The sequence below is a fragment of the Natrix helvetica genome, assembly GCF_964273705.1.
Source record: "Natrix helvetica genome assembly, chromosome: 6".
Taxonomy (NCBI): domain Eukaryota; kingdom Metazoa; phylum Chordata; class Lepidosauria; order Squamata; family Natricidae; genus Natrix; species Natrix helvetica.
The window spans coordinates 29,011,892-29,133,787 of record NC_138553.1 but is presented as its reverse complement, the minus strand read 5'-3'; the positions used below and the strand labels follow the sequence as shown (position 1 = coordinate 29,133,787).

The following is a 121,896-nucleotide window of genomic DNA, read 5'->3' as shown; positions in this document are numbered from 1 at the left end:
TCTAGTAGTAGAAAAAAACAGGCCAACATTAGCAAGTCAGAGGTCTTTAAGAATGGAATATCTGCAGAACGATGCAAGCGACAGAATAATTAATAAAGGTTCTAATCTGTTAATGGTATGTGTAAGGCAGAAGGAAGAGCTTCAGACTGGACAACTGACATCTAAAACATATCTTGGTCCATGGAATGAAGGAAGCATGAGAAGCATTTCAGAAGGAACTGTCCCTGACTTTCTGGAGAGAAAAAGGGGAGGAAGGCCAAAATATTTTCAGTCTTGTAATATTTTGTTAATTTAACCTTACAATAAAGGTAGAACTAATATTCCCTTTTGAGCTTGTCGTCTGGGTTACCTCAAACAGCTGACAAAATCAAACTATGCCTGCAAATTAGGAGAACGGTACAGTAGACTACAGATTGAAAAAGATCTGTACCCCAATACAAAAAGAAAAGAAAAAAAACCCAGCAAAATGTCCAAACTATTGTACAATATTCTTAATCTTTTGTGCTAGCAAAACAACATTTAGGATCATACAACATAAATTAAGAGCTGTATAAGAAAAGGGAAATGCCAGACGTTGAAACAGGTTTTAGAAAAGACTGAGGAACGACGTTGTTATTGACATGAGCTGGATAAGTGAGAAAGCCAAAAATACCCCAGTGAAATCAGTACTTGCTTCAGAACTATAGAAAAACCTTGGATTTCGTTGAGCATGTCAAACTGTGCACAGTAGTGTCCCTAGGAAAACAGGAATGTCAGAGTATCTCATGCAAAACAGAAGAGGAAGCCATAGTGAGCATAAACTGTCAGTTAAACAAACTGACTTTAGTCAGTAAAAGACAAGGTTGTATACTCACTCCCAATTCATTCAAATTTATATGCTGGATATATACTGGGGAAGGCTAGATTGGAAAACAATAAAGTATAGAATTAAAATTCGAGGCAGAAACACCTCAAATCTGCAGTATGCTGAGGACACTGCTCTGATAACTGAAAATGCAAATGATATGCAAGCTCAAGTAATGAAAGCAAAGGAGCACCAATGGAAAAATCAAGATGAAGATTAAATATAAAGATGACCAAACTAATGACAAGGGATATAACCACTGCCTTAAAACTGACACACATACTGAAATGGTAGTTTCTGCTTTTCAGGATCAACAGCAGCAGTGAAGAAATACGCTGCAGGTTTGCACTTGGTAGGATGGCAACTGAAGGCTTTGGAAAAGATATACGTAGTGTGAAACATTTGCATCTACAAAGATCAGAACTGTGGAGGTAGTACTTTTTTCTGTTACTCTATGGAAGCAGAAGTTGGATTTTGAAGAAGCAGGATAGAAAAAAAAATTAGAATCTTGGTTTTGCAAAAGGCTCCCGATAATACCAGAGATAACCAAGTAGATCATACAACAAATCAATCCAGAGTTCTCATTCAAGGCACAGATGTCCAGACTCAAATTATATTTCAAGGTATGTGAAGACCTTGACAAATCTAAGAGAGGATGACCAGCAATGGAGTGGATGGAAACGATCACAGCAGTGGGTGCCCTGTTGGAAAATCTGAAGGACCGCTCACTTGGCCTAGCTTTGTGGCCGGTAAGAGTCAACACCAAGGTGATGGCACATAATAAATCAATGTTGCCTAATAAGAAAATGTCTGATCCACGATACTTCTCAGGTGTGTTAAAATAGGGAAGGTATTCTTTTCGGTTCCTTGCTTACTTAAATTCAGATATTTATTAAGATATTAAATTTTAGTTTCACCGAGGTTAAAAAAAAAGAGCTCATTGGTTTTCTTGCACAGATTAAGGGGATATAAAAAAATCATTTCTGGTAGGTTGCGGTCACCATCTCACAACCTGCAAAAATGATGAAGCATCCGGCTGCCCTTATCGTGTCGAATAATTATGGCTTTTCTGTTAAAGTTTATTAGTCTATCACTGCTGTATACTGGTATAATTAATATAATTATTCTTCCTTCTTACAGATCACTTTCAGCTTCCTTTCTAAAATCCAATCAACCTAATTAACTAAGTTACGAAGATTACCACCAAAGATGGTAACATTTAGTTATAGTACAATAATATCCACCAAAAATAGAAAGGAAGCAAATTCACAAAATAATGTAAGAATGAGAAGTTGTGTGTGATGGAAATTTGTAGACAGTAGCAGTATCAAGCCCCAAGTAAGGCATCCATCTCCACCTGTACTTACTGCTATATCTCAAATGCAAGTATGCATTTCCTCCCTTTCTCACCGAGTCCGGCTATCACATAGCAGGAATTACTGTTGAAGAGGCCCTGCAAAAAGCAGCAGGAAGAGGAAGTGAGAGCTATTAATATATGCAGAGCAGATTTGGCCGCAAACTATGTTATACAGTTTGAGGTTACAATAACCCTGCCTAGAACAGGAGTAGGAAGAACGGTCGGCAAGGTTTCCTAGAGTTAAAAGCTGTGCTTAGCATTTGCAGCCATCTCTTTTGCTTTCTGCCAAATAATGTTGCTCTGTAATTGCTCTACAGATCACTATTCGAACACTACCTTGCATGAAATATGGAGGCAACTGTGGTCGATATCGTCATATCTTAGTTATATTGGAAGTTACTGCCCTAAAATAGGAATTGAGACTGAGGAACATAACTCATTATGACTGGAAATGGCTGCTCCTACACTTATCCCTCGACTAAGTCAAGTGATCAGCATAAAATATCAGTAAATTGCTTTTTTTTTAAAAAATGCATTAGTGTTTTTTATAAAAATGCTTAGTATTTGTGGATTATCAAGTGTTTGTCAGGGCTAACCTCCAGGACAGTTTTTAAAGCAGACACGAATACCCGTAAATATCCCAAACATGTTACAGAAATCCAGAAGCAAGGGATCAATGGTGCTTTTTGCATTTTGAGAATCTTACTCCTTACATTTGTCACCTATCAGGCTGCATTAAAAGACTGCGCCAGCAATGTCACCAATTCACAAAGGGAAGATTTCAGTTAACTGGTAGAAACACCATAAAGTGTTACAAAAAGACGAGATATTTGCATAATACATTCAGTTTCTCAGTACATCTTTTTAAAAGGGCAGATTATACTGTACATAATATGGATTTGGCCCAAAATAGAGATGATACAGGCAGAGTTCCATGTAAGTCATGATATGAAGAGCCACTATTCTTTTCCACCAAAAACAGAGTGACTGCAAACCATTCAAGTTCAAAATGAAGTTTATAAATTACCATTAGGATAAAAACAAGAGGCTTGTAAGACTACAATTTTATATAGGATCCTCATGCTATTTCAGGAGGTCCCAGATCTTAGAATGCACTTTTGGGAAAAAATATTTCTCATTAATACAGCAGACTTCACACTGTCTATTTTAGGGCTCTTTCTCTATGTGCAGAATTTGTGTGTGTGTGTGTGTGTGTGTGTGTGTGTGTGTGTGTAGGTACACACATACAAAAACATAAGAGACTTCAAAACTTAAATGAAACCAACTCTAAAAAAAGCAAGGGGCAAAGATAAACCTGAAAAAAGAGATTAGAAATTAAAAGTATCCAGTCATAGAACCTAACCAGAAATATTTCCCATCAAAACCTGTCAATTTGACTGAAGAATGTATGCAACTCCATTGGGTAAAAATGTCATTCACTTTTCAATCCCATTTACTTTTTGCTGGCAATGCTTAATTTCATCCCTCTTAGTGCAATTTATTATAAAACCTGTTTAGAACTAACACTTCCATGGACATTTTGCTCATGAAAATAAATTGAGCAGCCTTACAGACTGCATGTTTCCAAGTCTGGTTATCTCTGAGCATGTCATTTTACCGAAATGAAAAAGGGAGCTACAGCTGGTAGTGGTGTGAAGGGAAACATTTTAGGGGAATATTTCTTTCTCTCTCAACAATTTTCTCCGTTGTATTCTAGTGGATTTCAAAGACTGGATTACGTAAAATGGAGCTAGGCTTTGCATACAACAATATGGATCTGAAGATGGATCCTGCAACTTTCTGCACACAGTATATTGGTAGTAAATTCCCAGAAAAGCAAAGCATGGAGCAAAACAGTTTTCAAACTTCCCTTATAAACTTTGTTGCCCATCCTGTTAACTTGGTCTGGTTCTGACTCCTGGAGTGTTAATCAATATGTTGAGAATTAGGTCAATGCTCCCCCCCTTGTCTAACCTTTGGGAGAATGAAGACTTTGTGAGCAAAACAGAAACAGCTACCCTGTAGTCCTAAATATGTTTAATTCACAAAGGTTTAAATGGGACAGTTAGTTCTCCTGTGACAAAGTACTGGGTACTTATCTTGCCCCATCTTTTGTGTTGCAGTCTGAAAACTCAGAACTGATCTATTAACCTGAACATGTCAGGGTTGCTTGTGCAGAAGTGGTATTAATGGGAAAGTGTAAGATCTGATACTACTTCAGCAGATGGGAAAGCTGTACAGAAGAAGGTCTAAAGTGTCTCTTCAAAGCTCATCTGTGCTGATATTATTCCACTGAAGGAAAAGCAAAAAAGTGAGACAAGATGAGGGTAAAGGACAAATCAAATAAGAACAGAAATCAAAGAACAGAGAGCAACTCAATCATTCTTGTCCCTCCGACCCAAGGCAGACACCCCCTCTTGTTCTTCTCTGCCTCTCCTCCTGCGCCTGCCTTTGCAGTCTGAAAGCAGAGTCCAAACAGCAGCCAATCCTGGGAAGGCTCTGGTCCTAAGCGAGGCAGAATCTTTAGAAACGTGACCCAGCACACTGGCTGTGGCACTAGAGATTTCCCCATGATTCTGGAGGGGGGAACCGGTCCACATCTCCCATTTCATTGTAAGTCTGATCTGCCATGGTGAAGGTCAGCTTGTATCGTAGTCTTACTTTCTCCTAGACAGAGAAAAAGATGTGTAACAATTAAGAGAAGGACTCAGGGATGATGGCTGAGATTTGCAAATGTGGGGTAAGGAGTGCAGTTAGAGGAACTAGGACTTCTGAGGAACTCAACTCTAGATCAAGAACTTATTTCCCCACTTATTTCCCTTAAGGAGGAAGCGTTACCTTTTGTGGATTTGCAAGCAGGAGGACCTGGGTGATTGCTGTAGGGGGCACTATTGGATTGAATGGTGGAAGCTCTGTCCCTGAAGGTGGCTGCAGTTTCACTTTCATCACCTGTACAAATAAAAGCACATCAATGCAACTCTATGATTTGACCATTAAAGAACAAGAGCTGCCTCCATGCACCCAAATAATGGCATTACCTAATTAAAAAGGTTGCAGGCTTTGTACTACCCTCTGGAAGAATTGGACTGATACATTAAACCACGTCCATCAGAAGTCTGATTTATATAATAATATGACCCTCCAGATCTTTTAGTTCATAATTCCAATTCAAGCTTGTTTTACAGCCTTTAGAAATATTACATTTCTTTTCTTTCAATGAAAAGACAATGGAAAATACGAAAGCAATCGTTTTTTTTAAAAAACAACCTTTAACTAGCTAAACAAAATTATTTCAAGGAACAGGCCATTGCAATCAGTGTATCAAGGGCAGCGTATCAACATATCAATCACCCCTGGGACTTGCTCCCTCCAGATCAACATGAATGTACGGAAGTGAAACTTTAACCCCAAACAAAAAAGCAGAATTATTCTACTGTAACTGGCAGTGGTTCTCCAAAGCCTCGGATTTTTAACAAATGTTACATTTTAAAATATTAATCAGCAATAGCCTTTCGGGTAAGAGAAAATAAGGAATGAAACCAAGTCATGCCTTTCAGTAGTAAGTTATGACTTCTCCTTAACCAAGTTGGAAAAAAAATCAGCAGAAGTTGTAGGCAAAGTAAGTGCTAGGTAGGTAAGTGCTTACTTAGGCACTTAGGCAATTACACTAGGTAATTTGAGGATGGGTGGTGACCTCCTCGTGTTGTCAAACAATTAAAATAGTGTACATGAAGTTTTCATTGGCATAAAAATATTACCTTGGGGACGGCAGACTGGAAGATGATGTTCCTAATTGGCAGAGGGGCTGTGCTTAGCATAGAGATGACCACCACTAGTACATCAGGTCGGTCAGGCAGAGAGTCCTTGGCAAAGTGGAAGAGGACATGGAAACCATGCTGGTCATACACAGTCACTGGGAGGAGGCTGCCTAGAATAAGCACCACCAGGAGAGGCATAAAACGTAAGAGTAGAATGGCCAAACCCCCCCTCCCCTCCCCGAATTCTACCTCTCTTAACTTGGTTGTCCTTTATGTTTCAACTAGTGGGAACCCTACATTTTAACTTTCCTCAACCTCTTTCCCTTGTCTTTGAAAAGCCAGGTTGAGGCAATGGAGGTATCCTGCACGTGTAAATCGAGAAGAATTCTTTGCACAAACCACAAACTTTTTTCCATGTTTTCCAACTTGCATCAATGTCAGACACAAGGAAACAGAGCAATATTGTGAGCTGATCATTCTTTGCTGCTGTCTCTCTATTTACAAGAATCTCATCAGACTAACTACATTATTTTGGGAACAGAAAGTTAAAGGCTGTCAGGAATTCTAAAGGGGAGGGGGGATTTCCTAGCCTCCATCGCTTCCCCTCCCTGCAAGGACTCCAAACTCACCAGTCCCCGTCTCCCCCAAAGCTAGAGATTCCACCACAATAAATGAGCTGAGCCAGATGCTTTGGGATAAGACCATTCTCCAGAACTTTGCTCAAACTCACTTGGCTTGATAGATTCCAGAGGCACAGTGACATTTGTCAGTGAGAATTCCAAGGGGTGTGTGGAAGCTGGGAGACCTGCTGGAAGGCTTGCACTTCCAGACAGAGTCGGCGACCCTTGAGGGGCCAAAACGGGGGCTGTTTTTTCCATGGGCAGAGTGACAGCAGGGTTTGAAGAGATATTTTGGAAGATGGACGAAGTGCTATTGGTGCTCAGAGATGGGCTGGAAGTGCTTTTGTTTTGGAGATCACGCAGGGTTAATCGAGGGGGTGGCTGCTTCTCCCTGCAAAGTGTGAAAGAGAGTGAGAGTTTCAAGAGAGGGGCCAAGAACTAGCTTCCCCCTTTTCAGAAACACCCTCTGCCCTTCCCCTCCTTGCCTCCTACCATCTGACTTGAAGAGACTCTGGGGGAAGAGACTGCTGTAACAGAGTCTTGCCTAGCAGGTCCAGGTCATCCATTCCACTAGTAGCAGCAGGAGATGCAGGCTGTCCAGTTTCAGCTTTCCCTATTAGAGCCGGTAGTCCTGAAGGGACACCCATTTCTGGGCTCTCAGATGACTTTAAAAAAAAAAAGAAGAAAATTTTATACAGCTCCCCACAAAAACACAGCCAAACTGAATAGCTTAAGTACAACCCTTAGATCAGGGGTGTCAAACTCAAGGCCTGGAGGCTGGATCTGCCCCACAGGGTACTTAGATCTGGTCTACAGGGCTGCCCTGGAAACAGCAAAGGACCGACCTGCGGTGCTTCTGCCAGCAAAAATGGGTTCCCGAGCTCCGTTTTCGCCTGCCACTGCCTACCGCAACCCTCTGCCAGTGAAAACAGAGTTTTTGAGGGCCCTCACCAGCTCTGTTTTCACTGGCAGAGGTTTGCAGGAGGTCATGGCAGCCGAAAACAGAGCTCAGGAACCCGTTTTAGCTGACAGAGAGCTCCGGCCACCACAGGTGTCCCCAACATGAATGACATTGAGCTGATCACTCTCACACTGGCACGCCCAGCCCGGCTTCCCGAGATCAAACACAACCCTAATGCGGCCTCAATAAAATCAAGTTTGACACCCCTACTTTAGATAAAGAACAGTATATTACATGCAATGCAAAGCACAGAAAAACCCTTGGGTTTCTTTCACACACATTGATAGCAATGTTAAATAACTGCAGGCCTCCCAGATATGATTAGAAAAGTCTACCATTTTCTGCACAGCAAATCAGAGTTGCGCAGAATCTACAAGGTCTACACAATTCAAGAAATGACAGGGATTTAATTACTTATTTGTGGTCATCTCTATTCCGTGGGCCTTTTCATTAAGCTTTCTAACATAATCTTTGTCTGAAAAAGAGGAGGCTCAAGTGTGCTGGTCTTCTGATATCCCTTTCAAGAAAGTAAAGTCTCCCTCTTGTTTTACAAAAAGATAGCTGTGGAAAAACCAAGCATAGGAGACTTGATTCACACTTTGGTTGTGTCTGTTTTTCTGAAATAAGATTCTGATTTTCTTCTTCTTCCCAAATCAAGATCTAACAATCTCAAATTAAAGCAGATCCAGAAAACCAAGCAAGTCATATTGAGAGGATTTCCTTCATAAAAGTTACTTCTGTACACAACCTTGCTCACATACCTATGCTATACAAACATTTCAACATGCAAGGGCACCTTTGTAGACCTAAATAGTCAACTAAAATAATCTCCATTTAGATTTCCACTAGATAATCGGGATACATTTTGACTGAAGCATTCTTTCAGAGTACAATATGGTAGATTAGCTTGAAGAATCTAGCTTGAAGAGTCACAGCTTTATTATTCCATTGACTTCTAGTTCCAAAGTTGTAGGGTTTATCAACCAATGATGTCCTTTCAGCTGTCTGATAACCAAGACCCTTACCTGGAAACTGTTCCACCCACTGTTGTCTGCGCCTTGGACTGAAGAAGTCGCTTGATCAGTAAGCCCTAGACAGGGAATCAGAAAGAACAGATATGAGAAAAGGAAATCCAATTCATCTAAAAGTGAGGAGCCCAAACCACAGTGGTATTCCTCTGCAATCCAGTAACTCAGTATAATATGGAAAACACATTAAAACATACAAAATGATTAAAACAGGAAATTAACTAATAGTCATACAATGCACCCAATACACAATCAATTCAATCAATTAATTAATTATGGTTTTAGCATATTGCCCCCAACAATCTGGGTCCTCGTTTTACCAACCTCGGAAGGTTGGAAGGCTGAGTCAACCTTGAGCCAGTGAGGATCAAAGTCTTGGCAGTCAACAGAATTAGACTGCAATACTGTATTCTAACCATTGTGCAAAACAGCTCTTACTATAACAAGGATGTTCTAAACAGGAAAGAATAAGGTTTAATAATATAGCAATCCTGCAAGATCACAGCCATTAAGCAAGGCTTTCAGTAATTTTTGGTCTGTTGCAAGTCCATATATTATTGTACAAGTGTGCTTAAATCCTTCCCAAATTGCCAATTCTTGATTTAGAGGAATTCATAATTAACTCTTCTTGCAAATGCAGAATGTATGTGGATCTCATCGTTTAGAGTGGGCTGTAAAGCACTGTGAAGTCTAAGTGCTATTGCTGTTATAGAAGAAAAGCTACACTCAGAGCAAACAACTGGCATTTCATAAAGATCTGCTCAACATTTGACAAACAACAATAATCCTGCAAAACCTATTTCCACAGAACACAGAATTTTCTTTAAGTAAAAGAAGAGATTGAGAAATGAGTTAAATTCTTCTCAAATTTCATTTTTGAAAAGTATTCCTACCTGGCCCACTCTATTCTGCTCAAACCCTTCTGCCCCGCAGAACCATGGATTTACCTAGTGACATGAGCTCATCGTCCAACAGAGAGACTGAGCTGCTTTGCTCCGGCACAGTTGCTGAGCTACTGCCTGAGAAAGTTGGTACGGCTGGGTAGGCAGGTGACATGTCCAGTCCTGACAGATCCAGAAGTGCAGAAGTGCTGCCTAAACAAAGAAACAAAGTCTATACCAAGAAGAACAGAATAGGAACAAACGCCACTCTTAGCAATCATTGCCTTGTCAGTCAAGAGATTGCCCTGCAAAAATCCTTACCCTACCTCAACTTCCCCACAGCCTTCACTCCCTGATTACGGTTTTATTTATTTTTTCAGTCCTAGAGATGGACTGTATGAGAGTGAGCTAGTCACATAAGACCACTTTTTGAACCCTAAAGTTGGATATCATATTCAGATTCCTACTTTAGACAAGACTCTGAGCCATCCCCTCCTTTGTCAGCAGCTTATTATCCAGCTTCCTTACCTCGGAGAGAACCTGCTGTTATTTCACCATTGATCTCCTCTCCTTTCACAATTTGCTTGTACGAATTGATCACTTGTGTTAAGTTGTCATTAGCTTGCAAAATTTCAGCTGCAACAAGACCAATATGATAGAAAGGAAGGTTCAGAGGGTAAATCAAATGTTCGACAATAGAGATAAAGCCTAGCATTAACTTTTCTACAATAAAAAATACAAACGTTAGTAGGTTTAAAACCTTCAGCTGAAAGTCACACTGACATTTAGTTGTTACTCATAATATACCAACATAATGCAACAAGTCTATACACTGATATCATTTCCTTAGAGTCCTGCGAAAAAATCAGGTGGAACAACGGCTGATGACCTCTTTCTATTGGTCCACCATAGAAAGTGTCCTCACATATTTTATTACAGTACGGTGTGCTGGTTTAACAGCTGTGGACAGGAAGGCACTATAGAGAGTGATCAGTTCGGCACAAAAAACCATTGGTTGCCCTCTGACACCACTGGATGACATCGCCAGGTCTCGCTGCTTTAGCAGAGTAAGGAAGATACTCAGAGATGATTCACACCCTGGTCAGTGTCTCTTTGCACTTCTACCATCGGGCAGAAGATATCAAAGTATAGCCAGCCAAACAAATAGGTTTAAAGATAGTTTCTATTCTTGGGCTGTGAGACTTTTAAATACAACCACAATCATTCCATGCACACGCTAGTTTTTTTTTCTTTCTTTTTTCGTTTCTGCTATAATTTTGCACCAGTGAGGTTAAAACCAATTTCGTTGTATTTAAGTCCAATGACAATAAAGATTATACTTATACTTACACTTATAACCAATTTTGCTTCCACTCAATTATCTAACCTGATTAGAACAACACAGACACAAAAATGCTCACTGGGGAATAACAACAGAGATGTCAGAAGGGAAAGCTCACAAAGTCTACCTATGCATAAGATAACTTTGGGTGCACTTTAATCCAGAAACTTATGTTTAGAGTAACTTATAATGGAACGTGAAGAAGTCTATTGATATCTTAGGGTTTACTTGAAATTACTCTAGCGTGTAACTGAATGCTTGCTCAAAGATAACTTACCCAGTGCTTCATCATTGTCTTCTGTGTCACTAGCAAGCCTAAAAAGCATGGGCCTCATGCGTTCACAGCGCTGATACAGCTCCTATAATGAGGAATATTAAAGTTCAGTATAATTAAGTGCACTTCTAGGCATAAAATACATAGTCAAGTGGGGTGGTTTTATTTTACTGACTCTATCTGGATGAGCCTGTATGAAATTATAAAATTGATTCATTTGAAAAGACGCAAAAGGGAAAAAAAGTAGACAAGAAAGACAAAGTGGGAAACCCCCTTCAGAAGCACTCTAGAATCCTTCAGTCCTAATTACAGGGACAGTGTGGTTTAGGACAACAGATTTCTTGGATCTGAATGACCTTGAAACCACAGATCTAAATAGAGCGGCATCCTTTTCATCCAGTCATTTGCAATTAAATGTGCAGTCAGAGGTGAGTGTATTTATGCCTGCACATAAGTCAAGATTATGGGGAGCATGCCTGAGTGACGTGCATATCTCAATTCCAGTTTGGTAATTCCTCATTTTGTTCATGGATTCAAAACTTCTGAAAGGAGCAGCCAGTGTTTGCTCTATAAGTGATCATTTCAATAAGAGGAAAAAGTTGCAGTTCCTTTTACTGAGCTATTCCTGAAACATTAACACTTTTTCAATCATCAATTGACATCACTTACTAAATTTCAGGTTTAAAGGCTAAATTCAATAGTTGGGTGCACACAACACTTTGAAGCCAAATCAAGCCAAGTATTACAATGGGTTAGTCATCCCACATGCGAGTCCAGATACTGCTTTGTTTATTGTGGCTAATTTGTAGAACCAAAGAGCAAAAAGCATGTTCTGCCCCCTTCTGGAGGATTGTCAGATTAATCTAATTCAGTGGTCTCCAATCGTGGCAACTTTTAAGACCTGTGGATTTCAACTCCCAGAATTCTCCCAAAATTCTGGGAGTTGAAATCCACAGGTCTTAAAAGTTGCCAAGATTGGAGGCCCCTGTTCTAATTGGCTTCTGATTCTATCAGTCTTTCCCATCCAACTCTGGAATATTAGATTGTCAGAATTTCCCAACATCCTGACCAGTTTAGAAACTCTAGGAAAAGTTGTTACGAAGTACTATATATGACAGGCAAAAAAACATGCTAATAAAGATTAGCATATCTTTGGTGCAACAGATAAGCAGTCTTAAGGCAGCTTAAAGATTAACAAGTATCAATATATACATTTTCTGTAGACTGAAGTCCATGTCAGCAGATACATGGAAATTTCTGATGAAGTAAGCTGCAGTGCACAAAACATTATGCCAAAATATAATGTGCTGTAATTTGATTTGGAACCTACGGTAGGGAACCTGTTCAACCTAACAGTAAATGAACTGGAAGTATTAGGAACAATTTAATGGTATTTAAAAATAAAAGCAAATTTGTTGAATGTGTATATTTGCTGAATATATACAATTATTAGCACAGTCACACACCAATGTTTGCAAATCTTAGTTGCATTCAGGTGTGACTGATTTACTCATTTACAATGCGGCGTAAGCAACAGCCACAAAAAACGCAAAGCAGGCGTTGGCTGAATGAAAAAATAACCAGGCAGCTGAGCCTCAAGGGTAACTGGGGAGATACTTAGAAGACCAATTTTTGTGAGCACCTTTGTTACCTTAAATTATGTAACCAAGGGTTTTCAATGATGCCTTGTAAGGGCATATTGGATTAACAATTTTTACTTCTTCATGCAAACATAAATGGGACATTTTGCTGCTTATGTTGTAAGAACGCCAAATGCATTCATAGTTAAGAATTTCAAATCATCCATTAGCACATGTTGCAAAACAAAATGCAAAATGTAGACGTCTGCTCACTTTCATCAGATCCTCGCTACTCTCGGTCATCTCTCCATTGCTATAGGTAGTCACCATGTCGGTCAGCAGTTTCACATTGTTATTTACTTCTTCAATGGCATGCACTCGCTTGGAAATCTTCTCCATTCGCTTTTGGTCCTGGAAGAAGAGAAGGGTTACAATCTCTTCCTACTCCTTAAAAAGGTAAAGATTCCCCTTGCACATATGTGCTTGTCGTTCCAGACTCTAGGGGGCAGTGCTCATCTCCGTTTCAAAGCAGAAGAGCCAGCACTGTCCAAAGACGTCTCCGTGGTCATGTGGCCGGCATGACTAAATGCCAAAAGTGCACGGAACGCTGTTACCTTCTCACCAAAGGTGGTTCCTATTTTTCTACATGCTTTCAAACTGCTAGGTTGGCAGAAGCTGGGACAAGTAACGGGAGCTCACTCCGTTGCACGACACTAGGGATTCGAACCACTGAATTGCTGACTTTTCTGATTGACAAGCTCAGAGTTTTAGCCACTGAGCCACTGCGTCCTACTTCTTAGAAGATTAGAAAATGTAAAACATGGCAATCCTATTATCTTCAAAGACTTTGAAGAGGCCCACAGCTGATGCTACCCCAGGATTATTCTATTGAGATCACTGATAGATATTCCAGCTAACTAAGTGTCCTAAATAACCCCAGACATTAAAATATGCCACAGAAAGCTCTTATAGCTCACCGGGCATGTATTTCAAGACCATATTTTATTTCTGAATCTTGGAAACTACATTCCATGTGCATAGGAAAAATCCCTGTGAAATAAATTGTGGGGAGGAAAAGCCCTAGCATGAAAACTTCAAAACCAAGATTATTAAACAATGCCAATTGATAAAATATATGGAGGTGGAAGCAAAGCTTGCCTCTTGAACCATCTCTTTGATGAGTTTATTGGCGGCTCGGAGATCTTCAGGATGGGAACTTTTGAGCAGGCGGGCCAGCATCTGCAAAGACACAGAGATCAGAAAAAAATAGGTGTCTGTGGAAAGCTTACAATAAAAGGGTATCTGAAAAAAATAGATATGAGATACAGAGCAGAATGATTTAAGGGCATTACTTTCCACATAATGTTATCTTTTTAAATCAATCAGACCATTTGAAATCTCAGCTTTATATACTTTGATAGAGGGTTAAAATACCCCAGAAAGTATTATAATAATCAACAACAGAGTAACAATAAATTTAATATTTTTTGCTTTCTCTGTAAAGCAGGCTAGCATAATCCATGATGTACTAAGATAAACAGCCAGATTTCACGGGCTGTTTCTAGACTTGTTTAAGGAAAGAAAAGCAGGTGGTTTAGTGAACCAGTCACGTGTTGCCAATTTGTTTTTAACAATCTTATGTTGAACTGTATGGCCCATTGTTGTAACCATGCCTACAGACAATTTCATCTTTTAGCCCAGACCAGGGCAATATGGTCGCTCTAGAAGTTGTCTGATTACAAATCTATCAGTCCATTTCAAAAAAAGAAGAAGCCCCAAACAGTCAACAACGATGAGAACTGAGGAGCAAAAATAATCCATCCAAATCCAAGCTTGTTAAAACTTGCTGGTGTCGGTTCACTGCAACTCCTAAATAGCTCACATTTTCACTTTCCACCCAAAATCTTTTCATGTGATGCGGGACCTTGAAAAGCTAAGAGTTTCAAACCTTAGATAGAGCAATGACTGTAAAGTAGCTAGCCAATGAATTATTTTTTTTACCTTGGATTTCTCTTCATCGTCAAAGATTGCATTCTTTGGTCTAGGAGGAGGTAGAGGGAAAGGTGCATCTTTTGGCAACTTGGGGTCACATTTTACAATCCCTGGGGGAAAAAAAAGGAAAGCTCCTACCAAGAGTTCCCAAGCAAGTAGGCAAATGATCCATTTCCCTATCAGGCCAATTTAATAAGTCTCCCCGATTTGATCCCTTTTTCCAAGGGAACAAATGTTGCAGTGAAATAGACAACTTCTCAGTTAAAATAAATGGACGGACTACAGGTAGTCCTCAACTTACAACAGTTCATTCAGTGGCCATTCAAAGTTACAATGGCACTGAAAAAAGCGACTTACGATCATTTTTTTCACACTTATGACCATTGCAGCATCCCCCGGGTTATGTGGTCAAAATTCAGATGCTTGGCAACAGATTCGTACCGTTTTTATGATAGTTGCAATGTCCCAGGGTCATGCAATTGCAATATTCTGACAAAGTGAGTGAGGAAACCTGATTTAATTGATGACCGTGTTACTAACTTAACAACGGCAGCAATTCATTTAACAACTGTGGCAAGAAAGGTTGTAAAATGGGGCAAAACTCACTTAACAAACATCTTTGTTAAGAAATGTTGCACTCAATTGTGGTCGTATGTTGAGGACTAACTGCATTGCTGATTTCTCCTATTACCAATCCAACCGAGGGGAAGGTAAACAAAGACCAGTAAAAGAACAAGGGCTTCTTTATAGAGATTCGAAAGGAAAGGAAAATAATCATATAACAAATGCACAGTGAAGACATTAACATGCTAAAGTGTAACAAGGAGGTGGCAGAATTATCCAACTCCTCTCAAATAAGTGACTATAGGTTTCACGAGGCAAATGTAAAGACCAACATTATGAAGCAGGATTGAAGCCTAGGACTGATAAGAGTTATTGTCAGGAAATTACTATGTTTAAATGTCTAAGGCTAGGTCAGTTATGTACTGTGGTAATAAAGGGAAATAATGATGGTCTGGTATTATCTTTCAAAAATTGAGAACTAGCACTTTGAGGTGAGGAAAATTGTGAATTAGGCAACTCCGAAGGAGCAGAAATGCTGCTCCTCTCCAGACAGGAGAGAAGGAGAGGAGATTGCCTATTTGTGTTCCAGACAGCTCCTCCCTATAAGGAAACTGTAGGCCTGTAGTTCTCCTGTGGGTCTAAGCACTGGAAGACAAGGGAAACTATCAAGCTTAGCTGTGGTAGAGCCCTTAAGGACATTGCATTAGTCTAACCTCACTTTCCAATCACTTTCTGAATTACAATTATATTAAAGTTAAAAGAGATCTTCTGAACAAGTCTGAAAATCCACCTGGTAAGTAAAGTTTCATTTTGAAATAGAAGAAAGATTACCTAACAATTTAAAGAATTTAAAAACATGAAATAAATGGCAAAAAGGTAAATAAAAATTCAACCTAGGAAAGTTTTAAACTGATTAAGGAAACAAATGAATTTGGAATATTAGGACTTGCAGAACTTTGAAAAATTGAATAAATGAAACACTTTTGCGGGAATGGGACTCGTGGGGCCTATGATAAAGAGATTATTGGTGAAAACTTCAAAATAAAGAAATGAGATTTTGTAAATACAAAAACGGAAGAGTAGATTAACATTTTAGGCAGAAACTGTAAAAATGTCAGATAAAGGTATGATACTGGAGACAATCCAATGGGTCTTTGAAGAATTGAGAGAGAACCTTACATCTAAACTCACATCAATAATTTCTACATCTGTCAACATATTTTTTGAAATTTTAAAGAAGTCATGTAAAAGAGAAAATTCTAAACAATGTAGAAATATTTTGAAGAAATTGTGGATTATAAACAACTATAAAACAATAAATTTGAAATACAAGTGACATATCAAGAGATGGGAAAAGATGCTGAAAATGTTTATTATAAGATTTACAAAAGGAGGTTTCTAGAGTCTTGAAGAAATTTTTGAAATGGGAGAAAATTTGGAATGTGATTTAGTCCTACAACAGAAACTTGATGAATTAAATATTAAGACTATCTGAGGCCAAAGGAAATGAGCAAGTACTACCTTTATATTTAAAAGGAGAAAAAGAAGGATCTGAAAACTATGGTATAAACCAGCCACCCTGATATTGGTATCTAAGAATTAAGCTAATCTCCTTGAAAATAATGCAGGAATTAGTATGAATTTGTAGTAACAAATCTTATCAAAATAAACATTTCATTTTTTTTAAAAAAATGGCTAACTTTCTTAATAGATTATGGGAATGCAATGGCTATAATATGACTTACTTTTAGAAATAAATTTGACTCAGAATATTCTGGTTAGCAAGTTAATAAATAACCCAAAGTTTTCACGGCAAGCCTAATTGACCAGATTCAAATTATTATATTTTTGCAAATACCTGACTCACTTGAGAAATTTATAATGCTGAGAAGTTTGAATACTGCAAATTACATATATTTATATTTTCATTTCAATACTTCCTGTGCAAACTATATACACTGCTTAAAAGTTAAGAATATACCGATACAACACCAGTAATAAAAATTTAACCTAACTACAATGCTAATTAACTGCATCTTTAAGAATCAAATAGAAGAGGAATCCACATCTCCTATTATTACTACCTAACATTGTAACTAAGATATGAAGCAAAAGTTAACCTGCTTTAACCATATTGAACCATCTTCTGTATCCTTTATTAAGTTTTTGCATGAGTTTGCAAACAGATGATGAGTTAGAGCTGAAAAAATGCCCAGTTCTTTACCCTACTCCTTCAGTATTTCTGTAACCCAGAATATAAAACCCCAAGGTATTAATCCAAGTTTGGAAGGAATGTCCCCATTCTTGTACAATTAAGTGGAAACGTCTTGAGCATAGAAAAGTATATCCCACCTTGTTTTTTTAACATCTGATATGCTTCTGTAATTTTCACTTCCTCGGGCAGACCCAACGTCCAGCTATACAGCAATTCTAAGATTTTTGATTTCACTTTTTCTGGAGTTCTGTTTCCTAGATACTGAGGAAGAAACAAATCACATCTCATATTTAACATGACGGGGTTAAACAAAAACACAAGAGTTTGCTTTCAGGGCATTCTGTACCAAGCATGAGATGAAGTGTCATGTGTTTGGTTCTACACTGAAGATGAAGACAAAGCCAACTGTTGCAATCTTGATAATATCAAGCATTAATGAAATAAACCATCATAAGAAATGCTTCGCTTTTCATTTACAGTGTACTAGCACAGAACTCAAAAAGAAAATGACTCAAAATGCAAGGTTTTCTTAATGAAGCCAATAATATTACTCTTTATTCAACGTGTGGAAATATGAAATAGCCGTTTGTCTCTTCTACTTGTTACACTTCAAACCTGTCCCACTGGTAATGTTAGTTTATTTTAGTTTATTTTACTTTATTATTAACCCTTGGGCCATACCTTAATGAGCACTCACCTTTGGTGACACAACCTTGATGAGCTCGTTAAGGAACCTAAACTTGCCAACTTCATCATGAAAGCGCTTGCCACAGTTTTTCATACAGGCCTCCAGCACCTGTAAAATAGAGCAGGAAGCGACCCTAAAAATCCACATGCCAGGATTTCCCATTCTCTTCAAAATGCAATGAAATGGGGGGGATGGGGATGAGGACGGAGAAGAATGCTATTTTAAAAAGTATGCCTTCTGAAGCTTTCGTACTTTCTTTTCTCTCTACTGATAAACCACAAAAACAATATAAACCAGTCTTCCTCAATAGGGCCTCCTAGAGATTGGAGTATAATATCTAGACCCGTGATGGCGAACCTATGGCACGCGTGCCTCAAGTGGCACGCGGAGCCATTTGTCAGGGCACGCAAGGCGCTGCCCTGTCAGCTGGCCAGCACGCATGCGCGTGCTGGCCAGCTGAGTTCACCTTTTTAAAAGCTATTTTTCGCCTTCCCCAGGCTCCAGAGGCTTTATAGGTTTTAAGTGCTCCAAAGGCTTCAGGGAAGCCTCCGGACAGTCCCTGAAGCCTCCGGAGGGCCTCCGGGGGGTCGGGGGAGGCTCTTTTCGCCCTCCCCAGGCTCCTATAAAGCCCCTGGAGCCTGGGGAGGGCAAAAGAAATGTAAAAATGGGGGGAGGGGTTTGCGCGTTGTGCGCGCATGCGCATTGGGGGGTCGCGCGGTGCATTATGGGTGCGGCACGCCCGCACTCGACCCCCCTGCGCTCCCACCACTTGTGGCACGCGAGCCAAAAAAGGTTCGCCATCACTGATCTAGACATTTTCCTACATCTGTCCCTTTTTGGGAGAGGGGCGGTCTAAAAATCTAAGAAATAATAAATAAATAATAATCTGGAAAGCTCCATTTTGGGAAGAGGTAATAAAATGCTCCTCTGCCAAAAATCACAAATTATGACTTCAGATTTGAAAACACTGGTTGCACCTAGAGCGACATCTTTTGTGCACAGTACCTTCCTTGGCTCTTAAGTATGGAGATAATTCAAAGCAACCCAGCCATGGCTCAGTACAGAATTAGCCACCTTGGGTTACTGAGAGAGCACTGTCTTGTAATAACAATATGCTAAGTCAAAAATAAACAACATACATGATGGCTTCCAGTATTCAGCCCAAGAATGCCTTAGTCAGACAAATAATACATGCATGCAATATGAACCTACAATTCATTCTATAAAATGCAAGTTAAATATGATATAAATGTCAGGAAAAAAGTGTCAGTTGCTACCAGAAATTCAGAGATCTGTCATTTCTCATTTTGTGGCAGGCACAGATGATAAGGAATCATTGGAAACACCGAGCTGAGAGCTAAGCAGCAGTGTCCTTATTAGACACCTGATCCAAAAATCTCAAATGTCAGTAGACTTGTAGTCAGATGAGAATTTCCTCTTTCCCAAGTGATTAGATACAGATAGTATTTACTCTGGCTAGAAATAAATTGCATGTAAAGTCATAAAGAGAGGTTATGGTCACAATTTGTGAAGATGGGAATAGCAGATTGCAGCAGGACCTTTTCCTGCTTAGAATTCATTCATTAGGCATCAGGTAGGATTAGCTTTTAGCGTTCATGTATTAATACCACTGCTGTGGTTATTGCTCTCTCTGTGTAGATCAATTGTTTCACATGAATGGGGAATATATTTATTAATTTACTATATTGCCATGGGCAAAAGTCTGCATACTTTAAAAGCTGAAAACCAATACACACGAATGTTATAACAGCCTAAAGTAACCTAAGACTGCAGGAGAATAAAACCAAAGTAAAACAGAAACAGTGCAAGAATCCAAAGAGAAGTATTTTAAAGCTGAAAGTTTGAAAAGCGTAGGAAATGCAATTTTCACTGAAAACTGAAGAGACCATAAAAGTGTGTCAGATGGTCTTTTCTAGAAAGGGTGATGTCTCAGCTGACACACCAATGCTGAAAAGATCCTTTCAATTAAGCCATAATCATAAAAATACAGTTATAGTCAAGCCAAATTGTGGCTTTAAAGAAATAACCAAACAGAACTGCAGTTTTCTTGAAACCAGAAAACAGGAAGGCCATGGTCTCTTCTGAAATATTTGGCCTCCCATGAAAAGAAGCATGTCTGTATCTGTCAAAAGTATGGCACTTGAAATCAGAGTGAAGAGTGGGATGGGAGAGATAATAATCCTGAAATTTCACATTTAGCCTTCATTATATCGCTACTCTTCTTCCAACATAATACAATACAATAGCAGAGTTGGAAGGGACCTTGGAAGTCTTCTAGTCCAACCCCTTGCCTAGGCAGGAAACCCTACACCACTTCAGACAAATGGTTATCCAACATCTTCTTAAAAACTTCCAGTGTTGGGGCATTCACAACCTCTGGAGGCAAGCTGTTCCACTGATTAATTGTTCTAACTGTCAGGAAATTTCTCCTCAGTTCTAAGTTGCTTCTCTCCATTAGTTTCCACCCATTGCTTCTTGTTCTATCCTCAGGTGCCTTGGAGAATAGTTTGACTCCCCCTTCTTTGTGGCAACCCCTGAGATATTGGAACACTGCTATCATGTCTCCCCTAGTCCTTCTTTTCATTAAACTAGACATACCCAGTTCCTGCAACCATTCTTCATATGTTTTAGTCTCCAGTCCCCTAATCATCTTTGTTGCTCTTCTCTGCACTCTTTCTAGAGTCTCCACCTTTTTTACATCGTGGCGACCAAAACTGAATGCAGTATTCCAAGGGTAGCCTTACCAAGGCGTTATAAAGTGGTATTAACACTTCACGTGATCTTGATTCTATCCCTGTTTATGCAGCCTAGAACTGTGTTGGCTTTTTTGGTAGCTGCTGCATGCTGCTGGCTCATATTTAAATGGTTGTCCTCTACGACTCCAAGATCCCTCTCATAGTTGTTACTACTATTGAGGAAGGTACCACCTGTACCTGTGCATTTCATTTTTCTTGCCTAAATGTAGAACCTTACTCTTCTCACCATTGTATTTCATTTTATTACATAGTGCCCAATGTTCAAGTTTGTCAAGAACCTTCTGTATCTTTAGCCTGTCTTCTGGAGTGTTGGCTATTCCTGCCAGCTTGGTGTCATCTGCAAATTTGATGAGTTCCCCATTTATTCCCTCATCCAAATCATTGATGAAGATGTTGAAGAGTACTGGGCCTAAAACAGAGCCTTGTGGTACTCCACTGCATACTGCCCTCCATGTAGATGCAGTTCCATTGAGAACTACACGTTGAGTGCGGTTGGTCAGCCAGTTACGAATCCACTTAGTGGTGATGCTGTCTAACCCACATTCTTCTACTTTATCTAGTAGTAGGTTATGGTCTACCTTATCAAATGCCTTACTGAAGTCCAAGTAAACTATATCGTTATAAAATATAAACATATTTAACATAACCCCAAGATTACTTAAATTGTACCAGCCCCTATTTGGGTAGTTACCAAGAAGCTTTGTTTCCTTCCAACTTGTAATAAATCAAGCAGTTCATGGCATCTTACCGTGAGAGCCTGCATGGCTTCCCATTCTTGTGGAGACTGGATCTTATGGGCTAGGAGCCGGGTTGCTAGGGGTGGGCTGTGAGTGAGACATAGAAACAGTGAATGGAGTCACAGAAACAGTTAATGAAGTAGTAATCTGGATCTAGCTAATCCCGTTTTATTTTAATCATTTTAATCATGAATCAATATTCATAACAACACACAAGCTGTCATTCACTGGAATAAGAGCTCTCAATCCAGAGGCTATTCTTTTCAAGTCACCTTCAAACCGCCTTGAGGCTGACACATTTTGTGAAATGGAGCAGATGTGTTGTTGAGATGCTGCCTATTGAGTTTGAAATCACACTTTCCCCTAATTTAGTCTTCACATCTTTTACTTTCTATTAGCTGGCTTCAAGAAAATCTCACTGGTTCTTAAACTCTGCAAATACTTTGCACCCCTTTTTAAAGGTGTTATACTTCATTTGCAGCAAACATTATGAATAAGGCAATTTAGTAAATTGCTAACTGATACAAGAGACTGATTGAAGGTGACTTCTGAGAACTAATCATGTTGTAGTCAAAATTTGATTATGACTCTAGTCCATTCCTTAAAAATATCTCCTAGTTTTTAATAGTTAAATCTCCAAGTAATCCAGAAAATCTATGCTAATGCCCTACTAATAAAAAGCATATATAAGCACCATTTTAAAATTTCTTTTAACATCCTCTGTTAAACGATCCTATTCAAATCAATTTAAACCCACTATCCTTTATGCAATTTTGCATCATTCTATCAACTAATAGTAATGCTTTAAGTGTCTGATTTATATAAACACCTATCTAAATTTTACTATTTTTCTATCTTTCCAGAACTCCCACATTTTATACATAGGATATTTCCCTGTTGGCATTTAACTACATTATAAACATACTCTAGTAAGTTCTTGTTCTTGCTATGTCCCTATGACAGTATTTTCAAACTGTCCTTAGTTTATGAGTAAGAAAGGCTTATGTTGCATTTAACTGTCCTAACTTTAAAGTATCCTTTTCCCCCAGCAACAATCAACAGCAATGGCCAAGTGAGTAAAACCTGTTGTGATTTGTGATTTGTCAGATGATACCCAGGACGTAGGGAGAGCTTGGCATTCATTGGCTACTTCAAGCTTGGAATATAAGGAATTCTCCTGTGCTATTCTTATATTTCTTTCCTTCCAGGTGGTTATAGCTATCAAAAACCCAGGGTAGCTCAGCATGTACCATAAGACAGTAAACTGGCTCTCTCAAAAAAACCACACAGAGTTAGTTTGGAGTCATGTATGAAGTAAAATAAAATAAAAATTAAAAAATCCTGCAATTCTAAATGAGCACTAAAGCCGGGGTCAAAGGAAGCTTGCTAGATAGTTCACTGGCAGAATTGGGGAGCTGCCCAGTAAATGGGAAAAGCTATTCTGCCTAATAGGCAGATGCTATCCACTGTGGATATTTGCTTCAGATCTGAAGAATGGTAGAGATGGGTACAATGCAGGTAGTCCCTGACCTACCGTCATAATTGAGCCCAAAATTTCTGTTGCCAAGTGAGACATTTGTTAAATGAGTTTTTTCCCCATTTTACAAGCTTGCTTGCCACAGTTATTAAGTGAATCATTACAGATGTTAAGTTAGTAAAATGGTTGTTAAGTGAATTTGGCTTCCCCATTGATGGTCTGACGGTTGCAAAAGGTGATCACAGGACCCTGGGATACTGCAACCGTCATAAATATGAGCCAGTTGCCAAGCATTTGAATTTTGATCATGTGACCATGGGGAACGCTGCAACATCCGTAAGTGTGAAAAACGGTCATAAATGACTTTTTTCAATGCTGTTATAACTTTGAATGGTCACTAAACAAACTGTTATAAGTCAAGGGCTACCTGCTTTGCTGGACAGCATCCCAACCTCACAAATCAGCTGCTGGTGGATTTATCCAGCCGCATACGATCAGGACTGCATGGCAAAATGGATTATGCAAACCCAGAATAGTGGGTTAATTTAGTAACTACAGCTAAGTAAACAGTTTTCAACATTAGAAAAACACAAAGGGATGCAGATATAGCGATAGGTTTATTCAGAGTGCTTCTTTGGAATACTTTTTTGTTATTATAATGTTTTTTGCATAGATCAGGGGTGTCCAAACTTGGGAACTTTAAGACTTGTGGACTTCAACTCCCAGAATTCCCCAGCCAGCATGGCTGGCTGGGGAATTCTGGGAGTTGAAGTCCACAAGTCTTAAAGTTCCCAAGTTTGGACATCCCTGGCATAGATAAACCCCAGATAGACAAATATGAGACCAGGTGTACTAACCCCTCTAATTCTTTGTTCAGCTGGTCACAAAAAGCATTAATGTTGTCCCATTCCATGTCCTTATTTAAAGGATTTGTAGCTCTGTCTGAATTGAAAGAGAGAAAAATAAAGTTTTCTTTAATTTTTGTTTACTTGCAATCAGAATATATAGTTGCCAGAGACAATTTACCAATCATATTAAACAAAAAGGGAAGTTCTAAAAAAATTATTGCAATGCTGGCATCAGACACAACAGGAATGACACAACAGGGAGACGCCATTGTTAGTGGTAAACCATGTGCTTACACAACAAAGGTCCCCGTTTAATCTTCAATATCTTTTTTTTTGCCACCATAAGTAATCTACTTAGCATGTGCAAGTATTACTTAATGAGCGGACAGTCCTCAACAAATTGAATGAAACATCTGGCTCAACCTAAGGTAGCTCTACAAATTGGAACATTAGGGGAGGGGGGAGGAACTCAAATTGCACACATTATTCCCTAACAAGATACCAAACTCAAGTCTTAATTGTCTATGCTGAGTAGCAAGGGTTCCTTTTTAAAAAAATGCTAATCAAAGTTCTCTCAACATAATCCACCATTGCAATAATGTAACCTCAAAATCAATATTGCTGGCATCTGCACCACAGCCAAAAGAAACTTGCTACAGCTTCTGTTCCTCCAAAGCAGAACAGTCATCTCTTCTGAACACAGCAAACTTGATTAAAAAAAATAACGCTGTCAAGTCAAAAGAGGGGAACAATATCACACCACGAAGAGACACGAAAGAAGCAGCAACACGTCTACAAATAGCATTCAGAATCTGCTGCGCTGCACAAAAATCTTGGTGGGCCAAAGTTCCATTCACCAAATATAAAGATACCGCGTTTCCCCAAAAATAAGACAAGAGTCGTATTTTCTTTTTACACCCCCCCCCAAATAAGCGCTTGGCTTATTTTCAGGGAGGTCTTATTATTTTTGAGGGGCAGGAGGTGGTGAGGAGGTGGTCACTGCATGGCTGCTGCTGTGTTGCAATATTTTCAGGGAGGGCTTGTTTTTGGAGGAGGGCTTATTTTCAGGGAAACAGGGTATTTTTTAAAAAATCATTTTGCAAATTACAAACTACCTCATTTTAGGGTAGTTCATTGCAACTAAAGATCACAAAATTATCTCCTTGAATAGACCTGGATTTTGATGAGTTATATTCGTAAATAAACCTATTCAGAATTCATTTTTTTAAAAAAATCAATGTTATTTGGTACCAGCATTATATTTACTTGTCCATATTACGTGATTAAACCAGTAACACTTTCTGGGGATTTCAACTGTCTGATTCGACTAAGCCAGGTTGCAAGCTTCATTCCTGGGCACAGTAACAGACCCCTAACGTCTGGCAGTCGGTGAGTGGGAAACTTAGCTTGGGACAGACAGGAAAAAAAACCCCTCCAAGGCTAAAGGACGGTTAATAGTAACAGAATTGGAAGGGAACTTAGAGGTCATTTAGTCCAACCCCCACTCACGCAGGAGACCCTATACTAGGATGGAGGGCATGTCTCTTCCTCGCTCGGATGGCCCAGCGAAGAGGCAAAACGTGGCAGCGTTTCCCTCGCAAGCCGTGACCCCCGGGGTGAAAAAGGGGAACCGCGGAGCATGTGACGGTGAGCGGGTCACGCGAAGAAGAGCCCTCTTCCAAAGCAGGCCCGAAGCACCTGCTATAACCGCTAGGGATAAACCCGGCCGGTTTTCCCCCAACTTACTGATCCTGGACTCCAACGTCTCGGCCTCCATCTCGGCCTCCATCGGTTCCCGCTCGGTTGCCCCGCCCCCCGCCCGGTCCCGTTTAAAGGCTCAGTCTTCCTGCCGCCCTCCGGCTCCGGCAGTCCGGAGCCATAGAGAAGAAACCGTCGAGAGGGCCGTTCTGGAAACAATAGAGCTTCGGAAGTTATAGCCGGAACGCCCTCTGGGAGCGGTGCGAAACTTGCTCCCAACTTCCTCCTCCGAATCACTGAGATGGACAGGCTTTGCCTAGAGAGTGATGACAGGGCCCGAAGAGAAGTTCTAACTGAGGGGACGGGCTGAGGCAGGCAGGACAGTGGATTTTCTATCTGTGGCGGGAAGGAAGATAGACCCTTCACAACCTCAGGGCTAAAGAAAGGAACGGGGAGAGATATGCTTAGAGTAAGAAATTTTAAGTATAATTTCGTACAAGTTTATTATGCTCTTTCTATCTCTATAATATTACACCGAGTAAATAGAACGGAAGCTTTTGACAGAACACCATAGAGAACGACATTTGAGTACGCTAGAACGTCTCACTCTATCCTCGGATTGCCTGCGTCAGACTTCTCTGACGACTAGACCGGAAAGCGCCATAACTGCCGCCCCTTGTTGAAAAGGCGCACTGTTGCCATAGTCATGCTTTATGAAAACAAGCCCTTCTTGGTGCATTCTGGGAACTGTGGTGTCATTGGTCAAAGCAAACGTGTGGGGTGGGGAGCGGTCAGTAGAAGCGCGCTCCATTTTCTTCCGACTCAGTATTTTTGACATGGGTTGGACTACCAAACCCACAATTCCTAGCGAAACATTTTGTTAGCGTGTTCCGAGATTGACACGGTTTCTCTGCCCTCGCGGCTGGGCTTGGGCGGCTGTGGGCCGCTTGTCCGTTAACGAAGGCGACTGGGTCAGAGAACGCTAAATGTCGAAACGTGCTAGTGGAGGTCGGGCGTTGAAGACCAGATTTACCCACCTGCAGATACCGTTGTTTGTTTGTAAACAAATCACAACTGGAGCGGTATCCATTTGTGAAGTCAAAGCGAAATAAGCAACATTGTGGTTATTTGAGGCTAAGGCGGAGCTCGGTGGTTCGAATCCCTAGCGCCACGTAATGGAGTGAGCTCCCGTTACCTGTCCCAGCTTCTGCCAACCTAGCAGTTCAAAAGCCTGTAAAAATGCAAGTAGAAAAATAGGGACCACCTTTGGTGGGAAGGTAACAGCGCTGGCTCTTTGGCTTTGAAACGAAGATGAGCACCCCCCTAGAGTCGGGAACGACTAGCACATATGTGCAAGGGGAACCTTTACCTTTAGTGCTCTCCGAGCTTGCTTGTTTTCTTGAAGACGTTTCATTACCCCAACTAGGCAACATCATCAATACTAGTAAGGAGTGCTGTAAGTAAGTACAGCATTTACTAGGAGTCTTCTTATTTCCATTCTGGGTAGCTTAGTAGATTTCATATTACAGTCTGTTTGTTCATTCATGAGAAAGTTGCGGTTGGCCACTTCAACCAAAGTGGCTTTAAGCAGCTTATAACAGTAAAAACATAGACAATAGTAGATGCATCAAATATAAAGAAAAATTAAGAAACATACCAAAACGTATTAAAGTAAGAGTTTTTCTTAGATAATGAAATGCTTTTAATATAGACAATGTCCATTTTTAACACTTGAGGAAAACTCTTTAAAAACCTTTAATAAGTCCAATGTTAAAATATTTTGCTTCATTCATTCTGTATTAGTGAGGCAAATTTAAGTTTGTGGTGTTATTCTACCAAAGTCAATAAGAAAATTCCAAAAGCATTCAAGTGAATGAGCTAGTTCCTAAAATCGGTTGAGGAGTTCAAGAAATCTCAGTATCTTCCAATGGTTATAGACTTCTCCCTTAATTGTAATCCTTAGTTCCTCCAGGTCCTTCTAGTGTCCAACCTTCAAAGTCTGATCCTATCATATTTTTCAAATAGAATTCCAAACAATTTTCCCACAGGGGGAATTCTTATGATATCCTTAGTTCATTTGTAACTTTCCAAAATCAACGCTATCTAATCATCTTTTTGCTGTTTGTTTCAAAATAATTTTTTTAAGTCCCTAAATTTGTTTTAAAACTTTTATCGCTAAGGATGAAAGGACTCACCTGGTGCTATAAAATTTGTTGATCCAAAAGTTCCTAATAACTGAAAAACCGTTTATAAGCAATTTCTGATGTCATTAGAAAAGGAAGTATATATGTCCAGTGTCCTTAAAGGCACTGACTGTAGTTTGAGAAATAGGCTATTTCAGTGTTGGCGAACCTTTTCGGCACCAAGTGCCGAAACAGGAGCACACATGCACACACACACATGCTGGTAATCGGAGGAGCAGCTGCCCAGTGTGCATGTGTGCGCTGGGAAGATGATCTTTCAGTTTCTGGCGCGTGCATGAGCACTGGCCAGCTGGTCTTCGTGTGCCCATGCCTGCCAGAAACCGGAAGACCAGGTGACTGGCGCACATGCGCATGGCAAAAACCGGAAGATCACTTTCCTGGCGCACACATGTGCACTGGGTGGCTGCTCTTCCAGTTTCTGGAGCTCCCATGCATTTGAAGACCAGCTGGCCGACGTACCAGAATCCAGAAGAACAACAGGTGACGGTTCCCAGAGAGATGGTTCTGCGTGCAGCTTCTGGCACATGTGCCATAGGTTCACCATCACGGGGCTATTCCCATATTTCTCAGAGTTCTAAACCTGCCAAAGACTGCTGTCTTGCAGTTTTATGAGGAGCAACTCTTTAGAGCATGTGTGAACAATCTCAGGCCATCTCCTCGCCAGGATAGGAATTATGAAGATCCAGTCTACTCACTGGCTCTTCATTTCACCATTGGCTGCGCTTTTAGTGGAGCCGTTTTGGCTTAATGTTTCTTCCTTGGAAGCTAGTGGCGACATAGATTTTTTTTTGCATGGTGGTCTGTCCTAATGGTGCGCCCATTGCTATTGTAACTGAGTTTGTCCACTGCTGGTCTTCCTCTTCCCTTTTCTTCCACCTTTCCCAGCATCACAACCTTCTCTGAGAGCTCTGTCTTTGTATAATATATCCAGAATATAATAATATGAGGTCGGCCCCACGTGAGACTTGATTTGTTCAGTGATCCATTTGCTTGTTTTCTTAGCTTTCCATGGGAGCCTCAGCTGTTTTGAAAGCCTCAATGCTCTTTCTAACTGACATATAAACATTTGCACCTTAACATCTCTCTACATTTTCCCATTTTTAATAAATATCTTACCAAGCTGCAGAAATTCTTTTAATGGTTCTAATTTGCCCCTCTGGTATAATTTGGAATCATTTACTCCATTTTCCTTGTTAAAACACAACTACCTTCCTTCCATGTTTATGTTCTCAAGATCTGTTCAGATGCTACCATGAAATATAGTCTGTTCCACATTCAGAACTTCTCAGTATTTTTTTTCAACTTATAATAAAATAATTCATACTTTTGAATTTATTTTCTTTATTTCGATGTTTGTACGTATGAATGGTCTTCTGCATAAGCTACAGTATGTATTCCAAACCGTAATGGATACATTATTTGCCAAACAGTTAACTACCAATACTTCCATTCATTCTTGGGTTCCTCCATATTCCAGTCTGGTTTACCATTATTGCTATTCAATGGAATGCATGCTTACTTTCACAACCTAAATGACACTAATTCATAATGTCTGAATCCCAATAACTAGAAGATAGCTGCAATGTCCTGACATTTCTTTTGATGCCTTCAAGTTATTGTTGACTCCTGGTGGCTGGCCCCTGTAGTTTTCTTGCCAAATTTCAGAACTGGTTTCCTGTTGCCTGTTTTCTAGGGTTAAGAGAGTAATTGGGCCATCGTTACACAGCTGGTTTTGATCCCAAGGCAGCACTAGAAATCAGAGTTTCCTATTTTCTGGCCTAAACCAAATTGCTTCTCTCTGATTTATTGAGGGTAGCCACACTCGTAACAAACCAACCATTGCTTAGTTCAATGTGAGTCTAACATTAAGTTGTTTACCACATAACATACATTAATTTACATTTATGCAGTGTTATAATAAGTGACATTTTAAAGAATGGTGTTGATAACATAACTCTGATGTGTTGACTCATTTTCTTGGCAAAATTATCCATTATCTTCTAAACTAGATGCTATTGTTGATATCTTTATTAATGGCTGTAAAAAAAAATAAGCTCTCTAGATAATTAAATACCATTTGTCCTTTTGTCCTTGCTTCTTCAATAAATTATCCTGGCTGCAATTATGATAGTTAATAATAATAGCTTGTCTTCTATCTGCTCCAGTAGTTTTGTAGCAATATAGCATGTTAGCTCTGTACAGTACTTTTAATTTAATGCATGGAGAAGTTGTCAGCTTGACAAGTGCAGAATCCTCTACTTGATGACTTGCACATCGTACTGTGAAGGTGAGGGCTGAGGGGTAGGGGTGCTCCAAGAATCTCATTGACTTGAATGTGATGAAGAAGAATACCGATCAATTGTTATAGCACTAGTGATATTTCTAAAGCCCATCCAGATTTGATCTGGTCAGTCATAGCATACAAGACTGCATATGATTGCTAGAGAAGAGGCAAGACTGAAATGTCTAAAGATAATGGATAACATAATCTAACATCCCTAGGTCTATCTGTTAAAATATTCGCAAAATATTTATTGGGACATAAAGTGAGAACATAGAAATATTACCTGTATAAATTTTGAAGTGAAGACATCTGCTAAGGATTTAGCATCTGGATGTAGCAGGGCAATGTCAAGCCCTTTTTAGACTTCTGCTTTGCTTCCTAGTTGCCAAATATACATGCAAGTACCGTATACTATTTTCACTAATGACACTTGATATGCAAGCAACTTTGAGGGGTGATAGTGCAGATTTTAGACATCCACATACTATTCAGAACAGTCGTTGGCAACACTTGCTAGTGAGTGGGAAAATAGGCTCTCATAAAAATTTATTCAGTGTGATAACATCCAAAGAAAGAGCCATATCCTGGGTTTGTATTGGCTGATAGCAAAACTGCTTAATACATTACTAAAAATATCATTTATTTCCTCAGAGACACCTCAAATAATGCCACTTCCTATCAATTGGGAATTGTGCCTATGAGAATGCCCATATGACTGTGACAAGTAGAGGGAGCCAAACTGTCATACATAAAGGAAGCAAGCCACGAATTTGACCAATGATGGCAATATCCCCAAACAGAAGAACCTTTAAGACAGACAAAAGATCAAATATGCTCAGAGTGCTGTCCAATTAATCAGAGATATATGTTGACAGATTAGAATTCATACAGGAGAGAGAAAAATTGTACTGCAGTAATCATTGCTAACTGAAAACATGTAAGCATGTGGCTCTACCTGGAAATGAATGGAACTGATTTTGCAGATTGTCCAAACGCTTGTGCAAATCAAGAAGGCCCAACACATCTGGATGTGTCCAGGTTGGGAAAGAGTACTTGGGGAAAACCTAATGAATCAATGCAACTCTTTACTCAGCAAAACAATCAAGAATTTCTTGGAAGAACCAAGTTTGGCTGAATTTGACTCCCAATCAATATTAATAAAGTCCACTGTTTCTCTCTTTGAAAGATTTATATACTTTAAAAATAACTGGCATTTCTTTGGCTGAGTAAGTAGATTATCAACAGTAATGTAGCTTAATTCATTCCTCCACTTACTCTAATTTAAATGTTCTCAATTTTATTGTTCTGTTCATTTCACTTTTCTGAGCAGATGTGATAAGATATTGTGAAAATTGTCCCCATATTGCATCCAGTTCTTTTGAAAAAAATATGTTCTAGTTGCTCTTCTACTTCTGGCAATCATCTCATTTGTTATATCTTTAAAATCATGTTTGCCTTTTGTTACGAATATTTTTCATATTCTGTGTATTGGTGTACGGTATAGAAATGAAAACCATGTTGTCGGATTTTGTATTGAGTAGTTTAATATGCCCTTTAACAGCCACACTCCTGCTGCCTTATTACAATACACCAATCTTTTCGCTATTGTCCCTGCCCTTAATTTTATTTTATGAATCCAGTGATTGGAATCATGCAGCACACTAAATCAAATGTAGAAAAGCCAATTATGTTAAATTTAAAGCCAGCCACTTGTTGAGTGATTGCTATTTCAAATCAGCCTATTAGTCTTCACTACACCTAGTTTTGTGTGATAATAATTAACCACTTTTCCAGAAGAAGATAATGTAGATATCCCTGTAATAACTAGGAATGAATCCTTGCTACTTCTACTAAACAGTTGAGCTTGAACACAAGGATTTTTTTACCTCTCACATATCAAGGTTTCTATGTACTCTAGTATATTTCTCAACAATAGTTTAGTTATTTTCTTTAAAATAAATAGAAACCACAAACCCAGCCAAAGTCTCTATATCATTGATAATTCCCATGGTGACTCCTGTTAGAACTATTTGCTCATTGCTCTGAAGGTTGTTATTTCCAATTTTTCTGGAATTACCTGTTCTTTTACCTGATTATTTTTTTCCTTTGTGCATATTTATTGTGAGGAAGGACTCATGTGTATTGAGCAACTTTCTATTGATTTTGACACCCTAACAAGAAAAATAATACTAAAAAAGATTTTTCAATCTCTCTTCTTTTTCCTGGGACCAAATAAGTTGAATCTCAGTTATAATTCATTATATAACTTGAGAAAAATGCAGGATTATGCAGTTACTTGACTGTATTTCTGTAATTTTTGGCTGGTTCTCAAGGTTGGACAACTATAAACATTCTTTGAAAACACTATCTCAACTATTTTAACTATGAGTTCAAGTCTGATTTGGGAACTGAATCAGTCCTGATGGATGACCTTGTACAGAAAGCAAACAATAAGGATGTTACTGTTGATCATAGTTGCTTTTGAAATTGTAGTTCTTCTGGATTTTCTCTGTGATTTGGGATATTGTGCTGTGGCAGTTCCACTCCTTCTTGTGGGAATGATTCAGTTGTGGGTTCCGGATCCTGTTGCAACCAGTATGGTTGCAACGGGGCCGGGCGTCCTCCACATGAATGCGCTCAGTGCGCACATGCAACTTACCATCCAGCGATGCCTCTGCAACCCTCTGCGATGCTCCAGCTGCTCGGTGTTGCATCGTGCACGCTCTGTACGCACCATTGGCGTGCACGGAAGCGCCGAAAACTAAAGACAGGTAAGGAGCGTGGGCGGGCCCTCCGGAGCACCGTACTGGAACGGTACCCGGTGCTCCGGGCAGACCGCCTGCAACCCACCACTGGAATGATCTCAGAGAGAGGATGACTATAATTCTGTAGTCATCTTAACAGCAATGCTGCAGGGTGCCAGAAATCTCCAGGGCTGTTTAACTTCTATTTGAAGGCACTGAGAGTGGCTGTGAGAAGTTTAGGGATAAAATATTGCTAGTATGCTGACACTCATCTTAATAATATCCTAATTAGGAGATGTTGAACATGTCCTGAACTGGTTTCTAATGTAGTGATGGGATGAATTAACTGAAGTTTAATAAATGTCCAATATAAACCATGATGAAATGTGTGTTGCACTGTCATGTGGCATGACAGACACTGTCATGTCTGTTTTTGTTGTTGTTGTTCTTGTGTTCTGATGTTGGATACAAACAAGAGGTCAGAAAGATTGTCATGTTACAATGCATTTTTGTCACTTCCTATTTATCCTGTAGATCTCTATGGGATAAATTAAAACAAGATGGGGACATAATTGGTCAATAATTCCCAAGTATAGGAATTAGGATTCCCTTAGAAAAAAGATTCATAATTTGCAATAACTGAGTTGGAAGGGATCTTGGAGGCCTTCTAATCCAATCCCCTGCTCAAGCAGAAAACCCTATCCCATTCCAGACAAATGGTTGTGCAATCTCTTCTTAAAAACCTCCAGTGTTGGAGCACTTACAACTTCTGATGGCCAGCCGTTCCACTGAATGTCTCATTAGTTCTAAGTTGATGCTCTCCTTGATTATTGTCTCTTGTGCTGCTTCAGATGCTTTGGATAATAGGTTGACCCTGTGTTCTTTGTGGCAATCCTATATAGCCACAGTTGGGACCTGTATATGTAGCTGTGTAGGGCAAGACCTGGCTGCTGACAGCTTTGGTTGGTATATTAACTCTACCCTTTCCTGGGCAGGGAGGCTGCAATTGTTCACATAAAGAATAGATTCACAGACTACTGTACTAAATTGGATGTGGAGGTACCCTACACAGAATGCAATGGGCAGGTTGCAAAGTGTGGCACTGGAATATGCTCACATTAGGGTCAGGCAGCTAATTAATTCAACTAAAACATTATGTACTCAAGTAACTGTGCTGGGTGCATGTTAGCTCTCCACCTTGTTTCTGTATGTTTCCATTATATTGTCTTAAATTTTAGTGCACTTTGCATTTTGACAGTGCAGCAGATAAAAAATGCCTCCCTCCCTCCTTCCCTCCATGAGACCTATTTGGTAGATTACATTGTCAGTGGTATCTTCTCCTAGCTGACTGCGACTTTATCAGATCTCTCCCCCCACCTTATGCTTTTGGTTGAGAAATAACTCTTTTGGGCCAACAAATATACAACCAAATTTGTCTGGTCTGCTTCAGATCTATCTTGAATTCTCTTCCTAATGGATGCTTTGTGTGCCATATAAATCTTTATAATTTTCATGGCTCTGAAGATTAACAGTTTGGGGAAGATTGATGCATATAATATTCTCCTACACCAATTTGTATGACATTTCTTCCAACTATCCAGTTCTGACCTCTTTTGAGGTTCCTCTTTGCTTCTCTGCGTAGGATCTCACCTGTTTACTTTAGGAAGTCTGTTGTGTAAGTTGTACAGTCGTAAGGTCACAGTTGCTCTGAAAAAATAACAATAGGATATGCATGCTGGTGTACCTAGAAAGAAAGACTTAGCAGTGGGTGTTATGGGAAAAAGAAACCTGGATAAATTTTGGCATTCTCTACCTCTCTAATTAGATGGGAAGGTAACAGAATTCCATGTGCCTTCAGCGTTGTCATGCCGGCCACATGACCATGGAGTTGTCTTCGGACAGCGCTGGCTCTTCGGCTTTGAAATGGAGATGAGCACTGCTCCCTAGAGTTGGGAATGACTAGCACATATGTGTGAGGGGAACCTTTACCTTTACCTACGGTATCTATTTTAACAATATATGGAAAAACAGAGGAAGAAAAAAAGGCACATTCTGAGATGCAGAGAACTGTAGTAGGAAAAAAAACCTGGCAAGTCAAAGACTGATTTGTATGAGTAAGTTCTTAACTGGAAGCATCTATGGATAATTCAACTACAGTGTCATTGGGAAAACCGTGCCAATTGGCCAGAAAGAGTTGCAACTTCTTATGCCCTTTATGTGTTGAGCAAATGGGATGATATTGGTAGAGCTTGGGGAAAAATAACTTGAACCAGTTTTGGGTTAGTGATGGTCAAATATGACTCAGTGTCAATCAACTTGTATGTTTGCTTATCTTTTCATTTATTTATTTCTGATAGTTGTACTACCTATCCATCAAATTCTCTGGGTGTGGTTAATAAAACTATGAAAGTTTAAATCAAGCTCAATAATTATAGGTATGATTGGAACAATACATTGGAAATTTATTAAAAAGTGAAGACTGTAATAATATCCAATATTAAACCTTTATATAAATCTAGAACAGCCAGCATAAAATCAATTGCAGCTTTAGCCTCGTTTTAAGAGGCAAAAGAGAGCCAGATTGTGAAGTGGTTAAAGATATCAGGATGAAATCAAGAGAGCATGAATTGTAGTCTTGCCTTAGGCACAAAGCCAGCTGGATAAGGGGATAAATAAAGTATATTTTAGGCTTGGCCCTAAAAGCTTCCTTCATAAGTCTGTTCCATAAACAGGATACCACCACTAAAAGAACTTCTTCATTGAGGCTGCCTGCCTTACTGAATTAGATGAAAAATATGCCCATTCTTGTGCAAGAATGGGGGAAAGGAGTGCATCTTGAGAGAACGTACGATTAAGCTAACATAATTTTTCTTTTCCAATAGAGACATTTAGTTTTTCAAATATGTTGTTGGTTTAAAACAAGCCACAACCCATCAATAATAGTACAAGACTTTGAGGTGGCTGGGTTGGTTCTTCCTACCCACTGCCTATTCTACATTTAGTCCTTTCTCTCTTGGCATTTTTGTCAGAGTCCTCTCATTTATTTGTTCTAAAGAGTTCTACTCAAGCTGTTTTCGTTTTGTTCTCTCTTACTTTTCTTAGTTCTCTTTCAGCTGTCTGAAGTTCTTATTTTAGAAGCCACTTTCCTGCAGCAGGCCATTTATTGGGGAGTTTCAAATTGTCTCTCCCTCCCTCCCTCTCTTCCCCTCACACTTTCAGTTTCTCTGTTTCCCTCTCTCCACTAAGTAGCAGCTTTTTCACTTCAGTTCTCCACTCTCCTATTCCAGCCTTGCCGCATTATTGCAAAGGCAATCAAAAAGAACATGTTCTATTTAATGTATTTCAGACATATGGTTTCTAGTTTGATATTCAACTGTCGAATATGACTTTTTAAAGCTGTTATCTTTGCAAGATACTGAGTGTGGCCGAGTTTTGTGAAGAAACTTCCGGCAATTTCCCAGAGAACCTCAGAAGATTTAGCCTTAGAAAATGAAATTATGGTATCCAGGCCACATGGAGGACATTTTCATTTTTACTCTCCCATCCATTCATCTATTCAGTATTATTCCTGCAGAGAACACATTATTGCGCTCTCAGTTTACAAAGTACAGATTGAATTTTTATTGCACAGGTTAGAAGTAACACCAATTTCTGCTTATTGTGATGTTCACAATCAAAGTATCTGATGTGTTCATTGATGCTATTCCTGTATCATTAGTACACCGCTGTGTTAGATTACCAGTTACCAAAGTAAAGATTACCAAGCACATTATTAAAATATATATTTAAAAATGTTGAAATGGAATACTGTATACTGCAATTATAAATACATTGAAAAAAAGGAGAGTCAATTTTAGCCTTGACTTTGACTGATTTCATGGACACATATGTACCATTATCTTAGTCATAATATGGTAGTATTTACTACTGTTTTTTCTGGGATGTTTCTTAGACTACCCGGCCAAGCCTTTGTTATTCCCCAGTGATTAAATCTCACTGGATTCAGAAAGGTTGAATGCACTATTTTGTGCTGAATCTTTATTAAGTACATTCCTAGATAAAATGTACTTTTTTGGAATTAAGAGAGGTGGAAGAAGAGTATTCATAACAAATGCATTATTGCCTTTAATATCCTCCACAATTAATGTGTTAATATTTAAGGAACCTTTAGACTGTAGGCTATTTTAAAAACAATGTCACTACTGATGTAGTGATTGATATTGAAATAAGGAGCTAGTAATAGGCATCCATTATATCTGAAAAACTAGAAATTCGCATTACCATTTCCCCCCAGAGCTTCTCTAGAAGGATCTGAAAATATATGTCTTTGTGCAGAGCAATGAATACACATATTCAAATCACATAAAAGTTCTTTAAAGTTTATACCTGACTTAAAACACTTAAAGTTTATACCTGAAAACATTATTATTTGTTTGCAAAATTTATGACTTCGTTTCACAATTTTTATGGATGCTTTGTGTGCCATTTATTGTCCTAGTTGAGCCAAAATTGCAATCATTTATACAGGCGTTCTTGCAAAAGACCCCCTGATATTATTTACTTCATTCTAGGAGTTTGTAGCTTGGTATACACAGTCAGGATCTTTTAAACATTATTTTCCCTCTGTGTAGCATAAACAAGTAAATAAACTTTCCTGAAACTTGCACATGGGATTTCTTAACAAATGCGTGAGTCTTGCTAGGAGTAATCTTTCTGCTGTCTTCAGTTGTGTTAGATTATTTGTCCAATCAAATTTAACCAGAACGCTAATTAATTCTGTTTGGGGAAGATTGGAATTATAGCCCAAAATATATGGTGAGCTCCGAAGAGCAAAGGCTGTTCGTAAAACATGAAAAAGAGCTAACTATAATATATACATTGTGGAACCAATTACTATGCTGTACACCACTATATTGTAGTTCAGTTTGTATTTAATATTTCACTCACAACTAGTGAAATGCTGAACTGAAAAGGCATTCAAACCAAAGGCTATTCTCTGAGTCCCCTTTGAATATATGATCATCCTGTGTAAAAAGGAACATATGCTACTCTATAATGAAGGCATTATAGAGGCAAGATTTTGGTCTTTGCGTTCCATTAAAATTTCCCGCCTCTTTTCTGAAAGAGCATTGCTTCTAGTCCCCAAATTTGCATATTCCATTATATCTATTCAACAATAATATCAATAAATAATAATAATCAATTACAAAAGGCGACTTTACTCAGAACAGTTTACATCCTGCAATGATATCTGTAACACCATCAAACATCCAAATCTGCCTATCCCAGGGCCTTGGAAAGGACTTGATGGGTAGCCCAAAATGCCAAACCCAGTCTGAACATTTGGCTGACTGGGCGATGAACAACAACAACAATAATGCATATAAAAATTGAAGATAGCAAGAGCTGAAGAAACAGTGGATCACCTGATTAGCTGCTGCAAGAAGATTGCAGAGACTGTCTGCAAGCAGGGCATGGCAAAGTAAGTTACATTGGAAGGTCTACAAGAAATATTTGTTTGCAAAAAAGAACTGGTGGGACCATAAAATAGAGAAAGTAATGAGCTTTAGAATTCAAACAGACAGGCACTTGTCACATAATACCCCAGACTTAACAACTGTTGATAAGGAAAAAAAAGTCTGGATAATGGACCTGGAGACAATTGAAGAGAAGAGAAAGAACTGGAGAAAATAACAAAATTCAAAGACCTGCAAATAAAAATTCTGTAGAACGATTGTACCAAAAAATACCAAAGGTAGTGCTACTAATAATAGCTGCCTTGGATGCAACCCCAAAACAACTAGAACACAATTTGCACACCATTAGTATTGACAAAATCTCTTATCAGTCAATGACAAAAGACATTTGCTTGGAGCAGCTTACATCCTTGTGACAATACCTTTAAGACCATCAAACGTCCACATCTTCCTATTCCAGGTCTTCGTGAAGGTGGACAAAAGTACCAAATTCAATCTGAACATCTGGCTGACTGTGTGATGAACCATGATTATAACTTTTACTTAGTTGTAGGGCTTGTGTGCTCTGAGGAAGATGAGAGTTATGCTAGAGGTCCAACCATACACGATGTCTCTCACCAGAGGAGCCAAACGAAGTGTGTTTCTCCCATAAAAAAAATATGGTGAGACGCAAACTACAGAAACACATACTGGCTTGATTGTCCCCTTAGGCAACCAAGGCCACGCTGGGTGTTGGAGTTCCTGGTGAAAAATGGGCTGCAGGAGTCAGGACTGTTAGTTGAACAACCAGTGACAGCAGCTGCAGAACTGCTGGAAGAAAAAGTATTTACCCATCACAAATATCCAGAGATTGAAAACAAAGAAATGATGATCAATTACTAACAGATCAATCCAACAGGAAGAGGATATTTGAAGCAAATGTATCAATTCTGGAAAGAACAACATCCAGAATCAGAAATAACAACTAATCAATGGAGAGTCTGCATTACATCCATTAATGCAGTTCTGGGCATAGATCTGGGATAATCCAAAGAAACACAAGAATCCAGCTCGGTTAAAGGAAGCAGATAGAATAAAAAAGAAGCTAAAAGAACTTATCAAAATTAAAAACAAGTGTTACATAAAAAGGAAGCAAGAAAGCCTGAATTTTCCAAAAGGAGGAGAATAAGCCAAGGGAACTATTGGATGTAATAGGAAAGGAAGTACTGTTCTGCATTATAATGATTCTGTAATGATCTGTGAGAATGTCCTTGGGAGGCAGGAGAAGGAGCATCAGCAGCCTCCCAGGCAATGGTCAAATAAGAGGCAGTTTAACCTGTAATAGAAATGGGGAGGCATAGCAAATGTCTCAGGAGGGAGCTTCTAGTTTCTTTGACAGGAAAAGTGAAGAGGTAGAACTCTACTTTCAGATGCTGTTCCTTAACCTTACAATAAAGGTAGTGTTAGTACTCATGGTTGGAGCTTGTCTAGACTACCTCTAAAGACTGACAAGTTCTAGTCCCACTTCTCAGTATTCTTCCTTTGGGCTCATCATCATATCTCTCTAATATCAGAGGGGGGGTTGCTGCTGTTCAGCCCAGATCAGCTGAACCAATAGTAGTGGCACGGGAGGCTCTGCTCATGCGCTTAAATGCTGCTGCACATGCACAGAAGTGGCGCACACCCGGGAGCGCACCCAAATCAGTAGTAAAAAAATTAGTAACCCACCTCTGTCTAATATTCCTGCTAACCCTTTTAAAGTAATGTTTAAATATTAACTAGAGGAAGTTTAAAGTAGTTTTTAACTGTTCTCGTTTTAGAATAGCATTTTCCTCTTTTCCCAACATAATTTTTGCTATGAACTGAACTGTGATGCTTCCCTGAAAATAGTTAATGATGAGATCAGAACCAGATCTTTCCCATTCCTGTTGGCTACTTGGACTATTGTAGATATGCCCCCTCCTGTTTAGTCCCCATATTCCTCTGCCACTATTCTGCTTTTTGTTTTAGGAGAACCTGAAAACTCATCAGCCACATCTTCTAGAGCAGCAGCAACAATAACTTAATAATAATGAATATGAGTTGTAGAATTAGTTGGTTTGTAAAAACTGGCTTGGCTGCTGCGCGCTTACAACAGAAGCAATACTTTTGTGTGAAGGGCTTCAGCCCTCAGAGGCACCAAAATCTGTTTCTTCAAATTGCAAGTTGATTGAAATCAAAGGCAAATGCCATTTGCTTTAAAACAAATTGGTATACTCAGGATTATAATATCTTCTTATCGTTTTTCTTATTTCAACCCTACACCAGATTGGGCTTCCTTCTGGGTCCAGCTGCTAAGGGATCATTGATTCCCCAGCTGAGCAGCAATACAGCCGAAGTAGGCAGAAACAGTGGGAGGTACACATGTCTGCTGTCTGTGGCAGCAATCACTTTGGAGGAAGCCTGTCAGGGGAAATTTCACCCTGAGCTAATGAGGTCTTAGACCGACGGCTTTTCCAAACAGCATATTCTCAAGAAAGCGAAAATAAAATCCAGTAACAAGTTCTAATTAAAACAAACTTTAATATGAAAATAAAATAAAACAAATCTAATTGTTACATTTTGGTAAGAGCAGTTTGTCGCCCACCTTCTTGGCAGACAAACAGAAGATCAAAAGTAAAGAAGTCTCTGGAATGTGTGATGTATTATAAACGTGTTAAGCATGCGCAGTAAATCATTGCTGATAAGGACCTATGACCTGCGCAGTAACTCTTTCAGCTCGGCTAGCAAACAATTAACGCAGTGACAAAGCCTTCGACTCTTGACAGCACAGTCAGATCCTCCCCATAGCCAACAGGAACAATGGACAAGATATTTCTTGGAGGTATTCCTGGCCATTCCTGACTCAGGGCATCAAGTTCGGTTGCTTCATTCTTATCTAAGTGCCATCCTGACTTCTCCTACCAATAAGAATCCCATCAATGCCTCCACTCTTCTCCCGCCACAGAAATGTCCTACTGGCACAGGAACTCTCTAGGAGTTGCAAAATCTCAGCAGGCTGATCCAGTTGCAAGTCAGAAGGAGGGGCTTTTCCTGTGAAATTATCCATCCCATTTCATTCACACTCTTCTACCAAAACTGTTTTGGGACACAATGCTCTTTCAAAAGAGAGTGAGTCTTATAATCCGAAATACCTTGTCTGATAGGTCACAGATAAATTATTACTTAGACAACTTGAGAAATTGCTAAGTCTTCTATCTTGGGCATTCATCTACACTTGCTCAAACCTGCTACTCCCCCTCCCCCTCAAGTGTTTGTCGTATTTCCCACAAGTGAGTGATGAGAAGATGGAGATGAAGGAAATGAAGGCAGGAGAATCTTCTAATTAGAGTACAGAATAACCGTTGTAAGGGACCTCGGAGATCTTCTAGTTCAACCCCCTGCCCCCCCTGATTGTGGTTCAGCAGAAATCACAATCATGGAAAAGACTGCTGACCTGACAGTTGTGCAGAAAACTATCATTGACACCCTCCATAAGGAGGGAAAGCCTCAAAGGTAATTGCAAAAGATGTTGTATGTTCCCAAAGTGCTGTATGAAAGCACATTAATAGAAAGTTATGTGGAAGGGAAAAGTGTGGAAGAAAAAGGTACACAAGCAGCAAGGATGACCGCAGCCTGGAGAGGATTGTTAGGAAAAGGCCATTCAAAAGTGTTGGGGACTTTCACAAGGAGTGGACTGAGGCTGGAGTCAGTGCATCAAGAGCCACCACACACAGACGGATCCTGGACATGGGCTTCAAATGTCGTATTCCTCTTGTCAAGCTGCTCCTAAACAACAAACAACATCACAAGCATCTTACCTGGGCTAAAGAAAAACAGAACCTGTTGTTCTGTTGCTCAGTGGTCCAAAGTCCTCTTTTCTGATTAGAGCAACTTTTGCATCTCATTTGGAAACCAAGGACCCAGAGTATGGAGGAAGAATAGAGAGGCACACACTGCAAGATGCTTAAAGTCCAGTGTGAAGTTTCCACAGTCTGTGTTGATTTGGGGAGCCATGTCATCTGCTGGTGTTGGTCCACTGTGCTTCATTAAGTCCAGGGTCAACACAGCCGTCTACCAGGAGATTTTGGAGCACTTCATGCTTCCTTCCGCAGACAAGCTTTATGGGGATGCTGACTTCATTTTCCAGCAGGACTTGGCACCTGCCCACACTGCCAAAAGCACCAAAACCTGGTTCAACGACCGTGGGATTACTGTGCTTGATTGGCCAGCAAATTCACCTGACCTGAACCCCATAGAGAATCTATGGGGCATTGCAAGAGAAAGATGAGAGACATGAGACCGAACAATGCAGAAGAGCTGAAGGCCACTATTGAAGCATCCTGGTCTTCCATAACACCTCAGCAGTGCCACAGGCTAATAGCTTCCATGCCACGCCACATTGAGGCAGTAATTGCTGCAAAAGGGACCCAAACCAAGTACTGAGTACATATGCATGCTTATACTTTTCAGAGGTCTGATATTGTTCTACGTACAATCCTTGTTTTATTGATTGCATGTCATATTCTAATTTTCTGAGATTGTTGATTTGGGGTTTTCATGAGCTGTACGCCATAATCATCACAATTATGAGAAATCACGGTTTGAACTATCTTGCTTTGCATGTAATGAGTCTATCTCATATATTAGTTTCACCTTTTAAGTTGCATTACTGAAATAAATGAACTTTTGCATGATATTCTAATTTTTCGAGTTTCACCAATTCTTTCATGCAATCTTGATACATTTCCTCTGTTAATGTTGTCTAGGACTGCATTGACTTTTTTTTTGGTAACATTCCTTAACTTGGCCTGCATTAAAACTGTAAGAAAGTACCAACTGCTGTGGGAACAATTTATGGTAGCATAATTTTCATTAGTTGAAGAACTGAAAAAATAGCTTGTTAAGATGGTTGTGAGGAAAAGTCCCCTGTTACAATAGGAAAGAAGTCCTGTGTTAGATTTACACACTTCAGTGAAGTTTATATGATTTTTGTTTAACCCAAAATTTGTAAATCCTATCACTACAGTTTGTAAACTATTGCTATTATAATGTGTGAACTTAACAATTGTGACTAATTTATCAAAACAATTGGAACAAATAAGGACTGAGTATATTATGTGAACCAATCCTTTGGGTCCCCAAACACCCTTTTGACCATGCATCTGGCCGATAGAACTGCCTTCAGCCATCAAATACTTAGTAGATGTTTTGGCTATTTGCTAGGATCTAGGCTGGAGAAGTTTGAATTGGACCAATGTTTTTCAACCTTAGCAATTTTAAGATGTGTGTATTTTGTGCTGGCAGGGGAATTCTGGGAATTGAAGTCTACAAATCTATTTGTAGATTTGTACTATTGGGCTATTGCTTCTGTGAATAGGTGGAAAAAAATGGCAATCCCTTTTACCTGAAGGTAAAAGTCCTAATTCCAAGGTGCAGCATATTTGTAAGCAGCAGCCAAGATTTAAAATGGCCCCTATTTATATTTGCTTTTTTTTAAAATCCCCAGTTCTGAGGGCTATTGCATCTATGAAGCTTCTGCTTTAGCAAAAATTCCTGCTCTATTGCTGCAAAGGTTGAAGAAAGCGGCTTTAGAAAGCAACAGCTCAATCTGCATTCTGCAGCTGACATCATATTGCAGCAGTGCTTCCTGACTACTCAGCCTGAAGATGGTTGTTTGTCTTGTGTAACGACAGCCTCATCTTGGTATCTGGCATTGCAGTTTGGAGAAACAAGCCACCAGGTGTTAAAAGTTCTTCCAAAAACATTAAAGGAAAGCATCTTCCTCCATTTGCCTTTGTTATCTCTCCCTGTCATTATGTTTATGGGAAATTCCAGATAGTTAGCAATTAACTCAACCTTGCCAAGGCTTATCTTATTTCAGCTGTGGGAAGGAGAGGCAGATAATTGGAGAATAAAGCTTCTGATACCTGCATGAAAGAAAACATGCTATGTGCCTCCCAAAAAACATCTAGCAAAGTTCTGATGAAGGTGGAATCTGGCTTCAGAGAATACGTAACTCTAATCCACTAAAGCAGGTTCCCCCCCCCCCTTCATTTCAGCATGTTTGCCTTAATAGGAGTGAATTACTGATAAAATCTGCTTCACATGGTATGCTTTGTATGGTGTGTTTTGTTTGGTTGTAATTTATGTTGAATCCAGCCAGTTCTGGCTTGGATGTTTGTACAAATCTAGTATCATACATAAGATCTGGTTTAATGTAATACAGCCTAAGAGTAAATATGTGCTTGAACGTATTGGAATGGTGGGCATATTTTTTTAAAATTAAAAAACAGCATTAATGTAGGACATTGAACCCTTTGTAAATTGCAATGGTGGTGAATCAAAATTGAATTATGAATGCTTTGTGATACACTTCATGTCAAATGTGAGGACTTTTAGACAAATGCATTAGTAACTTGGATTTAAAGGAAAATAACTTCTAAACTCTGTGTCTGCAAAAAAAAAAGAATCCTTCCTTTCATTATTTGAGATACTAAACTTTCTGATGTATCAAGGATTAGTCAGAGCTAAAACATGCTTCTTGATTAGATGAGATTCTTCTTAGGAGCCTGGCACAGTGATTAGTCATGCTTTCATCTCAACCCAAACAGCATGTTTTTATTCTATAGAAAAATTATATTGTTGCTGAGAAGGAAAATATAAGTGTAGGCTAGTACAAGCTTGTGTGTTCTTGACTCCTAAAACCGCCCCTGGTAAATTGGAATATACCATACTTAGAAGTTGAAATCTAAAGAAAAGAACCACACGGACACCAACCAGTCTATATATACAGATTTACATATAAAAATTGTGATAGTAAGAACGGTAACAAGTGCCAGGAATATATAGAAGAAAAGGATGGAATCTGTACTTTGAAGCTTATTAGATAACCCTGAGCTGACAGAGGGATATTTGCTAAGATTTCCAAATTGCATTGGAAAAATGGGCAAGCAATATAAATGTGGTATTTTTTCTACAGGTTTTCAAGCTGTTTAGGGTCGTGCTAGACATAATGTTCAATACCACTTGCATTTAAAACACACACTTAAAAAAAACAACAACCCACAAGCAACCGTTGGTATTTATGCGTGTGAAAATAACTGAAATAACAGTGGCTGTGGAAAGGGAACCTCCTTTATGTATAGGGAGAAAAGCTTCCATTAATAGTATTATTTTGTGGGATGGAATCAGCTTTGTAGACTAGATTTCCAGTTTCAATTCTCAATCTCTCCAGATAGGGCTGTGAAAAGTGCCTGTTGAATTTACGTCAGCCAGTGCAAATATCAGTACTAGATAACCCTATGGCTTAGCTCTCTACATAGCCAATTGATTTTTATTTTTTTTTAAATGTGCACTTGATTGCAAAGGTGTACTTAACATCCCACCTTGTTCAGTATTTAAGCCAACCCTTCCTAAAATCCATCTCTAGCCATCATGAATTCCAGCTAAATGCCAAATCACTACGGATGTGTTGTTTAAAGATGCTTACAGTCCTTTCTGTTGCTCAGGCAGTGGGGTTGAAGTTAGACTGTTATAAGCCACCCACCACAGAAAATCAGTTAGCTAAATGTTGCCACATAGTGCCTATTGACTGTATTTTCTCTGTTTCTTCCTGCTTTTTCCTCCCTCCTCCTGCCACGTACAGCTTTACTGCAGGATTAGGCTTCCTCCAGCTGCTGCCAACTTGTGAACAATCGTGGTGCTGTGAGGGACATTTTGGTGACCTCATCTCTCAGACATCTCTGCTTGCCACAAGGAAAAAAAATTCCTTCTGTGAATATGGAAAGAGCTTGTTCATTCCAAAGAATCCATGTTGTCAGAGGGCATCCCAAATGTAGTTGGATACTGTCATCTAATGCTCCAGTAAATCCAAATCTCAGGAAGACAAGCCAAGAATAAGCCTGTAGAAAAGCACTTTTACTCATTCAAGTTCCTGGAAAAGTGCCAAAATATATAAACAGTATACCTCACAAGACAGGACTATGGAGTAAAGTGGTTCTGTAGGACAGAGTTCTGTACAGATAATACTCATTTAACTACCATGGTTGTTACATGAAGTGGCCACTAAGAAAATCCCTGATGGTGTCTATGATTTTACTTCACCTTTCTTTTGCTTTCCAGGCCCCCAAAGGTCATTAATGTGAGGAATGGTCACAACTGTTCCTTTTTCATGAGGACTGTTGCAACTGTGAATTGTTGCCAAACAAAGGGATTGTTAAACGAGGGATATCTGTACTCACTAGGACAGGGGTGTCCAAACTTGGGAACTTTAAGACTTGTGGACTTCAACTCCCAGAATTCCCCAGCCAGCCTGGCTGGGGAATTCTGGGAGTTGAAGTCCACAAGTCTTAAAGTTCCCAAGTTTGGACACCCCTTCACTAGGACATTACAACCGAGGTGGGTAGTTTGTATTCCTATCACAGGGTGTAAGTCAGGGCTGTCAAACTCGTGGCCTGCGGGCCGGATGTGTTATGTGTTGACCACACCCGGTTTAGCGAAGGGGGAAAAAAAGTCCCAATATGTCATGTGATGCTGCCGTGACACCGCGAGTTTAACGCTCCTGGTATAAGTGATTTCTTCAAACCTCTGGTTAAGAGAGATCTTCCTTTATCTATAGCCTGTTACTTGGAAGAGAGTGGGAAAAGTGGTAGCAAGTAAACCAAAAACTGACAATGAGTTATCAGAGACAGAATAAATGTACATATCTTTTGGGGGGCTTGGATCCCACTAATTATTTACTCCTTTCTATGTGTCCCCTCAATTATCCCCAAGGAGCGAGTCTTTGGCGGCAAAAAGATACCCTACCAGTAATGCAGACATTGGTAAAAAAGAAGAAGAAGAAAAATCCTAATTATCACCTTATCTTAATGATCAATTATCATAGAGGTTTGAATCTCCATGTACTATGATTTGTTTTGGTTTGCTTAGCTAAAACCAATCCAAAGGAACAACTTCAGGGAACCTTTCTGAGGGAAGGAAGAATATTCAAACATACTTATACCAGCTTTGAAAAAGTGATTTCAGTTGATTAGAGAAAGCTCACTGCTACTCAGTGATCCTTTGGCAACATTTCTTTTTCATAGCTGCTAATCCCCTAAAGAATTTGCCGTATGACATCTACTTCTCCCCTGTGGTTTTTCAGCCGAATAGTTCCTTGAGAGAGTGATTTGGTCAGGGAAAAATGCAGGGAGATGGGTGGGAGCTGCAAGAGGGCAATGTATGAGTATCTTCTGAAAATATGTAGGGGGAGTGAGCAGCCTAATTCTCATGTTCTTCCATGTCTAGGACAAGACAACCCTTCTTTCCCAGCCAACATAACTGTCTGAGAGCCCCTTCAAAATGAGCACAAAGACATGATTCTGACTGACTTATCTCAACTAGGGATACTTCCAAAATATCTCTGGGTAAAAAAATGGTCACCACTATAATTAGCCAGAGAAAAATATTTTTACCCATTTTTTTCTCCTTTTGAGGGTGTTCAATTGTTGCTGTGAGAATAAAGTGCATACCGAGATACTTTCAGATTAAGCGGTCTCATCACCCCTCAAGGATACTTTGAAAGAAACCGCCTTCTCTTAAGGAGGGTATAACGTATGGTTGTCTGCATGGTCTGAGACAAAGGGGGGAAGGGGAGTATTGCCTGACCAATGAAAGTTATTTCTATCAGTGGGCAGAAGGGCAGAAGTCTGTTGGTAGAGCACGTGCCCAAAGACATCCAAGGCTGCATTTTTAGATTTCATGGAACCTCTTTCCCTGGTATGGAGAAGAGCGTCCAAGAGTATGCAGTTGTGGCAGAGACATGAGTTTTAAAGGAAAAGGGAAGTATGCAAGGGTGGCTTTATGCATGCTGTCTTCCCCGTTTAAGCCATGCTATATATCATAATTGGGAAGTGGAATCATTGCAGGGGTTGTGTTCTACTCAGCTAACCAACGGCCTTGTATATGGCAGTAGCAGCAAATCCAGGGGCTACCTGGAAGGCTTCCAAAGATAACATGTAAACTCTCCTCTCTTTTTGGAACATGGAAGCATGAAAAGCAGCCCTGTTTCAGAATCTGATTTTACCTTGAGAAATAATTTCTTTTTCTTCCTGAACAACCACCGTGGATAAGCTGCTGCAGTAACTATGCAAAGCTACAAGGGCTAGAAACAAACTCTTACTTAAGGCTTTGCGTTGCCAATGCCTGAATGAGGAGGTACAGGATGGAAAGCTGTATTTCAGCCCTCCATGTCAGTAAATTAGATCCTTAACATAAACTGAATTCTGTGCACTCTCTGGAAGTATATAAAACAACAACAAGCTTAACATACAGATTCCCTGGAATGATCGCAGTTGGAAGACGGGGGTTACATTTGCTTCTGAGGGTGTATAATAAACAACAAATAACCCTATCTCAATCAGAGGTCCGGTGCAGGAAAAAATGGTCAGTGTGTTGTTGAACTGGTTTCAGATCCAATCCAAATTCTGTGTTTCTTGTATAAAGAGGAGAGGAACCATCCTGCCTAGCTGGTGTCCCAGTATCTTGGATTGGAAAAACAGATGAGTTGATCTTTATTTTCAGCACAAAACGGTTAGGAAAATATTGTCCCAATCGAAGTACGGTTTCTCTTCCCTTTTCTAGACTGTTCTTTTTTAACTGGCATTTTTCCTGATAGTTATTTGATAGAGATAGTTATGAAAGGTCTCAGTGGTCTCTATTCTTAAGTATACATGTTTTTATTTCTAGGGAATGGAAAAATAATGGTATCATCTGTCATGATGAAATCAGTCAGCCAATGGGAAGGAAGGAACATGTGAAGTCATACACATCTTTAACTGTCAGCTGCCACAAAAGAGCAACTAATACTTTTTTGTTTGCTCTAAATTGTTCCATTTTTCTATTTCTTTTTTTTAAACCCACAAAGCAGGGAGGAGGAGAGAGACCAAGGTAGAGAAATGAGTTCCTTCCTCCATCTGCCTTTCCTAGCCTGGCACTCTGTAAGTGTGGTAGAACGTATCACTCTATGGGAATTCAAACTGGTGCCTGAAAACACCAGTTTAGGAAACACTGACATACAGTAGACCATCTGGAAAGAAGGCTAACCTTATGAATCTGCACATATCCAGAATGCCAGATAGCTTTACATTGTTTCATTTTGCTCTGATATCTCCTAAGAGGCCACAAGAGAACATATATGTCGGTTCAAACCTTAACTTCATCTTCATCCTCTTCATCAACATATTCAAAGGAATCACTGTGTCCCTCTCTAACAATGGTTTCTTCACCACTGTCAGACTTGTTGTGGTCCTCCTCTTCTTCTTCCTCCTCCTCCTCTTCCTCCTCCTCCTCTTCTCCTCTTTGTCGCCACCTGGTAGAACATTCCTGTTGCTCAGGTGCACCTACTTTCAAGTGCCATGAGTTGGCAACTGGGCTTTCCCATGAGGCTTGTCTCCTGGGATCTTCTTGTGGAGATGGACTGCAGTAGGTGCTTCCTGCCCCATAATGGCATGCTAAGGCACGGGCAGCATGGTTGAATTCTCTCGCTTCCATGTTACAGTCCTTGCGGTACCCTTTTTGCCAATAGGTCTCTTTTGGCACTGCCTCCAGTTCAGAACTAGAACTCCTGCTTCTCAAACAGGGAGACCCTTCCTCAGACATCTCTATAGAATGAGAATCTCCGTTGGCATAGGCCAAATGTCCCAAGGGTGATCTAAGCTCGGAGTAATTCAAAAGGCTTGATACGTTTTGGCTTTCTTCATCATTATCATGACAAGATCCTGACTTCCCAGGTAGTGAATCCTCTGACCAGTTTCTCTTGATGTGAAGGGAAGAGTGGGGCTCACTGCTGGTTGGGGGTTTCCTCTCTTCGCATTCTTTCTTTTCCTTGCAGTCATAGCTGCTGCTTCCTGAGAAGCTGATGACATGAAGAAGTTCGCTCATGAGAGAGGGGCCAAGGTCCAGGCGGAAAGACAGCAAGGAATCTGAACGCTGCAATGCCGACTCAGCAGGATGGGACTCAGCAGGATGGGATTCGGTAGGATGGGAGCTCTCGGGAGGCTTCTCAGACCGGGGAACACGTGGGATGGTGCAGAATCCAGATTCTAATCCTGAAAGGCCATGAAATCAATAATGAGAAAAAAAATAATAGAAATACGACCCTGCTTCATCACTTATAGAAGAAGGTGACAATTCTATATTTGTAGAATGTGAAATATGAGAGACAGGTCGGTATTATTTCATAATTCAAGGGAAACTAGAGGTTTTTCATGTATCCTATTCATAACCGCAGCTTTCATGTTGCAAATCTCTGGAGAAAAGATTGACAAGGTGACAGCAAATGGGTTAAAGGCAAAAAAATAATCAAGGAAATGAAAACCAATCATATATATTTGATTGCACCTGGGATTTCTAGGATGAGATTTCAAAATGGTTCTTTTTTTCTTTAAGACCATAAATGTGTGGTGGTTTTGAGGGGGTGGGCGGTGGAGGGGGAGGAGACAAGAGAGCAAGGTAGAGAGATGAGTTATTTCTTCCTCTTAGTGCTTAGTCAAGATTTCTCTGCAAGAGATTACCATTTCAGGAGAAGGCTATTGTGGAGTGAGTGTACCATGTCAGACTAACATTGATTCACATTTGCCACCTCATGCACATTTGTGTTAATAGCATACAGCTAAAATATGCAAATTAGTCACAGCTCAGAGGATTGTAAGCTGTTTCAAATGAACTGTGCTTGGTGCCAAGAGCAAATGTTTCATCCTGAGTTAACCTAGTAGCCATCCTTCAACAGTGGGCTCCCAGAGCCAGTAAAGGAAATATATAAAAACAGATTCAAAATTAGAGTGTTATATTACATTTCTGTGTCTGTTTTCCCATTTTATGGCATACATACGTCGTGGGTCTATTTCTACATGGCATATATGTATTCTATTTCTAGACTGAAACTGAAGGCATGCCATACTGTTAAAAATATATAAACCCATGGGGTCCATAATCAGGCATATTAGCATCATCACAAAAATAGTTCTGTTATATGCTGGCATCATGCCATTTAACATCAGTTTGTAAGTCATGGCCATTGTAGGTTAACATGAACACACACATGATGTCATTTGCTGCCCCTCCCTCTGGAATGTCCCTGCCCCTGATATTACAAAGCGCTAACCTATTGGCAGAATATCATAACATATTGACCAGAAACTATGATTGATTATTCATTTTAATTTTAACCCTGTTCAACCTGCAGTGTGAATTCTGATCATGATTCCTGAACAATGGGATTTCTCGTGTCTAAAAGATGCAAAGTCGGTTATTTTGGGAAATTCTGGCTCATTTATCCTCCTATCCTTAATCAGAATTACTGTATGTCATATATTGGCAGAAAGAATGAAATGGATAATGTGACCGTTCTTCCATTAATTGTAAATAGTGCTAGATTATCTTCATAGAGCAGTCTTTCCAAACCTGGTGCCTTCAAGGCTGTGTATTAATTATATTGTGGGAAGCATTATGTTTCGAATGTCAGTTGCCAGAGAAACATGTGCCAGGAGGAACCAAGGAAGTCTATGAACATCCTATAAAAATATGGGGTGGCCTCGATGGGGAAAATAGATTGTTGGTATAGACAGATCTAGTCAACTGTCAGGTCCAAACCCAGAGCCAACACACCGAAATCCAATCAAATCCAATTCTTTATTTGCTTATATCTAATAGACAGAATCTTGCCAAATTAAAGCTATAATCTGCTAGATACGTCCTGAGGGATTCTAGGGTGTGGTTACCCTGAACCTCTTCCTCCCTCCACATCCAGCTCAGGACTGTGCAGTCTCTTAATTTGGGCCTCTGATGGAATTTACTGCCAAGGAAAGCCCTGTGCTGCCAAAGCTCTTCCCCAGGTGCACATACCATCACAACGACTCTTTATTTTAATATTACACCCTACTTTTTATTTAAAAAGCATAACGAATGATCTTATGATGGTTCAATATGGTTACTTAATTTTTCAAGGAACATTTCATCCATTCTCATCTCTGGAATAAAGATACCTTAGGTACCTAGGCACTGCATTAGTCAAGATCGTCTGTGAATATCCTCCTGCCTGTTGCTAAACATGTGATTCTAAGAGCGGTATAAATTATGCATCAGAGCCAGCTGGCCTGGGCAATGAAATATTGGTCCTGCTTATTTAGGGAGCAAATACTTTGGGGGCAATGGAACCTCAGGTTTGATTACACTCTGAAGATCAAATGGATAAAAGCAGAAAGAATGGGGAACTAGTTTTCTCTCTAAATGATTGGCTAACCTTATCTTTTCTGCACTTTGCTCATGAAGCTGGAATTTGCAGGAGGAATGATAAAGTGTAGGAAGCTAGAAAGGGGAATGTGATTATTGCAACAGCTGCACAATTCATTATGTACAACAGAGGGCAGCATTGTCTCGTGTCTCTTGAAGAAAAGCTGGAAAGAACAACACATTGCTAGACTGGCAATGTGGGCAAAGATAATTGTACAGCAGTTGCAGTTCAGAGTGACTCTCCTGGTCCCACCTCAGTGCAAATGCTGCAGTTTTCTACTGCAGATGCAAACACCACAGGAGGTAAAGAAAGCAGCTGCCAATTAAACAGCGTAAAACCTGAACATTTTCCACTGTTTTGAGTTGAGATCAGAATTGGACTACTTCTTTCTATGTTGATACGGTGGGTGGCCAGAAGATTGTCTGAAAACATCTGAGCAACATCCAGGTTTAGCTTTTGACCTCAGAGGAGATCTGTTCTACTTCATTCTGGTTTCCTCTCGTGATCCAAATATTCCTGTTTCATAAATTCCTTCCTTTACATAGAAATTCTTCTCTTTTCCTATCAGCTGCTTGCTTGGCATTCTGTACTGAATACAGATTCCCTTGCTGGACACAGGCCATGTTTCCAGCACTAATCTTCCCAACATCTTACACATATATATCTACTCAAACCTAGCAAAACAGCACAGATCCTCGATATGTTTCCACTGATGCATGTCTCATTGCATTTGCTCATTAAGATTTAACTTACAAAACAAGTGTACAAAAATAATAATCCCTTTGATGACAATTTTTCTCCACTGCTCTATATAACTCTTCTTTTGACATATTTACCAACTCTCCAAATAGACACGTCGTTGCATGTATTAGCATAGACCCAGAGCTAGTTCTATGTTTACAGTAGAGTAATGAAATGCCCGACTTCTGTAAGCACAAAGTCATGATCAATTTATTGATTCAAGGTATGTTATTGTTACACCAATTTCAGCTGTAAAGGATTCCAATCCGTTTCAGGTGAAATCAGTGGAACAAAGCATCTCATTTGAGATCATGCTAGTCAAATAACATTTACAGTATTAGAGCCATTAGCCTGGAGTAGACATCAGTGTCGTTGCCTGTTTGGGAACATACGTGTCTGTCTGTCTGGAGATAGTTGCATAGTTGTTGCATTTAGACTTCTGTGAATTTGAATGTTCCAGCTAGAGGACGCGCACAGAACAAAGCCAACAGGAAGTTGGATCAGTCAATCAGCGTGCAGGATGCACATCTCAACACAACATATAGTTGAGATTTGGGAAATATGCGCATCAGCCCATCTGCAACCTTCGGCAACCTCCACTTATCCATCAAGCCCTTTACAACCTAAGTATGCATTGATGTCTACATGCAGTTGCAGGTAAGTCTAAAAAGCTATAATCAGGAGGTATGCGATGTGCGTTTTTATAAGTGGAGAGATAACTCTCCTGTTTTTCTCCTATCCCTGTTTAAATTCAGCATAAAGTGAAATGGCCTACACACAGAGAAATGTCTGGCTTATACAGTACATACAGTGGTGGGATCCTGCTGGTTTAACAACCAGTTCGGTGATTGCGGGCTTTGTGCACGTCAGCAGTTTTAACAAAACTTACCTTTCACGTTACTTCTGGGGAGTAACACAGCTGAGGCGCAGCAATCTGCTCTGCCGTGCGAATCAGCTGAGAGGATATAGGTAAGTAAAGTGCAGGGGTGGATGGGCAGGCCAAACTGATAATCAGAGCAAACTGGTTCACTCCCAGCTGATCCTCCAAGCTACCGGTTTGCCCGAACCAATCCGAACCAGCTGAATCCCACCCCTGAGCAGTGGCGTAGCGTGGGGGGTGCAGGGGGGGCCGGCCGCACCGGGCGCAACATCTGGGGGGGGCGCCCTGACTCGCCCTGCGCCGCCCTTTGCCGGACTGTGGCCGTCTCTTTCCTCCCGAGGAGGAGCTCGAAGGGCAGCGGGAAAAGGCTCGACTGAAGGGAAGCAGGTGCCGCGGGGGTGGGAGGCGCACCGGGGGCTTCGGGAAGGCGCCGGCTTCCCGGGGCGCTCCAGGCGGAGCCGAAGGAGAGCGGCGCTGCGCTGCGCTCCGTCTGCCCGCCGCTGCAACGCCACCTCGTCCTCCCGCTCCGCCTGGAGCGCCCCGGGAAGCCGGCGCCTTCCCGAAGCCCCCGGTGCGCCTCCCACCCCCGCGGCACCTGCTTCCCTTCAGTCGAGCCTTTTCCCGCTGCCCTTCGAGCTCCTCCTCGGGAGGAAGGCAGGAGGCCAGCATGGAGAGCCTCACTTGACTGATGCCGACCCAGGGGCAGCTGCAGTCGGGCCGCCCTCGCTTTAGGGGGCGCAAATTAGTTGCCTTGCCCCGGGTGCTGACAACCCACGCTACGCCACTGCCCCTGAGTACATAGGCTGGTTGAAATCATGTATTTCTATATGACAGTTAGAAGAACCTCCTTTTCTGTCTTCCTGAGGTAGAATTTGTACACGGGTAGGTGTTTCTCATGTCATGTTGAACCTATCCTAAGTTTCAATTTATTCTGATTGCTACCACATATGCAACACTCTTAGTTGCCGATTATTTAGAGTTTAGCAATAGATTTTTATATTCTGTTCACTTTTAAAATTTAAGGTTATGTTGCTACCCTATAGCTCGCCCACCCCTCCAGGCAGATCTTATTGCTCCAAATTATTTCTGTTCTGTTTTTTTTATCAAGTTGACTTTTCCAGAGTTTATTTTGCTTATGTACCACTGATGTAGTTTACTCAACTGCAGATGGTAAGATCTTGATTTAGAATAAACAATATAGTAATAGATAAAAATAAAAGTTATTAGCAAATAGAGAAGCAAGGATGCTGAAAACATATTAAACATTAAGAACTAATTGGCATGTGAGACCATCTGTACTAGTGTTGATTCTGCAGCAAAAGTTAAGATTGCTCTAACAATATTATTTTTGCAGTTTCTAGACTCTTCACAACATACTTGCTTCATTTTGTTGTTCTCGCCAATCTCATGCAAAGTTGCAATTTGAGATTACCCCACCCCTTCCCTTTCCTTTCCATTTATAACCACACTTCCCATTTCTAATCTCCTGCTGTCTATGGATTGTTGGGTAAACCAGAAAAAAACACGTAGCTATTTCTGGCCTTATCGTTATCATTCCAGGAAAATACCAAGTGCATTCTGAAAACATGACTTATAGAATTGGTGTAGACTTCATAAATATGTAGCAGAAGAACCACCCCACCCTCAAAAAAAAATTGATGGAACTTTAAAGCACACTCAGATGCCTGCTGGCTGAACGGCCAAAAAAAGGACATCTGAAAGCTATAAGTCACATTGTGATTTCCTGCTAGAAACCCTCCATTTTCCATCTTTTATTTTATTCTTTTTTTTTTTTAAAAAAAAAGACTTATATACTTATAGGAACTTCTTGTTGCAAAGCCTCTGAGAAACTCTTCAAAGATGTCATTTGAATATGTACTAAGAGAATGCTACGACTTAAGAGCCAGTACATGTTATTCAAAATAATGATGTGGTAATCACATATTGCAGAACTGTTTTCAAGAAAAGAATGGGAGACCAAAAAAAAAAAGAGAGAGAAAATTACTGCTGCAGTGAATCCTAGAAACTGTAATGTAAAGATAATGTGTGACAAACTTCCCTTAAACACATACTGCAGTATGGCACTTGTCAATCCAAAATGTATAGACTTCTAAAAATATTATTGAAATGTCTTTTTGAGTGTGCTTATGAAATGTTTTTTGTCGTGAATCTAAATCAGTGCTTCTCAACCTTGGCAACTTTAAGACGGGTGGACCTCAACTTCCAGAATTCTCTAGCCAACCAGGCTGGCAAGGGGATTCTGGGAATTAAAGTCCACCCATCTTAAAAGTTGTCAAAGTCAAGAAACATTGATCTAAATAAACCAAAGCGCAGAAATAATTAATATCTAAAACAAGACAATCCATTTGACTCAAACAAGTTACCTTAGAAGCCACCTACCATAGTCAGAGAAGCTTGTTGGGGGTTTCTTGAAGGCAAATGCTATACCAAGATCGTCGCTGTCATAGTGACTCTGATTGAGCTGAGGCAGTGACATAGCATTCTTGATGATGGGTGAGATGGCGGGAGGTGCAGATGACCCCTGATCTTTGTTTCGGCTTCCCCGGTTGCGTAGCGGGCTCCTCCTCACGTGCCACAATGTCCGAGCAAAGAAATTGTGGGGTTTGACTTCCTCTCCACCATGGTCCCTAAGGAAAGAAGTGTCTCCAAAGGCATCCCCACCACGTCCCACATGCATGGTGTGACGAAAGTCCCCCAGTGGTGGGCTGATCATGTCCGAGGTCAATTCTGTTTTGAATCGACGTTTGCTGTGTGAGCCAGACACCCAGCCAATCACAGGTAGTTTTCCAAGACTCATTTCCTAGCCAGTTGACAAAAACCCAACCCAGAAATTCAATGTGTCCTTCAGAAAAGGTTGATGTTAATCTGGAAGTGTGCGGGTGTAACTTAAGGAGGGTCACACACCTGCACCCCCCATTGTTTATGTTTTCTTTAACTGTTGTTCTTTCTTCTAGATTACTTAACAAAGAATAAAAAATAGGTCTATCATGGAACTTCTGGGTTTCTTCCAGAACAATGTTGTCTAATTTGCACTGTTTTCCCTAGTCCAATTTGATAGTGACCCTTCACAGTTTTCATGTAGCTACTTATCCAATTTGTTTCTTGCAGGTTTGGGTGAGTATCCCAGTTTCTCTTTTTGAACAGCAATGGTCATTAAAGCAGTGTTTGCACTTGTCTGACTCAATGTGTGCAAAGCTGGAAAATCAATATTATTGAGCTGATTTGTCTTCCACCATCTCTCTTTCTCAACCTCTCAATTTCTTTTGTAAGAACCAGCAAAACCATGGGGACAGCAAGTAACAAGGGCCACAGTGGGAGTCTCACATCTCATGTCCCAAGCCTGGATTGTTGTCACACAGCATCCTATAGAAGATAAAAGAGACAAAGTAATAGTCAAAGTTCCCAAACTATTTTAAAATGATGAATTTGAAAGTGCCTACGCTGCCTAGTAGCCAGTCTGTGATAAAAGTACAACGCACAAGGTTAAGCAGAGAAAAGTTACATGGTACATTGACCAGATTCCTTCTGGAGTCCACCACCAGGTGGCAGAGATGGTTTTCTGCCTGCAGCATTTATATTTGTATTTAACACACAGTGCTGTTGATCAAACAATTCTAGAGAGATTACATATTAATAGGTGAAATGACTTTCTTCTTTGCCTCCTCTGTAATGTTGGCTGGAATTATTATTAGGTTGAAATAGAGCTTGATGGCAGAGTTTGTTGCAATACACTAAATTTCTGTGCCTGTACCCTCCAGGTCAGAGGCAAATGATTGGCTGCATCTTGCATCACCTTGTAAGAATTCCCCAACTCTTTTTCTGCAGAGCCTCAGATCCCTATGACATTCTGCCCTAGCTATATGTGACTTCAGAGGCTCCTTTCCTAACATGGGGTTCTGGGGCAAAGTAAAATAGCTAAGATACTGTCCACTCAAAATCAACTTTTGATCACTTACAGACATATCCAATCCATGCAGTTTTCTTACCGAACAGTTTGTTGTTTTTTCTCCCAGGATATTCTCCCAGTGTGTATTTTCAACTGGTGCAGTCTATGGCGGTGCGGGCAATTCTTGGGGGTCCCTACTCCCTAGGATGACCCATGTTACACCACAGTGCAAGCTTCACTGGCTGCTGGTCTGCTACAATTCAAGGTGTTGGATATTACCTTTGAAGGCCTGCATGGCATGAATCCATGCTATTTGAGAAACTATTTCACCTCACTGGAACTGGCCTGCCCTATTCACGCCAGCATAGGAGGTATTCTATAAGCTCCTTCGGTTAAGGAATTCCGGCTGTTGGAGTCCAGGAAAAGGGCCTTCTCTGCCGTGGCTCCTATCCTTTGGAGCATCCTAGCCCCTAAGCTGAGATTGGCTCCTACCCATCTGACCTTCTGCAAGAGCCTGAAATCCTGGCTCTGCCAGATGGCTTGGGGCCCAAACGGAGGAGCAGTGGTTGTTGAATTAAGAGGCAACCCCCCCTCCAGCATCCTGTTTCCTCCCTCCCCATCTTTTAACTACAATTTTATCTTGATTGGGATTTCTATTTTAATTGTTTTAGAGATATTTGTCAGGATTTTAATGGTTTAATTATGTGCCGTGGTGGTGCAGTGGTTAGAGTGCAGCCCTGCAGGCTACTTCTGCTGATCCCTGGCTGCCAGCAATTTGGCAGTTCGAATCTCATCAGGCTCAAGACTGACTCAGCCTTCCATCCTTCCGAGGTCAGTAAAATGAGGACCCGGATTGTTGGGGCAATATACTTACTCTGTAAACTGCTTAGAGAGGGCTGTAAATCACTGTGAAGCAGTATAAGTTTAAGTGCTGTTGCTGGAAGCCCCCCAGAGTCATTTCATTAAGAGATGGGTAGCAAATAAATTCACTAAATAAATAAATAATAAAATAATATTTTTAAAAAAATCCCAGTCTTCCCCCAAACCCTGAGATTTCCTAGTTGTTTTCTCTTCCAGTACAAACCACATCTGACCATGCTTAACTTCTGAACCCAGCCAAGGTTGACCAGTATTGCCACTTGCCCCTGCCCTCAGTGGTACAGCCACCATCATGCTATTTGTCATCATCAGCCAAATATTACAAAAGTTGTAGTTAAATACATCCCAGGGCATCTGGTTGAGGAAAGCTAAAATCTTCTCCCCTCTTCCTGATTTCAATAATGAAGATGCTCTGGCCAGATGTGCTTATAGTTAATCTAATCGTTTCAAGCAGTTAGGACGTTGTGACTATGTTCAGTGTTTCCATAAGTGTAATTGCTTGCTGGATTATTGAAATTATAATGTCACATCTGGAGAGCATCAGGATAGGAAAGCTATTTTACAAACAAACTCTTCAAACATGGAAACAATCCTGCATAGATACTGCTTTGGTGAACCAAAGTCTATACAATACTACGCACTGAGTGGCATGTACTTGAACCTAAATGCATCTGTTTTTGCTCAATATCCAACATTTTAAAGTGCCAGATATTTGAAATGTTACTAGCACTTGCACATTATTAATGTACTGGTTTAATGAAATGCTTCTTTATACACTTTTCTCAGTGGAAAATGTTCTCTTCCCCATTGTGCTGACTTAACTATATCCAGAAATCTCTTCAAATGTCTCCTTTGTTTTCTATGTTGTAGCTCACCTTGGAAAGGCCAGAAAGGCAGAGCAGGAGTAGCTACTGAACTACTAAGCGGTGTCTCAGCTCTGTGTGTCCCCCCCCCCCTTTTTTTTTTGGCTCTATTTGTTCATTCAGGGTTACTCTTATCTGCTAGGTTTAAAAGCTGGCAAATATTCAAAAAACCAAAAACTGAGTAGCTTCAGTTGGAATTTATGGCACATACTAACTGCTTTTTAAGAGGAATGTGACTGGGTTGCAAAGAAGCAGTTCAGTGTTTTAACAGCCTGTAATCTTAGCCTATACACAGAAAGGGAAGAAAGTAATGGTCCTCTGTGCTGATGGAAACATGAAATATCAGAACATAATGAAAGGATTGTATACATATAGGTGATAGGAATAATTTGGACATCTTGCTGGATTTCATCCCCATGCATATTTGGGGATGGGGGCTCTGTGACCCAATGTCATCCCTATGAGGTAGAACAGAACAGGAACTGATTCCCAGGAAAGCTAGAACTATACTTTATTGAGATAATCTATATCACCGCCCTTTGGGAGAAGGGTGGCATATAAATCCAATAAACATAAGCATATACATCCAATAAACATATACTAATAGAAGTCTAGATGCCTGTGTTTTCCCTACCCTCTCTCTTGTCTATGGAGATTCTCAATCATCCAGGTCATGGTTGTCCCAAAGATGCTTTTTCCAGAGGCAACTGGACTTTCTGGGTTTTTCTTTGAAGACGTTTCACTTCTCATCCAAGAAGCTTCTTCAGCTTGGATGAGAAGCGAAACATCTTCAAAGAAAAACCAGAAAGTCCAGTTGCCTCTTGAAAAAGCACCTTTGGGACTACCCTTTCTCTTATATTCCAGGAAGTCAAAGGGATGCCAATCTAAATCTTTTTCTAATACTCCCCTAGCTCTTGGGCATAACACATGCTTCTGTACCTGTTGTTGTTCTAAAGGTGTTTGGATGCCTTCTCCAAGTAATGTCTATGGTTCCCTACACCCAATCAAGTAACACATTTTTGCAGGACATGTCACAAAGAGGGAGATGTAGGTAGCATCCCTTGTGTCCCTTGTCAGTAATGATGTCACAGCTCCTCCTTTCGTCTGATGAGTATAAGGGAAACAACAAGGCTAAATATATGAACCTCTACAATGGTAGGATAGATAACCAATCTATTACATGGATCAGGCAAAGCTGTTCTAGTTGGATCTTGCTTAACAGTATCAAACTTGCATTTTACTGAAAAGTATCCCAAATAATCCATTTTATTTCCTAGAAGGGAGATTAAAATTTGCCCATGCTGGTAGGAAAAGCTATGATTTTTTTTTCTGTCCTTCTCTAAACAATCCACGAGAATTGTGACTTTTCTCCATCTCATTTCAGTTACCCTTCCATCACCCTCCTTCCACTGGGGCCTAGCAGATCTCACTAATATCGACCTGAAAATGCTGATAGGAGATGGGGGTGGAGAAGAAAGAAAGAAAAGAACAGAGGAACGTACTTGTAGGTGGAATCTGCTCCAAGGCTGTAACAGGCCAAGCAGAATATTATTTTCGGTTTCTCAACACAAACTTTTATTTAACCAACACAACTTTAAGAAATTCAAAAGCATTGTTTTCTTTTGGGTTTGCTGCCCTATTGCCAGCAGCCACCTCAGCCTGCTCTTGCTAAAAAACTTTGGCTTCTGCCAAAAGCCACAGCCTTATGTGCCTCCTTATCATCCATCTTTGGTTTTGCTTCTCCTTTCCTTCTTTTTCCTGCCAACCAACCTAAGTTGCTACTGCAGGGACTCTCCCAAACTCTGCTCCCCGGGAGCAGCAAAATCAAGAAAACCTTCTTCCCATTCCTTTGAATTTATCAGGAACCCAAAATCTAGTTATTCTTTTGTTTAAGGAAAGTTTATGTACAACTACAGATAAACAATGGCTGCATTGGCATCTATCTGTCTGTCTCTCTTTCTCTCTCTTCATCCATCTTTCAATTTAATTAATTTATTTGATTTAGGTGCTGCCTGACTCCAGAATTACCCTCCCTCCCTCCCTCCTTCCTTCCTTCTCATAAGATTGTTTACTTCACCACTGAATCTAATGCTGTTTACTTCCAAATGTGACTCTAAATAGCACTTATTGTTTTACATTTCTTTTATTGCTTTTGCCAGTGTCCAAACTGATCTTGTCCAATTCAAATCCCCCCCCTCCCCAGATGTACCAAACAATGATCTTCATTATGCCTACTTAACCCACCGACAGATGAAGGGGAAAAAACATAACACACATGGAGGGTGAGTTGAGCAAAGTCACCTTAATTTCTCCAAGTTAAAAGGCATTCTTGAACAAGAAGTTTGTTTTATTCTTGTCTTGCCTTGATGTAAGAACCCTAAAACAATTAGGAGTAAAATTTAAAAAATATGATCAGCGTCTTTTGTTTTAGGAAATTCCTGTCTGTTATCCAGACCATCATAGTTACACAAAACATGAACTGTTAGCACCAGAATGCATTTCAGTTTACAAGTTCAAAGGCTCAACCAGAAACACTACTTTGAAAAAAGAGTTCCAGCAAACAAATGAACAAAAATGGAATGAAAAGGTCCAGATGGCTCGGGACCATCATATCTGCAATCCAAGCCACCCCCAAAGGTCGGAATATAAAAAGGGGAAAGAGCTAACTCTGGATACTCCGAAAAAGGAACTAATCCTGCTGTATTCCAATTTTGAGTTGAAATCCAGAATATTTGCTGAAAGGATTGCTTTCTTGCTAATTTTCCCGAGCAAGTCAGCAATTAAAATGCAAGCTATTTAGTCAGACACTAAATTAAAATGCTATCTAGAAGTGGAACTACCAACATCTGGAAGATCTCTAGTTGCTTCCAGGCCTAAGAAATTAGACTCATAAGCCACAGCAGAAACATGAGAGGTTTCTCTGTGTGTATATATGAACATTTGGTGTGTGTGTGTGTGTGTGTGTGTGTGTGTCTGTAAGGATCACATGGAATGCTTCCCCCCCTCCCCCCCAGACAGGCTCATGTTGGAGTCTGGCATCTTAAAGTACTACTGTACTTAGTTCTATTCACATGATCAGAGTTAAAAAGAAATTCTGTTTCATGCTTGGAAAAGTTAAGGAGTCTTATTCCTTCAAGCATATGATATAAAATCCCACCAATTTTACCCACACACACCACAATTTCTACCTCAGCAGTTACTCTTTTTTTTCTTGGCTGCTCCACATGGCATCTCTCTTGGACTCAAACCATTTCTCCATCTTACTACCTTTTCTTTGCTCCTCATTCTCCTACCCTTTCTCTCCTTCTTTTTCTGCATTCCGTTTCTTACAATTCCTCAGGGCTCCAAACACCCCATCCAGATGGAGTGAATTATGTCACCTATAATTCCCAAGTCTAAATGGTGAAGGCATAAATGCATGCATGCATGTATGTATGTATGTATGCGACTGTTTGCCTCTTCCCCTTAATTTCCTTGTCCCATCTCCATCACCACCATTACTTTCATCTCTTTCTCCTTCTTCAACCTTTCCAGCTCTACCCCATAATTTCTTTTCCCTCCTCCTCTCCCTTTCCCACACTCCGCACGACGTACTAAAATTCACTTGCCGAATGTGCAAAAACTTTAAAATTCTAATCTTTAGGATTTACCTGTCCTGGAGGGGGTGGAAACCGCAGAGACTGTCCCTTTCTGAGTTTTCTTAAGTCTTTCTTTTTTTCCCGCACCGAAGAAAACTTGCCGGAGAGAAATCGGGAGTTCTGAAAACTCTCTTTTACCACCGCAGCCAGCGGAGGGGCTCTTAATGTCAGTGACGTTCCAAGTCCCTCAATCGTAGCCTCTTTCCTCCCACCTTGTTCTTTTTCTCGTCGCCGTCCCTTCACCGCGGACATAAAGAAGCAGAGTCAAGCGACGGACACGGGAGAGGGATTTGGAAAGAGGGTGGGTGGAGTTTCAGCTCCGATTGACCAATCCCGAGCCGACAGAGAATGAAGTTTGGCGAAGACGGAATGGCTTTCAAAAAGTCCAGCCGAGGGAAATTCAGAAACTCGTGATCTTTCATCTTTTCCCGTTCTCCACCCACCCCCCCCCCCCTTTCCGAATGAGAGCATCTTTCTTTGAAGAGGCTGAGGTTTGGAATATTTTCCTTCCAGGAACAGGGTGGAAGGGTAGCATTTTCAGCTTCTTCCCCCCGCTCGGTTTATCAGGAAAAAAAAAGTTAGGTTTATTAGATGTTGGTTGACAGCTTCCCTCTACACCGTCTCCCCCCCCCCCCATACATCTAACGCAGCGAGTAAGTGAGTACAAGGTTTAAACAGTAACAGAGTTGAGAGGGACGTTGGAGGTCATCTAGTCCAAGCCCCTCCTCACGCAGACCTGTATTAGGGATTCGAACCGCCGAACTGCCGGCCTTTCTGATCGACCTGTACGTTGCAGCTTCATCTCCCCTCTTCTTGCAGTGCCAAATATGGATCAGGAAGGGACGTCTTTATTCCCTTCCTGTATTCCCCGCGTACATTTTGTTTACCCTGAAACAGTCGAGTCCCGTTGTCCTCAGTGCGATTCTAAACTCACAATATAGTACGGGACAGCTGTCGGTGGGTTTTCAGATGCTGCTGAACTACAGCTCCTAGGAGTCCCATCCAATGTGGCCAAGGAGTAGGGAGTGTAGGTGTTGTAGTTTAGCAATATCTCTAGTTACAATGCTCCATCCTGATTTAAAGAGCTGTATTTAACATAGCACGTAGGCAGAGTCTCCGGCCTGAGCAAGGTGGGGGTGGGGGTGGTGTTAGATCGCCAAGGTCTCTTCCAATTCTGTTATTTTGCTAGAAGTGTGTTTGTATGTGTGCATGAACCTCTCTGGACCTACAGTTTCGGAACTGCCACTATTTAAATGTATGAATGTAAGATTGATATTTCATACTGCCCAACTTATTTCACAGAGCTACCAGTTAGTGAGGCTGTGATAGTTATTGCAGGAAACTAAAATGGATAAATAAGAAACTTTGCTATCATGTGGCTAGGAAATTTTTATAATGATATACGATGAGGTTGTATATACCACTGAAAGGCAAAGATTTCTTTGTGCCAAACATGACTTCTGGTGATTACATGGCTGTACCAGTGTAGTTTTTGTGCGGTCGGGATTGAAAGGTTAGCTACAAATTTCTTCCCAGATTATTTTTCAACGTCTTAGTATAGCCTATAACCTTGCAGTTGTTTGATAATCTCTTATGCAAACATTAACCTGATCCAACCCAACTTGTATTCCGAGATCAACAGAAGTGAGCAATGTGTTGCAATTGGCTTATTTATTTTTTGCTTTTCTGGATACACTTGTTTCCAATGTCACCGATATATAGCATTAAAATATTTCTTTAAAATATCCACAAACACACATTCACTGTTCCATCGAGTTGCTGCAGAAGTCCACTTTTGGGGTGTTCGTTGATTTTCTCCCTCCCTCCCTCCTCGAATCCTTAAGATGATTATGTTTAAAGCATAATATTTTCATGAGCTGTTCTGGTTGAACTCTTCCTTCCTTTGTTACTCAACGGGTGGTTGATCAATTCAAATAAATGAGTGTGCCTATTACCCAAACAGCAGCATTGAGGAAGGATGCCATAAATTGCACAGTTAAGACCAAGATGAACCAAGAAACGATTGATTAAAAATGGAGATATAGTGAGTTGGGCATTCTGAAAATGTAGAATGGTGTTACACGCCCTGCGAGGGAATTTCCATTCATCCTTAAAGCAGCAACTCGACAGCCTGAAGCTTATTGCTAAAAAAGCCACTACTGCCTTTCACTTGAGTGCTTTTCTACAGCTTTATATCTGCAGTCATGCTACATACTTAACCAAGTCACTGCTTTTCATCTTGTATGTTGTACGAGACTAGCATATTTGGTTAGTTGATGGTTTCATATGCTGTATTTGCAAGCTCAGAAAACATGTTAATTCAGTAGTTGACTTCCTAGGACAGGGGTGTCCAAACTTGGGAACTTTAAGACTTGTGGACTTCAACTCCCCAAATTCCCCAGCCAGCCATGCTGGCTGGGGAATTCTAGGAGTTAAAGTCCACAAGTCTTAAAGTTCCCAAGTTTGGACAACCCTGTCATAGGACATGAATGCTGTCTCTGTTTCAGCTGTGCCCATTTCTGGAGAAACTGGCCTGCCTAATCGCTTCCAGGACAGGTTAATACAAAGCGATCTAAAATGGCGGTGTTTTTAATGATAGCTCCAAAGCTGCTATTCGGAAGGCAGTTATTAGAGTTCTGGCTGGAGCCTGGGACAGATTTATATATGATTCTAAACCATGCTTTGTTTCATTCTGATTTTATGAATAAGACACAGTTGAGTAGTTAATGCAATCATATTGGCTAGGTTCATACAACATGATGAGGCTAAACTAACCATATCCACTAAAAAAAACATAAGATATCTGGTAACAGCTAGGTTTACACACGGTGAGATTTCATATATGTATACATACATATCAGTGGTAAAATTCATTCTTTTTTACTACCGGTTCTGTGGGCGTGGCTTGATGGGCGTGGCAGGACAAGGATATTGCAAAATCTCCATTCCCACCCTACTCTGGGGCCAGCCAGAGGTGGCATTTTCCAGTTCTCCGAACTACTCAAAATTTCCACTACCGGTTCTCCAGAACCTGTCAGAATCTGCTGGATTTCACCCCTACATACATACATAATATATACCTATTATTGGTGTGCTGGATGTTTAGCATATTATCTGAACCAGCCACTTGTGACTGTTTCAGTAAATTATGATTAAACATACCATGGCTTAATAAGATAATATGAATTACCTTGCAGCTAACCCTTACAGGACATATTTGATTAATATGTTTTCAGGTTTCAGTACAATCCAATCACAAACCTCAGTTACCTTGTACACTTTTATCAAAACAGCGGATGCGAATATATTACTGTGGTATGCTCATATTATTCAAAGTGCCCAGGGCTGTGTTTCTCAACTTTGGCAGCATGTTAGCTGGGGAATTCTGGGACTTGAAATCCACACATCTTAAAAATTGCCAAGGTTGAGAAAGACTGGCCTAGGGCTTAGGGAACGTTTGGAGTTTATTAATGTATTTCAAGGTTTTAAAAAAAACCACCTGAAAATATGACAAGGCAATCAAAATGCATACACCATCCAAGTTAAATACATTTAAGACATAACTATTACTTCATCACATGTATACTTATTGCAATTTAATTTTGTGACGTCATGCACTCTTCAACAAAATAACTTTCACTGTAACTCAGGGGTGTCAAACTAGATTTCATTGAGGGCCGCATCAGGGTTGTGTTTGACCTTAGGGGGCCCAGGGGGGCGTGGCTAGCTCGAAACCACTCATTGAGGCTCCGTTTTCGGCCATGATGGGCTCCTGAAGCCCAATGCCAGAGAAAACGGAGCCTAGGAGGGCTGCATGTGGCCCTCCCAAGCTCCGTTTTCACTGACAGAGGCACTGGTTATTTTAGGGGCTTTTTAATTTACTGTATTTGTTTTTAGGGGTTTGAATTTATTTTATATCTGCTTTGTACAGTTCTTTTAACTACATTTTAACCTCCTCCATGTCAATTGTCAACTGTACATATTTAATTTAATTTTATTGTATCCTGTTATATTTTGTATGAACTGTACACCGCCCCGAGTCCCTTGCGGGAGAGGGGGCGGTCTAGAAGCATTAAATATTATTATTATTATTATTATTATTATTACTGTGGGCCAGTCCTTCCCTGTTTCCAGGGCGGATCCGCGGGCCAGATCTAAGTACTCTGTGGGCCGGATGACACCCTTACTGTAACTCATTGAAAATATAAGTGCAGGAAATCCAGGGGTGAAATCCAGCAGGTTCTGACAGTTTCTGGAGAACCGGTGGTGGAAATTTTGAGTAGTTCAGAGAACTGGTAGCAGATATTTTGAATAGTTCAGAGAATCGGCAAATGCCACCTCTGGCTGGCCCCAGAGTGGGGTGGGCATGGAGATTTTGCAGTATCCTTCCCCTGCCATGCCCACCAAGCCACGCCCACCAAGCCACACCACACCTACCAAGCCACGCCCATAGAACTGGTAGTAAAAATGTTTGAATTTCACCACTGAGGAAATATCTTTATAATCCTAACATTTTGGACTATTACTGCAATGAGAACCTATGAAGACAAATGGACCGAGTATCTACAAGAGTCTTAATGTGACCCTGTATCACCAAACTCCCATACTTTGATTCAGGAGATACAGTTTGTCCCAGTCTTCAGACTGAAGTTCTATTGTTCCTGTCTGCATACTGGCAGTTCTTGCACAGTGGAAGAGTTTGCTAATCTTTTAAACCAGTGCAAACATACCTGAATACTCTTGCTGAAGTTTTCATAAAACTGGGCGAAATACTTTCCTCCTATAACAATGAGGCTCAGTTAGGATGGCATTGGGGAAAATATGACCTTGCTTTTCAAATTAATGATACTGCTGTGTAGTTGACACTGCATTCCTACCAGAAGACTAGGAAGCAGTGGCGTCACACCCTTTTTCATCTGATAAGGCTATAACAAGAAGAATTCTGTTTATAAAGGAAGTTCTTGATTGCCATTGAAATATATTTACATAGACTGTCAAAGGGATGTGGTAGCTCAGTAGCGAAGACGCTGAGTTTGTCGATGAGAAAGGTTGGCAGTTCAGCGGTTCGAATCCCTAGTGCCGCATAACGGAGTAAGTTCTTGCTACTTGTCCCAGCTTCTGCCACCCTAGCAGTTCGAAAGCATGTAAAAATGCAAGTAGAAAAATAGGAATCACCTTTGGTGGGGAAGTAACAGCATTCCATGCACCTTTGGCGTTTAGACATGCCGGCCACATGACCATGGAGACGTCTTCAGACAGGGCTGGTTCTTTGGCTTTGAAACAGAGAAGAGCACCGCCCTCTAGAGTCGGGAATGACTAGCACATATGCACGAGGGGAAGCTTTACATAGACTGCCATGTAGTTTGATCTTTTCACTGTTGTAGTCAGAAAAGATGAAGAAGGGTAGGAAATAATCTTAAAGGCTGCCCAAAGTCTCTACTGAAAAGTCTTAAGGAGTTTTGCCATAGCCTTTTCCGGAAAGTAACGTAGAGCCTGTTTAAACGGAATACTGTAAGGAAGAAACACCTGTAAACCCTGGGAACAATAATATGATGGTGATGATGATACCAAGGCTTCAGGCTTCAAAGACCTATATTTATGAAAATCGTAACAGCTAACAGGGTGGGGCACAGAATTACTATAAAGCACAAAACTTGTTCAACGGAGGAATTTATCTGCAGCATCAAAGCCCAGAATTCTGCAACCAAAAGAAGAAGAAGAAGAAGAAGAAGAAGAAGAAGAAGAAGAAGAAGAGGAGGAGGAGGAGGAGGAGGAGGAGGAGGAGGAGGAGGAGGAGGAGGAGGAGGAGGAGGTGGTGGTGGAGGAGGAAGGGGAAAAAAGAATGAAAAAGGAATAGACCGGATTCCATTCCCCCCACACAGACCTTCTTCCATCCCAGCAGCCTAACTGAGAAGGCAAAGAATTTAGAATCCCTTGGTGGACCATTCCAAGATTTAAATTCCACCCACCCTGTGGCAGCACTGCAATTGGTGACTGATTAAAGAGGGGGAATATGAAAAAGAGAATGCCATTATCAAAACTTTTCTAGCCGATTTTTGTGCGATTCCGTTCTTTCTCTCACTCTACCGTTGGGAAAAAGTGAAAGAACCAGCGGGCTCAAGAACATATGAACACATCACACTTCAAAACAACAACAACAGTGCAATGTGTAAACCTAATAACTCATTTTCTGGTTTCTCTATGAACTAGAATAGCAGTCCCCAACCTTTGCAGCTTGATGGGGCCGGGAGGGAGAAGGGAACCGGACCATGTGAGTGGTGGGCTGGCACGCAGGCGCACACAGAGTTTAACTTGCGTAAGTTGAGCTGTGCACACACGCACACTAGCCTGTCGCTAGTAGCATCAATTGAGCCATGTGTATATGCGCTGTCCTCTCCTACAGTGGCCTAGTTGTAAATAGGCCACAGCCTGGTAGTGGGTTGTGGCCCAGGGGTTTAGCATTCCTGAACTAGAAAGAATGCAGAGACGAGCAACAAAGATGATTAGGGAACTGGAAGCTAAAACATATGAAGAATAGAGGTGACATGATAGCAGTCTTCCGGTATCTAATGGGCTGCTACAAAGAAGAGGGGGCCAACCTTTTGTCCAAAGCACTTGAGGGTAGGACAAGAAGCAATGGATGGAAACTTAATCATGGAGAGAAGCAACCTAGAACTAAGGAGAAATTTTAATGATAGTTACAACAATTCATTAGTGGAACGACTTGCCTCCAGAAGTTGTGAATGGACTGGAAGTTTTTAAGATGTTGGATAACTATTTGTTTGAAGTGGTGTAGGGTTTCCTGCCTGAGCAGGGGGCTGGACTAGAGGACCTCCAAGGTCCCTTCCAACCCTGTTTTTCTGTTCTGATATTGTTCTATAACTTCTGAGGCATTTTATAGTCACATTCTATGGGGAATTTTACAGGTGCCATCAAATAATGTACCGCGCAAAGTACTATAACAGAAACTCCACATCCTCATGCATCTCTCACATTTTTGGATGCAACCCCAAAAAACTGTCAGAAGCCCAGCCCAAATGGTAATTACTAATGTGATAAGAAGTGGAAACTCATAAATGCTAAGCTGAAGAGGATCATTTAAATACAATTGTATATACACATGAACACAATTTCTATCCATGGTACGTCTTTCAGTGGCCAGATGCTGATCTTATCCAGCAAAGGTTGCATACTCCTGCACAAAGTCTTGCCTACATTCATCTTTCTTGTTGAAATGATATGCTTCCTTTATTGTGCTATTGCTTACCTCGTTCATAAGATAAGGCAGTTGAGCCGTGGTCATCCTTCACTTACAGCTCTCCTATGTTTTCATATCATTTCTTCTCTTTTGTTGTCATGTTAGTTACAAGGCAAAAATATATTAAAGCGAATGGAAGGAAAAGCTAAAGAATGGCTTTTGATTAATGGTTGGGGAAGCCCTCTGTCTAGAAGAATATTATTAGTCTTATTTCTGTCTAGAACAGGGGTGTCCAAACTTGGCAACTTTAAGACTTGTGGACTTCAACTCCCAGAATTCCCCAGCCAGCAGCTGGCTGGGGAATTCTGGAAGTTGAAGTCCACAAGTCTTAAAGTTGCCAAGTTTGGACACCCCTGCTCTAGAGAGAAAGAAGAAGAAAGACTGAACCTGTTCAATTTCTATACATTATGTTTAGAAATTCTGCTTGGAAGGACATAATATCCTCTTTCACCAAAGAGTACATGAACATTTTTAGATATTTTGTATTTTCTCTTTGATATAGCCTCTCCATTGGTTGAATGAGTTGTAATTTAATCACAGCTGTACCTCTGAGCTTGGGGCAGTATGTGTTGTGTACGGAATCCTATAATGTTTATCATGACAGCAGTCTGTAGGCAAGGTTAAAATAATTGCTCAAGCAAGCGGAAAGATTTCCAAATAATGGGTGGATGCCATTAAGACATTTATCTAAGAGCTGTTGGAATGCATCTACTGATATACACATCTTCATCTAGGCTTACCTATACTGTACTATATAGCTTGTCCATAACCAGACCTAGACTTCAGATATGATACTTAACCCTATTTCTTTGGCATCGTGGGTTTTGGAAGGATTTAAATTTAAATAAAGGTTAACTTTAATAAGCAGTGCTCATGAACCCTTCGGTTGGTATGCCTGACTCATGTGGTCCCCCCTGTGCTTTTTAATACACAGTGAATAAATCGGATGCTAACATCCTTTTAAAAAGTCATCAGCTTCCATCATCATCATCTCTCCCTGCTCTTCCCCTCCTCTAAAAAGTGTCTGTGTTCCATATAGGCCAGGGGTGTCAAACTGGCGGCCTGCGGGCCGGACGCGTCACATGCAGGCCACGCCCACCCCAGCTCCGCGAATGGGAAAAGTGTCGTGAAACGTCAGGTGATGGCAACATGACGCAGTGAGTTTGACACCCGTGATATATTCATTTCTAGGAAATAAAAGTGGAGGATGATTGCAATTCAATCCTTTGTATGGAGTGTATTCAGATTTACATATATAAACAGGCACAATAATGGGAAAGATGGGATGTAGACTCGTGATTTCCTTTGGGGTAAATAGTTGTTTGTAATCAGCCATGGTCACCATTTTGTGATGGCAGCCATGGCATGCTCCCATATTTCCAAATATGTCCAACAGCCCCCAAATCTTAGGCTTTCCAGTTCTATAGCAGAACCCTTCTGTTGTTAAGTGAGACATTTGTTAAATGAGTTTTGCCCCGTTTTACAACCTTTCCTGCCACAGTGGTTAAGTGAATCACGGCAGTCGCTAACTTAGTAAGCTGGTTGTTCAATGAATCTGGCTTTCCCGTTGACTTTGCTTGTCAGAAAGTTGTAAAAGGTGGTTACAAGGTTCTGGAACACAGCAACCGTCATAAATACGAATCAGTTGCCAAGCATGTGAATTTTGATCACATGACTATGGGGATGCTGCAAAAGTTGTGACTGTGAAAAATAACCATAAGTCACTTTTTCAGCGCTGTGGTAACTTTGAACGGCCACCAAATGAACTGTTGTAAGCAGGGGTGGGATCCTACTGGTTTAACAATTGGTTTGCTGTGTGTGTGCGCGCGCAGTTTACAGATAAATACAATACAATACAATAGTAGAGTTGGAAGGGACCTTGGAGGCCTTCTAGTCCAACCCCCTGCCTAGGCAGGAAACCCTATACCGTTTCAGACAAATGGCTATCCAACATCTTCTTAAAGACTTCCAGTGTTGGGGCATTCACAACTTCTGGAGGCAAGCTGTTCCACTGATTAATTGTTCTAACTGTCAGGAAATTTCTCCTCAGTTCTAAGTTGCTTCTCTCCTTGATTAGTTTCCACCCATTGCTTCTTGTTCTATCCTCAGGTGCCTTGGAGAATAGCTTGACTCCCTCTTCTTTGTGGCAGCCCCTGAGATATTGGAATACTGCTATCATGTCTCCCCTAGTCCTTCTTTCTCTTAAGTTAAACATACTCAGTTCCTGCAACCGTTCTTCATATGTTTTAGTCTCCAGTCCCCTAATCATCTTTGTTGCTCTATCACCTTCTGCATTACTGCTGGGGAGGAAAACAACCTGAGGCGTGGCAATCCACTCTGCCGCGCCTGTCAGCTGGGCTTCAGAAAAGGGAATATAGGTGAGTATAGCGCAGGGGCGGGGGGGGGGGCGGGACCAGCTGAAAGTCGGAGCGAATCGGTTTGTTCCCAGCTGATAGTCGGAGCTTCCGGTTCACCCAAACCAGTAGAATCCCACCCCTGGTTGTAAGTCAAGGACTACCTGTATTGCTTGATGTAGCATCTGTCAAATATTAAAAGGTCTGGATACTTACAAAATGGAGTTAACGATTTACTTCATGGCAGACTTTTTGAGACTGGACGGGAATACCAATTTATTATTAACATGCAGGAGCACCACATTCCTTTATTTTTTTATTTTATTTACAGGAGTGGGATTTTTCTGTCAAACCAATAGATCTGAGTGCAGCAGGCCATGATGTTGGTTTCTTCCTAAGAGCGGCTGATCATTCCCTTGAGCCCCAACAAGAAAGGAGAACCATCCTTTCCATTCATCTTGTTAACTTAATATGTAATTCATCCGGTCATGGAGTTTCATTTCAACCCTAGGCTTTCCACAAAAGCTGGCAACAATCCACAAAACTTTAGTCAAATGAGTACTTCCATCTCCTCATTGAAGGATCACATCCTGCTCCCCACAAAAAGACATCCCTCTTTTTGTTGTAGGGTGGAGAGGGGCAATTCCAAGAGAGCTGTAATCCTCCTTGCTCAGGAATGCAGAACAAATCTTTTCCACATTGGCATCTGTTTTAGGAGGGATCTCCATGGGGGGGGGGGGCAGTGCTGCAGGCATTTATAACTCCCCTTTCTTCCCCACTACGCTCAGCATCTCATTATCCCAAGGCTGTAGAAATGGCCTTAGTTTCATGGACAAATGGACAGAATACACTTAAAATATTCTATAGTAGCCAGGCCAACCTGGATTCTGATTCTACCTTTATCTTCTTAATTAAAAACATTTCGTTCAATTCACTACTTAAAGAGGGAACCTTGTTGGGTCAACATTATGATATTGAGAAAGCAGGACAATGGCAAAGATGCTCTTCCCTGTACAGTCTTCTGCTGCCTTCCAAATATTACTCTCAGAAGTTGAAACCTTCACACATCCGAAGGATATAATATTAGAGCAGTTTGCATCAGGGTATTGCAGAGCACAATGGTTCCATTCAAAAGGAGCCATTCTAGAATCTCAGTTTCCCTGAATAAATGAGAAGCTCAGCACTAAGGAGTCATCTTTATACAGAATCCCTCCCCCACCCCCCCAAATCATATCTAGATCAGAAGACAAAAATAACCCCACCCACCCCCAATCCGGCACACACAAATTGCATATGTTATTTTTACATGCATGTATAATTTTGAAAGCTGTGTTACAAGTGAAATAGAAAAACCAATGCAGTCCATCAGAATGGGAAAGCCTAGGACCAGATGGCTATGCATTTGCTGTGCAGGATGGCTACTGATGGTTACTGGAAAAATTTAATGTCTCCTTTTCTCCTTTATGTATTTTGTAATGTTAAAATTGGATTAGACAACCAGATAGCCAAGACCAAGAAGCCTTGTCAAATAGAGGTCCACCCTCTGTTACATGGAAGACATGGATATCCTGGCCTACAAATCAGCACATTATGCAAGGGTTATGGAAATATTGATAAAACAGTTTGAAAAGATTGCATAAAAATACAGAAACATGATGAGCTTAGAGAAAAGTTGCTGATGAAAGTACTATGTATTGATGCACAAGTCTATGTCTGTTAATTAATAATGACTATACCTACCTAGGACTCACCTATTCAAAACCTAAAACTCTGGCTATCAGACGCTAGAAACAATAATTGTAACAACCATTACATTTTAGAGTAAATCATAATATGGTTAGTTTGATGTTGGTATAAATGTGTTAAGTAAACCCAGCCAACTGTGGCTTAGGTCAAATGACAGGTATATAAAACAGCCCATAGATTAATATTTGTACATAAGAAGTTGTTAATATATGCTGGCTTCATCTGATGAGATTATTAAATTTTGTCTCCAGAGTGAGATGCAATGGAGCCATCACTCTGAAGCTTGCATCCAGATGAGAGATGCCAAGTTCCTATTATCCCACTGAACGCAGTCAGTAGTCATGTTGATTAGGAATGAAGAGAGTTGCAGTCTAACACCTTTTGATGACAAGATGGGATAGGCAACTACAGAAGGGAAAGGAAAAAGTCAACTGTATGTGTCTCATGGGAGCTCAAAATACAAAATATAAATCCAAACAGCTGGAAGGGAGACAAGTATGTAAACAGAATTCAAGACACTTGGACAAGATTTTCAGAATGGTTTCTCCAAAATCTCATTTAATTTTCCAGATGCTTTTAATCAGTCATTGGATATTAACGAGATAGGTATTCCAAATATTAGTTTTCAGACTTGCAGTAAAACCTTGTTGATAACAGTGGAATATTTGCTGATTGGCTCATTGTAATCTATTTGTTCTCACTTCCTTGTGGTTTATGTTAACGAACTATTGGTGATTATGGCTTAGGTGTGAAGTGGTGAGAGAGAAAGGGAAAAGTAACAGAGGGCAGAATTATTCAAGATAGCTCAAAAACTACCCACTTTGAAACAATCAGATTGAGACCTGAAACAGGTAGAGGAGAGAAGACACAATATTCAGACTTTTGAGATAGTGGATATATTTTGAACATTCAGAAATCATTATAGGCAGCATCAGAAGATACACTATATTGCCAAAAGTATTCGCTCAACTGCCTAAGAACTTACTGTAAGTGACATCCCATTCCTAATCCATAGGGTTCAATATGACGTCGGTCCACCCTTTGCAGCTATAACAGCTTCAACTCTTCTGGGAAGGCTGTCCGCAAGGTTTAGGAGTGTGTTGATGGGGATTTTTGACCATTCTTCCAGAAGTGCATTTGTGAGGTCACACCCTGATGTTGGACGAGTTTATGTGGCCTCACTTTGTGGCTGAGTTGCTGTCATTCCCAAATACTTCCACGTTCTTATAATACAGCTGACAGTTGACTGTGGAATATTTAGGAGCGAGGGAATTTCACGACTGGATTTGTTGCTCAGGTGGCATCCTATCACAGTTCCACGCTGGAATTCACTGAGCTCCTGAGAGCGACCCATTCTTTCACAAATGTTTGTAAAAACAGTCTGCATGCCTAGGTACTTGATTTTATACACCTGTGGCCATGGAAATGATTGGAACACCTGATTCTGATTATTTGGATGGATGAGCGAATATTTTTGGCAATATAGTATCTCTGCCATGGGTACACCTGGTTGTCTGGATATTTGCTTATCTAAGTTGCAAATATCTACACATCCACTAATGGGGTAGAATTAGAGTTTGTGTATTCTCTAATAGCCATCCTGATATTTGCAACTTGGATATAGTGTGCCTCCAGTTACAGTACTTAAAAAAGCTCATAAAAAAAAAAACTTGTCCATATTGCATTCATATACCATGGTTTGTTCACTTTTTGCTCAATAGGATTCACAAGCCAAACACTATGATTAATAAATCATGGCTTAGAGTATTGTATAAACCCCAGCTATTATAGTTTTACTATAAATCAGTTAACTATTACTTAATCAAATGTGTGATCCCAACCATCTGCTTAGTGTCTGCAACAAATTATAGTGATGCCATAATGACCACCCACTTGCAATAACATCATTCCAGTGCTGCAATTAGGTGACACTTATGTAGGATGTGCCTTCATTTGGTTCCCTCTGGCTGCCGCTGCCCATGTAAACAATATCCATCCTATGCAATGCACACACCTAAAAGGCATAGTTACAAAACAGCACTGGTAGCTCCAGTCATCACTGTGCTTTGCCTGCATTCTGTCTTCATGCCCTGTACTGATCAGCCCAACTTCCATCCCTATTTTTAGATAGTAGTAATGGGAGAAATGTCCTATTCCTGTGATGGCAAACCTATGGTTTCACGTGCCCAAAGAGGCACGCAGAGCCATGTCACCTGGCACACGTGGCGTTGCCCGTTCCTCTTCTGGGTTTCTGGTGCGCATGTGCGTGTGATGATCAGCTGGTCTCCCTGCTTGCGGCAGTGCCGGAAACTGGAAGAGCTGGTTTTACGGTGTGAGCATGTACGCCGGCCAGCTGATCATTGCACACGCATGCTCACCAGTAACCGGAAGACTAGCTGGGCTGGTGTGCATGTGCACACCGGAAACTGGATGTTCATTTTCCAGAGTGTACATGCCCCCTGGGCATCACCTCTTCTGGGTTGCGGCCCAGATGAGCATGAGCGCACATGAAGCGCACGCATGCGCACACTTCCATCACTGTCCTATTTCCTCTCCCCCACCCCCTTTTGGAGGTAGGCTGGAGTAATTCCCATCGAAGGGGAGACTTCTAGCCAGCCACTAGCTTTTCTAGCAGTCTATATGGGAAAAGAAAACGATGGCTGGAGGCCTCACCTTCCTTTGAAGTGATCCCATCCCAGCTGCACACCAATTAATAAGTCTCATAAATACACTTGGAATACTGCATTCAGTTCTGGTCACCACAATGTAGAAAAGATGTGGAGACTCTAGAAAGAGTGCAGAGAAGAGCAACAAAGATGATTAGGGAACTGGAGGCTAAAACGTATGAAGAACGGTTACAGGAATTGGGTATGTCTAGTTTAATGAAAAGAAGGATTAGGGGAGATATGATAGCAATGTTCCAATATCTCAGGGGTTGCCACAAAGAAGAGGGATTCAACTATTATCCAAGGCACCTGAGGATAGAACAAGAAGCAATGGGTGGAAACTAATCAAGGAGAGAAGCAACTTAGAACTGAGGAGAAACTTCCTGACAGTTAGAACAATGAATCAGTGGAACAGCTAGCCTCCAGAGGTTGTGAATGCCCCAACACTGGAAGTCTTTAAGAAGATGTTGGATAGCCATTTGTCTGAAAAGGTATAGGGTTTCCTGCCTAGGCAGTGGGTTGGACTAGGAGACCTCCAAGGTCCCTTCCAACTCTGCTATTGTATTGTATTGTATTGTAAATAGAAAACAACATGTTAAAGTTTTTATGGGGAGGGTGTGTGTGACTAGGCATTGCAGAGCAGAGCAGAGGTCCGGGGCAGGGCGGCCCTGCTCCAGCCAATGTATTTTAAATCCCACCCATCCAAGAGTGTTGTAGACCTGGGTGTCAAACTGGTGGTCTGTGGGCTGGATGTGTCACCACAGGCCACGTCCAACCCAGCTCCGCAAAGGCAAAAAATGTCACAATATGTCACATGACATCAATGTGATGTGACGAGTTTGACACCCGTGCTATAGACTGTGATGCCAAAGTGTTGGAAGTATGGAGAATGGTGTAAAATAGGAGGAAATTAAGATATTTCACTAAGCTATAGTTTCCATTACTCATTTATGTCTTTTTAAATAAGTCACTGGGTTCCTATAACATAAGACTGGGTTCCTATAACATGATAAGCCAAACAATTTACATTATCATTTAGTTGATTATGTGAATTATTTATAACATTTCGAGTTGGAAAAAGCTTTTTAGATAATTTGCCCCTTTTAGAAGTAAAGTATCTTCAAAAGATGATTGCCCAGCTTGCACTTGAAGATTTTACCAATACCACCAATATGTTTTTTTACTTAGGGAAACTACGGCACATTTGTTCCATTTCTCTCTTTTCTCTGTTCTGTTGTCCCATCTTTTAAACTGAATCCTGTATCCTGCATTGATCTTGGACTCTAAGCTTTATGCACATTGACGCTTAACTACTAGAACAATAATAAAAGAAAACAATGGTTTCACTATGTCGGTAAACTTGTAGACAAAGCAATTACTGCTACCAGGGCGATTTGTAGGTTGGGACGCTTTGACCTAAAAAACAGCTGGTCTACATTTTTACCATGGAGAAAAGCCAGGAGGGAGAAGGATTTAAGATATTTTGAATCCTGAAATCAGGCATCTACCCTGTCCTGGTATATCATACTTTACAGTGTGGTAGCTGTGGGTGCTGGCAGGGAGGTAGAAATAGGGAGTCCCGAATTGGACTTTTCCACCACTTAGGAGGGGAGAATCCAGGAAATCATACGGCTACGGAACATGTAGTTAGTTGCTCCTGAAAGCTGTAGCAGAAATTCAAGATGAAGGCTGAATATAAAAGAAGAAAATGAGATGATTTTCCTAGATAAATAAGCAAACAGCTTTCCAAACAGGCAGAGCTGGAGCATTCTGGAAAATTATTTTATCTCAAGTGCTTAAACTGTCCATGTGGCCCATTTATTTTTGGCTCGTGGATGCTAAAAATAGGCCCTTTCTGTTTCAAAGCAACAGGGTCCATCCATTTGATTTGCAAGGGTGCTGCGGAGAGCAGGGTGTGGTACATAAAGGAGGCTGGCTTGGCCTCCACCCTGAGCTGTCTAGCTTTGCCTTTGTTTGCAACTATAGCTCTTATGAGGACAGGAAAAGGCCTGGAGGCTGAGAAACAATAGCGCATTCTACTCAGAGTCAATGCCTGATGCTTCGTGATAGGGAAGTGGGCAAGTGGCCAGCCCGCTGGCACGGGCTCTTTCTCCCCACTCTCCGGTTGTACAAAATGGTGAAGGAAAGAACAGTTATTCATGCCTTATACGTCACCTCCCCAAAACCAGACAGTGTCCTTCCCCCCGTCTAAGTTACCAAGCAGTGTGTGGTAAGAAAAGATGGGGTGGGAGTGGGAATGAGAAAGGGAACAGTCTCCTTTGGAAACAGGGAGAGTCTGTAACTTGTATGGACAGCCTACAGACAGAGGGGCACAGGCAATATTAGAGTATCCCGTTGTAACTTAAGGAAATTCCTAGCATCACTTTCAAAGCCCCTTGTTGATTTTTTTTAAAAAAAAACCAAATAGAGTAATAGTGGCAACATAATCATATTTGTATAAATAATTGTGTGTGTTGTGTGAGAGAGAGAATAATTGTGTGTGTGTGTGTGAAAGAGAGAATAATTGTGTGTGTGTCTGAGAGAGAATAATTGTGTGTGTGTGTGTGAGAGAATAATTGTGTGTGTGTGTGTGAGAGAGAGAGAGAGAGAAAGATATTTAAAAACTTGCTCAACAACATGAGCTTTACTTGGACAATACGTAGTTTAATTAATTTTGTTGGTCATCTGGATGAAATCTCTCCAGTTTATGGTAAAATTATGTTTGTTTACATTATAGATACTAATTAGGCTTTATAGCTATTGATTATTAAACCGGCTCCTTTAACCTCCATTTTAAAGCAGTGCAATCATTTGTTTAGCAACTGTTTAAAGTTATAACGGCATTGAAAAAAAATGGCTTCTGACCAGTTCTCACATTTATGACCATCAAAACATCCCCTCAGTCACGCAATCAAAATCCAGGCACTTGGCAACCAGGATGTATTTATGAGGTTGTGTGTCCCAGGGCCACATAATCACACCTTTTTTTTAAAAAAAAGTTTTTTATTTTTCTCATTCAAGTTCATTCCCAAGTATACATTTTTATAGTTGCTATTTAACATTTGTCTATTCATCATTAGTCTCTATATTTATTTGTGCACACACACATATATAATTCAGTTTGGGTCACTTTCTTGCCACTTATTTTGCAACAACCTTGCTCCTTCTATCTTCTCAACCTCCCTTCTCTGCCTTCTTCTTTCCTCCTCTCCTTCCTCTTTTCTTCTTCCCCTCTCTTTCCCCTTTCCTCCTCCCTTCTCCTCCTTCTTACCACCTCGCCTACTCTAGATTCCCCATCCTTGCTTTCTCTGCTTTACCCTTCTTATCCTCCCTCCTTTCTATTGTTGCCCTTGCTATTTAGTTTCTCTGATGGGTTCTTGGGGTGGCGTTTCAGCAATCCCAACATTATTTTTTCATACGAATAATTTTCTCTATTACATTTTATTTCTGATATTAATTCCACTTATGTCAGGGGTGTCCAAACTTGGGAACTTTAAGACTTGTGGACTTCAACTCCCAGAATTCCCCAGCCAGCCATGCTGGCTGGGGAATTCTGGGAGTTGAAGTCCACAAGTCTTAAAGTTTCCAAGTTTGGACACTCCTGACTTATGTCATTTTTCCCCTTGTTTACTTGCCGTTTAATATTTACTTGTTTCCCCTCCCCCTAATTTGATAATGTGTTATCTGAGTTATTTATTTCATGTTTTGTCCTTTTCTCTTTCCATCACATCTGGGGCCTTCACAACTGGCTTCCAACCAGCAGTCAATGGGGAAAGTCAGATTCACTTAACCACACGATTCATTTAATTGTAGTGATTCATTTAATAACTGTGGGAAAAAAGGTCCAAAATCTGGTAAGACTCACTTAGCAACTGCCTTGCTTAGTAAGGGAAATTCTGGTGCCAGTTGTAGTCATAAGTCGAGGACTACATGTATTAGCAAATGTTATATCAGTTATTTTACTCTTGTCCTTTGCCTTGGTAATACATTATTACCAAATCATGGCAGAGTGGTCGGTGGTATTCATGCAACAGTAGGAATCAAAAGTATTTTAAAATTAATGCAGGGGTTGGCAACCTTAAATGCTCAAAGAGCCACAAAGGTCCTGACCCAGTGGTTCTCAACCTTTCCAATGCCACAACCCTTTAATACAGTTCCTCATGTTGTGGTGACCCCCAACCATAAAATTGGTGTCTCGGTTCCTAAGACCATCGAAAATATGTGTTTTTTCTGATGGTCTTAGGCGACCCCTGTGAAAGGGTTGTTTGACCCCCAAAGGGGTCCCGACCCACAGGTTGAGAACCACTGTCCTAACCAGAACACACACACACACCCATTCAATTCTGGAGCCGACCGGAAGTCCGGTTCCCCTACCATAGAGTCTTCTCCTAGCGCAGCATCCTTTTTCCTCTACCTGTCCTAACCAAAAGCCCTATCAATTGTGGAGCCGACTGGCGACAGGGAGCTGCAGCACAAGGATGAAAGAGCCACATGCGGCTACTGTGGGTTGCCGACCCCTGAACGAATGGATAAAAAAGTATTACTTGGTGAGTTCGGTGTAATTCTCACTTATCAGGAGAAGAAAAACCAGTTGTTTCCAGTCTGGATCTTAACAAAGCCTAAAAAAAAAAAGCTTATGCAGTTTACTTAACCACTCCCACCCTAGGAGGTACCAGATAGGAATAATCAAACTTGAATAGGCCATTAAGTTTTTGCTAGAGGGAACAAAGACATGAACAACAATTATGAAATAATTGTTATTTGTGATATTTTAAAAGTTTAAATTGGCCACAGCATAAAGTGCTTTTGACTCATTATTCTTAGAAGCCATAATTTGGAATTCCCTTCCTGGTAGTTGATTATTATTATTTTTTAAAAAATGTTTTTACCAGTCTCCAACCCCAGTTTGTTGGGGAAATCTATTTTTGCAGTCTCTGCCTCTCTCTCTCTTTCTTTTTCACTCTCCTCTTAGGGAGTTTTCCTGGAACCTCTTTTGCTGGTGGATGACTGGTCATTATTGATTTCAAAGCCTTGTGGGTTTGAAAGGCTGACTTGCTGGCCAGCCACCAGCAGAACGAGTTGGGGGAGGGAGTCACTTATTAGACTTTGTACTGAGGGGACCTCTTTCTAACTCTTTGCTCAAGGTCTCCAGGGTGTAGAGCTGAACGGCTGCCAGAAAACAGTTGTTTACTCAACTGGGAGCTGAGACATTCAAGGTCTCTACTGATTCTATTTTCCCACACGCAACTTGTTAACTACATTCCTGGGCTGAGAGGGGCGCAATGGCGTCCAGGAATGTGAGGGGGCTCCCTGTGGCATTCCACATCCATCCTACATCAGACTGCAGAGATGGAGGGTAGCGGGGTGAGGGTTGAATTACAGGAACTGTTCTCTAATTGGAAGGAGGCCAACAAGTGACACTCTGTTATTCAGCAACTGCAGTCCCAGGGTTTTGGATTTTTTTTGGCTGTTTTTTGTTACAACAGTATGGATGTCTGTTTCTTAAATTTTAACTAGTTTTCACCAAATCCCTTCATTCATATTCATAATTTTCCCACATCAAAGTTTAGTCTTCATGATAGGCAATGGACAATTTAACAAATGGATTCATTCAGATAAAACAGCAATATGCCAGGGTTTTTTTTTTAAAATGGCATGAAGATTAGACTAATCACTAGTCTAGTGCCCTCCAGATGTGTAGAGCCACAATCTCAAACTTGGAGATATAAATTCAGCAATGTAGATGAAATGCAGGAAAACATGGTTTGTTCCAACCATTGTTTTTTTAAAAAATTAAACACTAGCTGGCTTTGTAAATCACGCTACGCCATAAATTATTAGTTATAAACAATACACTTAAGCAAAGATTAAAAAAAACACAGTGAATTGTGAATTTAGGTATGCTGTGTATTCAACCATCAAGTGCAACTGTTGAGTTTTTATATTTAATGCTACCCATTTTTCATCAGTCGCTCTGATCTTTGTAGCCACCAGTCAGGATATTTTTAGAATGATATTCAGAGTGAGTTTACAGACTTCATTATTATACTGATATCAATTAGTTGGCTAACCCAGCTTCTTCTTACAGCTGGAGCTTTTAATCTTGATTCTAAGGCAAGAAGGCTATGTACTCATTCAACCATTATCTTCCTTATAGTTTTTTATGCTTCCTTGGTTTCTGTAATCCCAGAATCATTTACAGAACTGGGAAGATGCTTTATACAAAATCAGACACTGGCCTGTGTTGTTCAGGATTGCTTTCACTGGCAGGAAGTCCTCAGGTTTTACATAAATGCCTTTCTCATCTCCCTCTGGAAATGTCAGAGAGTGAAATTGGGACCTGCATACAAAGCACAGCATCTATTTCAGCCTCCTATTTTGCATCAGGATTTTTTAATGATTGGCAGCCAGTTGTCTGTAACTTTCAGTAATTTCCTTGTCCTACTCGTAACTTGCCAAATAAGCAGAGGATGCATCTGCAATCTGTTTACTAGCCACAGACCCCACATGACAAATTGTAAACATCATTGTTGTTCCTTTAAAATTACTATATATTGGGAAAATAACTAGAAATGATTTTTCTTGCTTCACCACCTCATGGAAAGCAGGACTTCAGCTGAGCCTCACAGAGGAGAGGATGGGCAATAGGACAAATAACATGGCTTCCCGGATTTCCTTAATAGTCATGAATTTAAAAACATAAGGCAAATCAATGATTTGCAATCTGGCTGCCCCTGGCTCCATTTTAGCCAACCACCACCTGATTTCTGCCAAGTCTTCCATTCTGTCCTGGATGTCTTTCAATTTCCTCACCCTTGTTTCTGCATTTGCAGATGGGCATGGCTGTTTTGGCCCTTACCTCACCCTGGCCTTTAATTATACAGTTCCTTTTGGATTCAGCAGCCTCCCTACATCTGATTCAAGGGTTTTGTTGTTGTTGTTAAAGGTCCAATCTATTTTAGGGTGAATCTACTTGTGCAAACATTTCTGCCTGTCCATGGAGCACCAGTCCTTCCTTCATCTCCAGCTTTGACAAGGCAAAGCAGGATGGCTGAAGCACAGGTTGGATTTGTGAAATCAGGAATGGCTATTTCACAGCTATACCTCCAGTACCACCAAGTGGTACAACTGAAGATACATATCCGAGCCCGATTTGAAGTGTTTCTAAAATTTATTTTTAGATCCCTAAATCAGCTTTCCTCAATCTGATACCCTCTAGATGTTTTAGATTACAACTCTCATAATTCCCAATATCAACATGAGGACAACTGGGCTTCTAGCTCACCATATACGTAGAGCAACAGGATGGAGAAAGTTATTGTAGTGCCTGGGGGTTAGCATGTTTTGCAAAATGTATACCTATAGTCCAGGATGTAATTGATTATATGCATCAAGTCTGCAGTAACTGCATACACAAATGGGCGTTTCTAGCCCCAAATGTTTCTTTCACTTCACCCAACAGGGCACCCATAATCACATTTTATTTATTTGTTAAATCAAGTTTATATAGTCATCCATCTTGATATAGGACTCTGGGTAGCTCACAAACAGTTTAAAAAAAAGCAAAGCAATACAAACTGAAATAATAAAAACAATATAAACCATATACAAATCCAAAATTCACAACTGAGGAGAGTACTCTACCCATAAGTCAATATAGCCATTGTTCAGGCTTTTCCTGGAATATCATTTAAAAGCAAACTGGCAACCAAAGGAGCTATTGCACTGATCGAGGGAAACACATAACTGTCCATGCAGCAGCATTTTGCATTCTGAATATTCTACAAGGGCAGCCTCATGTAGAGCACATTGCTGTAATCCACATGAGAGCCCCCTAAGGCACAAGTCTCCATGAGCAGGGGCCCCTGGTTTAGGAATAGGCATAATTGGGTACACAACGCGTAGTTGACCGAAGGCCCTCCTGGCCATGACTGCCAACTGTTCCTTGAACAGGAGCTGTATGTTCAGAAGGACCTCCAAATTCTGCACAGGTTTTCTTTGGGGCAGTGCACCTCCATCCAGCACAAGAGATGGAAAGCCTCCAGAACCAGAGAGATCCAACACCCCAAACCATTCGGTTTTGCTTTGGTTGAGCTTGTTGTTCCCCATCCAAGACCACACAACCTAAAACAGGACCTCCATGGAATCACTTAATTGGCCCAGGGTGGAAATGTAAAGCTGGATATCATCAGAATATTGATGATTGAGTATTCTCAGTCTTACGCTAGTTATCCTATTTCCTTCCATGTTCCACCATTATAGAACTTGTCAAGGAAACTGGGTCTTTGCATAATGAATTCAAAATGTGGTAATTTGAACCTGTTCATTTGTACTCAAGTAAGATTTCTAGTTTGCTTTCTTCTACAATCTATTTATTTATTTATTTTTAGTTATACGTTGTATTATCAAGAAAATTAATACTCTTTCTATCCTACCACATCAAAATCCAGCTTTCACTTCCATATTCTGTAACAAGCCCATTGCCTACACGAGTCTAATCATTGGTATAAACATGTCATCTGAATATCTTTTCTAAGACCTTCATTGCTGACCTAGCAAATGCTATGCTGTGGTTTACTTCTGGTGTCTTTACTGTTGGTAGTATGCCCTAACAGACAGAAGCTATCTAATATTTTAATATCTTCATTGTCAATTTGTTGCACACCTGCAAAATATTTGATGTTGAAAAGTAGTGTCAGTTTTAGGTGCTTAATCCACCACCTTTTCCCACTTTTATTATTATTATTATTATTACAATTATTATTACGAAGGATCTTCTAATAGTTGATTGAACTCTGCTTTGCTGCCATTTTTTCCTTCCTTCTGGCGGGATTAAATCTGCTTTGCCTTCTGTGTAATTTCAGATATAAAAATGTGTTTTTGTATCTTTTCTTAAAGAGCTCTTCTCCAAGTTCAACATTCCAACCATTCCTTAGAGAACTTTCTGATTTTTCTCTACTCCATCCGAGCTGACTCACTTCATCTTCATCTTCATCTTTGCTCATTGTCTCTTTGCCATTCGATATGGCACATAAACACACTGGATGATAGCGTCTGTCTTCTGGAAATCTCTTCACTGCAACATTCATTTGTCTCCTGTCTGCTTGAATTTGGGCATTTTGACAGAGTTTTCTTTTCTTTGTGAAGACTAATGGCAATTGAATTGCTTCTCTTTGTTATTTTTGTTAATGATAGTATGTTATTTGTTCTTGGGTTGTCCTTTCCTTAACTATGTGTTATGACCTCTTACAATTTGTCTTGATTATGTTGTTACTTATGAAATGTCTTGAGAGTCCCCATTGGACAGAGAGGCATGCTTTATGAATATTTTATAGAAACAAATGCCAATAAAATCAACAATGGACAATTTTTGTTGTTCTTATTATTCTTCATAAAATTAGTAAACGCAGACCAATCACACTTATGCATAGAAATGAGCCTGTTTAGCAAGCTCTAAAAACTTCTGCCTCTCTGTAGAAAAGACTATTTGTAAATGTTGAACTAAGCTCCACGTTCTCCAATTAGTATTTATGAGAGCCAATTTACATCTTCTTAGCACACTTCAACATTCTAACTTCATCTGATTGTATTTTTCAAGGTTACTTTTATTTTTATTTTTTAATGAGAAGATGGATTGAAGCAAGGCAGGGCATATCAAACATTATTTCCAAGGATGTCTCTTGGTACTAGATAGACGCCAGAAACATTGTTAAAAAATAGGAGGGTGCTTTGTTAGGAAGTGAATTCTTCTGCCCAAGAAAAAATATAAAGGTATGCTAACTGTGGAAATGCAACATACGTGGTACATTAATTATAAACTGATCAGAGGTGGTATTCAGCCAGTTCTGACAGGTTATGGAGAAGCAGTAGCAGAAATTTTGAGTAGTTCAGAGAACCAGCAAATAGGCTGGCCCTGTCCCTAGTGCCTCCCAGCCGATCTTCTTTTGTTGTCCTGAACAGGAGAATGGAGTTGGAAAGCAGGTTAGTGGGGTGGGGAGGGAATGGGGATTTTGCAGTAACCTTCCCCCAGAAGTGGGGAGGGAATGAGGATTTTGCAGTATCTTTCCCCTGCCATGCCCACAAAGCCACTCCTCACCACGCCCACCAAGCCATGCCCACAGACCGGTAGTAAAAATTTTTGAATCCCACCATTGAAACTGATATTATGTGCAGGTCCAAGATGCTCTCTTGTAGGCAAAGGTAAAGGTTCCTCTCGCACATATGTGCTAGTTGTTCCCGACTCTAGGGGGCAGTGCTCATCTCCGTTTCAAAGCTGAAGAGCTAGCGCTATCCAAAGACGTCTCTGTGGTCATGTGGTCGGCATGACTAGACTCCGAAGGCACATAGAATGCTTCTACCTTCCCACCAATGTGGTCCCTATTTTCTTACTTGCATTTTTACATGCTTTCAAAGTGCTAGGTTGGCAGAAGCTGGGACAAGTAATGGGAGCTCACTCTGTTATATGGTGGTGCTAGGGATTCAAACCACCTTTCTCATTGACAAGCTCAGCGTCTTAGCCATTGAGCCACCGCGTCCCTTCTTTTGTAGGTAAGGAACACCTTTTTCTCTCTTCAAAAGTGTAATTTCTATTGGTCTCTTATTGGATTTCTGCCTGCTGGTAAGCTGTATATAAATCTTTTCACATGCTCTGTACTATTTTACTGTAGATAGTAAACTATTAATGAAAGTTGACACCTTTTGTATCTATTGTTGTGGTATAGTTTTGCTGGGAAACACAGCTGTGGTAGAGGGTACTCTTAGAGGCTTAAGAATATGGTGAGGAACAGTTTGTTCCTCACCATAATTTAGCATCTTGTGATAACATGCTTTCAAAATTCCCACTGACTCAAAGAAAGTTTAGGATCTCTTATGTCAAGCCATAAAGCTGACTAAGGGGTGCATTAGTCTGCTCAGACCTTTTGGATATGACTAATGAGTTGAACCCGGCTTGATTACTCACATTTGGCACCACTGATTAATGGCTTTAAATCCCCAGCAGAAGAAACCATAGGGTGAAACTAAGGTTTGTTTTTATTGTATGAATATATTTAGATTTTGCTTTATTTCAGGGAAGTGAAGCCAGTGTCAGATACATTTATTATTTATTTATTTATTTATTTATTTATTTATTTATTTATTTATTTATTTATTTATTTATTTATTTCTCATCTCACTAAAGCAATTCTGGACTGCACACATTATGTCAAACAAACTCATCTAAAGGAAGCATAAAGAATCTTTGACAATCTGGAGGACAAAAAGGACAAGTATAAAAAAATGGAAAGATGGACACATAACTAAGGCAGAATACCAGCAAATAGCCCAAATCTGCACAGATGGAGTCAGGAAAAGCTAAGACTCAGAATGAACTAAGACTTGCAACAAATGACAACAATAATAAAGTTTCTTTCAACATGTAAAAAAAACAAGAAAAATGTCAAGGAAACAATTGGTTCACTAATGGGAGAAGATGACAAAGAAATGATGGGCAGCAGGGAGAAAGCAGAACTGCTTAATTCGTTTTTTGCATCTGCCTTCATGCAAAAGCAAAAAATAGCCCAACCTACCAAAAACAGAACCGTAAAAGAGACTAGAATGCAATTGGCAAGAAAATGCAATGCAGCACTTGTCCACTCAACCTGAGTTCAAATCACAGGACCAGATGGATTAAATCCAGAGTTCTGAAGGAGCTGGCAGACATGATCTTTTAAAGAATGTGGAGCTCTGGGGAACTACCAGAGGACTGAAAAAGAGCTGGCATAGTTGCCATCTACAAAGAAGTGAAAAAATGGATCTAGGAAACTAGACTAATCAGTCTGACATCAATACCTGGGAAAATCCTGGAAAAGATAATCAAGCAACAGATCTGTGAATAACTGGAAGCTAGCAAAAGTATAACCTGAATCCAACATGGGTTTGTCAAAAACAGATAATGCCAAATAAAACTTATTTCATTTTTTAAAAACAAAATGAGTGACTAAATTAATGGATCAACAAAAGACATCATAGCAGTCTTTCAATGTCTGAGGGGCTTCTATAAAGAAGAGAAGATCAATCTATTCTCCAAAGTAACTGAAGGAAGGACAAGCAGCAATGGATGGAAACTGATCAAGGAGAGATCCAGCCTAGAACTAAGGAGAAACTTCCTGCCAGTGAGGCATCACCGGAAGTTTTAAAGACAAGATTGGATAGCCATTTGTCTGAAATGGTATCTATTGAATTCTGGTCAACAGGAGCGAGAACACGGTGAGGAAACCACAAAAAACAACTTTTATTAACGAACAGCAACAATAGGAACAGAACAACAACTTCCACACCATACTCTGCTTGAAAGCTATTTATACAAGAGCTGTAAGCAGAGCAACCAATAGGAGAGCTGTAAAACTCCTGCTTTAGCCAGGCCTGCCTTAGCCAATTGCTGCTGTCCAATTGTTGCCGGCCACCTGGACGTAAGTCGAGGACTTGCGGCCGGTCGTAGGTCAAGGACTTTCTGGCTGGTCCCAAGTCAAGGACTTCACAGTATCGGGTTTCCTGCTTATGTGGAGGGTTGGACTGGAGGACCTCTGGTGCCCCTTCCAATTCTATTATTCTATTTTGTTATTTTGTTATTCTTTCCATGATCATATACCATATATCTATCCCACCAAGCCCAAAGAAAGTCTGGAATGGTATAGGATCTCCTGCCACGGACAGGGGGTTAGACTAGAAGACTTCCAAGTCCCTTCCAACCCTATTATTCTTTGTTCTAAATCCTGAGATTATTCCTTAAACACCCATTCTTGCACTACTAAACAACTTCATAGCCTACTGTGATGTACAGGCTGGCAATAAATAGACACAAGCTAATATATATTTTGTTTTAGTAATTGTTCCTTCACGATTGCTCTGAAATGTATTCTATTCCATGTTCTAAAAAGACTTACTTCTTGGTTCATTGAGCAGGTTCTGAGAGAAGCAGCTGATTCGTTGCTTCCTTTGAAACCAGTTATTACATTTTCATTGTTTTTGTTTGTTTGCAAAAGATTCTGTTCCTTTTTCTCTTCTACCTTTCTTATAGGATAAAGGAGACTTCAGTGGTTTAAAAAAAAGGTTTTAAGCAAGTGATTGGAGTGAAGTCAGTACATGCAGACATGCAGGGAGGAAATGAGTCCTTCCTTTATGGAGCACTAGGTAGTTTTCATAAGACTGTGTGAATCTTAACCTCTGTTGCTGGTGAAAAACCTGGAGCTAGTGGGAGTGCCCACTTTGTCCAACAAATATGCCATTGCAGAGAGTAAAGTTTCCCCTCGTACATATGTTCCCGACTCTAGGGGGCAATGCTCATTTTTGTTTCAAAGCCGAAGAGCTGTTGCTGTTCGAAGACGTTTCCATGGTCATGTGGCCTTGACTAAACACTGAAGGCGTATGGAACGCTGTTACCTTCCCACCAAAGGTGGTCCCTATTTTTCTACTTGCATTTTTACAGGCTTTCGAACTGCTAGGTTGGCAGAAGCTGGGACAAGTAATGGGAGCTCACTCTGTTACGCAGCACTAGGGACTCGAACCGCCAAACTGCCGGCCTTTCTGATTGACAAGCTCAGCGTCTTAGCCACAATAATAAATCCATTGATGTTTAAGGCACTGAAAGATTTTGCCCCCCCCCCAAAAAAAACCCCTCTTGAAACTTTTGACAAGAACACATCACCCTGGAAAGAGTTTCTTTTCAAACAAGACAAATCAACCAGCAAATGTCCTCAGAGGAGATTATAAAGAGTCACAGAGTCAACAACATCTTCAGCTTCCCTCTTACCCCACTTTCTCTTTTATAAGGGTTAATGACATCTTATTTGGGGCCTCTTTTCACTATGTTTAGATTTTAGACATGGCCATAGACGCCTTTCCTTCTTGATCTGTAAATATACCAAACACCTTTCCTCTGATTCATTGGCCAGTTGATATATATATATCTATATCTATCTATCAAGAACATCCTGGTGCCAAGGAACATAATAGATATGCCTTATCTCAGACACCACAATCTCAGACTGTCCCTTACGTCTGTGTGGGGAATGTGTCTGTCTCTCTGTGTGTGTTTGTGTGTGTGTGTGTTTTAATTTTGTTTGTAACTTTTCTTCTTTGCTTGGTGTAAAGGGATCTGTCTCTGGCTGCCTTTTAAACTGCCACAGGAAATGCAGTAAGGGCAGGGGTCAGCCAGCAGTCCCTCCCATGGGGGGCCCTTGTACACATAACACAGTGACTTGTTTAACTCTGAAGGAGGGAGACGACCAGGCATTTCCTGTTTATGTGACTTAGCAATCCTCAGAATAGAGGGGGAGGGAGGCAACTGTGATGGCTTTGGAGTGGTAGCAAATGAACCAAGAGGAAGTATAGCATATATGCTTATATGTGCGACTCAGCATTCTACCAAGGAGGAATAGAGGAGGAAGGATTTGCAAATGAGCCATTTTTGGTGCCTCTCGTAGATCTCAAACTAATATTATTTAGATGGTTTCTATTTCAAGCATGCCTGCTTATACAGTAGTAAAACAGTAAACAGTAACAGAGTTGGAAGGGACCTTGGAGGTCATCTAATCCAACCCCCTGTTCAGGCAGGAGACCTGTACTAGGGATTTGAACTGCCAATCTTTCTGATCGACCAACTCAGTGTCTTAACTACTGAGCCACCTAGTCAGGTGATTATAGAACTTATATATCAGCGGTGTGTTGCTCCTGGTTCGGCTCGCCTCAGCCAAATGGGTAGTTCTTGTGGCGGGAGGCCCCACCCATCCGTCCAGAGGCTTCTGTGCATGCACAGAAAGGTTGCGTGTGCGAAGGAACATGCCCAAAACGGTAGTAAAAATATTTGCAACCCACCACTGATATATTTATGTATGCATGTATCTATGTATGTATGTATATAGTCAGGTGATTATAGAACCTGCATTGATTGCACAATGACAGATTATGAGCATGATTTATGAAGGATAGTGACAAGATAGGGCCTGTGCAGAATAGAATGACTAGGAGAAGGGCCTCAAAATCGAGACTTCTAGGGAAATGGTCAAAAGAACTAAGCATGTTTATGAAAGATGAGACGAGGTATTAAAAACACGTGCTAGACACAAGGACAGTTTCCCCCCCCCCCCCCCATGCCATCACTCTGCTAAACAACTAATTCCCACAACACTGTCAATACAGCCTAGTAGGACGGTATTACTCTCAGTATTATCCTTCTCATCTTTTCTATTACCTATTCCTTATCTTATGACTATAACTTTGTTGCTTGTGCCTTATGATTTATATTAATTGTTTTATTTAGTATCCTAGTATGCTTTATGTTGATTGCTTATTTAGTATCCTTTGACACTCACTGAGTGTTGTATCTTACAATTTATGGTTAATGTATTTTAGGATTATAATCATGATTTATTACTTGTTGCTTGTGTATACAATGAGGGCTTATGCACCGGAGACAAATTTCTAGTGTGTCCAATCCTACTGGGCCAATGAAGAATTATATTCTATCATTCTAAATATTTCTACAGAAGATGGTGCAAGCATTTCTGCTCTAAAGTTCAGGACCAGTAGCTGGGAATGAAAAGAAAGCAGACGTGAGCTAAGCATTAGAAGAAGCATCTTGAATTAATAGTGGATTAAATTGCTTTGGGAGTGATGGAAGATGCTTTACCACAGGCAGGAATGTCTGCAGGAGTGGACATGGGGTAAAACGAGACAAGATGATGATCAGGATGGCACAACCAACACCTTGGTCCTTTTTAACATCCATTTCATGTTAAACAGAATAAAACTGGGATTCAGCTAGTTGACCTTCATGATATCTTCCAATACTACCCTTCTTTGTTCCTATGCATTTCACAGCACTATTTAAAATTTTAAAATGCTACTACTATTGAGGCATGCCTTGAACTGTTATAACATCTTGTAGAGCATATTCCCTTGTGGATCTTTAATCAAAAGAGTATCCACTGTCTTTGTTTTTAAATCAGTGCAGGACGGGCTACTGAAGGTTAAATGAAAACAGTATATGAAGAAAAGAAAGAGACAAGACTTCAAAAATGAGTCATCATTGCAGGAGGCAAAAAAACCAAGGATGCCTGTTATGGAAATACTAATGTCATAAGCAAAAATCCATTTTCATGTACTGGGAAGCTTTTATATAATTCTGAAAATTGGATTTTTAAAACCTTTCCTCTGTCATAAGTGTAGCATTTAGAGGTTCTTTCTCCCCTTGAACCCAAGCATGGAATAAGCCTTCATAACCTGTCTCCATTATTCTGTCTTATCTAACCTACTCTTGAGGCATCGTTACATCATTGAGTCTTAGCATTTTTTCCCTTAGTTAAACTCATACATTCAGTGGCAGAAGCACAGAGTGTATAATAACAGAGCCGAGGTGGCACAGTGGTTAGAGTGGAGTACTGCAGGCTACTTCAGCTGACTGCTAGCTGCAGTTCAGCAGTTCAAATCTCACTGGCTTAAAGTTGACTCAGCCTTCCATCCTTCCGGGGTGGGTAAAACAAGGACCCAGATTGTTGGGAGCAATAGGCTGACTCTGTAAACTGCTTAGAGAGGGCTGTAAAAGCACTATGAAGGGGTATATAAGTCTAAGTGCTATTGGTAATCTGTATGCTTTTGCTGCAAATTATTTTGGAGGCAAGGGTGGATGGTTCATAGTGGGATAAGATCAGTGGTGGGTTTCAAAATTTTTTAGAACCTCTTTTGTAGGTGTGGCCTGCTTTGTGGGAGTGGCTTGCCAGCCATGTGACTGAGTGGGAGTGGCTTGGAAGTCATGTGACTGGGTGGGCGTGGCCAACTTGTAAAATTTGGTGAAACTCACTTAACAACACTCTTGCTTAGCAACCAAAATGTTGGCTCAGAAACTCTGGCATTTGAAGCATGCAAGTCTTAAAGCTGTCAAATTACAAGACCCTTGCACCCCTAACCCTTTATTTAAAAAATCCAGGGGTGTTCAAACTTGACAGCTTTAAGACTTGTGGACTTCAACTCCCAGAATTCCTCCTTTAGTCATGTTGGCTCAGGAACTTTGGCACTGAAGTGTGCAAGTCTTAAATCTGTCAAGTTACAAGACCCTTGCATCCCTAACCCTTTAGAAAAAAACCCCAGAGATATTCAAACTTGGCAGCTTTAAGACTTTAAGGTTTAAATAGGACTCTTAGAGGCAGGCGGGGCAATTGGTGAGCCAGCCAATCAGTGAGCGGTGGGCGAGGCAAGCGTGGTAAAGACAGGCAGGGGAGGGAGCTGGAACCGATTCCAAACAGCACGGTAGATTTATGGAACCTCTTCTATATAAGAGGTTAGAACTGGCAGGAACCCACCCCTGGATAAGAGAAGCCTGATACCTATTAGCCTCTTCAAGCTCATGTTAGCCATGTACAGTACTTTCCTCTTTGGTTGCTGGATATTCTCCTGCAGAGCTATTTTGTTTCAGTGAATGGAAAAGACCAGAATGGAAAACTCTTTCAAACCAGGCTATCCTACAATATTGCCATGTCAAAGACAGCTGATCCACAGGAAGTATGTGTGTGTGTGTGCGTGTATGGGTGAGGGGCAAAGAAAGAAATACCTGCTGCTTCAAACCTGGGTAGCAGGTTTGAAAGAGCAGAGACTTTCCACTGAACTACAATTCTTGAAGTCTGCTTGACAGCTGATTCATGAGTCTATCATACTTATAGTTGCTAGACTAAGAAAACTGTTTTCATGGCTTCTAGAGAACTTGAATGTAAGCTTATGACTTATTTCCACCTATCAAGTTACAACTGCACATTTTGTGCTCTTCAAAGATATTGCTCATCAGAACCTTCCACAACATAGATCCAAATGGAAAAGTGTTTTTTCCTACTTGTACCTAATCCTAGTATGAACAACACCTCCTGTTCTGATATGTCCCCACAACATTGTCTTCATCTTATCCTCAGTCTACAAGTGAGACATATTTAAATTACCCTTAGCTGAAATGATGTTACATAGTATTTCCCACTTACACTGACTGCAGCCAAGAGTAACTACAAGCTGAATAAAATATCTTGCATTTCACTCACTTGGAAGGCAGGGAAGTGTGACTCAGGTGAAGTGAAAAGTGTGGAATCAGAAAGGTGCTTATTGGCTTTGGGTGTATAGAATAGAATAGAATAGAATAGAATAGAATAGAATTCTTTATTGGCCAAGTGTGATTGGACACACAGGGAATATGTCTTTGGTGCACATGCTCTCAGTGTACATAAAAAGACAAGATACATTTGTTAAGAATCATAAGGTACAACACTTAATGATAGTCATAGGGTACAAATAAGCAATCAGGAAATATCAATATAAATCGTAAGGATACAAGCAGCAAAGTTGCAGTCATGCAGACATAAGTGGGAAGAGATGGATGATAGGAATGATGAGAAGACTAATAGTAATAGTATGCAGCCTTAGTGAATAGTTTGACAGTGGTAAGGGAATTATTTGTTTAGCAGAGTGATGGTGTTTGGGAAAAAAACCTGTCTAAACACAAGTGTCTAGTTGTCTTGGTGTGCAGTGCTCTATAGTGTCGTTTTGAAGGTAGGAGTTGAAACAATTTATGTCCAAGATGCGAGGGGTCTGTAAATATTTTCATGACCCTCTTTTTTACTCGTGCAGTGTGCAGGTTCTCAATGGAAGGCAGGTTGGTAGTAATTGCTTTTTCTGCAGTTCTGATTATCCTCTGAAGTCTGTGTCTGTCTTGTTGGGTTGCAGAACCAAACCAGGCAGTTATAGAGATACAGATGATGGACTCAATGATTCCTCTGTAGAACTGCATAAGCAGCTCCTTGGGCAGTTTGAGCTTCCTGAGTTGGCGTAGAAAGAACCTTCTTTGTTGTGCTTTTTTGATGATGTTTTTGATGTTAGGTGTCCATTTTAGGTCTTGAGATATGATGGAACCTAGAAATTTGAAGGTCTCACTAGTGATAGTGTGCGGTCTACTATTGTAAGAGGTGGTAGTATGGGAGGGTTTCTCCTAAAGTCTACCACTATTTCTACGGTTTTGAGTGTGTTCAGTTCCAGTGTTCAATTCCAGTGTGTTTCGGTTGCACCACGAGGCTAGTTGTTCAGCCTCCTGTCTGTATGCGGTTTCATCGTTGTCTCGACTGAGACCAATCACTGTTGTATCATCTGCAAACTTCAGTAGCATCATGCTGCCTGTATGGTACAGGCAGATCACATTCCCTCTGATTCCCCATCAGTTTCATCTGTTGTCATTCGGCTATGGTCTCCCTAAAGTGCTAGTTCACAGCATCATGTGAAACATAAAGAAAATGATCTGAAATAGTGTGATACGGAGATGATGTAACATCACAGCTCTGCATAGCTCTGAAAGGACCAGAAAATCACACTCCTGAACAGCATGGAGAATCTCAAAGTTGGCATTTAGTGCCTATTGTAAAGAAAGAAAGCAAAAATGCTCTTTGGGACCACTTTTTCATGATTCTGACCAGAATATTTTTTTAAAAAATATTCTATTCGATTTGGAAAGGAATGAGCTGTTTGAAGGAAAGGCAAGGGAAGGAGCCTAGAAAGGATGAACAGAATCTTGTGACTAAATCTAGTCTGTTCCTACTGCAGTGCAGTGATTGATGGATGTTTTTTTTTCTGTCAGCTAGTCATATGCTGAAGAGGGAAAGCAGCCAAGCCAGAAGAATCAAATAATTTTGTATAAATTGCTTTAATTATTATGCCCTATGCGTGCATGACCAGGACAGCACTATTCAATCAGAACAGAGACAACAGGGTAAGGATCAGCAATGAAGGCTATAAATTTTGTACAGGTATAATCTATTAGCTGAAGGAGATAGCAGTTAAACTGAGCAGTGGGGAAAATGCTCAAAGCCAAACATATTTTACATATTTCAAGGCTGACCTTGGATGGCGGCAGCATGAGGAGTAAATGCTTTTGACCCAGTTACAGTTAAAGATGAACTTAACATGATGGGGACAAGTGGAAAACATCACCCTGCACCATTAGCAAGAAAAATATATATGTGCACATCAGTATGTGCCATAAAAGTAAAATTTCCCCTTGCACATATGTGCTAGTTGTTCCCGACTCTAGGGGGCGGTGCTCATCTCCGTTTCAAAGCCGAAGAGCCAGTGCTGTTTGAAAACATCTCCATGGTCATGTGGCTGGCATGACTAAATGCCGAAGGTGCACGGAACACTGTTACCTTCCTGTTGTGGCCCAGCAGGATCCGGTTGAGCTGCTAATGGACTCGGATAGCGAGGAACCATATGAGTCTGCCCTGGACGATGTGGAGGACCCTGTGCAGGGTTCAGACTCAGAGCAGGGACCAGAGAGGCTGGTTGGCCACCAGGAGGCGCCTGAGGTATGGAGCAGTGAGGAGGATCAAAGGCAGTTTGTCCCTGATGCTAGATTGAGAAGGGCTGAGAAAGGAAGCAGCAACTCCGTAGGCAGACTCACAGAAGATGATTAAGCACAGGTGGTTGTGGATTGGCCCCTCCCAAGAGAGATTATAGGTGAGGCGTTGGGAGGGGACATTTGCAGGAAACAACCATTTGAATTAGTAGTTAAGAAAATCTATCTGTGTATTCTAGCCGTGTCTGCTCGTTTGGATTATCTGCGTTGCTTCATTTTGAATTATCTGGGTTGCTCTATTGAATGTGAGTTGTCTGGGCCCTCAGTCAAAGGATTCGTTATCTCAGTAATTAAACAGTGGCAAACAGCCAAGCCTGTGTTCTGGTTTATTCACAGGCATGGAGAGGAGGGTCAGAACACCTTCCCATCAAAGGTGGTTCCTATTTGTCTACTTGCATTTTTTACATGCTTTCGAATTGCTAGGTTGGCAGAAGCTGGGACAAATAATGGGAACTCATTCCATTACATGGTGCTAGGGATTTGAACCGCTCAACTGCCGACTTTTCTGATTGAAAAGTTCAGCGTTGTAGCCACTGAGCCCCATGAGTATGTGCAATAACTAGGTACACATGGGGAGAGGGCCTGAGTTTGAGTCTTGAAGTAGATCCTGCTAATGCTAAAGGTTAAACTCTGGGGAACATTCTGAAAGTATGAATGAAGAAGTTCTGGATGACGAAAAGCCAAATGTTTACTCTCAAAGCCTTTGGAGCCTTGAGCAACTTTTGTCTATGGATTTTCTTTGTTTGCCTTGGGTTTGAATGTGACCTTGTCTCTGTCCTTTGGAGCTATTGGTATCTGTGGGATGGCCTGTGATGATAACAAGCTGGAGAAATACTTTTGACTTGGGACACTGAGAGAAAAAGTCTCGCAGAGAGTTAAGAAATGCAATCATGAAAGTTGCAAAGGAGAAGTGTTATTAGGTGAACAATGGGTACCCTGAGCCTGCCTGAAATATCACTAGCACTGTGCAGAAAAACACATTCCCTTTACTCAGTGGTAAGGCATATTGCACTAAGCTAGGGTGGGTAACCACCAGCCACAGGCCACATGCAGTTTCCAACTCTATTTTTGCAGCCTCTACAATTCCCCTGAACTGCTTTGCCAAATCTGGCTGCAAAATTCCTTTCTCGGCATGATCTTCTCTTACAGCTTCTCTCTTGATAATTTAAGCTGTAAAATTGGCTCTTGTGAAACATGGCGCGTCTATTTTCTTTTAAAAATAAACACAGCCTATCCAAACCTCCAATAAGATAGCCTCATAAAAATATAATTTTACTTACCTACCTATAGACCCATCATTCTATCTATTCCCCTTTGGCAACATTATCCAGCATGCAGAAAAGGGGTAACAAATAATAAGCTATTGAAACTAAAAGCCTGAGAATGTATTCACCTTCTTTGGTGTTTCTTATAATTATCTTAAAGATGGATTCTTGGACTTTCCCACTATTCCAGAATTTCAGGAAGGGGCTAGAGCAGCGATGGCGAACCTTTTTTGGCTCTCGTGCCACAAGTGGGGGGAGCGCAGGGGGGGGCGTGTGCGGGCGTGCCGCACCCATAATGCAACGTGCGACCCCCCAGTGCGTATGCGCACACAACGCATGACCCCCCCATTTTTACATGCTTTTTTCGCCTTCCCCAGGCTCCAGAGGCTTTATAGGAGCCTGGGGAGGGCGAAAAGAGCCTCACCCGCCCCCCGGAGGCTTCAGGGACCGTCTGGAGGCTTCCCTGAAGCCTTCGGAATGCTTAAAACCACCCTCCGAGCAAACCGGAAGTCACTTCCGGTTTGCTCGGAGGGTGGTTTTAAGTGTTCCGAAGGCTTCAGGGAAGCCTCCGGACGGTCTCTGAAGCCTCCGGGGGGCGGGTGAGGCTCTTTTCGCCCTCCCCAGGCTCCTATAAAGCCTCTGGAGCCTGGGGAAGGCGAAAAATAGTTTTTAAAAAGGAGAACTCAGCTGGCCAGCGCACAGATGCGCGCTGGCCAGCTGACAGGGCAGCGCCTCACGTGCCCTGACAAATGGCTCCACGTGCCCCTTATGGCACACGTGCCATAGGTTCGCCATCACTGGGCTAGAGTCTAAGAACAGAGACACCTGCTTTAGCTGAAGAAGGCACTGATTTTAAACAGGCATATGTAGCCATCATACTACAGGTAATCCTTGCTTAGCAACTGTCTCATTTAGTGTCTGTCTGCAGGTACAATGGTGATGAAAAAGTAACTTTGTGATCAATCCTTCCATTTACGACCTTTGCAGGTCTGGTAAAGCAAAGGAAAGGTGAAGTAAGATGAAAAGCACAGTTGTAGTTTCCCCTAGCAATGGCTTAACTTGATGACTTAGTAAGGTAAAGGTAAAGGTTTCCCTCGCACATTTATGCTAGTCATTCCTGACTTTAGGGAGCGGTGCTCATCTCCATTTCAAAGCCAAAGAGCCAGCACTGTCCGAAGACGTCTCTGTGGTCATGTGGCTGGCATGACTAAACCCCGAAGATGCACAGAACACTGTTACCTTCCCACCAAAGGTGGTTCCTATTTTTCTACTTGCATTTTTACATGCCTTCGAACTGCTAGGTTGGCAGAAGCTGGGACAAGTAACAGGAGCTCACTCCGTTACGCAGTGCTAGGGGTTCGAACCACCGAATTGCCGACCTTTCTGATCGAAGCTCAGAGTCTTAGCCACTGAGCCACCACGTCCCTTCCAATGACCTAGTAGCCAGTCCTAACTGTATTTGCTAACCAAGGGTTATATGTATGTCCTTTCAGGATAAGGAATGTTATGGAAAACGTAGATCAAGAATAAAAAAAAATTAAACCCAAGAAATGAAGAGCATAAAAAAATGAAGGAAGAATTAAAACTAGCTGATACCAACATCATTCACCGTACTTCTCAATAACATTTTTTTACTTGCAAAGCATTTTTGTTTCCGCCACCAGTGAGAATTTATAAATTGCTTTTTGTCGCTTCTCTTTGAGCATCTTTTCAATTCCATCCAACCATGATTTTCTCTGCCTTTCCCTTTCTCTCAACCCATTCCCTTTCTCTTCATATGTTTGGCAATTCAATCTTATGTGATCTAGCATCTCCTACATACCATTCTGCTGCATGGGTCACAGGGAAGGGGCGGTGGGGTGGCAGCAATTATTCGGGAGGACTTAGAGCCGAGGGAGTCTACTGTGCCACAGACGTCCGGATGTGAATCCCTTGTTGTGAAATGGGGCCCTGGGAGACAGTTGGGCCTGCTGATAGTATACCTGGCTCCTCGCTATACATCAGCGGCCCTGCCTGAACTCCTCGAGCTGATCGCATCGGTGGCGGTCGAGACCCCCAAACTTTTAGTGATGGGGGATTTTAACCTGCCATCGATGGGAGAAGCATCAGAGGGGGTTCGGGAGTTCATGGCTTCCATGACAGCCATGGACCTGACTCAAATGATTCAGGGCCCGACATACGAGGGAGGACACACTCTGGACCTCGTTTTTGTCTCTGGCCAGTGGTTGAGTGATCTGGGAGGAGGGGACTTAACCATCACTCCCCTGTCATGGTCAGATCACTCACTCCTTCGTCTTGACTTCCCTGGTGCTACCTCCCGCTGCGGGGAGGCGGAACCGGAAAGCACTAGATGGTTCTGCCCCAGACGCCTGATGGAACCAGATAGGTTCCAGACGGAGCTTGGGCCACCTCCTGTAACCTTGACCCGCCCCCGGGTAGAGGACCTGGTGGTCGCGTGGAATAATGCGACTACCGGGGCCTTGAACCGGGTGGCGCCTTTGTGGCCTCTCCGGCGGCAACGATCCACCCTGGCCCCTTGGTTTACCGAGGAGCTAAGGGTGATGAAATGCCGCAAGAGACGTCTAGAGAGTCGTTGGAGATCCTCTCGTTCCAAACTTGATCGAACACAGGCACGAGCCCATTTAAGGACGTACCTTGTGGCATTGAGAGTGGCCAAATGCCAATATTGTGCCACTCTCATTGCATCCGCAGAGAACCGCCCTGCCGCCCTGTTTCGGGTGTCCCGCTCCCTCTTGTTTCAGAGGCCGCGGGAGGCCCCTCTACAGGGCAGAGCAGAGGAATTTGGGAAATATCTGCAGGATAAAATCGCTCAAATCCGGAAGGATTGGGTCCCTGTTAGTGGTCCAATGGAGACGTCCGTGGCGAGTCTTGAGGAATCGACCTGGGAGGAGTTTGACTTGGTTGCCATCGAGGATTTGGACAGAATGCGTGGACGACTGCGACCCACCACATGTTTATTGGACCCGTGCCCCTCCTGGCTTGTACTGGCATCCTGGGAGGTTACACGAGACTGGCTCCTGGACCTAGTGAACGCTTCGCTGAACGAGGGGTCTCTCCCGGCCGCCTTGAAAGAGGCTGTGGTGAGACCCTTGCTCAAGAAGCCTTCCCTGGATCCTTTGGAGCTGGCCAATTATCGTCCTGTCTCCAACCTTCCCTTTTTGGCGAAGGTTGTAGAGAGTGTGGTGGCCTACCAGTTTCCACAGCATCTGGAGGAAAATGATTATCTAGACCCGCGCCAGTCCGGCTTCCGCCCCGGTCACAGCACGGAGACGGCCTTGGTCGCGTTGGTGGATGATCTCTGGAGGGCCAGAGATAGAGGTTGCTCCTCTATCCTGGTCCTATTAGACCTCTCGGCGGCTTTTGATACCATCGACCATGGTATCCTGCTGCGCCGGCTGGAGGGGTTAGGGGTCCGGGGCACCGTTCTGCGGTGGTTCGGCTCCTACCTTTCTGGTCGGACGCAGCGTGTGTTGGCAGGGGAGGAGAGGTCGACCCTACGCCCCCTTACTTGTGGGGTGCCACGGGGTCGGTCCTCTCGCCACTCCTGTTCAACACATATATGAAGCCGCTGGGTGAAATCATCCGTGGTTTCGGGGTGGGATATCATCTGTACGCTGATGATACTCAGCTGTACTTTTCCACCCTGAACCACCCCAACGAGGCCATCGAAGTGATGTCCCGGTGTGTGGAAGCCGTACGGGTCTGGATGGATGACAACCGACTCAAACTCAACCCCTCCAAGACGGAGTGGCTGTGGGTACCGGCTCCCCGGTTCAGCCAATTAATTCCATCATTGGCCATCGGGGGCATTCAACTCGCCCCCGTGGAGCGGGCGTGCAATTTGGGCGTCCTCCTGGATGCCCGGCTGTCCATGGATGACCATGTGACAGCCGTGGCAAGGGGGGCGTTCCACCAGGTTCGCCTGGTGCGCCCATTGCGCCCCCTACTGGACCGGGACGCCTTACGCACGGTCACTCATGCTCTGGTGACGTCTCGCTTGGACTACTGTAACGCTCTCTACATGGGGCTTCCCTTGAAATGCACCCGGAGGCTACAGTTGGTCCAGAACGCAGCCGCACGGGTAATTATGGGGAGTACTAGGTACTCCCATGTGACACCGTTCCTGCGCGAGCTGCACTGGCTTCCGGTGGTCTATCGGGTGCGTTTCAAGGTTTTGATAACGATCTTCAAAGCGCTCCATGGCTCAGGACCTAGTTACCTGCGGGATCGTATTCTGCCCCATACATCCCTGCGACCAATCCGCTCGCACAGAGAGGGTCTCCTCCAGGTGCCGTCCACCAGGCAGTGCCGGGGGGCAGCGCCTAGGAGTAGAACCTTCTCTGTGGCAGGCCCAGCCCTGTGGAATGACCTCCCCCCGGATATTAGGAATACCTCTGACCTCCACTCCTTTCGTGTAAAGCTCAAGACCCACCTATTCCAAGTAGCTGGCCTGGCTCAACTCTGATCCAATTATATCGCTCCTGACGGGTTTTTTATCTGGGATATTTTAATTGCATCCAATTTACTTAGGGGTTTTTAAACATTGTGTTTTTACTTGTTTTTATCTACCAGTTCGCCTCCTCCTAGTATATGTTTTGTATATGTCTTGGTATATGTTTTTGGTATATGTATGTTTGTCTATATATTTATTTCCTATGTTTTGTTGTACGCCGCCCCGAGTCCTTCGGGAGAGGGTGCGGCTAAGAAATAAATATTTATTATTATTATTATTACCTCATTTTGTAATTCAGCCTATATTCATTGTTGATCCCATTTCTTCTTTTTCTCTCACACTGCATTGCTTAAGGAATACAGTCCCATTGCATTCAACTTATTTATACGTTTTTTTCCTGACATATGCTAATTTCACTTCCCTGTAACAATGCAGGTAAGAGCACTCTCTTATAAATAGTCATTTTCCCCATTTCCAATAAATATTCATTCCTCACAACAGACCACATTCCGTTCACTACCTTTCCATCAACATTTATATACCTTAACACTTTTCCATCCATTTTCCAATCTTTAGTTAATATTCTACCAGGGTACATAAATTCATCTGCATGCTCCATTTATTTCTTGCCATTTATGTATAATATGCAGTTTCATCAATTCCCCCTTTCAAATTACTTTGATCTTCAATACAGTACTTTTCGGATTCATGCTCCTCTTTACGTCTTAAGTCTGCGTATTCATAGCAAATTATTTGATTTCCAGGTAACACTACCTGGTGGTCCTTGACTTACAACAGTTCATTTAGTGACTGTTCAAAGTTACAATGGCACTGAGAGTGACTTAGGGCTAGTTTTCACAGTTATGACCTCTGCAGCATCCTCATGGTCATGTGATCAAAATTCAGACCACATTCTGGCAACTGGTTTCTGCTTATGACCATTGCAGCATTCCAGGCTCATGGGACCATCTTTTGTGACCTTCTGACAAGCAGCATCAATGGGGAAGTCAGATTCACTTCACAACCGTGTTACTAACTTAACAACTGCAGTGATTGACTTGACAACTGTGGCAAGAAAGGTTGTAACATGGGGCAAAACTCACTTAACAAATGTCTCACTTAACGATGTAAGTTTTGGACTCAATTGTGGTTGTAAGTCGAGGACTATCTGTAAAGCATCATGTGCATATAGACATCGATGTATGTTTATATTTTCAACTAACACATCAGTGGTGTCCATGAAGAAGTTGGATGGGTCAACCTGCTTAAAAAAGCCACGGTGGTCAGTGGTTAGAATGCAATACCGCAGGCTATTTCTGCTGACTGCCGGCTGCCTGCAATTTGGCAGTTCGAATCTCACCTGCTCAAGGTTGACTCAGCTTTCCATCCTTCCCAGGTGGGTAAAATTGGGATCCAGATTGTTGGGGGCAATAGGCTGACTCTGTAAACCTCTTAGAGAGGGCTGTAAAGCCCTGTGAAGCGGTATATAAGTCTAAGCCAGGGGTGTCCAAACTTGGGAACTTTAAGACTTGTGGACTTCAACTCCCAGAATTCCCCAGCCAGCCATGCTGGCTGGGGAATTCTGGGAGTTGAAGTCCACAAGTCTTAAAGTTCCCAAGTTTGGACACCCCTGGTCTAAGCGCTAGTGCTATAATGCTGTCACATTGCAAACCACAGTCCTTCTGTCAATGCATCATGATGTCACACAGATGTCTAGAAGAGGCCAATGTTGCAGATTAATGGCATAATCTCACTTTTCTCTTTTTGACAACAGGAGTCCTCTCATTTTTTCTACAATATTAATCATTTTCCGATGAACATTTTTTTCCTCATCCCTACCCTCTCTTCATTACAGGTACAATAGTCCATTTAGTGACCATTTGAAGTTACAATGGCACGGAATAAAGTGACTTATGACCATTTTTCACACTTATGACCATTGCAGCATGGTCAAAATTCATATGCTTGGCAATTGACTCATATTTATGAGGGTTGCAGTCTCCCGGGGTGGATCACATGATCCCCTTTTGCAACCTTCTGATGAGCGGTTAATGGGGAAGCCAGATTCACTTAACAACTGCTTTACCAAGTGAACAACTGCAGTGATTCATCTAACAACTGTGGCAAGAAACATCCTAAAGTGGGGCAAAATTCACTTAACAACTGTCTCGCTTAGCAATGGAAATTTTGGATTCAGTTGTGGTTGTAAGTTGAGGATTACGTGTATTCCATAAAGCATCCTTTTTCAGACTTAGTACAGCTCCATACACTTCTATTTCCTATTTGTAACAGAATTCTTTTCACTACGTTCTGAGCAGCTTCCATTCCTCTTTCCTTAGATCCACTTTTCACTGATTATATCAATGTGTTTCCTAGTACTGTTTTTATAGAGGTTAAATGTTCTCTTCCTTCTCATTATTCCTCTCTCCTTCCAGCCTCTACTCTTGTTTCTTTCCCTTTCCCTTTTCTTCCACGATCTTTTCCCCTTCATCCACATGACACTATCCTTCACTAAGTCTCTCAGTTTTGCATCTGTTTATTACGAAAACTCTTGTTGTCATGATGTTTAACTGGGTGAGATGGTCATCATAGGGCAACAATTTCTGAACTGGGAAGAGGAAAGAACAGTGAGGAAGAAAAGGACGAAGCAAGAGAAAAAGAAGGAAGGATGGTAGGAAGGAAGGGGGGAAAGAAGGAAGAAAGAAAGATAATGACAATAAAAGGGAGGGAGGGATGAAGAAAGGATGGAAGGAAGGAAGATAATGACACGGAGGGAGAAAGATAATGACAGAGTAACTGGGGGGGGGAGGGAGAGAAGGAAGGAAGGAAGGAAGGAAGGAAGGAAGGAAGGAAGGAAGGAAGGAAGGAAGGAAGGAAGGAAGATAGATTTCGGATGCTCTTTGCCAGGTCACCACAAAAAATATCAAAAAACTCCCACATTGGGGCTTGTGTATTTATGAACTTAGCCAAAACAAAAATTTGAGGGGGAAAAGAAGGAAGGAAAAACTTGATTGTGAAGTCATGAGTTGCACCGTGATAATTTTAAGAAGGGATATAAAATGATATCAAGGGCAATCAAATTTTTACCAACCCGGTGCTGTGACAGTATCAGGTTGCAATTTTCCAACTGCTGCTGGATGAAAAAACAAACAATTGTTTGTTCACTAACTCACTCCCTTTAAAAGTATACAATCAATCTGGTGTGCAGAAATGTCACTATTCATGGGCAAAAGGCACAGATTTTTTGTTGTTGCTAAAAGACAAAGACAGAAACTAGACAACTTGTTATTTACCAAGCAGACTGTGTATCTGCATCTATATGGTAAAATTTGAATTGGCCTAATAACAGTAATTGCCTAAATATGGATATTCAATTGTTTTCTTCTTTCCACAATCTATCACTCTTCTCCCCCACTCCCTTTCTCTCTGCAAATACAAAAATAACAAAATAAGCTAAGGAACCAATATTAGGACAAATCTTCCACATAATAAAAAGTGATCTCTACTTCTTTCTCTGTGGGAATTTTCTGGTCTTATAATCCGGTCTAGTGTAGCTGAAAGAACAATAGTGGAAGAACAGAATTGGTTTTATTGCATAAAACAAAACTATATGGCGAAATGCTGTCCTAAACATTCTTCCGTCAGGGTGAAAACCAATAATAGGATGGAATTTACTTCTGAGTTTAATGTCCTTAGGATCTTGCTTGCAGGTAATCATGAGATAGTTATGGAAATATTGTATTTTATTATATTAAGCCACGTAGCAATTCGGCTTGCTATCAAACATAAGCAGAGTCTTGTTGGATTCCATCTAGAATCAATAATACAATACAATAGTAGAGTTGGAAGGGACCTTGGAGGTCTTCTAGTCCAACCCCCTGCCTAGGCAGGAAACCCTATACCGTTTCAGACAAATAGCTATCCAACATCTTCTTAAAGACTTCCAGTGTTGGGGCATTCACAACTTCTGGAGGCAAGCTGTTCCACTGATTAATTGTTCTCACTGTCAGGAAATTTCTCCTCAGTTCTAAGTTGCTTCTCTCCTTGATTAGTTTCCACCCATTGCTTCTTGTTCTACCCTCAGGTGCTTTGGAGAATAGTTTGACTCCCTCTTCTTTGTGGCAACCTCTGAGATATTGGAATAATGCTATCATGTCTCCCCTAGTCCTTCTTTCTCTTAAGCTAAACATACCCAGTTCCTGCAACCGTTCTTCATATGTTTTAGTCTCCAGTCCCCTAATCATCTTTGTTCTTTGGAGCAAATATGCAATTGAACTCAAGGGTTTGTCCATCAAATCATGTTCTGGCCAGATGCTTGTCCTTGTATTTAATCCTCCCAGCATTTCTCTATTTCCTGCTTTTTATTAATTTAAACTTGACCTCCAGTGACCATCCATGCATCCTCTTGCTGTGTATTTGGAAAAAATATGGAGAGTTTGAAACTAGTTTGTTGTTAAATAGGATTCCATTGCAGAAGTCACTGTGTTCTTCTACCAATCTACTTTATCAGTGATGTGTATTGAGGTGGGAGGGGGTGGGATATTGCTGTTGCTCCACTTTGCAGCCCTGTGAGATCTTGCTGAGTGACCTCAGCAGCTAGCAAAGGTACTAAACATAGAATTATTGACAGGTTAGCCTAAGGAGAAAACACAATAGCAACCAGACTATTGCTAGCAATTTTAATCATTCTCTTTTTTCTTTTTTTTAATACAAGGGAAGAGATGTTTGTTTTGGCACAAAACTAAGTGAATGTAAGGAGGCATTCAGTTCTAGCTGCCAACCGAGCACTGAGTGGCTGATAGTTCTGGGTGCTCAATTATTAGACCAGAAAAGCAAATGCCGATTAACTGTTGGTTTTCTGTGGGTTCTGTAAACTTACAGATACATAAACATGGTTTATGGTATGGGCAAGGCTAGCCATCTGAAAATGCTGTATGAGGAAGGTATGAGAAGGGTGCAAATGCCCTAGGGAAAATACTATTGCTTCCTTAGTTTTCTGCAAGACCAACATGTGCCTTGCAAAGAATTCTTCAGACTTCGGTGGTAAGAGAGGAATAATTGCGGTATAAGCGCACACGCATGGGTAGATGAAAATATTAGAGCTCCCCTCCCTCTCTGCACCTCCCCTCCCTCATCTCTAACTGGTCACCCTGAAGAATGAGGTAGAGGCGCAGATCTGCAGTAAATATAGCTAGGTATTTCAAAACAAAGAGCTCTGGTCAATTTATTAACATATTCAGTTACTGAAGCCTGTGCGGGATTGCCTGTTATAAAGTAAATGAATAACAGCAAGTGGCAAACCATCACCCACACTGGAGAATATGCGTGTGCATTTCAGGCCACGATTCTTGGTAGAAAATTAAAAGCAGGATGAAATTATTCCAGTTTTTCAATATAACAAATTCCAGAGGGGATTCTCAGCAAAAAATTAAATCCTTTGGCCTCCAGTATGTTCCACAAAGCTGTTAAGTATCATGCACCTCCCTGAAGCCAGTTGTTCAAAATTACAATAGCCTTCCCAAATTTGGTGCCTTCCTGATGTGGAAGGCATCAGGGTAGGAAGGACCAGTCCATCTGTTTCATTTAATGGCAACTGTTAAGGTATATAGAATTAAAGCAATGGCCAATGGTAGATTTTTATCTACAGTCTTGTTAAAACAACAGCAACTATGAAACCCTACACCAGTGATGGCGAACCTTTTTGGTACTGTTAAGTAAGTAAGCTCCCCGTTAGGAGAGCAAGTGTGCAGAGAAGCGTAATGAGAGTGGTATGGAAGAACATGCACAAACCAGCATACAGAGACACCGAATAGTATAAAATATAGTAGTTTACTATGTGGAAATACAGAGGTATTCAGAGTTTAATTTACAGTCCAAGTCATACAAACGTTCAGTCAGTCAGTTATCAATGTTCTCAGTTAAGGAATGATCCTTCGAACACAGTCCAATATCAAATAATCAGTTTAGCACACAAAGCAGCAAACAGTAGCAAAAACACAGTAACTCACGATACATCCATCGGTCAGCATCTAACAAAACAGAGATCTAACAGTCATTCTGGCTCCCTCTTATGGCTGCTTGAGGTAACAGCAAACAATCACATTTTACAGCAGTACTTAAAGCTACAGTACTACCATCCTGGTTTATATATTGCCGACCCAACTTTTAGCTTACATTCCTAACATTCTCCCCTTTGGGTAAGCAATATATATATAACATTACAGTCTGAGACCGTACTCATCACAACAATGTTTATGTTTTACAGTACCTTGGGCTTTGGTAAAATGATCAGCTATGTTTTCTTCAGACATACAAGTGCCCAAACTGGAATGCGCTTGTGCCTGTGTGTGCCGGAGCGCCAGAAACCCGAAGACAAGCTGGCTGGTGCGCATGTGCACCCTGGAAACCAAAGACCAGAAGGGCAATTGGTGATGGCGCGCATACCCACAGAGAGAGCTTTGTGTGCCATCCCCGGCAAACGTGCCATAAGTTTGCCATCACGGCCCTATACTGTCTTGGGCAGTATGGAGAGCGAAATCCAAATTCTATAGCTCAGTGGAATTTTTATTAAGGTACATCCAAATAATACAAGAAGCAAGCTTCTGAATTCTCAAGAAATGTTTATCAGGCAAGCTGCTTTAAGAAATTAAGGTAGAGATTCATAAGGCATATTGTTTGCAGTTTGAATGAACCTGTGGACTGGAAACAGTCACCTTCAAAGGGTTTTGGTATCAGATTTCATTTTCTCTTTAGGAAAGAAGAAAAGAGCTGTTCTCCCCAACTTTGAAAACACAAAGCTTGTAGTCCCTGGTCTATTACCTTGTCCAACAAGCCTTGGAGTAGAGACAAATATTGTTCAGTACATCAAAAAAGCGATATAATATTTGCAGTTGAAGTACCACATATAAAATCAACCGAGACACACTTTATTGCATTTCCTAGCTGAAGAATGGCTTAGATTTTCCATGGCATGGACCTAAGCACAGCCATCTATCATCACCCATGGTTTGCCTTTCATATCACTTAAATCCTGTTTTGTGATCACAGTTTATTGAATAATTCATATCTGGTGAAATTTACGCCACATGCTAAACCATAAGCCAACTCCCAAATTGGTTTATGGCAGTGCATGAATCTACTCTCTATGTTAGTGATCTGTGAATGGTTAAATATCTGGCAATTGTAAGGGAAGGTTAATCTACACAACCCCCAAGAAGGCAGGCATGTTGTCGTGATCCAAGTATGTACAGAAGTGGCAGTGCTTGGATTTTGATGCCTCCCTGCCATCATACCCCAGAATGCCCCAGAATAAGAACCATTGATCTTTTCTCAGGGACAGAGCATAAAATATCAACTCTGCCCATCTTTTTTTTGGCTATGCGGAATGTGTAGTGTGTGGTTTGGGCACACATACTATTGCACCTGTGGCTCGAACTAGATACTGTATGGGTGGAGGATGAATGGTGGATGGAAAACCAAGAGTTGCCTATGTACGGCATACCTTTGATATACCAGTAGGTAGATAGATGATAGATAGATAGATAGACAGATAGATAGATACCGTAGATAGATAGATATAATTAAATCTTCCACTTTCAGGGATCAGAGATTGGTAATTCCCACATGCCAGGGTGTCAAATTAAATGATAAGGGAAGAATAAGAATAACATTAGTGGAGGGAAAAGGAGCCGCTTGGATGAGCAGGGAAACCCCACTCAATCAATCAATCCCTATATCCCTACATTCTCCAAAGGATGCATTTTTTTTACTCCTTTCCCCTCCACTAATGTTATTTCTTAATCTTCCCTTACCATATTCTTCCTTATCTTAACAGATAGGTTATGATGGTGCTGAAAAAGGTAAGATCCTTGCATTTATCACTGGTCCAGACACTTATCACACTGCAGCATCCCATGGTGACAAGATCAAAATTCCGATGCTTGGCATCTGGCATGTATTTGCCAGAACAGAAGTTGTGAATGCTCCAACATAGGACGTTTTTAAGAAGGTGTTGGATAACCATTTGTCTGAAGTGGTCTAGGGTTTCCTGCCTAAGCAGGGGGATGGTCTAGAAGGTCTTCAAGGTCCCTTCCAACTTAGTTATTCTATGCTATTTATGATAGTTGCAGCCTCCCAGAGTCATGAGATCACAATGTGCAACCTTCCTTTCTGGCTTCCAACAAACAAAATCTCCAAACAATGGGGAAACCTAAATTCGCTTAACAACTGCATGATTTGCTTAATGACTACAGCAAAAAAAAAACATAAATTTGGGCATGACTCACTTAATGATTGCTTTGCTTTGCCACAGAAGTTCCAGTCTCACTTGTGGTCATAGGTTGAGTACTATCCACATTATAAACTAAAAACACCCAATGCTTACAACTTTCTTGGTATTGCTGTAGGTCAGGGCTGTCAAACTCCTGGCACACAGCCCTCCGGGATGTGTCATACGCTGGCCACACCCATGCCCAGTTTAGCGAAGGGGAAAAAAAGTCAAGATATGTCACATGACACCGCCGTGACAATGTGAGTTTGACATCCCTGCTCCAGATCCCCCCCCCTTCCCCCCTCTTTGCATTCTTTTTTCCTTGCAACTTTTCCAGATGAGCATTGGAACAGGCTGACATGGAATTAATTTAATTTAATGTATTTATTTAATCATGACATTTGAAAGCAAGCATTTACGGTTGGTCTTATACAGGAGTTAAGCAGCCAATACATTTAAATACCGTAAATAAATGTAAATATGGCTGAAAAAAATCCAGACACTTCTTTGTATATCTGATGCCATCTGGATTTTTGCAGCCTAACCCTAATGTAAAGCAAGAGGTAATGAGAATTTATGCACAGAATTGAACGGAGCCAATTCCAAACATCACTGGAGCAGGCCTTGTTTAAAATACTGGAATAAACCTATCGTGGACTGGACAGTAGAGGGTGCTGTTGACCTGGATTAGGCATACCTCTGTGAAATGGAAGATGGCATTACATCAGTTCAGTGGCTGCTTTTGCGGGTCTTGGAATTTCTGGAACAGACTCTTCCCTTAAAAGGAAAAAAAATGTGAATATTGGGCAGGCTGGTTCTCCATCCACTTTCCCTTCCCCTCTGTGGTGAGAAATCTGATTTCCATATGGCTAAATATGGAGGTAGGAAGCCACCTTGTGGCCTGAATGGAGCAATGTAGGCTTTTTTTTTTTTAAAAAAAAATGTAATAGTCCATTTGCTGTTCCAGAACAAAGTGGATGTAGACAAATGTAAGAAATTTAATAGGGATGTATTGACAGAAAGAACTGTTTCTCAACCATTTCATATGGATTGCTTTGGTACACGACCAAATTTTGGCAGTAATATTCTGTTAAGAATCGCATCTGTTCCTCTGTTTATGTTCCTTTTACAGTATTTCCTGCAAGCCCTCTGCTCAAATGTGCTGTTAGAATCTGGAGACAGTCAGAAGGCATAGTGTCTGTGTATGTGTGCAGAATGCAAATGTTTTAGAGCAGTTCATTTGTTTTACAAGGTAAGGGGCAACATTAACTGTTTCTCCAGGGAAAAACAGGAATTAAAGCAAACTTGTTTGAAATATCAAGTCACAGGATGTCACATTACCTTTAAATCTAAACTTCAAATAAAAATCATCCTTTAAAGTTTGGATGTTGTAAACCTTTTCTTAATTCTAACTGTTAGATTCGGGCAACGAGAGAACAGACTGCGGACACGTAGTGACTTATCAGCTCTTTATTAGTAGTAGTAGTGATCCAGCTTGCTCTGTGGTCGGAGGGTTCCCCTTTTATAGGAATCGGGTACGCCTCTCGACCAATCAGAACGATACCAGTTTACCGCCGTAGCGGCGGACCAGAGAGGAGACTTGCTACGATATATGTTAATATCTAACACCCCTCCCCTCTTAGACGGCGCATTTCGGTTGGTTACATAGTCCTTGAGATACGTTGGTGTTTGCCTTACACGGATAGAACGTCGCAGTTCCGGTTGATCTGGAGTGGTTTCAGGATCGGTTTCTTTCTCCGCTTCGCGTTGGGGGGTCTGCAGACTTTTGTTGCTTTGGCGTTGTTCGGTTTCTCTTTCGACCTCTTGTTCTACTCTGGGTTCGTAGGTGTCGTGGTTTTCTGTGTTGGGGCTCTCGAGTGGCTGACTCTGTGCTGGCAGGTAGTTTCCATCGTCAGCCCGCAGGTCTGAGTGAGCCAGGCGACCCCGTAGTTGATCGATGTGCCTTTTCCAATTCCGCCCATCTTCCAGCTCTAACAGATACGATCGTGGACCCGTGATGCCAATGACTCTTGCCGGCATCCACAATGTTCCCCCTGTATAGTTGTGGGCGTATACTGAATCCCCTATGCTGAAACTCCGAATTTTGCTTGTAGAGTCTGGGGGCGCTGTGGCAGAGTAGTTTGGGTGCAGACGGTCCAGGTGAGACCGTAGACGGCGGCCCATGAGTAGTTCAGCGGGGCTCCTACCCGTCGTTGCACTGGGGGTGATATGCTGAATTAAGAGGTAATGGTCTATGCGTGTCTGCCAATCACCTGGACCCATCCTAGCGAGGGCCTCTTTTGCGGATCGCACCATTCTCTCCGCCTGTCCGTTCGATGCCGGATGGAATGGTGCGACGAGGGCATGCCGAATTCCCTGACCTGCTAAAAACGTTTCGAATTGTATGGCCGTGAATTGGGGCCCGTTATCGGAGACCAGGAGGTCGGGCAGGCCATGAGTGGCGAAAAGTCATCGTAGAACCTTAATGACTGCTTCTGCCGTGGTTGAAGTCATTAGGACTACTTCCAGCCATTTGGAGTATGCATCCACAATTATGAGGAAAGTCTGACCTTGGACTGGCCCTGCGAAATCGATGTGTATTCGCGACCAGGGTGCTTTAGGTTTCTCCCATTCCGTGGCTGGCGCTTCCGGGGGTGCTGGTCTTGATTCTTGGCATGGATCACAAGTGGCCACCCATTCCTCTATTTCTTTGTCCATGTTGGGCCACCAAACATAACTTCTTGCTAATGCCTTCATTCTAACGATCCCCGGGTGCCCCACATGTAATGCTTCTAATACATTTCTACGTAACGCATAAGGAATAACAACTCGATCCCCCCACAATAAACAACCTTGCAACACAGAAAGTTCATCTCGTTTCCCCTAAAATAGCTTGAATTCCGGGCCCACGTTCCCCTTCGGCCACCCCCTCCAAACCCATGTTTGAACTTGCTTTATTATATTGTCCTTAGAAGAGAACCTGGCAACGTCACAGGAAGAGACCGGTCCTGAGTCCAAACAGTCAATCAACAATACCGGTACCTCGGGAGTGGGGTCTGGCAAGAGATCCGGAAGTGGGCAACGGCTGAGTGCGTCTGCATGTCCTAGAGTGGAGCCCGGTCAATGAATTAACTTGTATGAGTACGTGGCCAGGAAAACAGTCCACCTGGTCATGCGTGGAGAAAGGGAGACTGGTGTGGGGCGGTTTCCCGCCAAAAGTCCCAGCAGCGGTTTATGATCTGTAATCAGTTCAAAATCGCGGCCGTAGAGGTATTCGTGGAAACGTTTTACTCCAGCCACAGCAGCTAACGCTTCCCTGTCCATCTGGCTGTAATTCCTCTCGGCCGAAGAAAGAGTCCTGGAGTAAAAGGCGATGGGTGCTTCGTTCCCGTTTGGCATCCTGTGGCTGAGGACTGCGCCGACGCCGAATGGGGATGCGTCGCAGGTCAATACCAGTGGTAGCGTCTGGCTGTATTGCACTAGCAGTGAGTCGGTGGTGAGCAGGCGCTTTACTGCGGCAAAAGCTGCTGCTTCGGATCGTCCCCATCTCCATGTTGCGTTCCTTTGGAGTAGTCGATGAAGCGGTTCAGCAACGGTCGCCTTCTGTCTCAGAAAAACGCTGTAGAAGTTAAGTAGTCCGAGGAAGGCCTGCAACTCGGTCTGATTCCGTGGTGTGGGGGCGTCCTGGATCGCCTTAATTTTCTTTGAAGTGGGGTGTATTCCCTGACCATCGATTCTATATCCCAGGAATTCTACACTAGGCACGTTAATTTGGCATTTCTCCTTTTTGAGGCGGAGACCCTTTTCTCTGATTCTAGCCAAAACAGTCCTGACTCTCTTTAATAGCTGCTCCTCGTTTGCAGCGGATACTAAGATGTCGTCGAAATAGGGGACGACTCCCGGTATCCCTTGCAAAAGCCGTTCCATGATGCTCTGGAACAGACCTGGAGCAATACTCACGCCGAATTGTAGCAGATTGCATTTGAATGCCCCTCTGTGCGTCACTATAGTTTGGGCCTCCGCCGTGGCGCTGTCCACGGGCAACTGCTGGTAAGCCTGTGCCATGTCTAACTTAGCAAATATTTTTCCTGGCCCCAACGAGTGCAATAAGTATTGTACTACGGGCACAGGATATGCGCTTTGTTGTAGCGCGACATTAATTGTGCATTTATAGTCCGCACAGATGCGGACTGACCCGTCTGGTTTGACTGGGGTCACAATGGGAGTTTCCCAGCGCGCGTGATCCACCGGCTCAAGGATCCCTTGCTCTACTAACTTATCTATCTCTTTATCTATTTTTGGGCGGAGTGCAAAGGGCACTCGTCTCGGTTTAAGTCGGATTGGCGCCACTTTGGGGTCTAAATTGAATGAAATTGGTTTACCCACATACTTACCAAGACCGGGGCTGAACACATCCTCGAACTCCTTAAAAATCTGTTCAGCGCTGCTGTTCTCCACGGCGTTGATTCCGGTGACTTCTAATCCCAAAGCTTCAAACCAATCAAGTCCTAGAAGGTTCTGTAGCGGTGCGCTGGCGATGGTCACGGGCAGCTGGGCTCTGATGTCCTTGAAACGAATCTGGAACGTGCCTTGGCCCACGATGGGGACTCGGTTCCCCTGGTAGTCTCGTAGTAGGATGTCTGGTGCGCGTAGTTGGCTCTTTTTGAGGCTAGGGATAGCCTTTTTCATGGAAGCCCATGAAATGATCGTCAGGGACGATCCTGTGTCAACTTCTAGCTCGCAAGGAGAGCCCTCCAAGAGGACTGTGACTTTCAGCTTCTTTGGCCGCTTGGTGCGGACCTGGCTTATTGTGGTGAGATACGTTCACAATTCCTCTCTCTGGGTCAACTCTATCTCAGCATCTGTATCCTGAAAATACTCTCGTTGAGCGTCTTGGTAGAACGCTCTCTCAGCTCTTTGTGTATACTCTCTCTGGGGAAACGCCCTTTCAGCTCTTTGGGGGTTGTCTCTCTGGGTCAACACTTGTGGATTTCTCTCTGGGCGCCCTTTTTGATTTCGCCAAGCCCCTGAGTTGGGCTTCTGTTGGCGGTACGTAAACGGCTGCCGTGGGGCAGGGACTTCGCTCCGACACACTCGTGCGATGTGCCCAAGTTTGTTGCAGTGTGAACAAACAACGTTCCTGAACCGACAGGTAGACCGGGGGTGATTCCCTCCGCAGCTTGCGCAGGGCGGCAAACGGAATCCGGGTCTCCCCCCAGGCCTCATGTGACTGCTCCGCATCAGGTGACTGTCCTTGAACTCGGGATCCTCGTCGGGGTATGTGTCCTCGTAGTGGACTCTGGTGTGTCTGGGTGCTGGCTGGCTCACGTTGAATCCGCGTTGTATAGTTTCCGACGATCTTTCCGCTGACTCTGATGCTCTTGCTTCGTTTAGTGCTATTTGTAGGGTTAAATTTGGGTTTGCCAACAGCCTTTTTTGTAGCGAGATGTCCCTTAACCCACAAACAAATCTTGCCAGGATGTGCTCGTCCAGATCCCTGAACTCGCAGTGAGTTGCTGCTTTCCGTAGGGCTGCAACATATTGGTTGATTGATTCTCCCACCTTCTGGTTCCGATTGTTGAATTCCTGGCGGCAAACGTGGCGGGAAGGTTTTGGCGCGTAATGAGTCTGTAGGGTCTGTTGCAATGCCGTCCATGATACCGCTTGTATTGGAGTAGGCGCGGTGAGGTCTCTGGCCGTGTTGAAAACTTCTCGCCCACAGTAGCCGAGGAAAATGTTTTTCTTTTGGGCATCTGTTATCCCCGTGTATTCGTTCGCTTCGAGAAAACACTCGAAGCGAATCATGAAGGCCTCCCATTCGTCGTTCGTTGGGTCGAATGGAGCGGGTGGAGTGTGCATCGCCATCTTCTTTTCCATTTGAATTTGCCGCGCTGCGGTGTCCTGAGATGGCTGCCGGAATTTCTGCTGAATTCCTGGGCTGGATCGAATCCTGGGATTCTGTAGTAGCTCTCAGCGTCCTGTCTGCCTCTCGATCCCATCCTAAACCTTTTCTTAATTCTAACTGTTAGATTCGGGCAACGAGAGAACAGACTGCGGACACGTAGTGACTTATCAGCTCTTTATTAGTAGTAGTAGTGATCCAGCTTGCTCTGTGGTCGGAGGGTTCCCCTTTTATAGGAATCGGGTACGCCTCTCGACCAATCAGAACGATACCTGTTTACCGCCGTAGCGGCGGACCAGAGAGGAGACTTGCTATGATATATGTTAATATCTAACACTAACAACCTTTCCTAAGATCTTTTATTTGCCAAATTGAAACTTTCAAAGACATCCCATACAGTGTTTTCTTAAGAGGAGCATGAGAAAGAGGGAACCATACATCAAATGGAGTGCTGCATTTGTCTAATAAAACTATGATAAGACTCATGACACGTGGAAGGAAAATACTAAATGATTCTGGTATTTGCCTATATGTAAATACTCTGTGATACTATAGACTAGTAAGTATTTATTTTCCATTTGACGGGTGTAACCTTCTACTTTGCTTTGTAGATTCCCCTTTACTCTACTTTAACTAGTCTTATGTTTTCCTAGAAATTAAATACCTGTTCTAACCATTTCAGGAGAGACCTTGTTCATCTCTTGAGCCTAAGCTTCTGAAGAGTGTCAATTTGTACCTTTCACTGCACCAATGGAACATCTTGGAGGCCATTAGTTGCCTATGTAATAGAGCTCTAACTAATTGTCTCAATTCAGATTTCTCTCCCCACCCCCCCACCCCAATTCAGGGGAAAGAAGAAGCTGGGAGGAACTGATTGGGTTTGCTGTTTGAAACCTAGGCCCATTTTGAAGTATGGGTGGAATTTGAGGAAAATCCAAAATCCAAAGAAGTAAGCTCTACAGCAGGGCTGTCAAATTCTCGGCCCATGGACTGGATGCGTCACACGCTGGCCACACCCACACCAGGTTTAGCAAAGGGGAAAAAAGTCCCGATACGTCATGTGATACCACCGTGATGACGTGAGTTTGACACCCCTGCTCTACAGTGATATTTTTTCCCCAGGTGCACATACTGTACGCAGACTTGGAGAGATGAAATATTTTGGTAACATTAGTTGAAGGTAGTTGTCTCTGAATTACTGGATCTGTTTTGATCAAGTGATCTTTGTATAATCTTTGCCTTTATTGTCATTGTACAAAAAAGATACAACAAATTTTTTTAGCCCACTGGTGCAATTCATGACAACAAATGCAGACAACATAAATAGTATAAAGAATAATCCCAATGCAAGTAATTAGGGGAAAAGAAAAAAAAACTAGTCATAAGTTTCCGTGTGTGGAGTGATTGTGTTTGGCTTTAAGAGTCTGAGAGCCCAAAGATAGAAACTATTTTTAAACCTATTTGTTCAGCTGGCTATGCTTTGATGTCTTCTGCCCAATGGTAGAAGTGCAAAGAGACACTGACCAGGGTGTGAATCATCTCTGAGTATCTTCCTTACTCTGCTACAGCAGCGAGACCTGGCGATGTCATCCAGTGGTGTCAGAGGGCAACCAATGGTTTCTTGTGCCAAATTGATCACCCTCTGTAGTGCTTTCCTGTCCACAGCAGTTAAACCAGGATACCATACTGTAATGCAGTATGTAAGGACACTTTCTATGGTGGACTGATAGAAAGAGGTCATCAGCCGTTGTTCCACCTGATTTTTTCGCAGGACTCTAAGGAAATGAAGTCTCTGTTGGGCCCTGCCAATCACCAGGGATGTGTTGTTTTTCCAGGTGAGATCTTGACTAATAAACACTCCCAAGAATTTGAAAGAGGAAATCCTCTCCACACAGCCCCCCTCGATATACAGTGGGGCAGGTTCCTCTCTGTGCTTCCGAAAATCTAGCACCGTCTCCTTTCTCTTACTAGTATTTAGATGTAAGTTGTTTTTTAAGCACCATGCGGATACCTTCTGGACTTCTTCCCTGTATGCTGATTCATCCCTTCCAGTTATGAGACACAGCACCGTTGTGTTGTCTGCAAACTTTGTTATGATGTTGGATGGATCAGAGGATATGCAGTCATGTGTATACAGCAAGTACAGGTAGGGCCTGAGCACACAGCCCTGAGAGGAGCCTGTGCTGAGCTTCAGCGTGGAAGATGTAAAGGACCCAGCCCTTACTGTTTGTGGACGATCCGTCAGGAAGTCTTTGACCCAGTCAAAAGTGAGGGGAGGGAAATTCAGGTCAGTCAGCTTTTCAGTGAGAATGCCTGGTAAGATGGAGTTAAAGGCCAAGCTATAGTCTATAAAAAGCATTGTGACATAATTCCCAGATTTCTCAACATGGCTCAGTGCAATATGTAGAGCAGTGGCGATGGCGTCCCCTATCAACCTGTTGCTTCTATAAGCAAACTGGTGTGGATTGAAATTTGGTGCAAGACAGGATCTGAGGTGTTGTGGGACCAGTCTCTCAAAGCAGTTCATCACTATAGACATCAGAGCAATGGGTCTATAGCCATTGTTTATGGCTGCTTCGGAACTGGGATAATTGGGGCTGCTTTCAAGCATGATGGGACTCTAGCCTTTTGCAGGGAGATGTTAAAAATCCTTGCCAGGACCCCTGTTAATTGGTCAGCACAGGTTTCTACCACTTTCCACACCACCCCATCTGGACCTGCAGCTTTGTTGGGATTTACAGCCTTCAGCACAGCTCTCACTTGATGTTCATCCAGGGTGAGTGGCTGGAGGTTAGAGGGCCTTTGGGCTAGAGCCACAGAGACCTTTTGACCTCAAAGCGGTTGAAGAAGCTATTTAGCTCCTCCACCAGCAGGGAATTAGCATTGGCTAGTTTTTCTGTATTGCCCTTATAGTTGGTTAGATGTTGTAGCCCCTGCCACACCCGTCTTGAGTTATTACCTTCCAGATGCTTCTCTACCTTTTGTTTGTATTTCTGTTTAGCAGCCTTAATGCCTCTTCTCAAGTTTGCCTTGGCCTCATTGTATTCATCTCCGTTTCCTGCATTGAAGGTGGAGTTTCAGGCTCTCAGAAGTGATTGTACCTCTGCTGACATCCAGGGTTTACGATGATTGTAAACTCTCATGCGCTTATTCACTGTTACATTGTCTGTACATGTTTTAATGTATGAGTGTACAGAGTAGAAAATTGAAACTGAAACTATTGGTTGAATCATAACATCTGTCCCCAGACTTAACATCTATCTATTAATTACACACTCACATACTTTGTTAAACTACCGTATCAGGAACAACATATAACGATACAGATATTAAGAGTGAACAGAAGACTCAAACCCTGTCCTGATATATGAATGGGATACTGTTGCATAAACCTGGCACATATTAAGTTACATATGCATATATGCATATGGATGCATATTTAGAAATAATGCTTATTGTTGAGATGCAACACATCATAGTGGGAATGACTGACTTAACCTTTAGTTTTGCAATAGCGGCGAATATCTGTAGCTCGGGTGTAGGATGAGGGTTCGTTTTCTGAGTTTGTGGGTTGGTTTCTGAATCTTTCATTAACAGGCTATGTAACATGTTCAGCAGAGTTTAGGGAGTGTCAACTGTGAGTCATCCGTGAGTCCTGGATGGGTTTTGTGATAAGGATATTACATCAGGTCAGGGTCAATGGGAGGTGAACTGCTGGTAGGAGGGGTTGTGTGGGTTGATGGAGGGTCAGTGTTGTACCATGTAACCCCTCCCACTGGCAGGTTACCTCCCAATGACCCTGATCTGATGTAATCTCCTTATGACAAGATCCATCACAAGACTCACGGATGACTCACAGCTGACCCATAGCAAGACCCTCCCTTGAGACACCCACACCTGAAGCCCTTGTAAACAGAAGAACCCTAAACTCTGCTAAAGATGTTACCTGACCTGGTAATGAAATGTTTGGAAACCAGCCCACAAGCTTGGAGAATGAATCCTCACCCTAAACTTTAGTGTTA

At 41.5% G+C, this 121,896-nt stretch overlaps 2 protein-coding genes across 2 annotated transcripts; both read right to left on the bottom strand.

Moving 5' to 3' along the window:
* Positions 1-3,198: 3,198 nt before the first annotated feature.
* GGA1 (golgi associated, gamma adaptin ear containing, ARF binding protein 1) lies at positions 3,199-25,946 on the bottom strand. The gene is made up of 17 exons (XM_081958250.1): positions 25,690-25,946; positions 23,953-24,037; positions 21,630-21,705; positions 18,114-18,212; positions 17,554-17,677; positions 14,647-14,747; positions 13,804-13,884; positions 12,919-13,056; positions 11,069-11,150; positions 9,978-10,085; positions 9,516-9,662; positions 8,566-8,630; positions 7,072-7,244; positions 6,690-6,970; positions 5,960-6,129; positions 5,040-5,150; positions 3,199-4,868 (listed from the first exon to the last, which is right to left on the bottom strand). Exons 1-17 carry the CDS (start codon positions 25,730-25,732, stop codon positions 4,758-4,760), a joined length of 1,995 nt encoding a protein of 664 aa, XP_081814376.1. The 5' UTR covers positions 25,733-25,946; the 3' UTR covers positions 3,199-4,757.
* A 22,664-nt stretch (positions 25,947-48,610) lies between these two features.
* CDC42EP1 (CDC42 effector protein 1) lies at positions 48,611-63,848 on the bottom strand. The gene is made up of 3 exons (XM_081956943.1): positions 63,540-63,848; positions 56,641-57,624; positions 48,611-50,436 (listed from the first exon to the last, which is right to left on the bottom strand). Exons 2-3 carry the CDS (start codon positions 57,056-57,058, stop codon positions 49,532-49,534), a joined length of 1,323 nt encoding a protein of 440 aa, XP_081813069.1. The 5' UTR covers positions 57,059-57,624; positions 63,540-63,848; the 3' UTR covers positions 48,611-49,531.
* Positions 63,849-121,896: the final 58,048 nt, after the last annotated feature.

Bases quoted from the DNA above. Each gene is read 5' to 3' on its own strand.
- CDC42EP1 (XM_081956943.1), bottom strand. From the start codon at position 57,058: ATGAGTCTTGGAAAACTACCTGTGATTGGCTGGGTGTCTGGCTCACAC. The intron at 50,437-56,640 runs GTAGGTGGCTTC...ATGGCCTTTCAG, and splicing joins AACAAGCTTCTCTGACTATG to GATTAGAATCTGGATTCTGC.
- GGA1 (XM_081958250.1), bottom strand. From the start codon at position 25,732: ATGGAGGCCGAGATGGAGGCCGAGACGTTGGAGTCCAGGATCA. The intron at 9,663-9,977 runs GTAAGGAAGCTG...TTCTTTGTTTAG, and splicing joins AACAGCAGGTTCTCTCCGAG to GCAGCACTTCTGCACTTCTG. The intron at 6,971-7,071 runs GTAGGAGGCAAG...CACACTTTGCAG, and splicing joins GAGTCTCTTCAAGTCAGATG to GGAGAAGCAGCCACCCCCTC.